General features: G+C 39.4%; 1 protein-coding gene and 1 pseudogene across 2 annotated transcripts; one reads left to right on the forward strand and one right to left on the reverse strand.

The window, feature by feature from the left end:
• Positions 1–21137: 21137 nt before the first annotated feature.
• EGF (epidermal growth factor) lies at positions 21138–121689 on the reverse strand. The gene is made up of 26 exons (XM_079920793.1): positions 121430–121689; positions 115428–115510; positions 113548–114003; positions 91152–91351; positions 88918–89099; positions 88276–88503; positions 86593–86795; positions 72628–72753; positions 71448–71570; positions 66395–66517; positions 64764–64889; positions 63529–63665; positions 60347–60495; positions 55551–55655; positions 54085–54308; positions 50450–50617; positions 49598–49747; positions 46528–46647; positions 42255–42371; positions 41103–41228; positions 37481–37603; positions 35716–35860; positions 29914–30081; positions 26519–26636; positions 23590–23695; positions 21138–21603 (listed from the first exon to the last, which is right to left on the reverse strand). The coding sequence occupies exons 3-26, from the start codon at positions 113672–113674 to the stop codon at positions 21353–21355; spliced, it is 3645 nt and encodes a 1214-aa protein (XP_079776919.1). The 5' UTR covers positions 113675–114003; positions 115428–115510; positions 121430–121689; the 3' UTR covers positions 21138–21352.
• On the forward strand, positions 69689–70803 carry LOC307186044 (annotated as a pseudogene). The gene is made up of 3 exons: positions 69689–69950; positions 70070–70361; positions 70450–70803. The product of its transcript is annotated as an uncharacterized misc_RNA (transcript).
• Positions 121690–126374: the final 4685 nt, after the last annotated feature.

A 126374-nucleotide genomic window follows, 5' to 3' on the forward strand; every position in this document is an offset into this window, starting at 1 on the left:
TTTCATAAACCTCGCTCTGGCAGTGTCTCCACGTAGCCTACACAAACAACCTACAGAAGTTTCAGCGGAGAAAGATATTTACGTAAACACAGCAAAGCCTCCGAAACTCAAAGAAATTATCTTGCAAAAATGTGCCCTTGATTATAAACGGTGTATTCATCAGGATCCACAAATAACAGAAACCGAGCTCACGATGGCTTAGGCGAAAAAGGTACTGAGTAGTCCACAGATGGTAAGGTCAGATCAGTATAGCTGGGGCCAGTCGTTAAAATGTCAGTGATCTTTCTCCGTCTCTGTCCCTCTATGTCTCTCTCTTTCTCTCCCTCCCTCTCTCACTCTCTCTCACTCCCCAGTGTTGCGTTTCTCTTTGTGGGATTCTGTCTCTGGCAGGCTCTCCCCAGGGGGTGGCAAAATGACTCCCAGCTGCACCATCATTATGTCTTATCAGCTTCGCATCTCTGGCAAAAAGAGAGGGAGTAACTCTCTCAAGAGCCCCTGCAGAAATCCCAGGATAGAGTATTATTATCCTGATTGAGATCAAGTGTTCATCTCTGGGGCCAGTCAATGTAAACTTAGGGATGAGAAATGCTGATTGGCCAGGCCTGGATCACATGGCCAGGAGATGAGCTCAGCCTCATCTAAGCTGATAACTGGGAAAGGCTGTTGCCCAAAGAAAGAGCAATAAGGAGAAACGAGCCCCAGGCTGATAATAAGATACTGCCCATTTCCGAAGGCACAGGGCTTTCTGCTTTCTAGAGGTATCTACTCCCCTGCCTCATTCCCCATTTGGCCTACAGGAATCTTTCCCTTCTTTGGGCTGATTGGTTCTCCTACAACAATAAAAATAATAGTCGCTCACCCTGATATGATACTTACTATATGCTATTTACATGTTTTTATTTATGTATTCCTCACAGCTTCATACGAAGTTGTTACTATTACCACCCACATTTTATAGATGAGGAAACTGAAACACAGAGAAGCAAATAAGTTGGCAGCTTTACACAGCTAGTAAGTGGTGGAACCGAGGGTCAAGTCTAGCAGGCTGGCTCCAATGGGTACTAATGTCTACTTGCTATTTTGCCTGTGTAATAGTTTTCTTTTGTTGCCATTTTATACAATTAGACTGCTTAAAGCATGGTTTCAAAAGCAAGGATGAGGCTGAAATCGTTTTCACTCCAGGTTTACATAGAATTCTAATCTCAGAACTCAATGACTCTGTAGTGGGTAAAGGTAATTGAAATGTCTTAAAGATTTTTACATGTTGAGTTTTTGACTCGATCCAAAAAAAGAAAAGAAAAGCCTTGGAAATAGAGGAAGTCTCAAAAAAGATCCTCTATAACAGTATTTCTTAAGCTTCACTTATTCACAGATTTTCTATAGCCATACAACACCTCAACTATTATTTACTTGGTATTTTTATTGAACTTGATCTTAAATTGACTATTTATTGGCCCTGACTCCAGCCTGAAGTACCTGAAATCATGGAGTTGGTGTTCTAATCGTCTTTTTCCTAAAACATATTAAAAATAAGCACCTGGGAAATCAAACTACAATGAGATAACACTCATGTCACCAGAAAGGGTAAAATTAAAAAGACTGACAATAGGACAACCAAACCACTCATGCATTATTGGTGGAAATATAAAATGGTACAAGCGTTTTGTATTTTTTCTAAAGTATAGAAAAAATCTGTTTCTTATAAAACTAAAAGATACACCTAGCCTATGACCTGGCAGTTAGAATCCTACCTGAGAGAAATAAAAATATATTTACACAAAAAGACTGGCGTAAGAATGCTCATAGAGGCTTTATTCATGATGTTAAACTGGAAACAGACAAGAGAACGGATAAACAAACTGCGGTCTATTAACAGAATATTATTCAGCAACATAAGGGAATAAACTACCAATGTACACAGAAAAATGAATGAAGAAAAAAATTAAGCTGAGTGAAAGAAGTCTTACACAAAAGAATACATATCATATGATTCCAGTTAATTGAGGTTCTAGAATAGGTAAACTTATCTATGGTGAAAAAAACAAGAACAGTGGTTACCTGGGGATGAGATCGGGACAGAGATGAGGGAGGAACAGGCATAAGGGAGCTTTCTGGGGTGATGGTACTATTCTGTATTTTTACAGGAGTTTGGGCTACATAGGTATATGTATTCATTTTGTCAAACTCAGTAAATTTTACTAATATAGAAAAATAAACTAAATAGATAATCAATAAGGACCTACTGGATAGCACAGGGAACTCTGCTCAATAGTCTGTAATAACCTATGTGGGAAAGAATCTGAAAAAGAATAAATATGCGTATATGTATAACAGAATCACTTTGCTGTACCCCTGAAACTAATACAACATTGTAAATCAACTATATCCAAATATAAAATAAAAACATTAAAAAATGCAAAAACCCCCCAAAAAAGAAAAAGAAGCTATAAACAAATATTGAACTCATTAATAACCTGCATGCAGAAGGGTTTTAGGGGAAATGCACCGGTGTCTGCAATGCATTGAAAATAAGATGAATCAATGGCTCCATCAAGGGGTGGCTAGAAGGTTAGATATGTGATGAAGCAAGTACAGTGAAATGTTGATGGAGAATCTAGGTGGTAGGCTTACGGCTGTTCGCTGTAAAATTCTTTCCAATTGGCTGCATTTTGAAAATTTCCATAATTAAATGTTGGATGAAAAGTAAATACCTAACCGTTAAAATAAACCGTTCACTTAGCTACCACTTGAAAGCACTTCATCTCCCTCCAGTGGTACGTGTTCAGAGCCTGCAAACACTGCTGGAGCAGAAACTTGCTTTTTCTTGACATCTAGATTTGCAGGAGAACATTTTTCCAGCTCTGTTTAAGCCTATGAAGCTGACTGAAAAAGTTGTGGTTCAGGTTCATATACATCTCTTCACTTTTCAGGTCACAAATTACACATTTTCTCCTATTTGTCTCAATTCCAAGCTTTCCTGAAACAAAGGAACAACTGACTAAAATTTTGTAAATGAGCTCGATTCTCCTTCAGGAAGGTCATTCTTTAGGAAAAGGAAAAGAGAGGGATTTGGCTTTTGGACGTCTTGGTCACTGAACAAATATGTCTCTAATTTAACAGCATGATGGAAAAAAATGAAAGCTGATCATTATGGAACTTTGTAAGTTTTATAGGTGCCACTACTTAAACCATTGCCTGAGATACTGTTAAAGTTTCAGCTATAGTATGCAGTTATCAAATATTTGAATCCAATAGCAACCCATATCGGTAGTGATTTGGACTAAAATATATTTGTGTGACAAATAAATGACTGTCATTCACAAGGTTTAAACAATAGTCCTTAATCAAAAGAAATTGAGAACGCTAGAGAAGCAGAGCAAGCAGTATAAAACAAATTAGAATAGAAGATTTGGAGCTAGGCAGAATAAACAAAATGATTATTTTTTAAGCCATGACAATTACTATCTTGATCAAGAGAAGAAAAGCACTAACAACAAATATTCAGCAGTCTGAAAGAGTTTGAATAGCTATTAGCATAGATTAAATTTGTGTAGAAAAAAGATAGCACATGGGCTTGTTACTTGCTATGGTATCCAAAAAAATTCAATGCCCATAAAATGCAGAAATTGTTCTAATTAGGCAATGATAATGACTCTGTTTATTAGAATTGTAATTCAAATGCAAGTTTCCATTTTACATAATCTAGCACTAAAATGAATAAATTAATTGCTTTTAGGAAAAAAGAAACCCAGATTGCTATTTGCTTTATATCTGTGTATATGTGTATAAACTAATAGAGGGTAGGAATCAGATCAATGTTTCTTCTTCTTATAATATCTACATGAAAGTTATACTTATTAACTACCTAGATGAGATCTACTCTTAGACAAACTAATGATAACAAGTTTATTTGAAATTTAAAAAAAATGACAGTGATGCAAAAAGAAAAATTATTGAGCAAACATTAAGACTATAAGCCTTCAAAACTGCCTTCTAAGGGAAGAGGCAAACCTCTGTGGCTATAGCCAAATATAAATTACAGATCGCTAAAAAAAAAAAAAAAAAAAGGACAAGAGAGGATCCTGCCAAGAAAACCAGAGTAAGGAAACTATGGATTCTGTCTTGATCTCTCCCATTTGGTAAAATGGAAAACTCTTGTTGAAACCGTGTGATGAACAGACGAACATGACTGGGATCATGCATAATGCAGTGGTACAGATGCTGACAGATTCACACAAAGACACTTCCATTTATTTTTCATGGGCTTGAAAACTGATCTCTACAATGGTCCCAGGTGAGTGTATTTTGGGCTTAACAAATCTCCCAGAGTACTTTGATTTTCCTTGCATCCTAAATGAAGCTATCCATCATGGCTATGCCTCTTAATTGGCAAAATCGAAGAGATGGAAAGGAAGCCAAGTTTCTGATTAAATTAATGTGCCCATTTGCTGAATTATAGAAGACCTCTTGCCAACCCCAAATGGATCATGTGGTTTTTCTAGGACTAGTTTTTTTAAAACTGAATGAATGATAGGACCAACTCTGACAAGCCAGGATTGAAATGAACAGCTATAGGGTTTCTTCCTAGGCTCCCCAGGTAGAATCACTTCGTTACTCTCCCCAGTCTCCTGCCAGAGAAATTTCTCTTTATCCTGTCTCATTATATCCCCATCAACCCCTCTCCATTGCACACTCACTCAAATACTTCAGTCTCCAGAAACTACCTATGTGCTTAAAACTAAAGAAATATTGAAGCTAATTGGACTAGGTATCACTACGATGGAGTAAGCATCTAGATTAGGGAGTAAAAATAATAAAACGCTGACATGGTTCCCAGTATCCGTAACGTGGGGAAGTTGGCATCCTGCAGCAGGTCTGTGGGTTCTGGTGTCGGGCATAGGTTTTAGCTCTGAACCACAATATTTCCCCTCTAGACATCATTTGCACAGTTTGGAAATCACACAGATCCCTGGAAGGGCCATACAGACCCACCTGGGGAAGTTATTGAAAAGGGGCATTTGACCATTTGTAATTGCAAGTCTGCACCTAGTTCAGGGCCTGGTACAAAGATAAAGAATGCAATGTAAATGGTTCCTTTAAGATATCTGATTGAGAACAAGTCTTTCTTTTCTTCCATCTCACTGAAATGACAGACGAATAGAATCTAAAATATAAAGACCTGGGCTTCCCTGGTGGCACAGTGGTTGAGAGTTCGCCTGCTGATGCAGGGTATGCGGGTTCGTGCCCCGGTCCGGGAGGATCCCACATGCTGCGGGGCGGCTGCGCCCGTGGGCCATGGCCGCTGAGCCTGCGCGTCCGCGTCTGGAACTGGTGCTCCGCAACGGGAGAGGCCACAACAATGAGAGGCCCGCATACCGAAAAAACAAACAAACAAACAAAAAAACTATTTTAAGAAGATAATTCATAATTTTTTTCTTTTCTGGAATATTTTAACTTAACAGACATAAGCCTCAAACATCAGAAGCAAGTTTAACTTAACTTAATCCTGATTGATTTGCTACTCGCAGTGTGATCTGTGGGCCATCATCATCCACATCAGCCAGGAACTTGTTAAAAATGTACATTCCTTCTAGACCTACTGAACCATTCTTTGCATTTTTGACAAGATCTCTGTGTGATTTTATGGACACAAAAATTTGAGAGACGCTGAGCTGGATGCTGGGGAGGTGGGTACTTCAAATGAAAAGTTGTATGGAACTTGGGCTAGGCTGGTTTCAAGGCACACTGGAGCAGAGGAAAGCCAAAGTTATACAGAAACAGAAATGGCTGGAAGAGGCCATGTTGTCAAGGGAAGAGGAAAAGCAGAGTGGAGAGAAGCAGAGACAAGAGGCCCTGGGACAAGGGACTGAGAGAACTATACCAGCTCCTTACGGTCCTGCCCAATCCTCAGACCCAGAGATCTCTCACTTCAAATCTTGGATGGATACCCTATGATCTGTGGCAACTTTACATTTAATACTTCGTTAGGGCAAGTCTGATGCTAATCCCTGATTATCTCTATATGATTTTCCTGTGTGATGTAGTTGCTATCGAAACTAACAAGATTTGGGAAGTTGAGTGCAAAAAGGGAAATAAATCACTTAGTTCTCCACAGGATCTGGGCCACATCTGGAGTGTGGAGCTCAGTTTGGACACCTCATGTCAAAAAGGATCCTGGCACCTTTGGACTTCCCTGGTGGTCCAGTGTCTAAGACTCCATGCTCCCAATGCAGGGGGCCCGGGTTCAATCCCTGGTCAGGGAACTAGATCCCACATGCCACAACTAAGAGTTTGCATGACGCAACTAAAGATCCTGTGTGCCGCAATGAAGATCCCGTGTGCTGCAACTAAGACCCAACGCAGCCAAATACATAAATAAATAAATAAATATTTAGGCAGGGGAAGAAAAGGATACTGAGGGTACTGACACCCTGGAGTCAGACCTCCAAGGAGGCATAGTCTGAACTACGTCTGAGAATATAATCAATAGAGGAACGGGCAACAAAAGCAGGGGTATTTGGCTCCTGGAAAAGAATATTCTCAAGATACATCTTGAAAAAGGAGACACTATTTTCTAATATTTTAAGGATTAGATAAAGAATTGATCTTTCTAGATGTCAGAGCCAGCCCAGTGGGTGGCTGTGAACAGCTCACTGTAAGGAAAAATTTTCTTACGACTCCGACAGCATTACAAGCTGTCTTTTGAAGTACCAAGCTCCCTGTGACCACAAGTCTTAAGTCGAAAGCTGAAGCCAAAAGACCCTCTTCAGAGACTTGGGAGAGAAAATTCTACTTTGAGCATGGAACTAGAAGACCTTTGAGATATGTTGTATCTCTAAGGTTGTCCAGTTACAGGGCTAGAATTATAAAGGCTCTTTTCCCTCGTTCACTCTTGAGCAGGTAGAGTGACTGCTTTAGTGATCCGAGTGATCATCGAAGTCCAGATTTTTCTATTTGCCTTATTTTCTAAGAACGCTGCTGAGTTTTATGACAGATTTTGAATAACAAGATGGTAACAATTGTGAGGGAATAAAAAGTCATTTGGAGTCCAAGAGAGAAATTGAAAGAAAGCTATGAGTTTGGAATGAGAAAGGAACAGAAGCTGGTTCCAAGAGTTCTAATGTGGCAGGGGGTTAAAAGAGCTGTTAGAGGCAGAGGACCTTGAAGCTTCTGCTTTCTTGCATTTGTTATCTTTATTTCCTCTCTATTTTAATTGCTTAAAAAATTATCCGTATCAACTATCTCATGAAGGCAGGAAGTACAGATAATTTCATTATCATTTCCAGCGCAGAGCAAACACAAGCAAGTGATGCTGTATGAATCTGTTGAGTAATTTAGCAAACACAGAAAGTTGCACAAGGATTTGAAAAGCAGAAGTTAAAACTTAAAGTTAATGGGAAAACCTAAACGACCAATTGCTAAAGGTCAGATTTGTTAATAGAAGAATGAAGCAAATCAAAGCAGCAGAATTTGAATGACTCTTCTCATCATACTTATGAACATCATTTTTTACCATCCCCAACCAAGTCATTTCTTATGAGACTCCAAATGCCAATTTTCTATTTTTCTCTATATTGCCTCCTAGTTTGTACACAGCCTTTCTTTCCTCATAACCTCTGTTATCTCATTCCTCTTTTTTATACCTCTATTTGCCCAAAGCGTTCAGTATGTGTGGTAAACAGCATTCTCTGCCTCTCTTCAGACTTCCAACCGTGGAGGAAAATTCCCAGCTCAGAAACGTGTTAATCCGGCATACATGCTCCGTGGCTTCAGGGATCCAGAGTTCAGAAGACCCAACCCAGACAAATGCAAGGAATGTGAATAATTCTGCTTTGGAATCCATGAAGTGCTCAGTAAAATTTAGGGACAATATCTTTTGTGTTCTTTTCACCCTTTTTTTTTCTGGCAACTGTGAAACGTACATTTTTTTCACTTTTATATTATGATATATGGGTAGTTTACGGAGAAATAATAACAACAGAAATACCTATGTACCTACTACTAAGACTTAGAGATAGCACATTACCAGGACCTCAGAAGCCTTGGATGCCCATCACTGAAAGGTATCCTCTCTTAGTGCCAAAGAAAACTATCCTTCAGAATTTTTTGTCAATGATTCCCTTGCTTTTCTTTATAAGTTTACCATGTAAGCCTACATCCACAAACAATACACTGTTTAGCTTTACCTGCTTATAACTTTATATAATGGAATTCTTTTGTACATAAATTTTTCTCCTTTTCTGTTTAAATATTGTTTTTCAGATTAATCCACTTCCATGTGCGTAGCTATAATTCACTTAACTGCGCTACAGTATTCCATAATAAACCTATACACTGATTTCTTATCATGTTACTGTTGATGGATATTTATACGGGCTCCAGTTTCTTTGCCATTGTAAACACTCTTGTATGTGCCTTGAGATATATTATTGGTGTAAGAGTTTCTCTAGGATATATACCTCAGATTAGAATTGCTAGGTTGTAAAATATGAACAATGTTCAAATTTGCTTGGTAATGCCAACATGGTGATACCAATTAACACCCCACCAGCATAGAGTACTGGTTGTTCCACACTTTTTGCCAAAACTTAGGTCTGACTTTAAAATTTTTGCCAATGAGTGTGAAATGATATCTCATTGCGGTTGGATTTCCCAATTACTAATGTGATTAATCATTTCTTCATGTGTTTTTTTTTTGTTTTTTGTATAAATTTATTTACTTATTTTATTTTTGGCTACATTAGGTCTTTGTTGCTGCCCATGGGCTTTCTCTAGTTGCGGCGATCCTGGGCTACTCTTCATTGTGGTGCACGGGCTTCTCACTGAAGTGGCTTCTCTTGTTGAGGAGCACGGGTTCTAGGTGTGCAGGCTTTAGTAGTTGTGGCACATGGGCTCAGTAGCTGTGGCTCACGGGCTCTAGAGCACAGGCTCAGTAGTTGCAGCGCACGGGCTTAGTTGCTCCACGGCATGTGGGATCTTCCCAGACCAGGGCTCGAACCTGTGTCCCCTGCTTTGGCAGGCAGATTCTTAACCACTGCATCACCAGGGAAGTCCCTCTTCATGTGGTTTTTGGGGGCATATTTGTGTTCCCTCGTCTGCCTTTCTACTGCATTTTCTTTCTTGTTCCCTTTAGGAAGTATGTATATATTCTAGGTTTATATCATCCTTTGTCAGTTATATCTATTGCAAACTTCTTTTCAAAGTTACATCTTGTATTTTTACTCTCTTTGTGGTGTATTTTGAGGAACAGAAAAGTTCTTAATTTTAATGATAATTTATTGATATTTTCCTTTTTGAGGTCTTAAGAAATTTTCCTTTAACCCAAGGTTATTAAAATATGCTCCTATAAATGTTTCTAAAGGTATTCTAGTTTTGCTTTCCACATTTAAGTTTATATTCTACCTTAGATAGATTTTTTTTGTAAATATGTAAAGTGGGGATCTGTTTCATTATTTTCTGCACAGTTAACTGATTTTCTCAGGTGTACTTGCTGATACTCCATTCTTATCCCACCGATGTGCATTACCTACTCTATCATCTTTCAAGTTTTCATGTATGGGTATTTTATATTCCATTTGTCCATTGTTGTTATATTTCTACAATGACACTACACTTCTTAGTGGCTATAGGTTTATAATAATTTCTGATACCTGCTAGATCAAGTCCTCCTATTTAATTCTTCTTCATGGGTAACTTTTTTTTGTAAATAAGTTTATTTATATCATATTTTAGATTTCACATGTAAGTGATATCATATGGTATTTCTCTTTCTCTCTTTTGTTTTTGGCGGTATGCGGGCCTCTTACTGTTGTGGCCTCTCCTGTTGCGGAGCACAGGCTCCGGACGTGCAGGCTCAGCGGCCATGGCTCACGAGCCTAGCCGCTCCATGGCATGTGGGATCCTCCCGGACCAGGGCACGAACCTGCGTCCCCTGCATCGGCAGGCGGATTCTCAACCACCACGCCACCAGGGAAGCACTATCTTTCTCTTTCTGACTTACTTCCCTTAATATGATAATCTCTAGGTCTATCCATGTTGCTGCAAATGGCATTATATCATTCTTTTATATGGCTGAATAATATTCCTGTGTGTGTGTGTGTGTGTGTGTGTGTGTGTGTGTGTATACAACATCTTTATCCATTCATCAGTTGATGTGCGTTTAGGTTGTTCATGGATAACTTTTGACTTTTCATAAACAGCCTATATTCATTTAAATTTACCCACGTATTTTCTCTTTCAGTTGGCCGCCTTTTCTTATATTTTCATGATTCGACCTGATATCATTCCACTTCTGTCTGAAAAATTACTAGTATTTCTATTGGTGCATGTCTTCTTGTGTCCAATTTTCTGTTTTTGTTATCTAAAGTTTTAATTTTGCCTTCATTTTTAACAATATTTTTTGCTGTAGAAATCTAGTTATTTTCTTTCAACACTTTAAATATATTATTCTATTTTCTTCTGCCTTACATAATTTCTGTTATGTCTTTTGAAATTATGTTTCTTATTTCTGAATGCTTTAAAAATGTTATTTTCATTGTATTTAAGCTTTTAAATATTTATCTTGTTTAATTTTGTAGCATTTCTTTAATCTGGTTTATTATTTTTCATCTGTTTTGGAATATTCTCAGACATTATATCTTCAAATATTGCTTTTACTCCCATCCTCTCTTTTCAACCCTTCTGGAATTAAATATATATATTTGGTGTGTGTTAGAAGTTTTTTTGTGTGTCTCATGTATTGTGCTTTTTGTATTTTTCATTTTTTCTCTTTCTCTTCATGTTTCAGTATAGATATTTTCTATTGACCTAATTTTCTAGTTCACTAATTCTCTCTTCAGCTGTGTCTAATATGTTAAACCCATTTACTAAGTTCTTTATTTCAGTTATTGTAATTTCCAGTTGATTATTTTTAATAGATTCAAATTCTTGCTGAATTCTTTTTTCTCAGCCTTTATATTCTTCAACATGTAAACCTAAGTTAACTTTAAATCCATGTCTAATAACTTCAGTAATTGAATCTCCTATAAATCTGTTCATTTTGCCTGTAGTTCTTTTTTCCTCTCTCCTGGCTTTTGGTCAGTCGTTTATCTCCTGGGTTACCTAATAATTTTTTATTAAATGCCGGACATAGCATGTACAAAATTGAAGAAATAATCAGAGGTTTTCAATGATGTTATGTTCCTATAGATAGGGCTCACTTTTTGCCTGTAGCAAAATTAAAGTTAAGATCACTTTAATCCTATTTGGGAATGAGCTAATTTGAATCTGTGTTTCTTTGTGAGAGCTGGACTGTTTCTAGTTAGCTCTTAATCCCATATGGGAATGAGCTAATTTGAATCTGTGTTTCTTTGTAAGCACTGGACTGTTTCTAGTTAGCTCTTTTGCCTAGGGTGTAGCATTCAAAGATCCTTTATGAAAGCTTGCATTGGTTATCAGGGCCACTCCTCTTTGGCAGGCCCTAAACTCTGATTTTTTTCTCCTAGCCCCATAAAACTGTTGAAAGCTCTGTTAAACCTTTCTTCATTTGACTGCTATTCTCCTCTTATCCTTTTAGTCTTCTGTTTAGAAGTTGGCAAATGCCTCAAGAAGAAAAGTGACAATAAATGTCAGTTTCATCTCTTTGCATTTTCCATTCCTTCTCTCCAAGATTTAACTCTTCAAATTCTCACTGCCTTAGTAGCTCTCTGATGCCTTCAAATAGATTGTTGTATTTTATGCAATTTTCTAATTATTCACAGCAGGAAATTTCTGATATGCTAGACTTTTATAACTTTCCATTTAAATTTTAGAATCAGTTTGTCAAGTTTTACTTTAAAAACATGAAATTTTTATTAAAATGTTATTGAATCTAAATATCTGTTTGAGGAGATATATTAAGACCTCCTATCCATGAACATGGTATATCTTCTTTAGGTTATCTTTTGTATCTTTTCATCAAGTTTTAAATTTTCTCCAACAGAGCTTGGACCCTGTTAGATTTATTCATGGTTACTTCATATTTATACTACTATTGTAATTAATATGTATTTTAACTATATTTTCTAATTAGTATTACTGAGGTATAATTTTGTATTACTTCTTGCAATTTAACTGTAGATTCTTTTGTGTTCTCTATGAACAACTGTATCATATTAAAATAATGAGAGTTTAAGTTCCTTGTTTTCAATCTTTACATATTTAAAAAATTTAATCGCATTATTTTTGGAATATTATGGTGCTGTCAAATTACTGTCTACAACATCTAGTGCTATGTTGCGTGGAAGTGATGCTAGTAGGGCATCCTTGGTTTGACTCTGATCTTCAAGATTTCACCATTAAATATAATGTTTGCCATGGGATTTTAGCAGATTTTCCTTCACCAAATTAAGGAACTTCACTTTTCTTTGTATTTTGCTAAGATTGTTGCCATACATGGATGTTAAATTTTATTGAAAACCTTTTCTGCATTTTTTATTTTTTTCTCTTTTTATTTGTTACTGTTATACTTATTGGTTTAAATACTTAACCAAATTTTCATTTATTATATAATTGCCATTTGGTCATGATATGCTGTCTTTTAAATAAATTGCTGAATTCTTTTGTTAGTATTTTGTTCAGGCTTTTTACATCTATACCCATAATTGACTTTGGCTTGTAATCATTCTTTCTTGTGCTATACTTATCTACTTTAGAAATAAGTGTTATATTAACACCATAAAATGAGGTAGGGAGTGTTTTCCTTAAAAAAAAAGACTTAATTTTTTTAGAGCAGTTTTAGGTTCACAGCAAAATTGAGAGGAAGGTACAGGGATATCTCATATGCCTCTTGCCCCCACACATGCATAGCCTCCCCCATTATTGATATCCCCCACCAGAATGGTACATTTGTTACAATTGATGAAACTACACTGACACATCATATACACCCAAAGTCCACAGCTTACCTTAAGATTCACTCTTGGTGTTGTACATTCTCTCAGTTTGGAAAAATGTATGACATGTATCCCTCATTAGAGTATCATCAGAATATTTTCACTGCTTTAAAAATCCTCTGTGTTCCACCTATTCATGTCTCTCCCTTAACCCCTGATAGCTCATTTCTTTTTAGTGCTAAATAATATTCCATTATCTGGATTATCACAGTTTATTCATTCACCTTTGGAAGGACATCTTGATTGCTTCCAAGTTTTGGCAATTATGAATAAAGTTGTTATAAACACCAATGTGCAGGTTTTCGTGTGGACATAAATTTTCAACTCCTTTAAGTAAATACCAAAAAGTTGATTGCTGGATCTTATGCTAAGAGTATGTTTAGTTTTATAAGAAGTAGTCAAACTGTCTTCCAAAGTGGCTGTACCATTTTGTATTTCCACTAGCAATGAATTAGAGTTTCTGTTGTTCTAAATTCTTGCCAGCATTTGGTGTTGTCCATGTTCCAGATTCTGGCCATTCTAATAGGTGTGTAGCAGTATCTCATTGTTGTTTTAAAATGTAAATTAAAAATTGTGTGGATCATCTTTTTATATGCTTATTTGCCATCAACATATCTTCTCATTTTCCTTTTTTATTCTATGGAAGTATTTGTGTAATATAAGAATTAGCTATATCTTGAATATTTGGTTGAATTTGACTGTTATGTCAGTTAAGATTAAATCAAGGAAGCAAACAACTAGGTATATGGAATAAAGAAGTTATTATAGAAATTATATCTTACCTAATTGCAGGAGGAGCTGGGAAAGTAAGATCCAGAGAAGGGATTTGGACGGTCAGAGAAGTCACTGATCAGCACTCTTGATGCAATGGAATGCATGGATAAGGTGACATTTACAGAGAAATCTGCGCACCAGGCACTCTTACCTTTCAAGTGGTAGCTGAAGCAGAGCTGGTGGGGAGGTCAATGGAAGATGTCTGCATCTGTGTCTAGTGGTGGAACTGGGATCACTGGTGTGCATCAGGGTCAACAGTCAGGAAAAAGAGATTAACACCAAATAAGGGAGAGAGAGAACAATCTGCAACCTGGCAGCAATCACTATGGGGAAGAGTGAGGACTCACTGGCACCTGTGCATCTGTCTTTCACTGCATCTAACCATGATGACCAACTGTATCACAAAAACATACAAGGGGGCTTCCCTGGTGGCGCAGTGGTTGAGAGTCCGCCTGCCGATGCAGGGGACACGGGTTCGTGCCCCTGTCCGGGAAGATCCCACATGCCGCAGAGTGGCTGGGCCCGTGAGCCATGGCAACTGAGCCTGCGCGTCTGGAGAGGCCACAAGAGTGAGAGGCCCATGTAACGCAAAAAAAAAAAAAAAAAAAAAAAAAAAAAAAAAACATACAAGGAGGAAATTCTGGGAAACAGTTCCAGTTTACCCAGTTGATACAATGCAAAGCTACCAAATATGTAATGTTTAGTATTTTCCTTGTGGGAAGAATTTTAAATTTTTAAATTTCTTTAATGGGTTTAAAACTCTTTCTCTGAAAGTTTGGTAAGCTGATTTTTTTTTCCCTAGGCAATTGTCCATTTGGCCTAAATTTAAAATTTTATTGTCAAAGTTATTCATACTATTTTCTTATTTTTTTAACTCATGACCATGTCTATAGTTTTATGCTCTTTTCATCCATAACATTATATAGTTGTTCATTATTTTTTCCCGATCAATTTTGTCATAAATTTGTTAAATTTTTTTCAAACAACTAAGTTTTGGCTTTTTAAATTTTCTTATATTTTTTCTTTATTTCATTAATTTCTGCTCTTTGTGATATCTTTGCTTATACTTTCTTTGGATTTATTCTACTTTTTAAAAATTTTTTCAATTGAGTGCTTCTTAACTCACTGACTTTCAGGCTTTTTTCCTATATAAGATATAAAGGTTTAAAATTCCCTCAAAATGTCAGTTTAGTTATACACCATAAATTGTGGTATACAGAATTTTCACAATTGTTCAGTTCCATTATGATTTCCATTATGGTTTCATCTTTCACCTGTAAGTTATTTAGAAGTGTTTTTGTAATTTCCAAGCACTCTCATTATCACTTATCATTTAACTCTAACTCAAGTTCATTATGGTCAGAGAATATGGTTTATACCACCACATTCCTGTGGTCTTGTGAAACTTGCTGAAGATACATTATGGACTAGCAAATACTAACGTTCATGAATTTCTATGTGTACTATATATACCCAATTGGAAAAATTATAAAGTCTTCTATATCCTTACTAATTTGTCTCCTAAGTTTATTAACTACCAAAAGTAGTATGGTAAAATCTCCTACTGTGATAGTGTTTTCTTCAATACTTCTTGTAAGTTGTCAATTTTTTGCTTTATATATTTGAGGCAGGGTATTAAGTGTACATGATTTTAGAATTATATTTCTGGTAAATTGAACATTTTATCATTATGAAGTAATTTTTATCTCTAGTAATGTATTTTATTATTCATCTTCACTTTCCTTCAGTTTTGGACATAATCTATCTTTAAGAATAAGTAAAATGGAAAGAATATCTGCCCCACTAACTTTATAGTTTGGGTGTGAGAATTAATGAGGTTGAGTAAGATAATGAACACAAAAATCCTTATTAAATTACAAAGCACCATGCTACATCTGAAACTAATGCAACATTGTAAAGCAATTATACTTAAATAAAAAATAAAAAGACCTAAATCATTAAATAAATGAATGAATAAATAAATAAAATAAAATCACAGTGCAAATATATGATAGAACTCTGGAGAAAAATATTTTAATAACACAGATACAAAGGCTTTTTGACCCCAGTGCAAACTATCATATATACCCACATCTATGGGACTAGGTAGCTTAAATGAGATTTGGGTATAAATGGTTTAAAAGCTCAGTCACAGCCCAGTCATTACCATGGTTTTTATTTTTTATTAATTTACTTGTGTGTGTGTGTTTTCAGTTTAATTTAGTTCAAAATATTTTCTAATTTCCCTTGAAACTTCCTGTTTGGGCCATAGGTGATTTATAAGTGTATTGTTCAATTTTAAATATTTAGGGATTTTCCTGGTATTTTTCTACCTTTGATTTCAAGTTTAATTTTTTTATAGTCATAGGACATCCTTTGTATGATATATAGTTGACCCTTGAACAACAGCTTTGAGCTGCACAGGCCCACTTATATGAGGATTTTTTCCCAATAAATGCATACTATATTACCACATCATTCATGGTTGGTTGAATTTACAGATACAGAACTTTTGATACAGAGAAATGACTGTGAAGTTGTATGTGGATTTTTGACTGTGTGAGGGGTCAGTGCCCCTAATCTCCATGTTATTTAACGGTTAACTGTATATTTTTAAAAAATTGTTAAGGAAATTTGTGGCCCAGAATATAGTTTATCTCAATGAATGTTCCATGACCACTTGAAAATAAGGTATATTCTACTGTTATTGGGTAGAGTGTTCTGTAAATGTCAGGTTGATCAAGTTGGTTAATAGAGTTGTTCAGGTCTTCTATAGCCTTACTGATTTTCTGTGTACTAATTCTGTCGGTTACTGAGTGAGGAGTCTTGAAGTCTCCAACCATAACTGTGGATTCGTCTATTTCTCCTTTTAATTTCGTTGGGGAAATGGTATTTCCTTATCATTGAGGCAACAGGTATAAATACTAAAAGCAGGTAATGATAGTGAAAAATTTGGAAAGTTGCTGTTGACAGAGATCAAGTGGTTCTGGAAGTCTAATTATACATTTTCTTACTGATCATTAGAAGCTACCACCTACATCTTTTGTGCTGCTGTCTCCAGCTCTAACAAATTAATAAGTATTTAAAACTAATATCGACATTCTACAGTGTATTTCTGCTTGGCTTAGAAGCTGCCAACAAATATTAGAGAAATATCTCACTATAATATACAAAGGGTTATTCTTACAACACATGCGATATTTAATTACCAGCTGAGATTTTTCAGTAGAAGCCTTATGATATAGTTTCTCAAGGACCTCTTCTGTTTATAAGCTTCCTGCCTTTAAAACATAGATACAAACAAAAAAATGTTTTTCCCAGTTCTATTAAGGCACAGATAAGCTGCACAGTGTTGTCTCATACTAATATAGTCATGAATTAATATTCTCATTAATTTCTTTATCCAGTGCATAAAACTTGATGAATAAATGACCAACATGTCCCAATGTATATGTCTAAGGTAGTGATTTTAATGTAAAAATGAAATTGAATATTTAGTCTGTCTTGATATTTGTGCATAACGCCTCTTAAAATTTTGACCCAAGGGTTTAGGGTTCTGCTCTTTGCCCCATCTTCATGTGCAAATTGCCTGGATTAGAAGCGGAAAAAACAAGGTCACCATAATGAAAATTAATGCTATTAAAACAGTGGTCTCAGGAAAGGGCAAAATAATAACTATAATAATACCATTTAATTTTATGGTAAGCATTATGCTAAGTACTCTACATGCATTATTTCATGTAAAAATCACAACAGTCCTCTGACAACAGTAGTGTTTTTCTCCCCATTCTACAGATGAGGAAATTGAAGCTGAGAGAGATTAAGTAGTTTGAACAAGGTAACAAAGATAGTTAAGTGCCACAATGGGATTTGAATTCAGTTTTATTGACTTCAGAGACCATCTTCATAACCACTACATTCTGTATTGTCATTAAATGTACCCCCACCACCTCCTCTATCTGGAATCGATGCATCTGCACTCTGAGAATGCAGCTGAGAAGATTAAGGAAAAAATAAAAGGATGCAACATGTCAAAAGTTTAAGGGCTGTGACTTCCCTGGTGGCGCAGTGGTTAAGAATCCACCTGCCAATGCAGGGGACACAGGTTCGATCCCTGGCCTGGGAAGATCTCACATGCTAAGGAGCAACTAAGCCCGTGCACCACAACTACTGAGCCCTCGTGCCACAACTACTGAAGCCCACGTGCCCTAGAGCCCATGTGCCACAACTACTGAAGCCCGCACACCGCAACTACTGAAGCCCGCGTGCCTAGAGCCCGTGCTCTGCAATAAGAGAAGCCACTGCTATGAGAAGCCCACTCGCCACAACTAGAGAAAGCCCGCACACAGCAACGCAGCCAAAAATAAATAAATCTATATTAAAAAAAAATTTAAGGGCTAAAACTCAAGTACTTCACACAGGAAATGTACTTAAGTTCTCCTTCAGTACTATACATGTACTCTTACTTTACTTACAATGCTAACTTGCTTGGTAATCTGAACACCAAGTTTACAAAACAGAAGCAAGCGTTAAGGAGCATCTATGGAAGGTATTGATAGAGCCATGAGAGCTGACAGCTTAAAAGTTCATAAAAGTAATAAAAAAATAACAGGTTAAAGTATTTGGACTCAAGTTCTAAGGATCTCTGTAAGCGGCAAAGAAGCTCTGACTGTCACAAAACTGTAGCATTATATTATGCCTGGTGTGTAATGAAGTTCTTATGTCATCAAGAAAATGTGTAATTATGTGCAGGGTGTTTCATAGAGTGGTAGAAAGAGTGCTACCTTAAATTGATTTTTTTTAAAAAAGAATATTTGGTTTTTAAAGCAGTAAGGCCTTGATTACCTCAATACCTCAGTGGTAGAAATAAAACCTTAGTTTGTGTTGGTGTTGCTGTTACTTTAAGTTGGTTCATACAAAAGATGCCTCATTTTAGAGCTAAAGAAACCACGGTGCAAGCACCTGCCTCACTGTTCAAATGACTCCCTAAAATTCTGAATAATACAGTTTTACTATACTTTATTATTTTGGCAGGTGAGTGGTACAAATGAAAAATAAGAACCCAAATAACTCAGGCATTAATCTGGGATTGACAACCCTTAGTTTAGAATGCGCTCTGAAGGCTTAATTGTTGAGTCAGGCACATCATAATTTTCCTTCTGACCCACCAGAAATGGAAATTGAACTATGTCAGAGGGTCAAATATTCACTGTACAGGAGAAAAAATAGGAAATGACCAGCAGCTAGGAAATTTTCCTGTTTGGTAATTTATGTGCTTCCTACAGTCTCTGGTTCAGATATGTGAGTGATTAACTAAGGATCCACGTCCATCACATTATTTTCCTACTGAGCTACGTTGTTGTAAGCATATGCTACTAGCGACAGAAACCCTGTCAAGTTCCAAACGGGAAAGAACTCTGCTGCAGGCATGTCTGGAGTGAAACAGCTCAGGAGGAAACAATGCAGAGAGGGTTTCTCATTTAAGGATTTAAAAAAAAGAAGAAAGAAAAAGTAAACAACAACAACAAAATCTTGCCTGTCACAGCTGCTTAAATTACCTCGATATTTTCCCTTTCTCCCAGTCTTTTTGTTGGTTTGTTTGTATGTTTTTAAATAATTTATTTAGTGCTTTTAACACATTTTCAGTGATCACACGATAATCATTTATTCACATGAAGAGGATATCAGTTGGAAATCAAGGTTAATAGGTGGAACTGGAACCATACAGTTTCAAAAGAATAGAGTATGCTAAGCCCTCTATTAGGTGCTAGAAAAGAGGGCAGAACGCTCATGTTATGTAGCAGGTGACATTTAGTCCAATAGGATCACAATCAGGCATTGTGCACAAGGAGACCATGAGATTTAGGAAATAAAAATATTTGATTTGCATTTTTTCCAAACTGAATATCTTAGATGAAAATGCTCTTTTAAAAAAAATAGATTCTTAAAGGAGGATATTTCTGGTAGAGACGTGGGAGCCTCAGCAAAGGAAAATACTCTTTCAGGGTGACTTGCTAAGGACACAAAGTGTGTTTTCTCTCTACTTTGACCAGGGAGACAGTGTTAGATCCTGATCAAGGACACAGGGTCCTAGTTTATGAGGTATCAGATTCACTGCACAGCTTGAAGATAACGGTTCAAAGATAATGCTATGTTATGGGCTATTGTGGTCTCATGTTATCACTGGAATCCTAAACGAGGTGCCAAAATACAAAAATGTAATCTGAACACTTAAACCTTCCAAAATGTTCACTTTTGGAAGAAGAAAAAATATTCACACTTACAAATATAATTTTCCCATCATTGGGAGAATTATGACTACATTTTTCCTGAGGTCAGTTCACTCATTAGAAACAAAAGACAGATCTTCTGATCCTCCAGGTTATCAACTACCAATTAAAGCAAAACTGAATACAGAAAAATCTGAATTAACTCCGCCACAAAATCTCTACCAAAACTTCTAAGAATTATCTACTTGAAATGGGCTTCAACGCCTTTTCATGCTGACTTCTGGTGTAACCAAAGTCCAAGGAGTTCAAGAGAAAGGAAAGAAAAGATAAGCAAAAGGACTAGTTAATGCATAAACTGAATAATCCAAAGCCCCAAACAATCCAGTTACAGTAGTAGGTTGTGTAATTTGTAGTAACAATGCCTTGGCTGCAAGAATGATATTTAATTGGAACACTTTGTGAAAATCTACCTTATAACGTTAGAAAGATTTCAAATATGATTTTTTTTGTAAAGTAACAATAGCAAGCTTAGAAAATCACTTTGCTTCATCTCTAACATCCCCTTAAACTATAATTTATTACTTAACCAGGTGTACGATAAAATGTTTATGCTGATTTTATTTAAATAAGTAGAAGAAATTGATTGCTGTCCAAAATTAAAATAAATCAGGCAATTTGCTTACAATCTCATATGTTGAAAATAAGTAAAAATTCTGTGCAAACATACAAAGGGAGAATTTACCATTTTCATTAGAGAAAAAAATATGTGGGGGAAGGAATAGTAATGTCAGAAACACAGAAGTCTCTTGGGTAATGTTTTAAAAATTAAATGTTTTCATTCAAAGATTTTTAAAGAAAAAATAAGCCATCCAATTTGGAAGAAATCAGGTTCTAAGTTAGTACATTTTTCATTAATTTATCAAAATTCATTCTGCAAAATTACCAGCATGGACCACACCAATGATAGGTAAATGCCTACCAATGTATTATATCAATAACAATAATTTTAATATTCTAACCATTTCATAAAATTTAGCTAAATGTTCTGTCCAGATAAGAGAAATTACTTTATAACTGACCCAACCTGTATGATTGATTGTTTTAACCCCAAATATCTTCTGGGGCTGCAGGAAAAAAAAAATCTGTCTGTATTGAATATTGAAGACAACACAGTTTACAAAGCACTACTTTCCCCATTTTAGTTTCTAATGAGTTACCCAGTGATTCTCCAGGTCACTTTTACTTGAAAATCTGCAGTGAGACTGCTTGAAGGAAGAAGCAAAAGCACAATACGTATTTGTCTCCGACGCTGAGTAGGTGATTAGTTGTAGAGATTGTAGAATGAACATCTGTATTTTTTCCTCTACTTTTTGAAATGAAGTATGACTATCCATCAATACAGTTTGTTCCTCTTGATCTTACTTTTAATTCCAGCTTTCACTGAGTCAGCTCCATTTGGTGTGGTGGATCCGGAGCTCTTTGTTGCCATAATGGGTAAGCTGCTGGGAGAGAATGGGACTTCTCAACTCCCCCAGCAATGGGCCATGCCCCATAGGAGGGGAGATGAAAGCTACACTTCATTCTCTGGTGACTAGAGCCTTTATCACTGGACGATGAAACACAGCATCCTTGTTCTGTGCCCATATACATCTGGGGCTCCTTTCTCCATGATGTTGGTTGCAATGACCCTATACAAGAGAAAAAAGACATTTCAGTATTCACATCACTCACAATGTCCAGCAAGACAGACCCTAATAGTAGTGGCTGGAGAGTAGACCTGAAATATGAGACACAAGTGAACCCATTTTCAAACCATTCTGGACCCAATTTTTAAAAATTTAAAATAGTTTTGGTTAGTAAGATGATTCAAAGGACTGTGCTACCTGACATTGCTACTTAGCTTTCTCTGTGTACCTCCACTGTCCCCATTTGGCCCATAAATGACTTGAGAACAGAGCTCGGGTTTTAAATGCACTTGCATTCCTATCCCCTAGCATGATACTCTGCACTTAACTTGCACCAGTTGATGTTGGCTGAGGTCAATGAATATGGTTCTGTGGGGGCACCACTAGTATAGCCTGTGGCTTAATGGGTTTTCCAGGGTAGACAAAGAATTGGCTCAGAACCAATCTTGATCTTTTATCTCATTTCCCACTCTACCTCCCCACCTCCAATCTCCACATGCACTTTCACAACAGGCATTTATGAGATGGCTGGACATGACTGGGGATATGATCACTCATATTGGGAGACAGGTATTATGAGTAGCTCATAGAGAATTGGTCAAAAACTGTTTGCAATAGAATGAGTAAAAAGAGAGAGCTTCTAATTTATTCCTGAGTATTCAGCTAACTGAGTCCTTAGTTCTTGTCTGAGTTTAACCATACTCTTTTAATTGTGCTACTGAATATCTTACAAAATTACATTATATATACCTCTAAAGGAGATTATTTTCATAACGAAGAATTATTTGCTTTTAGCTCCTCAAGAAAAAGTACTATGTAAAACAAGATATTCCATTACCTTCAAAAAATGCTACTAATAACAACAAAAAACCACGCAACATTTGAAAATGCTAAATGTTTTCATTATCCCGATTAACAACACTTGTAATGATATATATACATATATATATAATATTTATTGTAGTTTTAATATTCAATTCTGAAGTATACCTTAATATCCAGAGCCTTCCTCAAATTAGGAAAGAAAGTTATACTGAATCTGGGTTACGTGGCAACACATGTATGAGAGGGGGATTTGGAGTGAGTTTTTCAAAACAAGAAGCCTATGTTCTCTCTACGAGGAAGTCTGAGGAGAAGAGAATGGTAACAAGCATATTTATGAAGGACAATATGTATGAAGGACATAATTTATGGCATATTTATGAAGGACAAATATCAGAAAGTGTAAGTGGGGCTGAAGCACCTCTCATTAGCAGAGGAACTGGTTTTGTCGGCTGAAAAGTTTCTCTGAACCTTTCTGAAGGTTTATGATACAAAAAGCACATTCAACCTCATCCTCTGAGTTAGGAAATACAACTACGCTATCTGAGACCCAAGCCCAAGAAATTTATCTTAATACAACTCTTGACAAAAGTATTATGTCGAATCATACGTAACTCCATTTCTACTGGAAGCAGATTGAGTTCCAAAACAGCCTGAAAATGTGGGTTGATTTTACAGCCCCTGTCGCAGGGGTCTGGCTGGATTTCACAGACGGCCAGGCATCTGGTTGAGGGGTAGCTCCCAAATCCCTAGGAGAACCCCCAGATCAACTTAAATTCACAAGCATCCTTCCTTCCAAAACATGGAACACGTTTTCTTGGAGCCACTTGCAATTTCACTGGAACCATGCCTACAGCTGCCCGTACAGATCCCGAACCCCAAGAATGACCTCAAAACCCAACCTAAATCAAAATAAGGAGTGACTCGTTGTGTGCTTGCTTAAGGGGACCTAGCAGACTGCTATGTGACCAGAGTTTTGAGTGAACGTGGTAACCTCAGGTAAACAGGAATCTAGTCTAAACATATTTCTCTAAAGTTCTATGGCATTCCAATACAGCCAGCTGCTCACACAGCTTATACAATTTCACTATTCACTGTTTCTGTGTGTAGATGAGACTTTTCACATTCAGGGAAACATTCACGATCCAGGGAAAGATAATCGTTCACCAGGCTCCAGGGAAGAAAACTGGCCAACATCTGCCACAAGGCCGTCCTTGAGGGCTACAGGTTGACTCCCATTGCTGAAGTTTTGATGTTCCTTTATAACCACAAACTGCAGCAAATAAAAGGGAGAGAGAGGACATTGTTAAAATCCATAAATTATCTCAACATACGTTAAATAAAATCTATGGCTTCATGTCCACCTTATAGAAGGTAGAAGCCAAAAGAAAGGCCCTGTCAAATTTGTCTCTCTGGCTAATGAAAGATTCAGTTTTCAGTTAGAAAGCTTCTGTTACTCTCTATTAAAGCAACTAGCAGTACCCATACATGAATCCACAAGTGTTCTAAGCATTGCCCACAGGCCAGACAAATAATATCTCGCACATGTATGTGCTCCAACTTTTCAAATATGTGTGTGTGCTTAATTAGGAAAATTCACTTAAACATGCTATCAAGTTCTGAATAATTTGGGCTCATTAGTGGGTAATAAGAACTAATAATGCAACTACTATTTTGCAGGGATCCATGAAATGTCTTTTCATGCTTGAACAGCTTGGGAACCAGAATTCTAAAAGGCAGGCTCAGAAAACAACATTATTTCTCTTCGGTCAACAAAATGATTATTTTTGTCATTGTTTGTACTGTCCACATTCGATTGGGCACTTGCAATGCAGGCTAACCAGAGTTCACTGGCTCACATTCACACCAGATAGATTAGAGATTAAAGCAGATCAAAGATAAAAGGAGAGAAAAGAAGTGACCCCATGCCCCAGGATGAAGGATGCAGTTTGGGGAAGTCCTTCCTTGCCAATCAGTAACCCAGCAGAGAGACTGCCCCAAGGTTCTGAACCAATGCTCTACTGGTTCAGAAACGTACCGTCCACATAAAGAGCCCATAGCTGAGAAATACAATGAGGAAGAGAGAATAGAAAAAAATCTCCTTGGTCATATTTCTCCTTGAGAAAAGTATAGGAATAAAAATGAGTAGAGTCGATTAAGGAGAGAAATGTTGGTGAGAGAATGGTGGATCCCCTGAACATGTTTTCATTTTCTTATTTTCCACAACACTAATCACCCTTCTCCACCTCTTCCTCACTGATGGTCTCCCAAAGTAACTCATTGCAAAACTAATCCATGACCCACTGTTTATGGGCACAGGCCCATTTTTCTGGCTCAAGTTAAAATCCAGCCCACTGCACTGCCAGTTTTCCAACCACATGCCCCTCTGCCAGAAGAACATAGGTTCCAGGATTCTGGCCTGGGTTGGGGAAGGCAGCTGATGGAATCAAATTTGTTTCTGCTGCTTCTCCTCCTAGCTTGGGTGCTCGGCTCTCTCCCACTCGCACCGATATCTGCAGCAGCAGTTGGTGTCAATGACAGATCTGACGGCTGGGAGACTGAGCCTCTCACCACAGCCCTGAGACAGCATGCTGCTCGTGACAGCAGCAAGTGTTTTTGATTTTTTAAGAAATAAGATACAGATTGTGTTTCTCCTTCTCTCCCATGATTTAAATAAGATGAACTAAACTTGCTACCCAAAACCTGAAGGAAGTACCATACAGGCTGACAATGAGATCTGGAAAATTAAAGAGTCCACAAGTCATGAAGTTTCAAAGAACTGAGGACATTCTATAACTAAGTCCACCCAGAACCACACACTTAGGGACTCTCCAGAGACAGGGGGGATCTTAGAGCTCATGTAATCCAAACGCCTTGGAGTCCTGATGAAGAAACAAGGGTTCAGTGACTTGCTGAAAATTAGCCAACTGGTTAGAAGAGTAAAGCCAGAATTCACATTTCTTATTGTATTTCTGTACTCAAGTTCCACCAAAAAATAAGTATACGCTGAATGCCTACAACAAGCAGAGACAGATGGTCACTTGTTAAGTCAAAAGCATAGCCACAGGAAAGCTGTTCTCTGAAATGCACATGAAGTAGAGGCTGGGGAGTGGGAGAAGTGGTGTGGGAAGGACCCCAAATGATGCCTTTGCCCCTTGACAACCTCTCCCTAACAGCCTTTTCCCTATGTGCCCACAGGTTTCAATTCCCCACGGACCTGCCATATAGTCCAGCCTCTTCCACAACATATACCACAAATGATACCAACAACACACACACACACACACACACACACACACACACACACACACACACACACACACACACACACACACACACACACGGAACCAGTCAGATTATCTCTGACGGGATTCTGAAAATGGAAATTCCAGCAATTTCAAGAGAGCCTGTCCCAAGTCTGCCCTCTAGTGTTCTAAGATCAATTACTGAAGTGGATGATCTATGAAGCATTTTGAACTTCGCAGTTCCTATGCTTTTTGGAAAATATACAGGGCTGCCAGATAAAATACAGGATACCCAGTAAAATTTGAATTTAAAATTGAACTTTCAGTATTAGCATGAATTTAACTAGGTGTCCTGTATTTTTATTGGCTAAATCTGGCAACTGTTTTGCTGCTGAAGTTTAAGGACTTAATATGTGTGTGAGAAAAGAAATTTTAACAAAATTAGGAGCATAATCTTGGGTTTTTAAGGCATCCATCTGAAAGGGATCGCCGAAAAATGGGGAAAGACTTTCCACAAACACATAAAAAGCTAAGTTATAGCAAGAAAGTACATGTTAGAAAAAAGATCTCATAAATGTCTCGTGCATTACATTATGGCACTAGTTTAGTTTATCTGATTACTTTAATTTAGGACACAGTTCCCCCACCCTCACTGCCCACCCAGGACCTCCCACTTCTTGTGGTGTTAGGTAACATTAACACCAGCTGGAAGCTATAATAGATTCCAGTCTCTCTGAACTCAGTGAAGAATGAGAAAAAAAAATGAACTGGGATTAACGTAAAGCTTTATTGCTTTACATTTCTTGCTTCATGTATTTAATTTCTTGCTTCATGTACTGTGGTCACATTACCCAAGGCTGGGGGTAAGAGGACATCCCAGCCTCCTCATCTGCAGGCCTGGTACTGCTCGCATCTCTGCTCGACTCTTCATAAGGATTCTTCGGATTTTTCGATAGCAGCTTCTGAGTCCTGCCATAGAGCCAAAATATCAGCCAATCTCAAAACAAAATAAAACAGTAGCCTACTCAGTGACGGTCAAGGACAACTACTTTTGCTACTGAAATTTTGGTACTTAAAATGCATGGGACAGAAGAAGTATTAAGGAAACTAGGAGCCTAACTTTGGGTTTTAAGGTATCCTTACCTGCATTACTTTCCAGATGATGCTTCACTCTTTCCAAGGTACCGTGACGAGGGGTAGGAGGGCATGGGGTGGGCGGGAAGCCATGCATTCATTCATTCATTTATTCATGGACATATCGATTGAGTACTAACTATATCCTAGGCCCTGTCTTAGTACCGGAGACATAGGAATGGAAAAAAACACAACAAAATCTCTACCTAAATGGACTTAGAATTTGTGAGGAGGGGGTGCCCACGGAAATAGTACCACAGCAATTGTGTGACACACACTATATTAGCTTCATTTTACAAGTGAAGCCAGTGGGATTGGAAGATAGTAGTGATGAACCCAAGGCACACAGCTACCAAGGGCAGCCCAGGAGCTGGGTCACAGTGCTGTGCCAACTACATATTGGCACCTGCCGTCTACCTCTACAAGGATTATATCACAAGCTGCAGCAGCTGCTGACCTTCAACACCCACTGAAAGGAGTTCAGTGCGGAGATCAGGAATGAGGCGCCCTGTGCTCTGCGAAAAACTGGCAGAACAGGTCTTCAGATAATTAGATATTCTCAGGAAAAGATTTTATGAGCCCAATTCTTGCATCTCCTTGTATCTGGCAAAGCACTAAAATCCTTCACGTTGACGTCTCCCCCTCATGAGTAGCAGTAACCTTCACGAGACTAGCGGCAACCTTCTGCAAAAAATATGTGATTGCCTGTACTCCTCCTTCACCAAAGTCACATATATACTGACCTCGCCCCCTACCTCTTTGGAGCAGTTTCTCAGAGCTATCTGAAATGCCGTCTTCCGGGCTATAGTCCTCATTTTGCCCCAAATAAACTTAACTCATAACTCTCACGTTGTGCTTTTTTTTTTTTTTTCAGTTGACGGATGCAAAGCCTAGGCTCCTTCCAGGTCTATGCAAGGCATGGTGTCATGTCCTGGGGGAGGGGGTGAAAGGGAGGGAGATCTAACATGAAAGTGGGATCCCTGTCCTCAAAGCATAGCCTTGAGAGGGAGAGAGACAGGTACATCACATACTGAGCAGCCATTTAAGGGAAACCAATGAAGGAAAGGTGGTGGGGAGACCACCAGCCAGCCTCAAGATTCCAAAATAGTGCTGCTGTCTTGGGGCAGATGGCATCTTAATTCGCTCTAGGAATGTAACCCTCAGTCAAACAGGCCTGTCTGACCATCGGAGGAAGGGCAATAAGGAAGGTAGGGGCTGCTGTGGAAGCCCCATCCCAGGAGCTGTGAATTCCATGAGACAGATGGAACCCCATCAGGAAATAGTGTGGGTTATTATTTTTAATCAAAAGCATCAAGGAAAAAAATTGAAGCGGTTAATATAAACAGTTCCAAAGTTGCAAGTTATAGTTTGTGACATAATACTTCCTGTTGATTTTTTTACAAAGCGGTTCTTCCAAGAAATAGTTTTATTTTTATTTTTTAAAGTCTTTCTTATTGAATTTGTTACAATATTGCTTCTGTTTTATGTTTTGGTGTTTTGGCCGCAAGGCATGTGGGATCTTAGCTCCCTGACCAGGGATCAAACCCACATCCCCTGCGTTGGAAGGCAAAGTCTTAACCACTGGACCGCCAGGGAAGTCCCCAACAAGTTTTATGAAGTAATAATAGTACAATACTTTTAAAATTATTTAGTTCCACAAACAATCTTTTCAGAGATACACAGGACAAATAGTGTCGGACAGTCAATCTAGACAAAACAGGTCAGATTGACACGAAGGGAGGAATAACTGATTTTAACTCTTTACAGAAAATTGCTAAACACACCTAACTGATAAACCCAATGCTAGGTCTGTATTTATTGGTGTATATGAGTGACGTGGCAATATTTAAACTGGCAGTTTTAATTTGAACTTCGCAGCATATTACTTACTATGTCATAGTCCATAGAATAAGAAAAAATACCTAGTAATTACAGTACACTTGGACTTGTTTCTTCCTTCCAGTTTTTTCTACATTATTTGCCAATCATCTACTTTCCTTTTGGCATTCTGTCCAATGGGATGAAACGCTGATTATTCAATATTCTTCCTACAAATATCCAAGATATTGATTGAACACCAGGCTAAAAAGTACGATGGTTACTGATGAACCACTGAATTAAAATTTCAAGTTTTTGCCTGAGAATCCTGTGTCTCAAGATAGAAAAGGATTTGGAATGTGTGACTCCTTGGGGAAGATTACGGTTCATGGAAAATCATAGCGATAACAAAAAGCATTTATTAAGTCATATATGCCAGACAAACTACAACAGTGCATAAAATGCTTTTCTGTATTGAGGATAGTGGAGGATGCTGGCTTACTTTTTAAGAAAGTGGAAAATGAGCAAACAATGTGATGCCCATTTCTTCACCCTAATGTAGTGGGGTTTTTTTTTTTAAATAAATGTGTAAATATCATCGTTCCACAGTTCTGAACTTTTAACTTGAAATGACTAAAAACATAAACTCCAAGGACCCGAAACTTCCTTCCAAGTTGGGGAAGATAACTGAGTTTCTTGAACAGAAGTTAATACTTTGTGGGAAATCAACTCAATGGATGGCACCCATGAAAATTATAGTTATACAGGCCGGGGATGGCGTGAGAGGAAGCACATGCTGCTAACAGAAAAAAAAATGGAATATAAAAACGTGTGAGGGCGGCTTCCCTGGTGGCGCACTGGTTGAGCGTCTGCCTGCCGATGCGGGGGACGCGTGTTCGTGCCCCGGTCCGGGAGGATCCCACATGCCGCGGAGCGGCTGGGCGCGTGAGCCATGGACGCTGAGCCTGCGCGTCCGGAGCCTGTGCTCCGCAACGGGAGAGGCCACAACAGTGAGAGGCCCGCGTACCGCAAACAAAACAAAACAAAACAAACAAACAAAAAACGTGTGAGGTTAAGTAACAACCCAGTAAACTACATAGGTTTATGGGCAAAGACTGGAATGGAACAATAAATCCACTGATGTTTTAGAGCAATGAAATCCTGGACCGTTTTTTGTTTTCTTTTACTGTTATTCCAGTTTTTAAATGAAATAAGTGTGTAGAAGCAGCTCATCTCAAGAAGCCCCTGGGAGGAGCTAGAAGGAGGTTGAAAGTTCCAATGGAAGCAAAGTCACCTGTATTTCTGAGCCCCGCACAGCCCCAGGAGCAGTAGCAGAAGCAGCACCACCACGCAGGCAGCCACCGCGGTGACGCTCCGCTGCCGCCCGTGGCCGGCATGGCGCAGTTCCCACCACTTCAAGTCTCGGTGCTGACATCGCTCTCCGACGTAGCCAACGACACAGCTGTGACAACATACAAACAGAGGTCAGCAGTGAGCCAAGGCCGAAAACGCTTATATTTTTGCATTCAATATCCAGCCGTCTCTCAACCTCTGCATTTCAGCTTCAGCTCTTTGGACATATGGAAAATCCATCAGGGGTCAGTTGAAAGCACTCTAATTTACAAGTTAATGCAACACAGACTTCCCCCATTGGTCTGTTGGCCCCGGGATTAATGGGGGATTATTTGCATACCGCCTCTATAAGGCACTGCAGAACATTGATTAAAGATCAATTTCTGTTAGGCTAAAATCCTGTGAAGCTTCCTCTAAGACCAACATAAAGCAACCCTGCCCTAAGTGCCAAGGGAGTTTTCGAACAAATGTTCAGCCAGACTGCAATGAGTATAGGTCAGAGGAAGGAAGAAGAATTCAAAGCAGAGTCTTTCACTTGAGACCAGGTTGTAAAAGAATGTTGAGTAGTCTCTGAACTGGAAGCATAGACTAGTCTGCAGAGGAAACCATTTTTCCTTCTTTTTTAAAATCACAGACTCAAAAGGACTCGGTGGTGACACACAAGCATTCGCCTACTTCTTCAAGGGAGAAGAACTAAGTGGAGGAAAAGAGGCATTCACCAACATCCTGCTGTTTCATTAGTGAAATTGTTACTGGAATTACCAGCGGGCAACGCAGCCTGCGAACCTTTAGATGAAAGTAAATGAAACAATGCTGCCATCTACTGGGAATACATGCTTCCAGAAACTCTCAGGATCTTGGGTAGAATTACATTCTATTATTCTTTGCAAGAGCATAAACTTTAAAAATATTCTGTTAGAAATTTTGTGTTGCTCACTTGTTAGGAATTTATTCACCCTGGCTCTGGATCCACTCTCTGTATGTATATCCATGTCCCCATTTTGTTCCAAAAGGAGGTAAAGGAATGAATACACAGAGGACTGATACCAGTCCCCATGGGGGGAAGAGGCAGCAAGGGAAAAGCATTAGATGAAGCATGCATCATGGCTGAAGGCCCAGAAGGTCTCAAGTCTAGTCCTAGTTCTACCTGAGTTGGTTATAGGAGCTTTGGCGAGTCACTTTCAAAGACAGGAGGGAAAGTAACTAGTGATTGTTATGCACCTTATGTTTCCGATATTGTACTAGGCACTTTTATTCATTTTATTTTTGATGGTATATTCCCATTTTATAGATGAGGAAAGTGAGATTCAAAGGAGTTAAGTAATTTTTCACACGGCTCGTGAATGGCAGGTTTGATTCAAATGGTTCTCTGATTTCAAAGTCTGTGTTCTTTCTACTACATTGGGCCACTTCCAAAAAGAGTTTTAAGTTCCAGGCACCTCTGAAAAACTATTCTTCTAGAAGTGATCCTACCAGAGAATGCAGGATCTGAGTGTAGGAAGTATAAAGGACCATCAGGTTATTCCCGGCTTTCCTGTATGCTGTTTTAATTCTAGCTGTCCTTGGTTATAGACGTTTACTATCAACGCCTAGCAGCCACTTTTTTTTTTTGCGGTACGCGGGCCTCTCACTGTTGTGGCCTCTCCCGTTGCGGAGCACAGGCTACGGACGCGCAGGCTCAATGGCCATGGCTCACAGACCCAGCCACTCCGCGGCATGTGGGATCTTCCCGGACCGGGGCACGAACCCGCATTCCCTGCATCGGCAGGCGGACTCTCAACCACTGCACCACCAGGGAAGCCCCTAGCAGCCACTTTTAAACTGTTGGGTATTAATAGGCCACACCTCCAATCCTCTCATAGATCTTAGGGTCTCAAGGAATATGCCACGCACGTGACAAGAGAACTGGGAGCCAAGGAGGCTGCAATATCAAAGCCTCTCAGCCTTATAAGGTCCAGAGCAATCAGCCAGCATTTCACAAGGGCAGGCCACACTCCACTAGTTCTTCAGGTTTTGTTTTGGTTTTTTTTTACATCTTTATTGGAGTATAATTGCTTTACAATGGTGTGTTAGTTTTTGCTTTATAACAAAGTGAATCAGTTATACATACACATATGTTCCCATATCTCTTCCCTCTTGCGTCTCCCTCCCTCCCACCCTCCCCTATCCCACCCCTCTAGGTGGTCACAAAGCACGGAGCTGATCTCCCTGTGCTATGCAGCTGCTTCCCACTAGCTAGCTATTTTACATTTGGTAGTGTATATATGTCCATGCCACTCTCTCACTTTGTCCCAGCTTACCCTTCCCCCTCCCCTTGTCCTCAAGTCCATTCTCTACATCTGCGTCTTTATTCCTGTCCTGCCTCTAGGTTCTTCAGAACCTTTTTTTTTTTTTTAGATGCCACATATATACGTCAGCATATGGTATTTGTTTTTCTCTTTCTGACTTACTTCACTCTGTTATGACAGACTTGAGGTCCATCCACTTCACTACAAATAACTCAATTTCGTTTCTTTGTATGGCTAATATTCCATTGTATATATGTGCCACATCTTTATCCATTCATCTGTCGATGGACACTTAGGTTGCTTCCATGTCCTGCCTATTGTAAATTGTGCTGCAATAAACAATGTGGTACATGACTTTTTTGAATTATGGTTTTCTCAGGGTATATGCCCAGTAGTGGGATTGCTGGATCATATGGTAATTCTATTTTTAGTTTTTTAAGGAACCTCCATACTGTTCTCCATAGTGGCTGTATCAATTTACATTCCCACCAACAGTGCAAGAGTGTTCCCTTTTTTCCACATCCTCTTCAGCATTTATTGTTTGTAGACTTTTTGATGATGGCCATTCTGACCAGTGTGAGGTGATACCTCACTGTAGTTTTATTTGCATTTCTCTAATGATTAGTGATGTTGAGCATCCTTTCATGTGTTTGTTGGCAATCTGTATATCTTCTTTGGAGAAATGTCTGTTTAGGTCTTCTGCCCATTCACAACCCTTTTTTCATGAAACATTTCACAGCACTGTTGTTGGGAGAACTTGGGCTGAAGAAGACCTGCCCCATAGGGTGTGGGTTGGTTCAAAGACAAACCAGAATGAATGAGGACCTCTTCTGTGCTCAGGAGGTTTGGGGTCCTCTGAGAATCCCCAGAGTGGGGAATCTGTGAGGAGGACCTTGGGTGTGGAGACTTCCAGTTCCCACATCCTCTGCATCCCCGGGGCAGCCAGCGGGTCTTGCATCTGAGGGGAGCTTTCGTTGCCTCCAAACAAGGAAGGAAGTGCATTCCTTTATTAACGTGCTCACAACGTTAAGAACACTCTGTGTGGAATGATGCCTGTGAAGTGTTTCTAATAAAAGCTGGACTGGGAAGCACTCCTTAGAGATGTGTTATTATGGAATTAAAAAACTACAAGGTGAGGTCATTGGGGCGGGGAAGGAGGGAAGGGTTGGACATCTGATTAAACCACACTTTTATTAAATATAGAATTCAAAAACAAAGTAATGATCCAGATTAATGGGAACTCTGGTGATATTTTTAATGCTGCTTTTGATTAAAGGTCCTTAAATTTAAGTGTTAGATCTCGCTTAATTGTCATTTTGGAGCAACTCGTGTTTGAAACATTATTAGGGGAATATGATATATTCATCAGGATTTAATGACAGAAAGGAAAGCAGTGTGCTAAAGAGTTCACAAATCATTTAATGAATTGCTGCTATGAGGGCCAAATGAAATTAATGTGCTGACTGCAATAGGCAGCACATTATAGGCAGCACAAATAGGCAACCCTGCAGTACCCTTCTTCTTATTATAATGTCCTCTTTTTTTTTAACAGCTTTATTGGAGTATAATTGCTTTGCAATGGTGTGTTAGTTTCTGCTTTATAACAAAGTGAATCAGTTATACATATACATATGTTCCCATATCTCTTCCCTCTTGCGTCTCCCTCCCACCCTTCCTATCCCACCCCTCTAGGTGGTCACAAAGCACCGAGCTGATCTCCCTGTGCTATGCAGCTGCTTCCCACTAGCTATCTACTTTACATTTGGTAGTGTATATATGTCCATGACACCCTCTCACTTCATCCCAGCTTCCCCTTCCCCTTCCCCATGTCCTCAAGTCCATTCTCTACATCTGAGTCTTTATTCCTGTCCTGCCCCAGGTTCATCAGAACCTTTTTTTTTTTTAGATTCCATATGTATGTGTTAGCATATGGTATTTGTTTCTCTCTTTCTGACTTACTTCACTTTGTATGACAGACTCTAGGTCTATAATGTCTTTAATAACCCAAAGTTAAAGTATCAGAGAGAAACACAAACCATTGCTAGGACACTTGTTTTCGTAATTCCATTATCTGTAACAACAAGAAGCCAGGAACAGGTAAAAACAATTTGATTCTTATTATCAAAATCAAGGATGATTATCATTAAGTACTAAATTTATCTTAGGTTAGAAAATCACAGCATGAAATATGACTATGAAAGCAGATTTCTATTAGAACTGAGTCATTTTTGCTAATATTCATGAGCATTTTTCACTGTTTGTGTCAGGCTGATGTGATTTATAATGCAAGGCCATTTACTTTGTCACAGAATATAACTTATTCTTCTTATAATTTAGACTATGTTCCCGCTGATTATTAGCGATAAAATAATCAAAGCCTCTAAGCTCATAGCATCTATTCATGAGGATCGAAGTATTTCATCATTCCTTCACTAGGCACAGAGAAAATTATCAATGAGTCAGGAGTCCAGCCATAGGAGACCTATTCATTTTTCAGTATCTATCAATTCCCTCCGATTGCCTTCAAATTATGAAAGTAATTAAAAGTAAGATTTGATACAAAACTAGATCTTCTGGGTGTGGTTTGTACTAAAAACTGAGGGGCATGGTTTCTGAGTGAGTGCGGTGGGAACACCTCATAGTTCCAGGGCTTCCTTGAACCCTCTCTTCAGGTTGACACTTAGCCCACTGAAACCATCACAGGGACAAAAGCAGAGCAAAGGCAGCCATGGCTGCATCCAGCAGTTGTTACCAAACAACAAAAATGTAAATGCCGGGCTTCCCTGGTGGCGCAGTGGTTGAGAGTCCGCCTGCTGATGCAGGGGACACGGGTTCGTGCCCCGGGAAGATCCCACATGCCGCGGAGCACCTGGGCCCGTGAGCCATGGCCACTGAGCCTGCGCGTTCGGAGCCTGTGCTCCGCGACGGGAGAGGCCCGCGTAACGCAAAAAAAAAAAAAAAAAAAAAAAAAAGTAAATGCCAACTATTAGGAAGTAAAGAGGGAAAAAATATGTTAGTTTTGAGCATTGAAGGCAAGAAGTCCAGTGTGAACATATATAACACTTTTTAAAATTCAGAAACATAGCATTGATGCGCTCCATCTATTTGGCAGAAAATAAATCAAAGTTTTAAGCAATTCTCTCAGTTTAATCCCCAGCCTATACCAGTAGTAACATCAAGTTATTTAAATAAGAGGGAAAATAACCAGTTCCTTACATTTAATATTTACCACTAGCACCGGGTTAGGGGCAGGGGGTGGTGAAATATGCAGGAAAGGTGTAATACACACACAGAATTTATATATGTAAATAAAGGGTTACATATATAAATTATCTATTTTTCCCTATGGAAACGCCTAATTATAGAAAAATCGCAGTATAAGTTTTCTGAATCTGCTAAAAGTTATGGGCTGCGATATCATATCTCTGTGCCATCAGAAAAATAGCTTGACTTACTTGCAGGCGTAGCTGTCGACCGCTTCAAGATACATACACACGCCGCCATGGAGGCAGTACCCATCATGGGACGGGGGACATTCGGGGTAAATATTTCTCCCAGGAGAGCGGCCATCCTCCCTGGGATGAGAGGGTGGAGTTGAGTCTAGAAGAAGCAAAGGCATTTCTTTTACTTTCTGAAGTGATTGGGGTCTTTCAGATATCGATATCAGGAAGTAGTTTCCGTGAACAATTTGTGAGATAGACCAATAGTTGTGATAGAGAACAACGGTTTCACTTTCTTAACCAGACCTCGTGTCCTTCACCATGGAGCCAGCCATTCTTTCCTTAGGTGCAGCATTATTTGACATAAAGCATGTTGGAAGCTGTAAGAGAATGGTCAATCCCAAGACCATATGAATTCCGAGTGCAGATCTCATTATAAAAGCACATCCATCATCCAAAAACAGCAGTTAGCTTAAGAGCGTCTCACTGAACAACAGTATCTCTTGATGACTTATAAACCACCTACCGCTACACAGTCCACTACCACTAGTTTCCTGGGAGTCTCAAAAATTTCTCCCACACGAGACTTTCTTCTAAAAACTATTTAAGTTGTAGGGGAGCCCTCAAAGACAAGATTAGCAACTTTGACAGAAAGGAAATGTTACCATAACAGAGGGGATGCCAAAGTGGGGAAGTCCATTTTATTGAATGGTTTGCTGCTCTTGAAAAGGAAAACATTAGGGTGTGTAGCTGACTACATAAATATTAGGAGTCTTTCAGTACCTTTAAGAACAGCAAATTATTTGAGAAAATAATATGCTAAAAAAACAGAGACCCGAGCAAGTGCAGAACCTTCCTTTCTCAGGATGTTTTCTGCTTGCAGAGCTGAGACAGGTAAATAGCTGGCGATGACTTAGCTGACCCTGGCTTCTAGGGTCTATGAAGCCAGCTCCCCTTCTGGGTGCTGATGGTAAGAAGATACTGCTGTTATGGGGGAGGGTTCAGGAAGAAGGAAGCGACAATTATTAACATTTTTGAAGTTCTGATTCAGATCAAGAAATACTGACTTAAAAAAAATTAAATGCAATTTTATTAAGAATTTCAAATGACATATGTCAAATTTCTAGAATGGAATAGGACCATTTTGAAACTGGAGAGATGACATAGATGAACACTGATATCCCTTGTAACTCCAACTTTATTTAAAAAAACAATTCCTCTGCAAACCATATTCCCCCTTATATAACAAGACGAAATAGTATCTACCTCTTCACTTTGGCAACAGCTATTTCCTAAAGGAATGGGAAAAAAAAAATAGTGATTCTGCTACTTCTTTAAGTTCATTAAAAATGGGATTCTATCTTTAGATTAAAATTTTTAAGTTCAGAAAAAGCTTATTTTAAAATCCTTGAAAGTGATTCAAAATGCTAAGAGTCCGGACATCCTCCCCAACCTGTCTAGCCCTGCAGAGCTTTCCCAGCAGCCCCCAAAATCAACACTACAAATCAGGACATTAGCTGCATAGTTAAAGAGAACCACCTGTGTTCCCACCTTTATTGAATTGTGAATAATAAAAAAGGATTTATTCCAGATGCTATTAAATTAAGAAAACTTGGGCCATTTCACATTCTCAACCACAGCATCAATCTAATCAGGAAAGTAAACTCACCAGCCTGATTGAACTGAATGATTTCTAGAAGCTCTAATGGAAATACACTTGGGTACTGATTTTTTCAGAATCGAGTCCCTCCCCTTGGATCTGGACCACCCACCAACCTACCAGGGCAAATCCGTCCAGGTTCAGATGAGTTGCCAGCACATGTGCAGGTGTAGTTTCCCTCCGTATTTGTACAGGCGGCATTTTCCCCACAGGTGTGCACACCCAGTTGGCACTCATCAATATCTGTCAGGAAAGGGGAGTAGGAAAGAGAAAAGTAGGGTGCAGAGGAGACAGAGGGTGGTATAATTGGAAACCCCAATATTCTGGAAAGGGAGCATCTTCAACTTCTGTCATGCCACATGTTCTCAGAGCTCTATACATTTTTAGATTCAAAAATTCTATTATAAATGTTGGAGAGAGAGATGGACTGGGCCCCTTGGCTCCTTGCCCATGCAGGTAAACTCCTGACATGAGGCTGGAAGTTTTCCTACTGCTTGGAAAGAAAGGAAATTTCCCAGCACATGTAGCTCAGTGGGAAAGTTGGAGATGGTAAACTATCTCTAGGTAAACATTTAGTAGTTCAGATCATATCAAATTCAACATTTTTGCCTTTTTTACATAAATATGAACAAAGTCATCACTTTTTTCCCAACTACCCATCTTTTATTTTCTCAGTTACCACCACCCTAACCTTTAGGTCCTTCTTCTCTTCAATTTTCCATTGCTGTAAGAGGAGCAACCTTACAACATTCCCTGCATCCCATCTCTCCTCCACTTCTCTCCTAAACACCAGTGCCACATTAATCTTCCCGAACCACGTCTCCCGTCACTGCACCACTCGACTCAGATGCTGCCAGTAGTTGTCTGTTTCCTAGAGCTGTGCTGCCTCATATGGTAGCCATCGCCATATGTAGGTACTGAGCACCTGAACTGCAGCTAGTCCACACTGAAATGTACTGTAAGTGTAAAACACACGCCAGATTTTGTGGACGTAGTACCAACTATGAAAGAACATAAAATATATCAGTAATTTTTATATTATAGATAGCTAATGAGAACCAACTGTATAGCACAGGGAACTCAGTGCTCTGTGGTGACCTAAATAGGAAGGAAATCCAAAAAAGAGGGGATATATGTATACGTATAGCTGACTCACTTTGCTGTACAGCAGAAACTAACACAACACTGTAAAGCAACTATACTCCAATTTTAAAATAATGATGATACTTTTTTATATTGATTATACATTAAGCTGTTAATATTTGGGATATATATCGAATTAAATAAAATATTATTAAAATTAAGTTCACCTGTTTCTTTTTGCTTTTTGTAATGTAGCTACAAAAAATTTAAAATTATATATGTGACTGACATTATATTTCTACTGGATGGTGCTGGTCTAGAGAAGTAAAACCCCAATGCCTGACTTTCAGATTCTAGTTTTCCACAAATATAACTCAACTTACCTGTTATGGACTGAATTGCATCTCCCCAAAATTCATATGTTGAAGCCCTAACCCCCAGAGTGACTATATTTGGAGACAGGACCTATAAGGAAGCAATCAAGCTTATATGAAGTCATAAGAGTGAGGCCCTAATCCAACGGGATTGATGTCCTTCTAAGAAGAGGAAGAGATACCAGAGGTATCTCTCTCTCCCTCTCTCACTCTCTCCACAAGCCACAGAGGAAAGGGCAGGTGAGTGTGGAGTAAGAAGGGGGCCGTCTGCAAGCCAGGAAGAGTCCTCACCAGGAACCAAATCTGCCAGCACCTTAATTTGGGACTCCTGGCCTCCAGAACTCTAAGAAAATAAATGTCTGTTGTTTAGGCCACCCAGTCTACACAGTACTTTTGATGGTAGCCAGAGCAGATGGAGACATCACCTTGCCAGACCCAGTTTCTGTTCTCCTTCACACAAGTATAGACACACAGTCTATACTTAAGGCTCTAGGCTTTTCTCTACCCCCCCCCAAATAAGACCTGTGATATGTTCATGCCTGCAGTGTTCCCCACTCCTTCACATTTCTGCATAATAAAAATGTACTTATGCCCCCAGTTCCATCCAAAACGAAACTTCCTCCATGAAGTCTTTCCCAATACCTCAAACAGATATGTCTACCGGTTCTGAACTTCCACTTAGTTTTTACTTCTCTTATGATGCATACCTTTCTTCACCCCTTATCACAGTTGCATTTCTTTTAGATCATATTCTCCATGCCTTCCTCATCTCGGCATTCCTCACAGATCCCAGTACTGTGTCTTTGCACTAATAGGGGTCAATTAAATATTTGCCACATTGAATTGCTAACCTGAATAGCCCAAAGGGAGTCTTTTTTTTTTTAAACTGACATCCTACTGCAATCTCTATGAACCATCACCTTGAGAATGAGAGAGAAGCAAAAATGATGTACTGTTGGCCAAGAAACACAGCTACTCTTAAGAATAACAACAACAGTTTTATATAGCACTTATTGTGTGCCGGGCATGGTTCAAAGCACTGTATCTACTACATCTCTATATCTACTGTATATACATGGGGCTGGGGGGCAGTGCGGAGAACAAGAACAAGCTCAGGGCTTCCATGTGGCCCGAGACGCCACGCCAACCAGGCAGGCTGGGCCATGACACTCTGCTCCATGGATTGAGATGCGTGAGTAACAGAGTGAGAATCCAGAGTATAATGAGTTTAAACATCCAAGAAAATATACCTTCCTTTTTCTTCAAAGTAAATTAAATATAAAGCCTGTTTGTCTAAATTATCTAGGAGCCTGCTTAATTAGAGCAGTGACATTTTCCCAATTGACAGCCAAATATGTGCTGAAAAGAGCCTTTACAGATGTCTGTGGACTCCACAAAACTAATCTGATAAACGTCTGATTTAAACCAACCAGGTCCAGAAAATTGGTAGTTACGACTGATATTTCATCTTTAACCTCAACATGTGCGAGAAAGCAATGCCATTTTAGTTTGTTATCAAGGCATCTGCCCCTCACAGCAAAAAGATTTTTATGTTTTCAGAAGGAAAGGAAAATACTGAAAGAGACATGTTAAAGCCCCATAAAACTTGAGATAACTATTTTACCGGGCCAAGATGGCTTCAGGCAGGTCTTCACTTGTACCGTGACATTGTGTTACACCTGGAATGGTACATGACATCCACTAGGTGAACTCCCAACCCAGCAAGCCACACCCAGACCTTGGCAGAGGATGGTGATTATGAAAGAGTCTTAATCATTCCTTGCTTGATTCTAAATGTCAACGGCTTGAACTTATCAAGAGCCAGCTGTGAGCCCTTTCACAGAACCACGCCTCCTTCCCTTTACACACAGCCGTGACCTCCAACAAACCCACATCAGCCCTGCAGTTCACCACGGTTCAATTGCCAAATTCAGTGACAAAGAAAATGCTGCCCAGTTCCCCCCATGATGGCTCGAGGTGTGGAGTTATCGATGAGGCACTGATGTCACTCAACCCCTGGAGAAAGAATTAGAAAGGCAGAGGGGAAAACAGCCTCTGCAGAGTGTAGAAGCTGACTAGTGCGGTCATGGCCAAAGGGCACGAAATTGACTATTTACCCCAAACTGAAATATGTCAGTTTGAACAGATCACACAACTCCTCTTTTAGTCTTAACATGTGTGTCAGCGCAATTCTCTCCTGTCTTTTCTTGGCCCGCCACACCCAGTGTTTGGTGATTCTCCAAGGCCTGCCTTCACCCTTGGCCCTCTGCACACAGCTCTCTTACCGAGGCAGTGGATCCCATCTCCCTGGTAGCCTTCTGAGCACCGGCAGACATGGCCACCTTCAGTATTGATGCACTTGGAGGAGGTGGGAGGGCAAACTGAGATACCCATCTGACATTCATCTATATCTGTGGGCAAAATGATGAGCTAGTGAAATACATAGGCAATCCTGGTATAAAGGAAAAGAGTAGGAAAGGATAGTATAATCTTACATACAATCATCCAGCCATTTACAGGTACTGCTTGCAAATGTGATGCAAACCCTCCATCTTGGACTTAAAGTTCATTTCTGAATCAATTTTTACAGATTTCTCAGTGTTTCATTAGTGTAAGTAAATCACTTTGTGCCAGAGTTTCAGACCATAAGAACATTTACAATAATGGCTATCAATGTAAAATAGTAACCCATCCAGCAAAACCTATTTAATAAACTAAAACTTATGACCTAAGCCTTTGGGTGGGGGGAAGCTGTGTTTTTATTGGAATTGGGGAGTTTATAAATTTGACTTGAACTCAAATTCATGCTTTTAAAGCTAATTATAAATTCTTCTCCTTGGGGCTTCCCTGGTGGCGCAGTGGTTAAGAATCCGCCTGCCAACGCAGGGGACACAGGTTTGAGCCCTGATTCGGGAAGATTCCACATGCCGTGGAGCAACTAAGCCCATGCGCCACAACTACTGAGCCTGTGCTCTATAGCCCACGAGCCACAACTACTGGGCCCACGTGCCACAACTACTGAAGCCCACGTGCCTAGAGTCTGTGCTCCGCAGCAAGAGAAGCCACTGTGATGAGAAGCCCGTGCACCGCAATGAAGAGTAGCCCCCGCTCGCAAAGACTAGAGAGTCTGCGTGCAGCAACAAAGACCCAACACAGCCAAAAATAAAGTAAATGAAATAAATATTTTTTAAAAATCAATTATATTAAAAAAATTCTTCTCCTTAATGTCAATTGTCTGTATCATGGAATTTTAATATAACTCAATGTAATATAACAATGTTATGTTTCTTATTTTCTATTCATACACCCATTACCTTTTTAGCTAATATCAAATAATGTATTCAATCCTGAGGGAGATTTTGAATCAGTATGATCTGAGAGAATGTTTCTGATTCACTATTTTCCAGATATTGTGTGTATTTGGATTTTGCTCTTACCAGAACACTGTTTTCCATCTCCAGCAAATCCTTTCAAACACCGACACGTGACATTCTCTCCCTCTGAAACACACCAAGCCTGTGTACTGCATCCCAAGGCACTACAGTCATCATCATCTGCAAACAGCGAGAACCCCACAGGATTATTTCCAGACCTCAGAGAAGAAAATGGACTTCAATGTTTTGCATTCTACCAAAAATTCCAGTACTTCCTTTCTCAAGTTCTGGGGCAGGTTAACCTCCAAATAGAAACACTGTGCTGATCTGTAAGCTATATCTATATTAAAGGATCCACAAACCATATGTTTCTGTTTACATGCTCTCAACAAATCTTTAGTCTTAAAGAATTATGTGGTGTTCAAAGACCCCCGTGTGAACTTATTTATAATTTTTTAAAGCATTTGCAAATTTGAACTATACAATTTCTAGGACTAAATGGACTCAAACTTCAAAAATTGTATTGCTTTATTTGAGAATTCCCAACCGTTGTGACATACAAAAGGGGTCAATATATTCTTATCTCTCAAAGATACGCAACTAATATGTAGCAAGTAGATCTGTGTACCAACATGGCAAAGAGATTTAACCGTAAAAAGATTTATTGTCAATTTACTAAAATTATGTTTGATATATAATAGAATGTGTATGTCAAAATGTATGTTTATTATCAAGATTTATGCCGTGACTTGCAAATCTCAAGGCACTTTTTTTTTTTTTCAAATTTATTATTTTTGGCTGTGTTGGGTCTTTGTTACTGTGTGCGGGCTTTCTCTAGTTGCGGCAAGCGGGGGCTACTCTTCGTTGCAGCGCGCAGGCTTCTCATTGCGGTGGCTTTTCTTGTTGCAGAGCATGGGCTCTAGGTGCGTGGGCTTCAGTAGTTGTGGCTCATGGCCTCTAGAGCACAGGCTCACTAGTTGTGGCACACAGGGTTGGCTGCTCTGTGGCATGTGGGATCTTCCCGGACCAGGGCTCGAACCCGTGTCCCTTGCATTGGCAAGCGGACTCTTAACCACTGCGCCACCAGGGAAGCCCCACCTCAAAGCACTTTTACAGAGTCATGAACCATACAAACTAAATGCTGTAAAAGGATCATTTCATTTCGTACTCCAATGAAATGCAAATGCCCCAGAAGACAGAGTTGCCTTTTGAGCCATAAACGTGAGCAAGTTTTTTTTTTTTCCTTTAGCTACTTAGGTATATAATCATTCTCCAAATGCCTCCTCTCTGTTGGAGTTGGGGGTACCTGACATACCACAGTAGGACATAAACTATCTTCTGTCTTTTCACTGGTAAATTTGCTCATCTGAGTATAGAAGAGGTCAAGAAACCCTCCAAAGTTGCCCATAAATTAAAGAAAGTTAAATGATCTAAATAGGAGTCAGGTGCCATGTGAATGCAGACATCAGCTAATGGCATTTGATTTGCTTAGCTATTTGAGTGAGAAGATTGTTCTTGTGGGAACACGGGCCTTTCATGTTTGCTTGGTCACCTCCTGTCACTCATGACTCTTGGAGATGGATAAGTTCAGACTAAATCAATTACCCATTGGATTCAGCATTTATTTGGAAGACTAGCTCCCAAATCACAAGGCTGTTCAGAGTGTATGGTGGACAGTATCAAATTACCCAAGACATTTTAAATCATTTGCGGAATTATCTTAAATTAACATATGATTCAGGATTTATTTGGTAACTTGCAAACCCCGAGGCAGCTTTGCATACTGAAAAGCAATGGATGTGCAGTTGCAGGAGGGATGAGCCACAGCCAAAGCTCCTTCTGCCACAAACTAAGCTCCACAAGGAAGGCACTTATGCTTCACGCGCCTCTTCTCTAAAACGCAGATGACAGTTTCTGTCCAGTCGACTTCACATGGTTGTTGTACGCACTTGAAGAAGAAGTGATTTTTAAAAGAATCTTTTGAGAACTATAAAATATTTTATCTACATATCTAGATAAGAATGATAAAGAAGAAGAGTATTGTGACAGCCTGAATCAGAATTAGCCTTATCATGCTAGAAAAGACTCTGGGGTCTGTTTGTAAAATTAACAAAATTAATTCATTTTGAAGTACCTACTATGTGCCAGAGCCTTATGAGGGCTCAAAATACGGTGGTGGAGAACATAGACAAGGGCTCTGTTTTCTTACATGATTATTTATTGAAGTACAGATGTAATAAGCACAATCAAGAAAAAGTACTGGGTTCCAAGAGAGCTGAAACAACTCTCGCCTCACCTGGTCAGGAGACTAGGAAAGGCTTGCTGCGAAAGAGCATATTAAGCTGAGATCTGAAGGATACACAGGACTTGGGGAGGTGGGGTTAGAAAGAGCACTGTAGGCCGAGAAAACAACACCCGCATGTTACAGGCAAGGCCCGTGTAATGGAAGCAGGCCATAGAAAGCTGGGGATAGAAGGGCACAAATTGAGGCTGGTGAGGTGGGTACAGGCTAGTTTCTCCAGGGCTCAACAGGCTACGTTAAGAATTTTACATTTTATTCATGAATTTAGAAGAATTCGTGATTTTAGTGAATTTGACAATGAAACTTTTTAGGATTGAACCTCTTTGCCATGTTGTACACAGATCTGCTTGCTCCATGTGACTCTGTCTTTGGAGAATAAAAAGATATGGACCTAAAATCTAACATAAAGTTTTCAATTTTTTTTTAGTATAGATACTTGTTGGAAATGAAATTTCACAACAAAATATAAATAAGACCCCTTTGCCTAACACAGGTAGAACTAAAACTTTACAGGCTAAGACAAAATAGAACACAATCCAGGGAGGGAAAGACGAGGTGATCTTCACCAAGACATTTATTCTGCACGAGGCAGAGTACCGTCTCCAGGCATGAAGCCAAACACAGCCTGTTATATATGTATTCCAAATCTTTAGCCATTTTGTCACCCCCCCCATGCCACCCACGTGGCCTAATTTACTGTCTGTCATTCACCTTGGTCTTTGAGTCCCCCAAACATTAGCCTTTCAAAATATCCTCTGTGAACCTCTAGGGATTCCTAGTGACTTTGAAAAGGTTCTCTATACTGCTAATATATATTATGTATATTGTTTCATTCTACCACATTGTCTCCACATCTGACTATGACCTTGGAGGCTGGGGCTATATTTAGCTAAGTATGGTATCACCAGCATTTAGCACGGTGTATGGCAAATAAATAGTCACCAAATGAATAATACTCCTAACATGACCATGTTTCCAGTCATTCTTTTCTTGATATGAATTAATTACTTGGTCATAATTTTCAAAATCTTTGGTCGGGTCACTAACTTCACATATCTTAGTTTTCAAATCTGTAAAATGATTGTGATAAGGGTCAAATTAGAGGATATACTTAAAGGACCTGGTAAACTCTAAAGTTCTGTAAAAATTATTATTACTAAAAATATTCACCTCTTTGTATTTTATCAAAAATCACACTGATAAAATCCTCTAAGAAGGGGTAAGAGGTCCCAGGGCCTCGAAAATTGTAGTTTGCTGACCACAAAAGCTGTGGTTAAGTGCATATAATGCCCTAATGTGGAGTTCTCAAATTTATTTTTAGCCACATAGTGTTAAAATTAAGTCTCACTCCGAAATATAAATAAATAAAATGCTTCAAAGCAGAGCTGCACTGATTGAAAGGCAGAGACTTAGCATGAAGAAGAGGTGGGGTTTGCAGAAGCTTTAGGGCTGAGCTAAGCCCAGTTTGAAAACCACTGGCTTCATGAGTGAACACAGACTCTAAAAGAATTAGGTTTCCTAAAGTCGTTACATACTGAATAAATTATTTAGCATTTTGCTGATAAATGGGCAATATATTATAGAAGAAAAAAAAATCTAACATTTGCTGTTTGTGGACTTTCTGGAGCAGCTGAAGCAACCAGCCTATATTTGCTTATCAGCTACCATCTGCTTTTCACACTGACAGAAGTAAAGCTAAATGGGCCAAACACCAAAAATACTAGGCATGGATGGGGATACACCCAAATCCGTCCTGGCCTATTTTTCACTTTTTTTTCCAAGTTAGATTTCTTCAAAAAAGATTCAGTCCAACAACCCTCAATGAGTAAAGTTCATGTCCAGTCTTATATGGGAGCCATCTTCCTCAGATAAACCATTCAGAAGAGAAGGACCGAAGCTTGAGTCCAAAGTTTGTCTTCGCTAGCTTTGTGTAGATTTAGTCAACATTAAGTTAGAGAGTTCATTCAGAATTTCTAATTAGTAGGATGGAAATTATTGGAACCAAAGCTGTATTGGAGAACTCATTATTCATACCTGACACCATGATTTCAGCCACTAGCATATGCTGAGATTCTGTAATATTATCTTCAAGCTCTCTACTGCTGGGTAAGATGTCCAACGGTATTACTCCATTACTCAGATCTGCTCCACTACCTATTGAAGGCCAACGGATACAATTAATTTACCTTTTGTGATTCAAGAAATGTTTGAGTTAATTTATATTTATGACTGTGTGAGTTCAGACTCTTTCTTAGAGTCGGAGGATTCAGAAAAACTGCCAGGGTCTCGGTGGCGTAGAAAACCTTCTCTGCTACACTACACCCTCTCAGCTTCACTCCATGCACTTATAATTGAGGGTGGGGAGAGCCAGTAGGGAAGAAAGACAGGACTCTTCTCGGTACTGGCAAAAACAGTCAAAGTAGAATACCAAAATCCTCGTGAACATAATCAGCTCGTAATCACTGCTCGCCATTACTGAGGACAAATTAGTGAGATGATCTCCCCAACCTGCCTTTCCTATATACCCCTTCTCCTTTAAGCTGCTTATAACATTTATTTTAGCCTGATTTTGCCAGTATTTAGAAATGTGGAAGGGCATAAACAAGCTATAATTTAACATAGGCATGGGACCCATGCAACTCCCCAGAACATGGAAGAAATGGATCCCCTAAAACACTGTGTATCCTCTAAGTGTGGGCCATGGATCCCTGGGGTCTCACTGCATGGCATCCAGAAGGTCAAAACTATTTTCATAAAACGCAAATAACTACTGTTATTTTCACTGTCAACATTGATGAGCGATGGGGCAAAAGCAGACATGGGTGAAAGTGTGGTGCTTTAGCGTGAATCGTCATGATACTAGTAGCATGTTCTCTACTGCAGTCATGTTCTTCACAGCCACCTACACACACACACACACACACACACACACACACACACACACTCTCGCACTCCAGTTTCACCTTTAAAAGCCCATGATGGAGCAGCAAAATTACTAGTTTTTAAAAATCTTGACCATAGACTACCTGGCTCTTTAATCTTCTGCGTAATGAAATGGGAAGCAACACATAAAACACTGCACGCACTGAAGCTGGAGGAAAGGCACCTGTGAACTCTCAGAGATACAAGCTAAAACTAGGCTCTTTTTTTTTTTCATTGAATATGATTTTTACCTGAAAGAATGTTTGACAAACTATGTCATTAACATTTGGGGATTTGATATTTTCTCAACAATGAATGAAGTGATGCTGTCACTTCAAGGAAAATTAGCTCACGGTGCTTGTTGCCAGTAATAAAATTTAAGCTTTCAAGTGGAAAGTAGAATTCTGGAAAATTTTCCACAAAAAAATTTTAACAAAATCCAGACACTCAAAGACTTTGCTGATGAGTTTGATAATAATAATTAGTTAATATTATTGTAGGTATATTAATGTGATATTCGGCAGACTTGTGTAACTCAGTCAATCAATATTTTTAAATGACCAAGACATGATGCAACAAAATCATGCATGGCGAAAGATCCACTCAAAGTACAAAACAGAACACTGGGTTTTAACATAGCAGAGGACAAAATGTTCATTGATATGGCTTCAGATTCAACATTGCAACTAACTCTGAGAAACTACCACCTGTCTAGTTCTGATATATATAATATCAAAAGAAGATATACAAAAAAGTCCTCTGAAAAGGCTATTAAGCAATCTTCCCTTTTCCAGCTCCATGTGTGTCTGATTTTCTTCATAGGCTTCAAACAAAACAACACACCAACAGCTTTAACAGAGGGGCAGATGGGAGAATCTGGCTGCCTTCTATTAAGTCAGATATTAAAGATATACACGTAAAACAACACCATTCTTCTTACTACATAGTTTTGTTTGGAAAAATAGAGTTATTTCATTTATTTTCATAAAAACATGTTCCCATATAATGGAATATTACTGTAACTTTAATAGAGATACTAAAATTTTTAGTCTTAATTTCTAATACCATAAATCTTGATAAATATAACCCACACAAAGACTCGAGTTTTTCAATCATTTTTAAGAGTGTAAAAAGGCTCCAAAACCAAAAAGATTGAGAACTGTTATCCTAAGGCAACCATTGGTAGAAAGTTCAGAAAATCCAAACTATTCAATTCTGGTCCATGGATAAATTAATCCATTTATTTGCTGTCAATGTCACCTAACATATCATGCCTATTGGATAAATATGAATTTTTAAAAAACATCTAAAATAAAATTTAAGTTCTCTTTGGTATAAGGTATCAAGAGATGAATCCAAATACAACTTACCTGTTTGGATGCACATTCAAGGGAAGTAAATCAGTACTACTGTTTACATGTCATATTAGATCTCTTCCCTCAAAGTCACGTTTAGCTTTTTGTTTTGTTTTGCTGTACGCGGGCCTCTCACTGCTGTGGCCTCTCCCGTTGCGGAGCACAGGCTCCGGACACGCAGGCTCAGCGGCCATGGCTCACGGGCCCAGCCGCTCCGCGGCATGTGGGATCTTCCCGGACCGGGGCACAAACCCGTGTGCCCTGCATCGGCAGGCGGACTCTCAACCACTGCGCCACCAGAGAAGCCCTACGTTTAGTTTTTAAAAACGTGGATCACAAGCCTTGTCGAGCTGGATTCCCTACACCTGTTTGGTATCCTAAACTTATTTATTACAAAGGACTTTGCTTTTCATATAAAGACAGTCATGTGGCAGGGGGTTTATATATGACTACCTCTAAAATCGAGGCCATAAAACTTCTAAACAAAATGTCTTTGAACCTTCCCTGAATTGGTAAAATACTGGCATTTATTTCCAAGGATGGGCTACTCCACCAAAAATGGGGGCCTGGAGCACTGGAACTTAAGACTTGGAATATGATCTTTTGTTCATTAATTTTACAGCTAGAAGAAGTCAATTGAATTTAGTTTGTAATGAGGAGGCCAAACTCATTGGTGGGGTGGGGTGGAAGACAGCTTGGCATCGCTAAAAGCAAGGGAGCTTTTAAGAATACAAAATATTAAAAATTAGCACAAGCATAAAAATCAATGTAGGACAATATTCCTGAGCTAAAGTAAGACAATTTGGCCACATAGTTTATCATATTACCTGCCAATATCTGATGGCCATTCAGAGCCAGACACATTCTTCCATCTGGAGCTTTCACGAAACCTTCACGACACAAACACTGAGCAGTTCCAAACCTCTCTTCGCAAATATGTTCACAGCCTCCGTTTTGATGCAAGCAGGCATCTGCTCCTAGCAGAGAGGAGGTACATTCACAGATGGGCTTGGAGATGAAAAGGTGTAAAATCAGTGTACAGCTTTGGGAGAAAGAAACTATCTAAATGGAGCTGTTTATATCAAGAGCTATTTCAGAAGAGTTCCTATAAAGAGCCACTGGTTCTAAGATAAGCTCAGAATGTGATTACCTTAGGAGTATTGAGTTTAGCCAGTACCTTTGTTCAAGAAGCTACTTGGGAAGATAGGACTCCTATTTCCTGACTTATAATCTAGTCAGACTGACAAAGGGTGATTCAGAAAGAAGAGTTATTGTGGGAAACTAAGTGCCTTTTCCATCTGCTTACCTACTCCTGGCTGAAGCTCACTCACTTGCATTCTCAGGAGGTGGGGAAAAGCCCAGTGTAGGCAGAAGCTTCCACTGCGGGTTTCTAAATCGCTCCCCCCACCCATCCCTGCCCCTGCCCTTAGTGCCTTTAACCCAAAAGTCTTTGAAAAGAAGCAAATAAGTAAAAGCTACTCAGGAGAAGAAAAGTTGAGGTTGGAGGGATAAAGCCCAAACTTATTACCAGACTATCTTAGTTTAAAGGAAATCCAAATCTCAGGAGATCTTAACATCTACCCAAATTAGTGAGAAGTGCAACACACACCCCCTTCCCTGCCGTCAAACAATTAAAATAGTTGCAGATGCCAGTCAAAGAAAGACTGTGTCCAGTGTACCTGGTTTTGCCAATGGATGAACTACAACCAGTGATGAGGGCTTCAGCATGCTGCCTCGGAGACGTACCCTATTTTTGCCAGTCCTCTTGTTCACCCTTATTACCGATGGCATAGCCCAATCAGAGAACCACAAATGATCCTCAAACACAGCCACAGCAAATGGGTGACCTGGAAGCAGTTGAGATCCATTATAAACATCTTGTCTTTGCCATGAATATTTTTAAAAGGACAAGGCCTGAAACATATACCCAATTCCTACACTAAGTCAATTCTTTAATACAGCTGCTAAGCAATGTATGAGCCACTTCCTTGAGCCACCTACATCAAGGAGAGTCCACATGATGAGGGAACCTCTTCTTAGAATGGGAGCCTGGTGGTATGAAGTCCTAGCAAAGCCCATGGTCATCGAGCATTCAGAGAGTGGGAGAATGTGGGTGACTGACATAATACCACCAATAAGAAGAGGACCAGAGCTTCCCTGGTGGCTCAGTGGTTGAGAGTCCACCTGCCGATGCAGGAGACATGGGTTCGTGCCCCGGTCTGGGAGGGTCCCACATGCCGCGGAGCGACTGGGCCCAGTGAGCCATGGCTGTGGAGCCTGTGCTCCGCAATGGGAGAGGCCACAACAGTGAGAGGCCCGTGTACCGCAAAAAAAAAAAAAAAAAGAAGGCGACCAGGGCAGGAATGTTTCCATGTTCAGTGATTCTATCACTATTTATAGACTAAACAACTTGACTGGGTAAGTTGGGTAAGTTATTTTACCCCTCTTTGTCTTAGGTTCCTTGTCTTTTGAATGGCAGTAATAAGTAGTAGACTAAATTTACAGGTTGCTGTAAATTGAGATTTTTACAACATTTTAAAAAATCTAAGGTAATTGAATAACAGCCTCCTCAAATTCCCATCTCCACCAATACATTTCCTTTCCTATCTCTCCTCTTAACTAAAATTAGTCCATTGACTGTGCTCCTGCCTTCTCTAGGACCTTGTCTGTCAATTACTCCTTTCATTTACATTAATTCTCTTCTAGTCTCTTCATCTTACCAGCTTCTTTCCCTTAGCTGATTAATATGTTCAGGTCTCTCCTATCTTAATTCCCTCATCCCCTTGACCCCTCTAACTTCTTTTTGTCTCTTTCCTTCCCTTCTCAGACAAGTTTTTTGGAAGTTATTTATTATCTGCTGCTTCCATTTTCATGGCTCCAATCAACCCCTAAGTGGCCTCTTCTGATCCTACCTCAACTAAACCCGCCTCTCCATGCCACTGAAACTGCTCTGATAAGATATTCCAGTATTTAGTAAGCTGGGAAATGTTTTAATATACTATCTCAAGTGGTTAGAGGCCAAAGCTAAGGACCCCTAGGTTTGGAAGCTTTTATCACATCCAGTCACATTCCCCAGGCCAGTCTTTTTGCTAATGAAAAATGGATTTGGTGGATTAGGGTGAATGTCTCCCCCTACTGGCAGCAAACTCAAACGATTTTTCCCGGTGTAATGAATCTCCACCCATCATTATTGACCAGGGCCATTAAGATTCATTTGGGTCTCTAGCCTTTGTCCCAAATTAAAGCCATAAAGGCAGGAAGGGAATTTCCTATATAGTTATTGTTTTGTTTTGTTTGTTGTGATAAAAAAACGCATAATACAAAATTTACCATCTAAGCCTAAGACTTAACCCACAGTTTCAGTAATGTTAAATACATTCACATTGTTGTGCAACCAATTTCCAGAAATTTTTTCATCTTGCAAAACTGAAAATCTATACCCATTAAACAACTTCCTGTTTCCCCCTCCCCCTAGGCCCTGGCAAATACTATACTACTTTCTGTTTCTATAAGTGTGCCTGTTCTAGATACCCTAAGTAAGTAGAATCATACAATATTTGTCTTCTGTGACTGGCATATTTCATTTAGCAAAACGTCCTCAGGGTTCATCTATGTTGTAGTATGTGTCAGAATCAGCTATCGTTTTTCAACACAAACCCCACACTAGATATAATCTTCCTCATTTTTTGTTTACAGGAGAGCCACAGTTGAACTACCAGTAGATGGCACTGTAATGGTGGGAACGGTTATTTAGATGTACACATACCAGATTATTTGTATTTGTATCTAATAGTAAGTTGCATTAGTCACAGATTATAGCAATACAAATTATTTACAAAATATCTCCTATGCTTTTTTTGGTTTAGAATATGATGTCTTTACATTCTAGTTAGGAATTTCCAAATCCCTTTATACCTCCAAATATCAAAGCTATAACTTTACATTTATTTGGGAGATGTATTTTTTAACAATGTACGTCTCCCCTACTGACTCCATAACTTCACAGGAACCATAATTGTTTTACTCTCCACTGTATTTCCACTTCCTATAATGGTACATGGGTGATGAAAGTCTACAATTGTACACAAGTTTATAATTTATTGTGAAGTATGTCAATTTTTAAAGAAGCTTGGAAGTATGTAAAATTTTTAATTATATTTATCTTGATCTATTTAATGTATAATACAAACCTAGAAGTTCATTACCAAACAGAAAGGGCAAAATAAATACCTTACAGGGATTATTAGTTTGTTAGCTTCTTCCTAAAAAAGAGAGACCATGTTTTTCATCTTCCCAACCAACCAGTTTCTAAATTCCCAAAGCATCTCTAACATCACCCTGGCTTTCATTTCGACATCCAATCTGTTACCAAATCCTCTTGGTTTTTCATTCACAGTGATTTTTGTAATATTCTAATCCTCCATTCTACTTTTTAAATGGTAATCTTCTAGCTCAGGCCTTTATTAACTGTTGACTGAACAATTATCATAACCTCCTAACTCATTTCCTTCTCTCCACATTCCAATCCAACACTTACACTGTTACCTAAGTGGTTATCCTGATATACCAATATTATCAGATACATTTCCTGCTTAAGAATATGCAATGGCTCCCTAGTACGTTCAGAATTCATTTCAGTTAACATATTCTGGCAGTACTAACCTACAAAGACCAATTTTTGCAGCCTTATCTCAAATGATAGTGTTTTATCACCTTCTATTTACCACATGGCCCAGTTCAAATACTGTCTTTGCAGATTCCCTGAGTCAAAATGAATCTCCTACTGCTATATAATGTCATAACAGTTTGTACTTCTCTTTTAACAGTTAGCATAGGCTACAGTGTTTCAAAACTCTTTATGAAAATACATGACACCCCATGCAAAATCTGAAAATATAATAGGAGGGAAAACTGTATTAACCTTTGCACATGAATGGCTAAAGATGATACTGTCACTTGTGAAAATGACATTTGAGAAAACGTAAGAAATGGTAGTAGCTGAATAAGTTCTTATTCTTAAAGAAGTTTTAAAATGGTTAATATTTTCATTCTGATTTTAAGAAATCTTGGCAAAGAGAAATGATTATGCATCACTATTTTTTATCCAATATTCCAATGTTAATCTTTGTAGCTCATAAATCTCTGGAGAAATCTGTTAGTCTGTTTGTCTGTATTCCTTTCTCACCATATGTTTAAGGGTGTGTGTGGGGGGGGGTGGTGAGTGAGTGTATGTGTGTGTGTGTAAACACATTTTGTATTTAACACTCATCAACACTCAATCAAGTTGAAGAAATCACCCATTCCAAAGCCTCACCTACATCGTTCTGGGCAAGTCTTTGGCGTTTTGAACCATCCAGATTGGACATTTCAATCACAGACTGCTTGGCATCGCACCAATACAACTTGTCAGTTAAGTAATCAATTGTTATTCCACTGGGCCAGACCAGATCCGAGCTAGCTATAACCAGTCGGCCAATGCCTTGAAGGGAAGAGCTTTCAATTCGTGGATTAATCCCCATCTCAGTCCAGAATAATCTCCTTTAATCAAGAAAGCATACAACAAATAAAACTTGCAAGGAAAAACACTTCTTTCATTCTTTCATTATTAAAAACATCAATGTAAGTCACTTTAGGATAAACTAAAGTGGTACAGCAAGGAATACAGAAGGAGAAAGCAGAGCACTGAATATTGGACACAATTTTCAAAAGCAAAAAATTACCTTCTCTATGTACAGCAACGTGGACAGAAAATGCTGAATTAAGGCTCAGACGATTGGATAAGAAAGGAATTCTTAGTTTAAACACTTGTAGTGTATTACTAATCACAGGTGTTTGAGTGCATATTCTTAAATCAGCGTTTCATGCTACAAAAGGCAATGGAATCTTGCTAGCCTGTCCCTCTGATATGCATATGTAAAACTTGCTGTATATGTAAAATTACAACGTAAAGGGAAGAGCATATTTATCTATTATCCTGTTTTATACTATGTGCTCAGTTAACTTGGTCCATTTTCAGTTCTGTAAAGCAGGTGCTGAGGCACATTTTTTGAACTCAATATGGTTCAGTATCTTTTCACTGGCTTGTTTAGAGATGGTTACATTCTCATGGTTTGAATCATGTGGCTGGCTCCAAATTAATTATCTATTTCTACCAGTTTATTATTTCCCACAGGCCATCATAAAATTTCCATTATAAATAAAATAGGATGAGCTTTTATCCTTGATTTTTAACTAGGAAGGAATTATTCTCCTTAATTCTCTAACTTAAACCCACATTTGTCACTAATTCACAATTAACAACAGAGAGCCTCCTAATATTTCACGATTTCTCTTTCCTCTTCCCTAAATCTAGGAATGACCTATCACTGGAACTCATGATTTTTCTAAATAGAATTCAGAAGCCATGCAATCCAAATATCATCCTCTCTCAAGAAACAATATAGTTTTTAAAGAAAGTACATAGTGTAAAGGGCTTATGCATCGTTGATGAATGAATTACAACCCACTTCCTTTCAAAAAGAAATTGAATTTGCTTAAAATGAAAGGGTATCAAAACAATAAAGTTTTCTGTAGGAAAAACAAATCAAAAGACATTAAAAGGACGAGGAAGTTATGCTAGCCATTACCATTTCTGAACATTTGAACAAATCTCATGGATTTTCTTGGTTTCTGATTCCACTGACCACCTGAGGTCTTAAGACAAATTTCGGACACTAGCACATCAAACATAAACTGTCCTATGACCTCCACAGAAAGGGCCTTATTTTCACAAATACTTACTTGGCCATTGGATGAACAGCAAGTCCTCGTGGCTGAGAGATGTCCTCCTTAATGATTATTTCACGATACTTCCCATTTAAATCACTCCCTTCAATGAGAGATTTCCTAAAATGCATGTAATATAAAGGGGCTTGTTATATCAACTTTACTTTTTAAACAAAAATACTTGTTTTCCCTGTTGCTTACTGAAAAGCAAAATAGGCATTCTAAACTCCCCTATCCCAGGTGTGCACATGAACACACACGCATCAGGAGTAACACTTATGCAAAGTCTATTGTTTTTTTTTTAACACAGTGTTTAAATTAGTTTCCCAATATTTACCCCAAGCAATTAAAACACACCGTGAAAGGGTAAGGTAAGAGGGTTCTGTGTCAGTGGCCTGGCAGGGATAAAGCCAGGAAGTACAAATGCCACCATCCCCTTCTCTTCACAACCTCCCAGCTCCTGGTGGAACCAATAAAAGCCTCCGCCTGGTGTTCACAGATCACAGGGAGGAAGGAGAGTAGACCTCGAAGGTCCACAGAAACAACCAACACAAGGACAGTAGAAGACTTACACTGGCTTTAATTTTCTTCCATCTGATTCTAAGACAAATGGGAATACTGAAATACTCTTTGCTACCCGTTCCATTAAAAAATAATAATAACTCTTTGGAATCTGGCAGGGGAGAAAATTCTTGCTTTCTAATTTTTCCATTTATTTGTCAAACAAATCTTGATGATCAAATAGACACTTCCTCAGCCCCTAAGAGCTGTGTCAGGGATTGACCTAAGCACTGGATGAGCCCCAGCAGGTTCCCTGAGCAGGCAGGACCACAACAGAGGAGATTAAAAAGAACCTCCCTGGGCTTCCCTGGTGGCGCAGTGGTTGAGAGTCCGCCTACCGTTGCAGGGGACACGGGTTCGTGCCCCGGTCCGGGAAGATCCCACATGCCGCGGAGCGGCTGGGCCCGTGAGCCACGGCCGCTGAGCCTGTGCGTCTGGAGCCTGTGCTCCGCAACGGGAGAGGCCACAGCAGTGAGAGGCCCACGTACCGCAAAAAAATAAACAAATAAAATAACCTCCCTTCCCCACCTCGTGCCATCTGCCCAGAAACACAGAGCAAGACCGGTCCCTCCACCCTGTGCTACAAAACACTCAGGAGACCTTCTGCAGGTGGCTTGTTCAAGTGCCCTTTCTAGACGGGGGGCCGGGGCTTGATCTATTCTTCCTCATGGGCCATATGCAGGAGGGAGATAAAGGTAAAATTGGCTCAGGGCCTGGGCTGGGCCCAATACACTTTGCAAACTAGCAACTCAGGGCAGTGGATAATTTGAAATCATTTATACTCCAGCGCCACTTTTTTTTTTTTTTGCGGTACGCGGGCCTCTCACTGTTGTGGCCTCTCCCGTTGCGGAGCACAGGCTCTGGACGCGCAGGCTCAGTGGCCATGGCTCACGGGCCCAGCCGCTCCGCGGCACGTGGGATCTTCCCGGACCGGGGCACGAACCCGTGTCCCCTGCATCGGCAGGCGGACTCTCAACCACTGCGCCACCAGGGAAGCCGCCAGCGCCACTTTTAAAAGATAATTTTATTCCCAGATGAAGTGGAAGGTATTTTTGAACTCAATGTGTCAAATTCACTCAGTCACAACTGTCACTGTGCCTGTTCCCTTGAGGGAAGGAATTCTGAAGCCACTTGCTTGTGACCAGGGGAAATAAAACTGTCAGTTCTGATCTCATTGTTACATCATCTCTAAATTCTTACTGTTCTGAGCAGGAGTAAGGTGATGAGAATTGAGACCGACATAAGCTCCTGACTCTGGAGCTGTCTCGGGCAGGATTGCTGGAATTTACTCTGAAAGCTCCCCAAGGGGGTCACCCAATAACACACTTCTATTTGATTCAGCCACAAAGCACACCTTGAACTCCGGTGTTGGTCATGAGACAGCAAAGACAAGGGCGGACATTTGGGTTCACGTGAGTTCAAGCATAACCCTCAATCTAGTGGAGTATCTCTCTCTTCATATTTGTTATCTAATTGGTCTCAGTGCCACCACTGGGATCCTCTAAACCCACCCTATTTCCAGGGCAAGGGTTGTCCATCCAGAACCCCAGAAGAGTGATTTTTTTTACCTCATGGTAGTTTTTGTTACCTCAAAAGGATGAGCAAACAGATACACTGTTTCCCTCTTGATTCTTTTTACTAGGCATTTGACTTTGCGAACCAGGATTCCTTAATACTAAATACTAGCACTGCCAGTGGAATGATCAATCTGCTTCCTTCCTACAGTTAGATGTTAATCTGAATCTGTCTTTTCCTAAGCCAACGTAAACTGTAAGCATCCATTCTGGTTCTTTGACTTGGTTAAGAGTTACTATATAATCTAATATCACAAGCTTGGAATCCCAGTTATTCAAATCCAATTTCTAGCTAATATTAAGGTTTTCAAACTAGAAACCTCTCATTTCCAGACAAATTAAGGGTTTTCTCTTAGCAGCTGCCGAGAACATGAGAAGGGCTCGTTATCACTCAAGTCAGTGAGCTAGAGAATTTAAGGTCTGATCCTTCAGGATACGGTGGTGCCTGTCTATCTCCTGAAGGCATTGCCTCAGCATTAGGTACTATGGTGCTATTAATCAAACACGTGAAATTAGAGGTGCCGTGCAAATGTGGGAAATATGAGGAGACCCGGCATGCTTAGAGGGGCCCAAAGTGCCAGACATCTGCTGTCCTAATCAACGTTTCCTAAAACAGCCATGTACAAACTCTGTTATTATGCGCAGCTAAAATTTTAAATGTCCTTTTAAGTAGGTTCAAAGCAGAGAAGGCCATTATTAATATTTTTAGCATTGTTATGACTGAAGTTGACTTTCATTTGTTACGTGACACTGGGTCGAGGACATTTAACTGACCCTGGTTGTAGAGGGCAGTATGTACTATGATTATGAAAAACACAAGCTTCGGAAATGGTCATCCTTGAGTTCAAATTCCAGATCCAGTACTTGCTGGCTGCTTGACCTCAGGAAAGTTATTTTACCTCTTTGATTCTCAATTTTTTAATCTTTAAATTGGGGATAAGAAGACTTACCTTTTGGGGAGTCAATATGGATATAAAGCTCTTAGTGCAGTAGCTGGTGCATTTCAGTTATTCAATAAATGAATAAATACCCAAAGGATATGGGCTTCCCTGGTGGCGCAGTGGTTGAGAGTCTGCCTGCTGATGCAGGGGACACGGGTTCGTGCCCTGGTCCGGGAAGATCCCACGTGCCGCGGAGCGGCTGGGCCCGTGAGCCATGGCCGCTGAGCCTGCGCGTCTGGAGCCTGTGCTCCGCAACAGGAGAGGCCACAACAGTGAGAGGCCCGTGTACCACCAAAAAAAAAAAAAAAAAACCCAAAGGATAAAGGAATGGAATGAAGGTATGGTTAAATGAATGAACAAATGATTGAATCATTTAAAATATACTCACTCTGGTTCCAGAAATGCCATATTATGGATAACTGGGCACCACATCAAGCATCTGGCTCATGTTTAAAAGCCTGTTTGTTTCCCACGGGTTATCCAGACCAGAAGAGATTTTCTGGGACGTAGAAAGCCTACCCTCAAGCATATAAATCCACTCCCTGGGACTTCTTCCTCTATGTTGGGACCACTGATTTCAGAGGTGAAACCCTAATTAATTCTCTCTTCTTTTAGTTTAACAAGGTTGCAGAGCTGTCAGAGGTTTGGGTTGGCCACCAGGTCACGCCATAGCTCTAAGTTACTCTGAGAGAGTATCCCAGAGCACGGAATCTCTAACCTTCTTCTGTGACGTACTCCGTGGCTGGCTCCTTCTTGCTCAGAAGCAGGAAGTGGGCTCTCATCAGCACACACAAGGGATGCAGCCGCTTCCTTCTTCCCCCTTCTCCTACCCTGTTCCTGGGGCTGACAAGGCCACACACGCACACACACACACACAAACACACACACATACACACCAAGTGCAGCGGTGCTTCCTGCAGCCCCAAGAGCAGTGTGCCCAGAGGACAGACACACCACAACTTCTCTCTGGTCCTGTTGTTGCCCATCAGAGGGAAACAGGCCATCTCTCCCAACCTGAGAGCCAACATATGGGTTCTAGAAAGACTTGTCATTTAAATGTTGTGCAACCTTGAATAAATCACTTAGCCTTTCTGAGCCTTCGTTTCCCCACCTGTAAAATGAAGGGGAAGTTGATCCCTGAAGCCCCTTCCAGAGCCCCCTCTGGGAGTATCCATCCTTCATTTGGCAATTATTTATGCATGACCTTATGATATTTCTTGTACCGAGATTTAGACCAAGCATTTGTATTAGTTTTCCCTGTGTACATGTGTCTTATCTCCCTGGCTAAACCGTAAGGTGACTGGAAACATGGAGTGCTTCTCAGGCTCCTGTGTATCTCCCATGCTACCTAGGAGAGAGCCTGATCCACAGCAGATGCTCAGAGAATGCTTGTTGATTATATCCAGACAGGTTTTTGTGTTTCCCTGAAACACAAAATACATGAAATGCAAAAGCCTGAAATGCAAAAATACATGCTGTTTTCTTGGTCCTCAAAACTTGCCCATGCCTACAGACCTTGATGAAAGATACAGTCTTGATTAAAAGGAGGAATGTCCTGTTTGGTGGTGGGGAGGGGGTTGAGGGACTGTGGACAGCACTGGGGGCATCTTTCCTCCGATCCCAGTCAGGTGCCCAGCAATATTTTCCTGTGTTCAAAGTGGAGGATGAAGCCAGCTGTATTACCTATCCAATCACCCCTCTCCCATGTGGCTTAAAACTGAAAGAGGAAACCTACCGTCTGTCTGTCCAATAGAATTTACGGCCAATCCAGTCTACAGCAAGACCTTCTGGCACACCTACTTCTTCCTCAATAAGCCTTTCTCGCTGGGAACCATCCATATTTGCTCTCTCTATCCACTTTAGGGCTGTATGGGCAAAGTATATCTACAAAAGAGAACACAGGCATTTCAGTTTGATTTGTTTAAAAACTTAATGTGGAATATATACAAATGAGGTTAGTAAATCTTTATATTATACAGTACAATAGTTAAGAGCTGGGCTTTGGAGATAGACACACCTGGAACTGAACTCCACCTCGGTTGCTTCCCAGATATGTGTAAACTTAAGCAAGTTTATCAGTGTCTCAGAGGCTCAGTTTCCTCTTTGGTAAAATGGGGATGATACTATGAAGCGCATTAGTTTTATATATATAAGTTCTTAGCCTTGTGCCTGGCACATATTTCTATTGCTATGGGTAATTTGCTTATCTTTGATCATTGGTCAATAACAAAGCCATCATACTTGAACTCTAACGGCTTCTACAGCCTGAAAGGGAACAAAGATGAGCAGTTTAATGGGGGCTGCAAGCTGAGCTTTAACTTCTACTGCTTGATCCACAGGATTCCACTTCGCTGCAAGTCAGGAGACACAGCTGCCCCTCCCAGTTTTGACACTTATTTGTTTGATTGCCTTGGTTAAATCATTTTTATTTATTTATTTATTTTAAAATTGAAGTGTAGTTGATGTACAATATTATATAAGTTAAGGTATATAAGGTATATAATATAATGATTCACAATTTTTAAAGCTTATGTTCCATTTATAGTTATTATAAAATACTGGCTATATTCCCTGTGTTGTACAATATATCCTTGTAGCTAATTTTGTACATAATACTTTGTACCTCTTAATCCCCTCCACCTATATTGCCCCTCCCCACTTCCTTCTCCCTACTGGTAATTACTAGTTTGTTCTCTATATCTGTGAGTCTGCTTCTTTCTTTTTATATTCACTAGTTTGTTGTATTTTTTGGATTACACATATAAGTGATAACATACAGTATTTGTCTTCTTCTGTCTGGCTTATTTCACTGAGTATAATACCCTCCAAGTCTATCCATGTTGCTTCAAGTGGCAAAATTTCACTCTTTTTTATGGCTGAGTAGTATTCCATTGTGTGTATATGTGTGTGTGTGTGTGTGTGTGTGTGTGTGTGTGTGTGTGTGTGTGTGTGTAGGTACCACATCTTCTTTATCCATTCATCTGCTGATGGATACTTAGGTTGCTTCCATATCTTGGAGACTGTAGATAATTCTGCTATGAACATGGAGTGCATGTATCTTTTTGAATTAGTGTTTTTGTTTTTTTCTGATATATACCCAGGAGTGGAACTGCTGGGTTATATTGCTGGGTTTATTTTTAGTTTATTGAGAACCCTCCACACTGTTTTCCACAGTGGTTGCACCAATTTACATTCTCAATAACAGTGTACATGGTTAAGTCATTTAATCTCAATTTTCTCAGCTATAAAAATGACAAAGTCAGACTAGGTATTTGCTAAAGTTCCTTTCATCTCTAACTGCAGATAATTTCATTTTAATTAATAGATTTTGTCCAACAGAACATACCTTGAAGATGCAAAGTTCTTTTTCAGTCTAGTATGCAGACTATCGAACAGGTACAAGAATAAAAAATTGCTATGGGTTAGCTGACAATTTAATGACAGCATATGTGGAATATTAACTGTGAGTACATATATGTACATAAACCTATCATCAATAATGAGAATATTCATAAAATGGTAATTAAATAAAGGATTATCATCTCTCTAGAAAAGGTTCTATTCCATAATACAAAAATGGGCACTTCTTATATTAAAAAATACTCTGCTGGTGCACTGCTTCTCAAATTCACATGTGTACCTGAATCACCTGGGAATCTGGTTAAAATGCAGATTCTGATTCAGTGGTCGCAGTGGAGCCTGAGAATCTGCAGTTCTAACACGCTCCAGGCCATGTTGATGTCACTGGTCTAAGGACCACAGTTTGGGAAGCAAGAAAATGAGAATATTGACCAGAGAAATGAAAAACCATGAATAAGCCACATGACTTAAAGTTCATTTTAGGTTTCCTTATTCACCTAGTTGTAAAAAATACTGACTGTGTGGGAAAAAACTAATTTGGTAATAAATGAATCTTGAACTGATTCTATTAATTTTTTCCTGTTAATAGAATTCTTCTATGGAGTCAAATAGATTCAGTTCACAGAAAAAAAAAAGAATTGTTTGCTAGTATTTAATTACAAAACTTCTATTTGCAAAAGTAGTTATATTCGCCTATCAATCCAGACCAATTAAACACAGAATCAATTTGCTTCACTCTGTCTCTTTTGGCCATTTACCAGAATGCTTCAAATCAGGAAGAAACAAAAGCACAAGTTTTAAAATTCTAGGAATTAATGCACCATCTAGTAACAACTAAGTCATTATGGAGGGAGATTAATAACTATGTAACTTCATAATTATTGGCTGATTCATCTCCAGAAGTTACTGTAACATATCATTTCAAGCACATTCTAACCTAGCATAAAGATAACAAGAAATTAAAGACCAAATGGTCAGCTGATTGGGTTGATAATTTAGAAATTCTAATATTTATACCAAAAAAACTTCATGTAAAATTATTATGTAAATAATGTTGTGTTAGACTGCCATTCACACATGAGCTGTAAAACTTATGTTTCTTGGTTTTCATGGTTAGGAGGTCACTGAATTTCCTCCCTTAAGGACATGTATTAAATGCAAATTAGTAATCCATACTTCCTATGCTGCACCTCAACCTCCTATTTCTCCCAAAACACAAATAGATAAAAACCTATTTATGGTGCTCTTCCTGTGTGTATGGCACTGTGCTAGCTTCCTATTCTCATTTCCAAAGAGGAAACTAAACTTCAGATTCTGTTCAAATTATCCCCAATAAAATGGCTGAATCACAGCAAGGAACAGGGTAGGGTTATGATAACAGAAACATCCTTAAAACTTTCTCAAGTGATGTTTTAATATCTACATTTAAATTTTTCTTTGCCTAATTGTTCTGAGCTTAGCAGAGGATTTTCAAGTAACCCAGGTCATCTGTTAGGATAAAATCCTCTACTCTGTCCTTAAAGCACAGCCACATCTCTTCAGGCAGCAAAACCGTACCTTATTTTCCACAGGGTCATGATCTAGGGCAAAAACCATTCCTATCTGCTGGCTGAGCAGGGTTCCATAATCTGTTCCGTCAAAATGCATGTGTCGAATATCTTGAGAATTGGCAAACAGCAAAAACGGTGGTGGTCCTAATAACCAAATTTAAATATGGTTGCATTTAAAATATGCCTTGGAACCCAAAAGGCACTTCTGACCCTTCCCGTTCATTGTACCCTCTTCCTTAATTTCTGCAGTACTTGTTTCTTAATTTCCCACCAGTACGGTGTAGGTTAAGAGAGGCAAGAAGACTTCCTTTTCCATGAGGTGATATACGGCCAGAATTTCATCGCTGGTTTCCTCCCTGTCTAGGTGCCTGCTTTTAAAATGCAAATTACTTATAGAAAGAGACAGTATTAAGTAACAAACATCTTAACTAAATGATGTAAGTCTTATGCTGTGTAATCTCCTTGATTCACACATATTGAAACATTAATATTAGCAGACTGTATTAATTCATGTCCAAAAAATACCCTTCTCTGGTCTGGACAGTTTTAAAATGGAGGTATGATTATGTGAGTTAATAACTAGACCCCTGATAATTTTCAGAGCTCAGATTATGCTATATTAACTAAGGCCCTGAGAAGTTAAGAGTACTGGGGTCTAAGGCAAGCTCTGTAGGCTCATCATTATGTTATCCCAGATTACAGGCATAATGAACCTCAGGAGAGATTAAATCAATTTGGCATAAATCTAGGATTTCCAAGGCTGTTGAAGGACATGAGATGTAATATCAGAAGATGAAAAAATAGTTGAAGCATACAACTTCATATTAAATTTTGTCATGAAAAGGACAGAACTTGTCAAAGTATTATGATTATTACATTCACCAGAGAGATAAAAATCAAATCAATCAACAAATATTTATTAAATGCCCCTTAACTATAAAGTGTTTTAAGACTATTCTGGTTATGACTTTCACATATACTGGAATGCCATACCTGATGTTATAGTAAATCTTTGCTTAACGCTAATTAACTTCAAAATGTTCCTCAAACACAGAATTATTATTTATATAATATTAATTTGTTATTTATATTTATAATGTGATTTGTTTTCCATTTCCAAAAATTAAAAAATCAGACTTTCTATGCAGAAGCCAAGAGCAATTTAACACTTTCTAAATAAAATGTTGTTTTTCACATAATCTTTTTTGCAGAGACACACTTTCAAATGTTCACAGCACTAACCTGAGGCTGTACAGCTCTTTTTGTCCAGTTGTAGGTCATAGCCCGGAATGCAGCCACATTCCCAGGATACTGGGCTAAGAGGGATGCAGAGCTGGCTACATCCACCATTATCGGGAGATGAACAACCTACAAAAAACAATTCCTTGGTAATGATGCTATGGAATTAAAAAAATATCATGTTTTCTTCAAAATATTAAGGTGAACCAAATATACATTGCTTTTTAAAACCATTTCCACAATCATTCATACTGTCACAATCAAGCTTATTTTTCAGAGATTGGGAGGAAAATGTTACCATACTCTACTTCCCTATAACCTGACAGCTTCAGTGTTAATCCTTCACATCCCAATGACCCTTGTCTTCTTGTTCTATCACTGAATTTGTGAACAAGCACACTGGCAGCTGGCTGGAATAAAAAGTGCATTTTGCTGAGTTTGGCAGCTGGTCTAATTCTTCCTAGTGATTAACATATTTTTTTCTCTCTCACATTTTTGCTCTCTTGACTTCTTTTGCTCTTTTTATTTAAAAAAATGTCACACATAACTCTTTGCTAATTTTGAGTTATAGCCTTCACTCTATATGCTTAAGTCTCTATGAAGATAAAAGTAGGGAGGTATTCATAGGTGCAAGGAACAGGCTAAGCGCTCCACATCCACCACCTTGTTTAATGCTGGTCACAAATCCAGGAGGCAGGTATCATTAACCTCTGCAGATGAGGAAACTGAGACCAAAAGAGGGCAAGTAACTAGTCCAAAACTACACTGCTAGTAACTGGTAATGCTATCTCAGGGCTGTCTAGCTTCAAAGCTCTTGCTCATAACCACTACACTATGCTATCTAAAAACAAAACACAAAAATCTTATTTAAATCTATATGTTAATCCATTATGTAAATATCTTTCAATGTGTAATGTTGGAAAATCTATTCTCCTTTGTCAGTAGATGGATTTTTAGGTGTCAGTTAGAAAATGAATGTTTTCTTTTTTTTAACATCTTTATTGGGGTATAATTGCTTTACAATGGTGTGTTAGTTTCTGCTTTATAAGAAAGTGAATCAGTTATACATATACATATGTTCCCATATCTCTTCCCTCTTGCGTCTCCCTCCCTCCCACCCTCCCTATCCCACCCCTCCAGGCGGTCACAAAGCACCGAGCTGATCTCCCTGTGCTATGCGGCTGCTTCCCACTAGCTATCTACCTTACGTTTGGTAGTGTATATGTGTCCATGCCTCTCTCTCGCTTTGTCACAGCTCACTCATCCCCCTCCTCATATCCTCAAGTCCGTTCTCTAGTAGGTCTGTGTCTTTATTCCTGTCTTACCCCTAGGTTCTTCATGACATTTTTTTTTCTTAAATTCCATATATATGTGTTAGTATACGGTATTTGTCTTTCTCTTTCTGACTTACTTCACTCTGTATGACAGACTCTAGGTCTATCCACCTCATTACAAGTAGCTCAATTTCGTTTCCTTTTATGGCTGAGTAATATTCCATTGTATATATGTGCCACATCTTCTTTATCCATTCATCTGATGATGGGCACTTAGGTTGTTTCCATCTCCAGGCTATTGTAAATAGAGCTGCAATGAACATTTTGGTACTCAAACAAACGATAGGCAGATAAACTTACCACTACAGGTTTTCCCATCTGTCTCAAGCACTGAGCCTTCAGGACAGAAACATATGGGACCGTCTGATGTCAGAACACAATCATGACTGCATTCAGACACATTGCTTGGGCAGGAAATTAATTCTAATTAATGAAAAATAAGGTCAAGATTAGTGTTAAATCAGATTTGTGGAAATTTGGTAAATTCAGTTGCTAACAAAAAAAATGATATCCTGAAAAGAATAAATTAAATAAAGATTGAACATTTATGAATTGCTGTGGTAATAGAGATATAAAAATAAAGAAAAAGTTTCAATTCTAAAACAAATTAAAGGACTTCTAATTTTGGAAAGTGACTCTAGTTTCCTCAAAGTTTCTTCTCTGACAATTAATACTTTTTATGTTATTAGTCATCAAAATTCCAAAATATTTTAAATGGAACTTGGGCAAATGATTCTCAAGTTCATCTGGAAAACAAATTACATGTGTAAGAAAACTAAAAACATTGTGTAACTATGGTTAGGTGTAAGAAGAGAATGAGAGGCTCTAAACAAATATAAAATGTATCACAAAGATGCAATAATTAAAACAGTGGGTAATGAGTACAGGAATAGACCAAGAGGATAATATCAATAGAACCAGACAGAAAGTTCATTTTATTTTTTTGCAATTTGTAAAATTTATTTTGTCACAATTTCAAATGAAATTAACAGTTTTGCACTTAACTAACAAATTTACTTATCTACCAAACAGTTTCTCAATGGTTTGGTTTGTCAGGAACTTTGTAGATATCTGATAACTCATTTGCTTATGATTCTGGACAGCTATAGATAGAATTCAGATTGCCCCAGTCTAAATGTCAAGGTTTATATCAAGCACAACGTTTTACAGTTTCTTTAACTTTTTAAATTAAGAAATTATTTTCAAAGAACAAGGCTCCAGTTTACATCATTACCTTAAAAAAATGAAGATTTATTTCAATGGAAGACAGTTATTGTGAAAGCATTTTTTTCACTTGAAAGTTATTTTATGTAAACTTACGTGGATTTTTTTTGCATCAAAATATTCCCTGATAGTAATAAAGCAGGTATTATTATAAGTTTTTCAGAATATACCTTATAAATGAAATACAGTTATAGGAAAGATTGGAAAGCTCATTTTAGAAAAGACTCAAGTACACATAAGAATACAGTATGTGATAAAGGTATTTTAAATCATTGAGCATGTGTCATCCAGTAAATGGTAGAGAAATAAATGAGTAATGCTTTGAGGCAAAAGCTAAATCCCTACCATATACCACACATCAAAATAAGTTCCAAGTAAATCAAATATTAAAATGTAAAATATATACCATAGAAGTTCTAGCAGTTTTGACAATCAAGTGAGATTATGTGTGTCCTACTTGACACATAATGGACTCTAACATATTAACATCATGCACTTGAGTATATCTGCTCACAGATAAACCACATGATATTAGAAGAAGGGCAAATTCCATAAACAGTCACGAAGGTAGTGGGTAATTTCCAAGAACTTCATTACCATCCATCCATTTTTCTGTGCCTTGTTTCACAAGCACATATAACATCCAGACTAACATATTCTCCATCATCTGTGAAGCAGTACTAGACAATATACATGAGATTTTTTTTTTCTTTTTTGGCCGCACTGCGTGGCTTGTGGAATCTTAGTTCACTGACGAGGGATTGAAACCTGGCCCCTGGCAGTAAGAGTGCCAAGTCCTAACCACTAGACTCCAAGGAATTCCCACATGATTTTAAACATTCGTTTCTACTTAGCTATGTTGGTAGATTCAATAAGAAACCTATAAGAAGGTATCTGAGTATGTAATCCTAAATTTGAATTGAGAATATTCATATAAGCTCATAATGTATTTCTCTTTTCAAAAAGTGTTTTCCTAACTCTGATGCCCTAAAACACTCAAAACAATAACTGACTTTGAAGCAGGTTATGTTTTCTAAATACAATTTCTCATAAAAAGGAAGCAGTGGCCTTGAGAGATTGCTGATTCTAGGTCTAGAACATGGAATGTACAAGACAAGCCTGGAAAATATGTCCTACCAGGTAAGAGAAAACTATCAAAGACTACTGGGGTCTGGAACCCATTTGAAGATTCTCCCAGCAGCCAAAGAGGAGACAACTTGCTGATCGGTAAGAATAACAACTGCAATGGGTTGAAACATATAAAAAATGTTAAAAATCCAAGGGTTCATAATAATACTTACAAACAACAAATCTCCCAAAGTCATTGAAGTCACCATCACGCTGATGCCAAAACCAGACAGAGACATTACAGGCCAATATCTTTAATGAATATAGATGCAAAATGCTCAAGAAAATATTAGCAAGCCAGATGCAAAAGCACATAGAAAGGATCATACATCATGATCACGTTGGATTCATTCCAGGGTCACAAGGATGGTTCAACATATGCAAATCGATCGATATGATACACCACATCAACAAAAGGAAGGACAAAAACTACATGATCATCTCGATAGATGCAGAGAAAGCATTTGATAAAATTCAACATCCATTTATGATAAAAACTCTTTCCAAAGTGGGTACAGAAGGAATATATCTCAATATAATAAAAGCCATTTATGACAAACCCACAGCCAATATAATACTCAAAGGTGAAAAGCTGAAAGCCTTCCCATTAAAATCTGGAACAAGACAAGGATGCCTACCTTTCACCACTTCTATCTGACATAATATGGAATTAACAGATGCACACTACCATATATAAAATAAACAACAAGCACAGAGAGTTATATTCAATATCTCAATACCCAACAAACTACAATGGAAAAGAATTTTAAAAAAAGAATATAGATATATACATATATATGTGTATAATTGAATCACTTTGCTGTATACTTGAAACTAATGTGATATTACAAATCAACTATACTTCAATAAAAAATAAAATTAAAAAACCCCATTGGCCACCTTTGGAAGGTGTTAAAGAACCAACCCATTATCCTAAATATAAGTAAACAAGGAGAAAACAGTTCATCACTTATACAGCCTTAACTGTAAGAATTGTATCTTGAAGTCACCAAACAGTTAATGAGAGAACATTCTTTTTATAAAGGTATTACAATTCATGATTAAAAAGAAATATTAGAACTAGATATCATCATTCAAATCCCCTGATGAAATAATGAATCTAGGAAATGAGTGTTAATGGCCACTACAACCATTCCCTGAAAGATGACTGGGCTCTTTCTTGCTCCCAGCAGTCTTCGCAGCTGCTCTGGGTTGGGGGCAGTCCTACCCTAAGGCAGAAAAATGGTGGCCGAAAAGAAGACGAAAAAGTTGCTGGGCCTGATGAACTCTACGCTGCAACTCATTATAGAAAGTGGAAAGTAAGTGCTGCAGGTACAAGCAGATTCTGGAAATGTTCAGACAAGGCAAAGAGAAACTGGTCATCCTCACCAACAAATGCCCAGCCTTGTGGAAATCTGAAATAGAGTACTACACCCTGTTGGCCCAAACTGGTGGCCACCACTACAGTGGCAATAATATTGAACTGGGCACAGCATGTGGAAAATACTAGAGTATGTATGTCACTGGCAAAGCCCACTAGGGTCCTCGGGAAAAATAAGATGGAATCTAGGTGATAAGGTCTAACCTCTTCTTTGGGCTTAGTCTCGTTTCAGTTGCATGTAGGGGGCCGTGTGCAGAGGCCTTGCGTCTAACACATGGGATCAGAGTTCCCAGCGCAGAACTGCTGCACCTGTTACTGCAGCTCAGTGGGCTGTATGCAGAAGCACTGTGCTCGACACCTCGATTCAACAGGGCAGCGACAGCCGTGTGCAGAGACCCTGCACCCAGCACTGCGATCTGGAGCCTGAGCAGCGCGCTTGTGTGTGCCCAATGGGAACTCCGCCCCCTCCCAGCTGTGGAGAACCCTATAAAGCAGCCCTGCCCACGGCCTGTCAGGGGAGCGGGTACTATGGAGGTGAGCTCATATCTCTCCAATCTCTGGTCCAGTAATAAAGCTTTCCTTTGTTTCTGAACCAAACTCGGTCTCGTCCTATTGGCACTAGTGATGCCGGGCAGGAGGACCCTTGTGAGGACTGACTGGAAAGGGTCGGTAACATGCACACTGGCTAATATTGACCCAGGTGATTCTGACAGCATTAGAAGAATGCCAGAATGGACTGGTGAAAAGTAAATCGTGCATATTTTTTCTTCAGTAAAACTGTCCAGAATTTGTTTTTTTAAAAAAGAAGAAGACCTTTGGGGAACTTTAGAACGGATGACAGAGGGAGAAACAACCAGATGTTATGTGTCTCCTGATGGAAGTATAAGCATACCAATGAAGTATTATTGTCAAAATTTCAAAGCCTAATCTGATCAAGCCTGCAGATCTAACTACAAGTTTGAGAAGGACAGGGACATCTTAGAAGTGTGTTCAGTAAAATCCAGAGTGTGAGAAACTCTGCAGGAAACAAACAGTTTCTTCAGCAACTACTTGCAAGGGGAAAAAAAGAGGAGAGGGAATCTGTAGGATAAGAGAGAGAGGTATCAGCTAATATCAGCATAACACACGGAGCTTGTTTGGATACCTAGTCAAACAAATCAACTGTTGAAAACTTTTTAAGATAATTTGAAAACTGACTAGATATTTGATGTTATTAGGGAATTATTGTTAATTTTTCTAGTTGTGATAATGGTATCGTGGTTATACCTGAAAACTGACTGGGTATTAGATATTAGGGAATTCGAGCTAGTTTTTTAGATGTAATAGTGTATCATGATTATGTTTTTTACATGCTTACCTTTCAGAGATATATAATGAAATATAATGAAATACGGATAAATAAACAGTAAAGTATATAAATACATGCTTGTTGGAGGTTTTGATCTAACAGGTCTGGGATAGAGTCTGGTCATTCGCATTTTAAAAAACAAACCAAAATAAAACTCCAAGGTACTCCTGATGCATGCCGTTGATCGAGGACCACCAACCCAGATCACAGCCACCTTAGGAACATCAGTGCAAATGGAGGAAATAATGCAATAAATACTTGTTGTGACTTACGGTGACACCGTTTCCCATCAGGAAGCAGAACAAATCCTACAGGGCATGTGCAATAATAGGATCCAGGGATGTTTTCACACCCAAGAGTACAGCCATGATTCCAAAAGGCACACTCGTTGACATCTACACCATAACAACAGTAAAACAGTCAGATGGGTTTTTTGAAAATAAATTGTAGTATCACTAATAAGTCAGCAAAAAGTACGGTATCTCACACCTCGATCTGCTGTAACTGACCACGGCAAGACTGTTTTTGCTACTCTAACAAAGAGTGAAAGAAATGAGTTCAATTATCATGAAAGCCATGGCTTAAACTGTCACAGTTTATACTTTCAAATACAGATTTTCATATTAAAATTACTCCTGGGATAAAGTAGTACTATTTCCCCTGAAAAGGTATAGCCATTTAAGGCAAGGACCCTAGAAAGTTCTTGACAAGGGCAGGACATCCCCCTGCTTTGCTCTTCACTTTCTCAAGGCTGACAGGAGGCCCTCACCTGAATATGGGAGCATTCCCTAGCTTCCAGATCACTGTTCTATGCTATGGCTCTCGCCCACTGGTCCCATGTAAGCAGGGGACTGCAGTTAACAGGCAGATGCCAGGTTTACCTGAAGTCTCACCCCAACTTATTCCACTCAATGTACGTTGCAGCCATTGGATTCTTTTCATCGGTAACTCACTGGACGTCCCAGGAGAAAGGACATGGCATTTCTCCTTGGGTTAAGTACGTCGGGCCTGGAGTCTCACAATAGGATGAGCCCAAGATAACCAGACAAGGTGCAGTTTCTCAAGATTCCTACCAAACAGTTATGGGATGAGATGCGGGAGTCACATACCCTTTGAGGATCTTATGAGAGCTACGGAACTACTCCCCTAAAAAATCTGACAATACTGACATTTTGCACACCGTCAAACCCACAGAACTCCGTAGAGTCCACTCAGAGAATCCCTGCCTTATATCCATCCCTGAGTAGCCTCTGAAAGTACCTGATCTGGGAACACAAGATATAAAGGAGACCTGAAAATGTTACAAGGGCTTAAAATTGGGGAAAAAATAAAATTGCTTTTCTGGGGGAAAAAAGGAGGCAACTTGAAATTGGTTCCACATGGAGGTTCTGGATTGCCCACGGAAGACCAGCCACTGGCCCAGGTGAGCTGTGTTCGCTCACCACACGTTACCTTCACAGTTCTTTCCATCCTGGCTTAAAGCGTATCCCTCTGCACACATGCACACATGGGACTTGGGCTCTTGCCCACACATGCTGCTTCTGCAGTCACCTTTCCTCAGTTTGCAGAGTTTCTGATCTAAAAGAGAAGGCGGTTAATTTGGAGTGGATGTGTGTTTTGACAGGGGCAGTGCATGATCCCCTCACGGCTCCTAAGAATTCTAATCTTCCCGTGACATCAGCAGGGGTGTTGCCTCACAGAGGTGGCACTGCTCTAGGGTCGAACATTAGCCCAAATCACTCGGCATTCCGAAGCCCATTTATTTCTCTAGTTGTATCTCTCCTACAGTAGCTCTCGGGATAGGACGTACTAATTACCTGGAGATGTCGTTCCTTGGGTTACGAACACTAAGCACAACTTGATAGCTTTTTCTTTTTGACCTGCTTTTATCAAAAGTATTTATTTATTTAAAAAATAAATAAGGCAATAAACAGAAATGCTGAAAATGAAATATCTGTTTAAGAAGCAAAAAAGGCTGCAAAATGAAGAACATCTCTTCTTAAGTATAATATTTATAGGTCAGATCTATATATTTATGTTTTTAGGATCATTATGTATAGTAAAATCTGCTCAGTAGGTAGGTGCTTGGATGAAATTAGCCAAATAATACATTGAACAACAGATGGCCAACTTGGTACCTTTGCTTTTCAAAGCCAGAGTCAAGGGCTAAACTAGTAACACATATATCCCTGTTCGAATTTTGTTCCTTCTCAGTTTTGCCAATTTTAATAATGACTTTGTGAAATGCTCTGGAAATACAGAGGTAAGCTTGAATTTGAGGGCAGCTCTCAAGGTGCATGTAGTTATGGAGGCCAGAGCTCTGGCAATAGGTGACGGCAGGGGAAGAGGACCAGGGTCAGGCACCAGGAGACCTGGCATAGCTGAGATCAGTGAAAGCCTGTGAGTAAGGGGAGGAGCCCACTAAAAACACAGCCTTGCCGTGAAAGACACAAGAAACAAGCCAGCGAGAGCCTGAGCACAGTAGTGCACGAGGCTGAGACCGTCCCCCATGCAGGTCTGTTTCTCTGGTCTCTGTCTACTTAGAAAGGTGCCCCTCACTCTGACTCTACCCCTTTCCTTCTACTTCAAGTTACTAAACACTTTTCTTGACCGACAAAGCATCACACATTAGAAACGTATTCTTGCCCCCTTGAAAATGTTTCTAATGTACCTTGAGACCACCTGGAGGGCATGTCACCCTCTAGAGATTCTGATTTGATACATCAAGGGAAAGGCTCACTTTTACCGGATTCTGGAATGATTCTGACGCTGGAGTCGTTACACCACACTTTGAGAGGCACTGACCTAAAGTACTAATGGAATATCCCACTTTCACCTCAGTTATGTATGCCTCCTTTTAGCTAATCTGTGTTATTTCTTCAGTTATTTTAAACTTGTTTATTCAGATCTCTTGATAGAATTACATGCGCAATTATTTAATACTGTTGGAATATTATCAACTAAGTCAGTTAAGATTTACACTGAATAGTTTTTTTTATAATTAAAAATAATTTTTTTAAAGTTATTTATTTTTGGCTGCGTTGGATCTTCGTCGCTGTGCGCGGGCTCTCTCTAGTTGCGGTGAGCAGGGGTTACTCTTCCCCGCGGCGCGCGGGTCCCTCACTGCGGCGGCCCCTCCCGTTGCGGAGCACGGGTTCTAGGGGCACAGCTTCAGTAGTTGTGGCTCGTGGGCTCTAGAGCGCAGGCTCAGTAGTTGTGGTGCACTGGCCTAGCTGCTCCGTGGCATGTGGGATCTTCCCGGACCAGGGAACGAACCCGTATCCCCTGCATTGGCAGGAAGATTCCTATCCGCTCTGCCACCAGGGAAGCCCTACACTGAATAGTTTTTGGATATTGATTCCAAAAATTTTGTTTCTTGTCCATGGTTTTTAGGCCAATTATGCATGTTTAGTAACATTGTTTTTCTACATGCTTCACATGCTTCCTACATGCTTCCTACATGCTTCACATATCAAAATTTTAATTAAGAAAATTAAAAACAAAATGACCCCAATTTTTAAAGGACTAAAGTCAGAAACTCACAAATGTACTGGAGACAAAATGTACCTAATTCAAATTTCTAAAAAAGAACATGTGATTGTTTTAACTGTATTTTTTATAACGTTTACAAATTAACAACAACAAAAATCCAGAAAGGCCTGATTAATAGCACCTTTTAATAGCCTTTTAATAGCACCAAAGTGCTACTACTTTCTTGAGGTAACCAAAAAGTGAGAGATTATGCTTCCTGTAAATATCCCTTATAAAAATCTTTCCAAACCCAGTATGATAGACGACCACTGCATTAAGAATTGGGGAAACTGAGTTCTGCCTTTTACATAAAATCACCTTATCCCTTTGACTTCAGTTTCCGTGAAATAAAAGTGTTGAAGTAGATATTCTCTGAGATCCCTCACTTAAAAATATATGGTTCTATACAGAATCAAATGTTTGTTGTAAATTCCTCTAAATTTATACCTCTAAAGATTCTCAAACCTTAATACCTGCTTATGATATGTTAATGGAGATTCAAACTGACTTATGGAGAAAACAATTAGTGTCTAGGGTACAGGAGATTGCTCTGTTCTTCATCTAGATCCAATGTTATTTATCTTTTTTTGTACTTTTCTACAACCTCTTACCTGTTCTTCTGTGTGTTCTTATTATCAACATCATCATAATTCTATATATACATGTACATTAATCAGCAAGCTTTTGAGGATAAAGCATGCATCCCATTCACATTCATAGTCCCAATAGCACCTAACCTGGTGCCTTTTACAACACAGGGGTGCTACAAACATCTGGAATACATGCACAAAAACCTGTGATCATGAAACCTGCAACTTAACTCCTTTATTTGGTTTCTCCTTGAATTTCCAGTCAACCTCAGAGTTAGAACTCACACAGATGGTCAGTATTCTTTCCACTATCCCATACTGATGATGGCTTTAATGATACTTATTAACAACATACATTACTATTCAATGATGAACATAGGCAGGAAAGCAATCACTATTCGTCTCTGAATGGCTGTGCTGATGATGTGACCCCAATTCAGACACTAAACACTTAAAAGGTCATTTTAGGAAGAGGCAAAACATAGAGGATTGAGGGCTGTATTTTGTTTAATCTCCTTAATCTGCTGTTCTTTAGCTTCAAATGAGGCTGGAAGCTAGCACTCAGAATGCTGCTGCTGACCTCAGATAACCCCCCTCCCAGAGCCCAGCAGTGGAGCCTAATAACCTTTGAGATCAAATTAAAGCCCCTAAATCATGGAGTTGAATGTCCACCACCAACTGCGCCTTCAATAACTGCCCAACTCACAAGCTCTCAGGAGCTTTGCTATAGCCAAGCAAACGATAGATTTCACCCGGGCGCACTTCTGAAACAACACACGTGGGATTCCTGAGCCTGCTTCTTTCCGCTGACCACACCTTTCTCTCTACCTCAAATTCAGTGTCAGACTCACCTCATCAACAAAGCCTTTCTAGTCTCTTCCATTTGAACCCATTCACTTGAATCATTCTTTTAACTAAATATTTAGCGCCCCCAATAGTTAAAAATTTGAATAACATTTTATAAAGCATTTACGTTATCACATGTAATTTTTATAACAAGCCCTTGAGCTACGCAGAGTAATTGTTGTCTTCCATTTTACAGATTAGGAAATAGTATCTTAAGGATCACATATAGGTAATAAGGGGTAGGGGTGGGACTCCAGCTCAAGTCTTCAATGACAGACCTCACCTCTTTAAGGTATGTAATATGTGTGTTTGTGTATACGTATATACTTATGTATATATATAAAATATAATTATGGGTTTTTATAGAAATATATATATTTATATTATTCATATTATATATTAATATAGACCATTGTATACTGATACATAATAAAGTTAATATATTAACATATTAATATGTTATGCTATATACTTTATGTATAATAAAATATATAAATTATATATACAATATATTTTTCTATAAATGTCTATGATTTTTGTTTCATTTATTTATTGTCTTTTTCATTAGTGAGTTCCCTGAATAAATGACTCCCTCACCTTCCCCAAAAAACTTCCCAAACTGTGTAATATAGAAGTTTATTCTTCTTTGTTAATAGAAAGTAAGAAGGAAGAAACGAGAATGGTTATTCTGTGCTATTGGAATTCCTAATTATAGTTTAAAAAAAAAATCACTTAGCCAGAACTTAGCTACTTGGTATCCTTATCCATCTAAACCTAAGAATCAGAAAGTAAAGAAATAGAGACTTCCCTGGTGGTCCAGTGGTTAAGACTTCTCCTTCCAATGCAGGGGGTGTGGGTTTGATCCTGGTCAGGGAGCTAAGATCCCACATGCATCAGTGGCCAAAAAGACAACACATAAAACAGAAGCAATATTGTAACAAATTCGGTAAAGATTTTTAAAAATGGACCACTTAAAAAAAATGTTAAAAACAAAAAGAAAGTAAACAAATCAACAGCCTCTGAGCAGTTAAAAAATAAATGCCTTTTACTCTCAGATGCAACCCTCAGGCCCACTCAGTCTTTCCTTATTTCAGACCTATTTCTGAGGAGCTTGGCCAGTCCACAGCATGAAGATGCAAACACAAGGTGTGGAGGCCTCCGCTCCCATTGTTACCAACCCCATCTGCAGTGCATTCCCCCCTAGCAGGAGTGGCTACATGATTCTGATGTTCTTTCTTGCTGAGCCCAGACACAGCCTCAGCGCAGCATTCCAGACCACCAAGGGTTAGTTACTGGTCATCTTTCCCACAACTAGAAGCCTTATCTCAGGGCTCCTCCTGGAGAAAGACGGCATAATCTGAGTGTGAAAATGATAATAACTGCAATGAATAAAAACATTTCAAATATTTTTTACATCCTTGAATTTATAAAGATGCTTTTTTTAAAAGAAGGTCACCTCTGGAGGATACACTAACCCTTTATTCTGAAAACAGATAAATTAAGGGAAAGATTAAATCAAGCATTTAATTTACCTTTCCTATAAAAGATGCTCCTCAGGGAAATCATAGAGCTGATGTGGAAAAGTTATTCAACTAATAAGCAATGATAGAATTAGAATGTCATTACTTCAAACCTCTAACGAAAAAATGCCTCTAAGCAATGACAATTAATAACTTGTAAAGCCATTACACAAAAGGCTGATAGGAAACACTATAATGGACAGACCAGGCTGGCAACACCTGAACCACTGATGAATCTTGAACATCACAAAAAGAATGGAGACCCAGCCACTACATGCCCTCTGGCGTGGTCACTAGGAAGCATGCGGTACTACCCGCAGTACCACCTATAAAGTACTCTTGCAAAAAATCTGAATCTGATAAGGCTTCTAGGCTAAAACTACCAGTGTATAGGAAAAACAGAATCATGTTAAATGACACCACGGGGATAGAATCTGAAAAATCCAGAATGCGAGAAATTCTAAGGGACAAATGATCTGGGTTCCTCAACAAATGAATGGCAGGAAAAAGTCTCAAACTAAAGAGTCCAGAGCCAGGCATATGGAAACCAGCAAGAAGCAAGAGACAACAGCAAGAAAGATAGAAAATTGATAAAGAGCCATTCCAAGTATTTAAAAGGCACTTCCCATGGCAGCCATTTGGTGTCAGGGCAAACCTGCGTTAAAAACCCAGTTTTGGGCTTCCCTGGTGGCACAGTGGTTAAGAATCCGCCTGCCAATGCAGGGGACACGGGTTCGAGCCCTGGTCCGGGAAGATCCTACATGCCGTGGAGCAACTAAGCACATGCACCACAACTACTGAGCCTGAGCTCTAGAGCCTGCAAGCCACAACTACTGAGCCCACGTGCCACAACTACTGAAGCCTGCATGCCTAGAGCCCGTGCTCCACAACAAGAGAAGCCACCACAATGAGAAGCCTGCGCACCGCAACGAAGAGTAGCCCCCGCTCAACGCAACTAGAGAAAGCCCACGTGCAGCAACAGACCTAACGCAGCCAAAAATAATTAATTAATTAATTTTAAAAAAAACCCAGCTTTGCCTCAAATCAGTCCTATTCTTGCCCCAATGACGTGTATCTTTGTAAATGTGACCCTCATCATTGAGAAAATGTCAATAACTAGAAATATGTTAGGAAGTACAGAAATCCATAATTTGCTAAGATTTCTGTAATAAACAACAGAGCTTTGGGTGTTTGAACTGATAATTTAAACTAGATGAAAACAGAATATAAGTGTAGATGAGGATATGGAGAGATTGGAATCCTTGTGCACTGTTGGTGTAAATGTAAACTAGTACAGCCGCTGTGGAAAACAGTATAATGGGCCTTCAAAAAATTAAAAGTAAAATTACCGTATGATCCAACAATTCACTTCTGAGTATATGTTCAAAAGAATTAAAAGCAGCATCTCAAAAAGATATTTGCAGACCCATGTTTGTAGCAGCGTTATTCCCAATAGCTAAAACATGGAAGCAACCCAAGTGTTTATCAAAGGAGAAACAGATAAGCAAAATGTGATATACACATGCAGTGGGTTATTATTCAGCCTTAAAAAGAAAAGGAATTCTGACACATGCTACAAAACAGATGTATCTTGAGGACATTATGCTGAGTGAAATAAACCAGTCACAAAAAGAGGAATATTGTATGATTACACTTATATGAGGTCATTAGAGTAGTAGTCAAAATCACAGAGACAGAAAGGAGAATGGTGGTTGCCAGGGGCTGAGGACAGGCAGAAGTGGGGAGTTCTCATTTAATGGGTGTAGAGTTTCAGTTTTACAAGATGATAAGATTTATGGAGATTAATGGTGGTGATGGTTGCACAAGAACTGGGAATGTACTTAACGCCACCTAACTGTACACTTAAATATGGCTAAGATGATAAATTTTATGTCATGGGTACTTTACCACAATATTTACATTTTAAGAAAAACTTATGTGAAAATAATATTCATATATCCAGGATGATTCTTTTCTAGAAGTATCAAAAAAACCAAGGTTTTACAGTAGAAACCCCAGCAATGACGTAATCAAAGTGAATTAGAGTCCCACCTGGGCAGTTTTAGCTACACTAGTCACTTCCAGAAGCAGGTACATTTCTAGCTGTAGACAGTTCTCCTTCAGGAACTCTCAGAATTAAAGAAATTCAGCAACATTTTTCTGCATGAAATGAATGCGAAGTATTTTAAACAGTGTTGATGACAGATGTGCTTCATTTTCCAAAGAAGACGCTTTTGAAATTCTCTTATGAGCTTAAAACTGGAATCTACATTTTAAAGAATCACAGAAGAAAGCAAAATTGTTTGCACCTTTTACAAAAGAACATCTGCGAGCAGTAAAACTATAGTTGCAAATTCTCTAAATGTTGAGCTTGAAATAATGCCATTAACACTGTATACAAAGAAGTTCCCACACCGGCTCTGAGATTCATACACAGTCTGCCTTTTGTATCCATGAGTTGCACATCTGCATATTCAACCAACCGTGGATCAAAAATATTCTTTAAAACAATTCCAGAAAGTTTCAAAAAACAAAATTTGAATTTGCCTTGTGCCAGAGACTGTTTACATAGTATTTACAATTATTTACATAGTATTTATATTGTTTTAGGTATGATAAGTAATCTAGAGATGATTTAAAGTACAAGGAAGGACGTTAGGTAATATGCAAATACTACACTCTTTTATAAGGGACTAGTGCACCCTCGGATTTTGGTATTGGCCAGAGTCCGAACAAATCCCCGTGGTTACTGAGGGACAGCTCTAACAGTATAGGCGTCAGGGCAGCCAGGAGAACACTGTTGCCTAATAAGTTAAATCATGACAACAAAAATGTGAGATCAACTCTGTGTCTCTTTTCAGAGCGCCAGAGGAGGAGTATGTGCGCGCGTGTGTGTGTGTGTGTGTGTGTGTGTATGCTTGTGTGTGTGTGACTGAGAGAGACAAAGAGAGAGACGGAGAGAGAGAGAGATTGATTTTCTGAGTTCCTGAAGTGGAAAAAAATTTTAAAAGAGAAAAAAAATAAGGTTTGGGCCCCATAATCTGTGCAAACTGAAGCTTTTAACCACCAGCAGGCCATGGATAGACAAGAATAAGCCAAATGACAACTTATCCCAAAACAATTAAGGCAAACCTAATATAGGAAACTATAGACAATAGTGAGAGGGTAGCTGGGGAGGCAGCATGGCGTCAGTCTGCCTGAGTTCAAATCTCAGGTCTACCCCAGTGTGACCTTGAACAAGTGACTGTGACATCTCTGAACCTCAGCTTTGTAATCTATAAAATGGTACTAATAATCACACTTAATTTGTAGGGTTGTTGTGGAGATTAAATGAGATAATGTAGGAGAAGCCCAGACCAGATCATTCTGCACCCAGTCAACGGTCATGACTATAATTTCTAAGAGCAATACAACCTGTGCCATTTTTCTATTTCCTACGCAGCAGCCCATGTGACTCCCAAATCTATTACTTCTAGCCCAGACCTTTTCCCTGAAACCTAGACCACTTAATGAAAAGAAAGAAGAAAAAGACTGAAGCATAAAAGAGTCTAAAAGACTCTGAAAAAGACTCTCCTTAGAGTTAAGCTCCAAAGATCTGCTGCAGAGAAAACTGATTTAAAACACTTGGATTTATTCATAACTATACAAAAGGGAACAGGCTCGCTGAACACTGTCTGGCCAAGGGCAGGGGCTTACAACATGGAAGAAAGGCAACACGTCTTCAGATATTAAATATCTTTGGAACTTGTTCCTCGTGGTATTATTTAGCAGGGAGAGGGTACCAAAGGGTGTTTTTCTCAGTCTTTTTTTTTTTCCAACTATGGTTTATTAAATGTCCTCTAGGCACTGGGAGTACAATGGAGAGTTGTACTCTGTGTCCTCATAGGACAAAGGAAGTTGAGGAAGACACACGATTATGGCAAAACATGATAAGTGCCCTGTGACAGGGGAAATCTGCTATTTTCTGCAAATAGCTACTGAGGCTCTGAGGTCAGGGAAAGTGTTCCTGAAAGAAGTGATATTGGAGCTGTTTCTCAGAGGATGAAGAGTAAGCCACTGCCGAGAATTAGAAAGAGTGCTTCCAGGGAGTTCCCTGGTGGCCTTGTGGTTAGGATTCAGGGCTTTCACCGCCATGGCCCAGGTTCAATCCCTGGTCGAGGAACTGAGAGCCGCAAGCCGTGCAGCCAAAAAAAAAAAAAAAAAGAAAGAGCGTTCCAGAACATGCCGAAAGGCTGGGGTAGAGAGCAAGCGTGCCTCCCTGGAGGAAATCAAATCTTTGAGGATGGCTGCAGCCCAGACTTTAATGCAGAAAATGGTGAGAGTGGAAGCTGAGGAATGAACGGGGTACCCCGTGAACCAGTTAGATACAAAGACTGGGTTTTATTATTGGCAATTGAGAGTTGACAACTGATTTTAACCCAGGAACGACACGATTGGGTTCTTTGTTTTGAAGGGTTATACTCCCTGCAGCATGGCAAAGGGAGGTGGGGGACACGAATGAAGTGGACACCAGGGATGGAGAGCTCTGAGAGGGGCCCAAGTGGTTAGATGGTAGGTAGTAGAATTGTCAGGAGCTGGAGACTGATTTCATGGTGTTGGAACGAGAAAGAGGGAGGAAAGGGCAACTCCTAGATTTCTGCCTGTCGAGGTGGAGGTAGAATGCTACTCACCAAAGTAGGGACACTGGAGGGAGAGAAGCTGGGGAGAAGAGAGGGGAAAGTGAGTGGGTCAGTTATTTCCTTTGCTCCTGAAGCACTTGCAAGAAATCCAAGTAGAAATGCTCAGAAGGCAGGTGAACATGTGGGCCTTGAGAAGGAAACTTGTGCTGAGCCTGAATGTGTACATCCGACGTGGCCCCAGCAGGACCCTGATCCTGGAGGAAGCAGACTGCAAGAGAAGGCACCAGAGTGACCACTCTCAGGAAATAGGTCAGAATCATCAGAAAACCAGCCTGATGCTGAAACTGTGGCTCTACTACCTCGACTTGGGCTCATCAATCTGCATCGAACTCCTCTATAACCAGCCAATCCCAATGGACAAGCCGTGGACAAACAAGCACTTGTTTAAACTGACACATTACTCTTCCTGGTGGAGCTCTGTGGCTCTGCCTTTGTAAGCCCCACCCTTGCCCTTGGTCTTCATCAGGGCTGCTCCCTTTTGTATATTATGAATAAATCCCCAATGTTTGAAATCACTTTTTTCTGCAGCTTAGCTCTCACTGTGCCTCAGGTTACCGGCCCCCCTTCATTTGTTTATATCTCAAGAAAGAGGTCTGGACTAAAAATAATATATTCAGGAGTCAAACAGCCTACAGCGTAGGAAATAAAATAGAAAAATGCCACAGGTTATACGGCCCTTAGAGATTAACAGTGCACAGAACCGTCCGAGTGGTTCTGAGAAATCACTTGAGGAAAAATCAACCTGCTTAACTTTATTTAACCCAGTCTGTCTGAATCATCTGACCCTAAAATGTTTCTTCCTTCCAAATAACCCTTACAGAACTAGTGTTTGGAGAACGTTTTGATAAATGATAGTTTAGGCATTTTTCATGAGGTAAGTTTGTTGGTCCTCTTATTTGTATAAATACATATATTTTATAATAAAAATAATATCAACCAAGTTACATGATTTTTCTCAGCTATCTCCTCACTGAAGTAGTCTCACTACTAAATGCCTTGCAAACCAAGGTACTACTACTGTTCACTTTGCCAGAAGAGCTACAATTGTAAGCCTATTCTTCAGCAGGAATTAACCAGCCTCCAGAAAAGTACATCTTTTTTTTTTTTTTTGGCCTGATACGCGGGCCTCTCACCACTGTGGCCTCTCCCATCGCGGAGCACAGGCTCCAGACGCGCAGGCTCAGCGGCCATGGCTCACGGGCCCAGCCGCTCCGCGGCATGTGGGATCTTCCCGGACCGGGGCACGAACCCGCGTCCCCTGCACCGGCAGGCAGACTCTCAACCACTGCGCCACCAGGGAAGCCCAGAAGTACATCTTTAAATGTGAAGGCTATCAGGTACTTTGAGAATCTGATGGAAGTTAGGTACCATCTCCCTAGAGGGACAATTGCATATCTTCATCTAACATATACAATCAAGGGCTTCACAACCCTAAATCTCAGGTGAAGAATTTCTGCTGTACATGGCACTAAAACAATTTAAACCTATTTGATGATAGTCAAAGTAACAGTGCTCTTGAAATCAAAAGTCCTTTGCACTTGGACCTCCTATGAAGCCCATCCTTTGATCAATAACTAAAGCCAGTATCTCCAGTGCCAACTGCCTTCTAGATTCCAGGTTTGCCTGTAGCTCTGCCGCTGGCACCGTCTTTCCAATCAAATTCTATTATTTGCCACATTGTTCTATAGTGCATCATTGTAGATTTTCTCCTGAAATTCATGCTTTCAATATCCTATTTGAACTCCCCATCAAAGAGGCCAAGTAATAGTGAAGGACTCTGAAGAGCTTACCTGTTTATGGTAGAAAGAACACTAAACTGACAGACAGGAATTTTTTCCAGAATCCATCATTTACAAGGTGTGTAATCCTGGAAAAGTCACTCTATTTCTCTAGGCTTCATATTTTTCAATTATGAAATGAGTACAATAATTGAGGACCTTTCTGTCTCACAATGTTGCTGTGACAAACCAATATGACAATGCCCAAGAAAATACTTTGGAAATTATGAGGTTACATATAAATGTAAGAGATAGTGATGATGATATCTCTAACTACTGTGAATGAGACCAATAATTATTTATTCATAGTATTATAGTTGTTGGTTCTAATTTTATTGTGAGTCATCACCACTTGGACAATAAGTTGTATCTGACCTTGAGTCGAAATTTCCCATGTAAGGTAACTGGCAGTATATCAGAGGCACTGCCTTTATGTGTGGAATATGGTCACCATCTATTCTCTAGTCTTGCTACTTCGTTGTTGTTCTTTAATGCTGTGCTCAAGCCACAGTTGAATTGTTTACCACAACTCTTGCTTTTTAAATTCAAATAAGTGAGTTAAAAAAAATAACTTGCCTGAACAAATGCTTCATCTCTAAGAATTTGTCCTTGCAGTTTCTCATCTCTTGCATTGAAAGTATAGTCATTACACAAGTGAAATTATAGTTTCTATCTAAGTTTTTTAAAGAAATAGATTAAAAGCATTTGTACTATTAGTTACCTGCCTGAGGATATAAGAAATAACAATGTCAATTCCCCCTAGCTTCTAACCTCCCTTTGACAATCTCACGCCTGTTCTCTGTTCAGTCCCTTCAGCTCTCTTCAGGAGCTAAGTCGAGGGCAGGTGCAAACCCATTTATACGCTAATTGTGGGAGGGACTTAACAGTCCCTACCATGTCCCACATTATTACCAAATCCTAGTGGCATCCGACAGGTAGAAAGGAGAGAAAACAAACAATTCCATCTTTATTTTGGAAACTCACAAGGCTAGTTGCAGATGAAATTAAATATATTTTAAAGCCCTCTTGAAATAAAATGTTTACATAAAGGCAGATGTTAGTGTAACATAATTTATGTGGTATATGAGCCATATCAAGACAGCCTACCTAAAAGGATGATTATATGTGAAGGGATTGGTATGCCTGTTAGCATAACTGACGTCATCTTGGGCCCTTACAGTTTCTCCTGTCCTTCTGCTGACTCTACCCAGGACTGTGCTGTGCAGTGAATCACTTCTCTGTCATCAAGGGCTTTGTAGGTAATAATCATAAGGACCAGGTAGCCTCTATACTCTTTTAGTCCCCAGACAATGATGAAAACCTTCCCTGACATATTCCTGGCACCCATGAGTCTAGTGACCCATTCATAAACATTGCTTCCAAGCACGTACCCCCATACCCCAGGTTAACTATAAAATTGTCCCAGTGGCCCCTCGGCAGTGCAGAGTACATCTGTGAATGCTTCCAGATCGTTGTCTGCCCAATTCCAATCCCACCCTGTAAGTTACTCTGTAATAAATCAATCCACTGATTATACGGAGCTGCCTGCCTCATTTTTTGGTCTTACGATGCTTCCTCAGTTCAATGGGCACTTTTCGTTCCCTTCGTCCTTCAACAGAATTCAGAGAAGACTGCATTTGAATGTAGAAATTTGGAACTATGACTAGATTCAGTGAATCCATTTATTTTACTAATTCTTTATAAATAAATAAATAACCACTGAATATAGGGTGGTTTACATCAATCTGTCCATCCATCCGTCAGATATAGTCCCTGCATGCATGGCATTTATAATCAAGTGGGAGAGAAAATCAAAAAGAAAGCAAAGTGGTATGTAATTCCACGTTTGATGAGTTCAGTGAATATCTATCGAGAGAAAGATAGGAGGTGAAGGGGCCTACTTTGCTCGGAGGACCAGAGAAGGCCTACCTGAGGACATGACAGTTAAGCTCAGAACTGGAGAGAAGTCTAGGCAGAGAGAAGAGTGACTGCAAAATCCCGAAGCTATGAAGGAGCTTGGTACGTCTGAAGAACTCCAGGAAGACTTGTGTTAGAGTCCAGTGAGGGGAGGAGGAAAAGATGCTGGATCAAATTGGTCAAATACTGATAGGCCTGGTTAAATGTTAAATTTCGATCTAAATGCAAAGGAAAGCTTTTGAAAGATTTTAAGCAGGGGGGGTTAACAGATCAGATTTACTATGTAAAGGCAAGAGGAGAAAATGGAAAGATTAATTAAGCAGCTGCTACAATAGGCCAGACGAGATATGCTGGCTGTTTGGACTATGGTGGTGGCAGCTGGGGGGGGGGGGGGGGAGTGGACATTTGAGATGTATTTAGGAGGTAGAATGGAAAGGATTTGGCGGTACATTGGAAATTGAGGGTGAGGCAGTGGGAGAAATCAAGGATGACTCCTATGAGCAAGTAGGCAGTTGGGGACCATGCCAGACTCCGTTTGAGGTCAAAGATGACTCACCAGGTGCCCAAGGATCACCCTCTGCCTTGGGCTGTACGAGCGGATGCACTACTTTAATTCCACCAGGTGGTACAAATGATGGACTGAGGTTAATTTTAACCATATTCTTCCCAGTGTACTTGTTAGCTATCCAAATTGTCTTCTTTTTCCATGTTGAATAGAAAATACGATCACCAAAAAGGGACATCGCAACAATATTGTGCCTAAAAACAACAGGAAAAGCACATACAGAATGGCAGAACATTTCTTCTGGGCTTATTAGAGTTTCACTTCATTTCAATTTATCGTCTGAATTTTAATCACCTACGTTTTCAATTGTTTCTCATTTAGGGTTAGAAACAGATATTAAGTTTAAATTTTTCTTTATGTAGCCATAATCTGAATTAATAGGATACGATTTTTAGCTCCAGATCCATTCTCATTCTTTTGCCTCTCAGCACCTAAGTGTGGTGAAAATAAAATAGGGAAGAAAACAGAAACGGGATAAGAGTGGACTTCAGGGCTTCCCTGGTGGAGCAGTGGTTGAGAGTCTGCCTGCCGATGCAGGGGACACGGGTTCGTGCCCCGGTCCGGGAAGATCCCACATGCTGCGGAGGGGCTGGGCCCGTGAACCATGGCCGCTGAGCCTGCACGTCCGGAGCCTGTGCTCCGCAACGGGAGCGGCCACAACAGTGAGAGGCCCGTGTACCGCAAAAAAAAAAAAAGAGTGGACTTCAGGTTGTGTCAGTTTTGCACAACTAATTGCTGCCTCTTGCCGCAAGCTAGAGTCAGTTGCTGGCAAGATAGCAAGTCAAATGAAAGACAGATGCTTCACAAAACATATGACATAGTAATTCCAAAATGAATACCTATAACCAGCATGTGAAAATTTATTATATGCCAAATACTCTGTTAATTATTTTTATTTGTGTTTCTTTACTTAATCTTCACAATAATCCCAAGAAATAGGTCCTATTATTATCCCCACTGTATGGCTCTCAGCATAACTGATGCCATCTTGGGCCCGTACAATTCCTCCTATCCTTCCGCTGACCCTACCCAGGACCGTACTGTGCAGTAGATAACTTCTCCGTTGTCAAGGGCTTTGTAAATAATAGATATTGATTAATAATCATTAGGATTGGGTGGCCTCTATGCTCTCTTAGTCCCCATAAAATGATGAAGACCTTCACTGCCATATTTCCAGCACCCACAAGACTTAGGAATAAATCTTGACTGAGGAATGCACTTCCTGTTTCCAAGCACATATCCCCATACCCTAAGTTAACTGTAAAATTGTCTCAGTGGCCCCTTGGGAGTGTGGAGTGCAGCTACAAATGCTCTGGATCGCTGCCCACCCAATCCCACCCTCTGAGAAAGTTACCCTATAATATACTGATCCATTGCTTATATGGGGCCGCCTGCCTTGTTGTTCAGTCTCAAAATACCATTTCAGTTCAGTGGGCACTTTTTGTTCCCTCCCTACTCCGACACCCACATTAAAGGAAACAGGATGAGAGAAGTTGTGTAACCTGCCCAAGTCACTCACCTAATAAATAGTAAATCTGGGACTTGAGCTCAAGGTTTTGGACTCCAAAATCTGTACTAAACCACTACACCAGTTTAGCTGACAAAAGTAACATTCATTGATCACACAAACTTCAAATGGCAATTGTGTTATTTTATACCAAAAGCAAAACTTACTGTGTGTGATGCTGGCTAAAATGGACGGAACCTCCATCGTAATCACAGGAACAAATACGAGAATTGCTTCTTTCTCTGTGGTACTGAATCCAAAAGAGCCGTTTCTCAAGCACATCCAAGGACACAGCTGTTATTTTCTCTGATGTCTCTAACAGAAGCTTCACTTCCACACCACCGAGATCCGCTCTGTGAAGGCTGCCCGCCACCTCTGAAGACCAAAACATAAACCTGAGGGCAAACACATCACGTAGACACATAATTGAATGTAAGGTCACTGAAACGGCTGACTTCTCTCAGTTTTTCAGTAATCCCCGGATGTCTGCACAGGACGAGTTTGACTATTTTGAATGAAAATTCAATTCAACAAATATTTATTGCCCTGTTATGGCAATTCCGTGTGATTTCAAGTTAGAAGGAGAATTACGCTTCTCTAGCAGGAAACCATGGTAGTCAAGAGTGCTACTGGTAGAGCAAGCCTGCCTCAGTTCAAACCCAGGCAAACGCCCTATTGAAAATGGTGTTTGTACATTGCAAAAGAGAGTCTTGGTCTCAATCAGGAGGTCTCTTTAAGTCAAAATGTTATGATTCCATGAATTTCAGATTTTGAAATATATTTCAATGTCCAAAACCAGCAGCATTTACCTTTCTACTGGATCAACTGCTATATTTGCAGGATATTTTAAGGCGCTTAAGAGAACACGGGAATTGTTTCCTTTCATATCTGTTACTGTAATGATTCCTTCCTGTTGATTTGACCAAATAAGTTCTTCATTGATCCAATTTATTGCCATTCCTGAAACATTTTTCTCTATCTCGCATATTTTCTGTAAAATCAAATTTTAAAATTGTTATTAATATTTCCCCATTCACAACAAAATTGTTTTTATTGTTATGTATCAAAGTTTATTCTTTTAAGTTCTTGTCATTTTTGTGCATTCCCAAAATTTAAATGATAAACTAGTCATAGATACCGTGCCATTATTCAGATGCAGCAATATTCATCCTCTCATGTGAATATTTCTGGGCATAGTATTTATATCACAGCTTTGAGATGAAAGTTTATTCTATATTTATTGACATTAGGCAATCAGCCATAAAGTATTAATTATTTCAACTATAGTAACAGTGGAATTTCCATGCTACCTTAAGGTTAGTTTATTCAATTCCATTTGCTAACGGAATTTTCCAGGTTCTCACCTGAACCCAATTCCAAGCTTTGCTAAATTCTGGCAAGATTCCCTTGGAGTTTGTGCATAGGGGCATGAAGTAGATTCATTTCTTCTGGTCCCTCTTCCTCCCTTTATAAAGGGACCTTCCAGGTCCCTCCCTTTCTAAAAGTCCTCAGTGCCTTCAGGCTCTGTCCCCAGGATCTGAATAGCAGGGCTTTTCTTTAATGCTCTCTCATGATAAAAACAACTTAACCAAACCTCAGTTATCTCCTAGTTCCAGCATGTGCAGGTAAACCAGTCCTCTAGGTACGCGGAGGGTGAGAGATTGGAGGAAGCCCTGATGTGTACCATGGCAGACTTCCGTGGTGGAAATATTCCCACAATCACTGATTTTCAACTACCGATGTGAAATCAGCAAACACAGAGTTGGGCAGAAATCAGTCTCAGGAGTCTGTGCTATATGTACATCCCATACAAAGTAATCTAGCCAATCCATTTAACTAATTGCTAATATATTAGTTCACCCTGGTAAATTGTTTGCCTTTTAATGGTTGTCCTTTTTAAACAATGTTTTAACCCAAAGCAGGGACTAATACTAGTGGATTTTAGGCTTCAGGCCAATCCTTTCCTAATGACTTGCCACAAATTCCACAACTATTTAATGTTTTTTTCCTGTTCTCTGACAGGAAACCCTCCAAATTCTTAAACTCAAGATTTTGAAACTAGTCTACAGATGGCTGGAGAGTAATGAGTAGCCATCTTTGTTAAAAGTGAGATTAGTAAGCATTAGAGATGTGATAAAACAGATTAGTGCCTAATTGAAGGCTTTAAGAATAATTGGAGGGAGAAAGTTGTGTTTAAAAAAAAAAAAACAAACCCCAAAAACAAACAGCGGGCACTTTGTGTTGGGAATAAATGCTTAAGGTTTCTCTGGCCACCCGCTCTCTGTAATCCATCTCCCAGGAGAGACCATTCCTGCTGGGACTCATTTAAGGGTTCTACTATTTAAGAAGAAAGATAAAAGATCTTTTGTATGTGATTGAAGCAAAATATTTTATATCTATCACCTGCTTTATTATTTTTTTCCAGACTGCGAACACCTTGAGGATAAAAAGAAGAAAGATTTTCTTCCTAAATATTAGGTGCAAAAACCCATGACAGAGATTTTAAACAGATGAGACAGGGTTTCTCAACCTCAGCACGACTGACATTGGGGGCCTGGTAATTCTTTGTTGTGAGGGACTGTCCTACATATTGTAGGAAGATTAGCAGCATCCCTGGCCTCTAGCACATCTTCTCTTCTCTCCAGTCCAGTTGTGACAATCAAAAATGTTTCTTGACATTGCCAAATGTCCCCTGAGGGGCAAAATTGTCACCAGCTGAGAACCACTGGAGTAGAAAATAATCATGTAAATAATCTGTTTTAACCATAAAATGGTGATCTGGCTTAATAAACTTACATCTTTTCAAAATTACATTGACATCCTCACTTTCTCCTGTTGGGGACTTCCAAATATCAATGCCACATGTATGGGCTTGTTCAGTAACATGATACCACAGATGCAGATTAAATAAATACCTACATATGCCAGACACGTATTTGCAATGTAATGTAATTTTTATTTATCTATATGTTATGAATTTGCTATATCATATTTGACAGCCTGTTCAAAACTCCCTCAAATGCCATGGGAAATGGTACTTTACCTCTTGGCTTGTCCCATTCAGAAAAACTCTTTGCAAAAGTTGTCTTTCTAGATCGACCCAATAGATTCTTTCTTCATTGTAATGAAAATCCATGATCATGGATATGCCAGCATCTGCCACCAATTGCTCATGATTAGTTCCTTCTAAGTCAATCCTAAAGATCCTGTTTCCATGTGAGAAAATTAAGAAGGGTGCAGGACCTGCATGGGAAGAAAGAAACCAAACAGTATATTTTCAATGATATTTTATCTGATTAAGACAAAATACTTCCCCATGACAAATAGCACAAGCAGAATTAGGTTTTTGTGTTGTTTTGTTTTTAAATTTTTTTGGTTGCGCTGCATGGCACGGCATGTAGGATCTTATTTCCCCAACCAGGTATCGAACCCGTGCCCCCTGCTTTGGAAGTTTGGAGTCTTAACCACTGGACGGCCAGAGGAGTCCCCACAGTTAATTTTTTAAGTCCTGCTTTTATATTTTAAATAAATACCATTGTTTAGATAATAAAGACTTCCTGTAGATGTTCACAATTAATTTTGTAAATCATTTTCTCCACAAATTGATTGTAAGAAGTGAACATTGACAAATTATGAAAAAAGAAATATTTGAAGAGAAAGACACTTTCTAGCTTAATAATGTTTTTATGTTCAAAAAGAAACTACCTACTGTATTCTATTGTAAAGAGGGTCTGTATGAATGTCCAATTTCATTACGTAAATTGGAAATAAAATTTCAGATATTACTGTTTTGGAAATGGATCTCCCTCCTCTAGTCTTACCTTATGAACAGAGCATCCAGGTTACTGACAAAGAAGAACATGGTGAAACCTAGAGGTCTTGAGCGGAATCAGGAAAAATTGAAATGCTGTCCACGAAAGCTCTGAAACATTTTGTCCCTGTTAACATTGCCCCATAAAATTTACAGCTCCCAGTTAAATTTGAATTGCATGTATATTGCATGGGACATCCTTTACCCTAAAAAATTATTCAGTTTACCTGAAATTCAAAATTCAAGTAACTGAGTGCCCTAAACTTTTATGTGCCAAATCTGAGTAGTGGACCTCAGTGGATCTCTTGATTCCTACAAGGCCTTGCCCTGTATCCTAACCCTATGCCTGGGGTCCCGTCCTGTTCCAGGTGATGACCATCTACCCACTCAGACTCCCAAGTACTCAACACCTGCTTGGGAACCTGATACTTCTCTTTGGAAATCTCAGCAGAAATTATTGGCCGTCCACACGGAGCTTGCTTACAATGCTCCAAGACGATGTCAGGGCACCGTGTCATACTCTGCAGCCACGGTTAGCAAGTGTTAGTTTCCTTGGTCTTTCCAGACTGAGGATGAAGAGGCTTCTGCCATTCTGCCTTTAGATAACTATCCCAGTTAACCACTGGGATGAGTGGGGAATTGCAGAAGAATTCTAACACATTCTCACTGCCCTGCTGGGCTGACTCCGTTCTAATATTAAACCTTAATAACTTAATATGACATAATAAATGTGTTTACTGTTCTAAGGATTTCAAATGATGATGAATTAACATCCTCTTACTTGGGGATTATGTTCTAGAGTCAGAAACATTAGCTCCACTTTAGAGAATATATTGGAATAGAGATACATACAAGAGAAGGGAGAAGTGTAAGATCGTGAGAGTTTTGAAACAGATGCCTTCATAAGTGTCTAAAAGAATTCGCTCAAATCACTCTTCCCATATCTTTTCCACAGCACAAGACCCCTGGCAGAGATGTGTAGGACAGCCCGTTCTCCATTGCCATTCTAGCTGTAGAATCAGAGGTATCACAGGAGAAATGGAAAGGGCATTAAACTGAAAGCCAGGAGGCCTGGTTTCCAGCCCTGGCTCACTAGTTTCTCTGGACATCTCACAAGACCTCCCCAGCCCATATCAGAGGACTACTGGGGAAAGAAAATGAAATTATAGATATGAAACTAGTTCATTATTTGTGAAGCACTACACAAATATGATTTGCCATTACTTATTCCCACAACCGAGGTCTCCCTACGTAGGGTTGTACCATTGTTCAGGTTTGAACCCGTGGACCGGAATGTCGCTATAACTTATTTCTCTTACAGCAATGTATCACGGAGGAAAGGAAGGCATAGGAAAAGACACCCTAAATAGACAGCTACTAATCTGTGGGCCACAGATTGGGGTGGGCCTGTGGATTTGTTGCCAGGAGTCCTCTCTTTGAAATGTGTATCATGCATCCTGTGTAAACTGAATAGATGTGTCAATACATGCTATTAATTTTCTAATGCATTGATACATTGAGGAGATCAATAAAACATCTGATTCATTCCAAAGTACTACTAAATAGGATTTCGGGTAAAAAAAGGAGAAATGAAAAGCACTAAACATTTTAGACAGAACACAGCATAATGCTTTGCACATAGTAAGTACTCTAAATTTTTTCCTAAATCAATAAATTAATGAAGAAATAATTGTATTTTTTAATTTGTCTGGGCTTTTTACCAATATGAATGAAGACATAGACCCTAGAAGATCTATCAAATTCATAAAAGCAGAATCTATCCTATGGTGGTTATTTTACTAACAACAACAATAATAATAGCAAACTTTCACATCCTGGTCTCATTTATCCTTAATACAACACCACGGGCTAGACAGTCCAGATATTACAGTCAATGAATCAAAGAGAAAAAATAAATCTGAAAAACACTTAGATCCATAAAACACAGACCATAGCATTAACTTCAATAGCTTTTCAAAAAACAAATATTTATGAAAATACTAAGTATGAATAATGAATAAATTTTATCTTCAGATTTTTCTCATCCACGGGTGAATCCTAGCATCCAATGTTTTATCATAGCTCTCAGAACTAGAAGACCCTAGACATTACCTAGTTCAGTGTTTCCCAAAACTGTTTGTTCAAAACAATCACACAGGGCTTCCCTGGTGGCGCAGTGGTTGAGAGTCCGCCTGCCGATGCAGGGGACACGGGTTCGTGCCCCGGTCCGGGAAGATCCCACATGCCGCGGAGCGGCTGGGCCCGTGAGCCATGGCCGCTGAGCCTGCGCGTCCGGAGCCTGTGCTCCGCAACAGGAGAGGCCACAGCAGTGAGAGGCCCGCGTACCGCAAAAAAAAAAAAAAAAAAAAAATCACACAGGGTGCTCTGTGCGCGCGCACGCGTGTGTGCGTGCGTGTGTGTGTGTGTGTGTGTGTGTGTGTGTGTGTGTGTGTGTGTATCGTTTGCAGATCCCTTCCCTGGAAATTCCATTTCAGTAAGGCCGGGTTGAGGACTACGAATCTGTTTTCTGAACAGACAATCAAGGTGATTCTCATATCTTGGTGAATTTGGAAATTGTAGATCTAGTTCAGATGAGGAAATTCAGCGACGCTTCCCAGAGTCCCACCTACAGTTGATGGTAGAGCTGGAATTAGAACCCATGTACTATCCTCCCCATGCAATACTCTTTCCTGCATTGCTCTGGGTTATGTGTGAAGACATTACGATCTTCATTTTACTTCTGTAACAGATTTTTATTCCACCTCCCTCAAAACACCATTCCTACATTGTCAGCATCATTTTGTGTAAACCAGGGTCTGGGATGAATATTTGTGAAAATGAATTGTAATATGATTTAAAAGAAAGTTAAAGACTTTGAGAATTAGGCCTGGTGAAAGTCATTAGACTGTAGGACACTGGAAATGATAAATAAGTTAGTGTTTTTTCAAACCTGTCAAAGATTCTATAAACACTGGTGTGTGGTACAATCTGTGGATTTGTCAGCAGGGTGTGCATGTTTGAACAGCTAAACTTTCCCATGTCAAAACCCGCAGCATTTATTTTGGGTGCAGTTCAGTGAGAAGGAAGTGCATAGAAAATCAAACATCATGTCTAAGGAATACAAACCCAAAGACAGCAAACAGGTCACAGCAAATCAATTGGAACCTCTGACTTCTCAACCTGGGGATTAGTAGGGGATCTTCAGCAATTAGAAAGGAGTCCAGAATGTTTGGAGCACATTGAAGACCTGGGGCCTCCATAGCACAGAGATCAATTATAAAAAGCAATTTTTGATTGAAAGGGGTGGGGATATGGGTGGCAGAAACAGAATATTTCACAACCATCACCCCTTCATCTGCTCTGAGTCTGGAGCAGCAGCCCCACCCAGGTAAATGAGAAGAGAAATTGACTGTCATCTTTGGGCCTTGGGGGCAAAAGCTCGTGGGACCTGGTTTACACGTCAAGGATACTGGCAAGCATGTTAGCAAGACACACCTACACTTAGTCTTCTCAGGCCAACACTGCCACCTGCCCTCACTGCCACAGGTTTCCTGCTCTAAATCTGGAGGCAGACTGAAGAAGGCTCACAGGACAAAAGAGAATGTGGAACTCTGGACTTTCAAGATTCAATGACACTATGAGAAAAGAATGTAGATTTAAACTGACGGGCCTGATGTAAGAAAGCCTGACACCTCCTCACCTGCTCCTACCTAAGCCCCTGATAGGAGTCATTTATTCCTACCTCCCAAGGGGCTGACTTGAATAATATCTGGGTTTTATGAAGTGCAGAAAGTTTTATTTCACTCTAAAAGGCTATCCTCATCTTCTTTTTTTCAATTCCTTTTCCTTTCCCTAAAAGGGCACACATTTACTTTTTGAGCAATCATGGCTTTCTTCTCAGCGTACTCATTAGGGTCAAAATTCAGGACAGGTGAGATAGAAGCCAGCTGACTCAGAAATAATACACTGAATACAAACAGCTTATACAACTCAATAACAAAAAAACAACCCAATCAAAAAATGGGCAGAAGATCTAAAGAGACATTTCTCCAAAAAAGACATATAGATGGCCAAAAAGCACATGAAAAATGCTCAACATCGCTAATTATTAGAGAAATGCAAATCAAAACTACAATGAGGTATCACCTCACACCAGTCAGAATGGCCATCATCAAAAAATCTACAAACAATAAATGCTGGAGAGGGTGTGGAGAAAAGGGAACCCTCCTGCACTGTTGGTGGGAGTGTAAATTGATACAGCCACTATGCAGAACAGTATGGAGTGTCCTTAAAAAAACTAAAAACAGAACTACCATACGACCCAGCCATCCCACTACTGGGCATATACCCTGAGAAAACCATAATTCAAAAAGAGTCATGTACCACAATGTTCATTGCAGCTCTATTTACAATAGCCAGGACATGGAAGTAACCTAAGTGTCCACCAACAGATGAATGGATAAAGAAGACGTGGCACATATATACAATAGAATATTACTCAGCCATAAAAAAAGAAGTGAACTTTATTTATCTGTAGTGAGGTGGATGGACCTAGAGTCTGTCATACAAAGTGAAGTAAGTCAGAAAGAGAAAAACAAATACTGTATGCTAACACGTGTATATGGAATCTAAAAAAAAACCCCAAAAAGGTTCTGAAGAACCTAGGGGCAGGACAGGAATAAAGACTCAGATGTAGAGAATGGATTTGAGGGGAAGGGTAAGCTGGGACAAAGTGAGAGAGTGGCATGGACTTATATACACTACCAAATGTAAAATAGATAGCTAGTGGGAAGCAGCCGCATAGCACAGGGAGATCAGCTTGGTGCTTTGTGACCACCTAGAGGGGTGGGATGGGGAGCGTGGGAGGGAGACGCAAGAGGGAGGAGATATGGGGATATATGTATATGTATAGCTGATTCACTTTGTTATAAAGCAGAAACTAAAAAAAAAAAAAGTCTGCAAATAACAAACTCTGGAGAGGGTATGGAGAAAAGGCAACCCTCCTACACTGGTGGTGGGAATGTAAGTTGGTGCAGCCACTATGGAGAACAGTATGGAGGTTCCTCAGAAAACTAAAAATAGAATTACCATATGATCTAGCAATCCCACTCCTGGGCATATATCCACACAAGTCTATAATTCAAAAAGCTACATGCACCCCTATATTCATAGCAGCACTATTCACAATAACCAAGACATGGAAACAACCTAAATGTCTATCAACAGATAAATGGATAAAGAAGATGTGGTACATATATACAATGGAATATTAGCCATAAAAAAAATGAAATCATGCCATTTGCAGCAAAATGGATGAACCCAGAGATTATCATACTAAGCAAAGTAAGTCTGAAAGGGAAAGACAAATACCATATGACATCACTTATATGTGGAATCTCAAATACTACACAAATGAACATATCTGTGAAACAGAAACAGACTCATATAGAGAACAGGCTTGTGGTTGCCAAGGGGCAGGGGGCCAGGGAGGAGGGAACAATTGGGAGTTTGGGATTAACAGATGCAAACTATTATATATAGGATGGATAAACAACAGGGCCCTACTGTATAGCACAGGGAACTATATTCAATATCCTGTGGTAAACCATAATGGAAAAGAATATGAAAATATATATATATATGTATAAGTGAATCCCTTTGCTGTACAGCAGAAATTAACACAACATTGTAAATCGACTCTACATCAATAATTTTTTTTAAAATAAGAAATAATACATCTAGAAAGGTGAGCCAGGAGATGTGAACTTAAACTGCTACCAAACCAAAATTGGGTCCTCTTGCCCTGTGCACAGTAAAGCCAATCTACAGACACCAGGTTGTGATTTGAAGGAAAGTGCAGCGTTTATTGTAGGGAGTCATACAAGGAGTCCAGGACAGCTAGTGCTCAGAAACCTTGGACTCCCCCATGGGTTACAGCAAAGCATTCTTAAAGGAAGGTGAGGGAATGGCATCCCAGGCTGTGTGATCAGCTCGCGCACAATTCTCTGATTGGTCAATGGCGAGGTAACAGGGCGGCGTCCCAGGGGTTAACGATATTCAACCTTAGGCTCCAACGGGTGTGTGTTGGGGGCAGTGCTGTGTGCTCACGGTCATCAAGTAGTTAATTGCTTCCATTTGGTGGGGGTATTAGCATCTGTAAAACAACTCAGGAAATTGCATCCAATACTGTTATCTAGGTCCTACAAAGAGGAGCTGAAGCGGAGGGGAGGGGGGAGGGGTCTGTCATGGGACGGCCCCATAGGGTCCTACTCAGTTACAAAACCTTAATTCTGAAAGGAAAGCTCTGAAAAATGTGAAGATTGCCACCCTAGTCGCTGAGTGGTGGTAGAAATGAGTCATCTGGAGCAAAAAATAGCCCCTTCCTGACCCTCAGCCACATTCTCATTATCAAGCTAAAGAGAATCCATTACCAGGTGCTCAGGGTAGTACCTGAGGCTAGCAAGTTCTAGAAAATCGTTCTTTTCAACAGAGCCACTCAGAGTCTTTAATGTGCTATTACACACTTTGATTCTCCAAGAAGGTGGGTGGTAAATACCATCAGAATAGTAACAGCCAACATCTTGAGTGTTATCTCTGGGGTAGCACATTAAAGGCATTATTTAATTGGGTAACGTTAGGAGGTAGATGCTCCCGGCATCTTCATTTTACAGAAGAAGAAACTGAAGTTTAGAGCCATTAACTTGCTACAAGTCACATGTCCAATAAATAACCAACTGGGGATTTAAAGCCATGTCTTTCGGATCACAGATTTAGCTTTTAAACATCATGCTTATCCCAGACTGAATTCATCAGGAACTCATTGTTTAGCGTCTTGTAGTTCAGCTCCGTCAAGGAACCCACTTCAGGAAGCTGACCAAAAGGCTGGATTCTCTGCATCCATCCATGTTCCAGGAACTAATTAGAAATTGGGTCTCTTTCAGTGGATTCCTATAATTACATCACCTGGATATTTTTCTATCTAATTCTATAATATGTTGCATTCCATATATAATGTATTCCCTGGGCTCCTTGACTCATGGCCCCCTTTTCTCCATCTTCAAAGCCAGCAGTGTATCATCTTCAAATGTCTCTCTGTTTCCATTGTCTTCCTTCTCCTTTGACATTCTGGCCTCCCTCTCTTAAGGACGCTGGTGAGTACATTTAGGATCCACCTAGATTATCCAGGATAATCACCCCATTTCAAGATCACATTTGTGAAGTCTCTTTTGCCATGTAAGGTCACATTCACAAGGTCCAGGAATAAGACATAGATATATTTGGGGGCCATATTCAGCCTAAAACAGTTAACAATGGTGAACATCTTTTCATGGATTTATTTACTATCTTTATATCCTTTTGTTGAATATATCTGTTTAAATCCTTTGCCCATTTTAAACTAGGTTATTTATTTTCTTATTATTGCATTTGAAAGGTTTTTAAAAAATATGTGTTAGATACAAGTCCTTTGTCAGATACCTGTTTTGCAAATGTTTTCTTCCAGCACACAGCTTGTGTTTTCATCCTCTTGACATTGTCTATGGCAGAGCAAAAGTTTCAGTTTTGATGAGGTACCAGTTATAATTTTTTTCCTTTGTATATCATGCTTTTGGTGTCATTTCTAAGAACTCAACTCCAGGACATAAAGATTTCTATGTTTTCTCCTAAAAGCTTTAAACTTTTACATCTTAAATTTAGATCTATAATCTATTTTGAGTTAATCTTTGTATAAGGTGTGTGGTTTAGGTTGAGATTATTTTGCTCGTGGATGTCTAATTGATCCAACATCATACGTTGAAAAGACTATCCTTTCTCTATTGAATTGCTTTTGCACCTCTGTCAAAGATCAAATGACCATATTTATGTAAGTCTATTTCTGGACTTTCTAGTCTGTTCCATTAATTTATGTGTCTATCACTCAGCCTATACCACAGCTCACTATTACTTTTTTTTTTTTTTTTTGGCCGTGCTGTACATGGGATCTTAGTTCCCCGACCAGCCATCGAACCCGTGCCCTCTGCAGTGAAAGTGGACTGCCAGGGAATTCCTCACTACAACTTTTTAAAAACTCATAATAATGCAGTTTTGCAGAACAGTGAATGCTGTCAAAAGGTTCCTGTGCTGTAGGTAATCCTTCATCTTAAGTAAGCATGTTTATCCCTCAGCTTGTCAGCATAAATTATGCTCAATTTTATTTAAAGATTAATGTTACCATACTAAAATGCATTCTCCAACATTAAAAGTTTTTTCCAGATGTTTCTCACAAACACACACACACACACACACACACACACACACACACACACACGGAAATCACTATCTTGACCTGTCCTCTGAGTTTTGCCTCTGTATTTTCTACTTTCTGCTGGACATTTCCAGTTGCAGATGTCACACAGCCCCAAAAGTCCCTCTGCATGTTAAAAATTGAGTTTATGCAGGGGCTTCCCTGGTGGTGCAGTGGTTGAGAGTCCACCTGCCAATGCAGGGGACGCGGGTTCGTGCCCCGGTCTGGGAGGATCCCACATGCCGCGGAGCGGCTGGGCCCGTGAGCCATGGCCGCTGAGCCTGCGCGTCCGGAGCCTGTGCTCCGCAACGGGAGAGGCCACAACAGTGAGAGGCCCGCGTACCGCAAAAAAAAAATTGAGTTTATGCAACATTCATTTGCATCTATTGAAAAGATTGAATTTAATATAGGAGTTCAAAAATTTGGTTTAAAGTTCAATATGTTTTGATATTTAGTCTTTGATAACTGTCATAGATGAAATAGATATTTCACAATTATATCTATATCAAATACAAGAAATGCTTCATTGGCTATATTTACAAAATCACAGAATATGCTTTTTAATTACATCTATCAATTATTCACAAATTTTATTGAATTAGATTAGCAAAATTCTGCCTTCCTGTATTTTAATCAGTAAATGCAAACTAACCAGGTGTTGCATTTTATATTTTTAGCAAGTGGAATTGAAAGGACAAAAATTCTTCATTTAGAAGTTTTTAAAAACAGTTTGGAAAACTCTGTTTACAGGAATTTTTTTTAAGAATGCAGACATGAGAGTTTTTTTGTTTTTTTTTTTTGTTTTTTCAGAGTAAATCAGTAAATTGTACTGTGTACCAGAGGTCAGATAGGTGTCACAGAAGAAAAAAAGAAAGAAAAAGAAAAAGAGGGGTGGGCAGTAACAGGATGGGTGGAGCAGGTTAGAACTGTGGTCAGAGAAGGCCTCATGGGGGAAGTGACCCTAAGAAAAGACAGAAGAGCAGGGTGGGCCAAGTAGATATGTGGGGTAAGAGCCTTCCAACCAGAAAGAAGAGCCAGTGCAAAGGCCCTGAGGTAGATGAGAGAGTTTTTAATAAATGACATACTGACATTGATTCAACAACCAAATCACATGACAATAGAAACATTCCCAACATCATCAGTTTTCAAACCACTCTCTTCATCATAAATTTCCTACAATCAGCAAGTCACTTTCTAACTCGTTGTTAGAATGTCACCTTTAACTGGAAGGGATAAAGTTCTGTTGTTTTAGTTACTTTTTGAGTAGCATACCACTGACACCAATTTATCATCACAGAAAAGGTAAAAAAATTTGAAATACTTGTCCCTTTTTAAAAAGAAAAATATCTAACATTTGATCATTGTCATAAGTGCTTTGCTTCCAGATACTCTGCAGGAAGCATGTGGGACAAATATTTTCATGGTTACTCCCCATTCAACACAAAGTATTACAAAGAATCTAGTTTAGTCTTGTTTTTATAGAAATGATATCAGCGATGCCCCACTGCACTTTGTGCAAGTCCAGTTTCAGTGACTGTGCTGCCCTGATTCCCTGTGAAACTGTGGAGACTATACTGTAGGGTCTGCTGTCATCTCACCCAAGAACGCTTTTTGCTGATGTTGCAGTAAATGCAGTGGCTCCATTGCCACTGAGTACATGCGTACTATTTTTTTTCACAATATATTTGTTAATATATAAAGAAGTCATTGACTACTGAGAAAATTTCTTCTCTGATTCATCTTTCTTTTATTGGCTTATAAAAAAGTATCTCAGTTCTTTGTGCATTTCATTGTTGAAACAGAGAGGCAAATACAAGAGCGGCTAAGATCACTGGCACTGGAGACAGAATACCCATGGTGACTCTTTACTGGCTCCACTATTAATTATAATAGCTGTGTGACTTTCAGCTCATTACTTAACCTCTCTGTGCATAGGTTCCTTCATCTTGGAAATGGAAATGATAATAGAACTTCATAGGATTATTATGAAGACTAAATAGATTCATGCCAAGACCTTAGAGTTTTCCCTTACATATAGTGAGTTCTCAATAAATGTTCACTCTTAGTCTCTAGAAAATACCATAAGCTGAGATATAGCAGAAACACCTTTACTCTCACTCAAACTGTATAATTTTTCTAATACTTACTTCTTTAAAATTTCAGTAATGCCTTCTGTGAAGTTTTCAGTAGTATTTGCTGACAGAAGAACACATTTAATCTGTCGCCATGTGGTTTTCCATGTATTACTTTAGGCATGTTTTACCACAGCAGGGAAGAGGAAGGCAAGTATTTCACTAATAGTATGAGGCTTTACCTTTTGTTTTTTCCCTTTGGCAGTCCAGACTTGTGAGGGGAGTTTATTTTTACATTGATGATTATAACTCCTGTTTCCAGAGACCACATTAGGCCTAATGACTGAAAAACTTAGGCAACAGTCACAAAAGTTTTGTTATTGCATATTTCAACGTATAGAGGCTTTACCATTTTTGCTGTAATGTCAGAAACCTCAAGGGAGCCTTCTAACTTTTTGTCAGTAAGCTTACGGTATGTAGTCTTGCATATCATAACTTTGAACACAACTGTGAAAATCATAAAGAGTTAATCTTCACATTCTGGATACTAATTCTTTTGTTTGTTTGTTTTCTTGCGGTACGCAGGCCTCTCACTGTTGTGGCCTCTCCTGTTGCGGAACACAGGCTCCACAGCCATGGCTCACGGGCCCAGCCGCTCCGCGGCACGTGGGATCTTCCCAGACTGGGGCACGAACCCGCGTCCCCTGCATCGGCAGGCAGACTCAACCACTGCGCCACCAGGGAAGCCCTGGATACTTACTCTTAAACATCTTGCTTGTCCTGATGGCTTCATTAGCTATAACATTTAGAGGCAAATTTTCGCTTGTTTCGAGATTTATCACTAATCATAGTAGTAAGCATAAATCCATTTCTCAGGCTTCCTTCTTGTTAATTTCTCCTTTTTGTCAAATCTGAATGTTCTTATCCCTTATGCAGCCAACAAACAGCTCATTCTAAGAATAAGGGGTCAGCGCTGTTCTTTCCTCATTATCTTCTTGGGCTTTGCATTATTAGCATTGTCTGCCATCTTTACCTCCTCTGCAGGAGGGTTTTTAAGTCACTTGTTAGATTTTGTAAGAGTTAGCTTTGATAAAACCAACTAATATGGTCCATAAGGCATCAGGTAAACTGCAGCCCACCCACACCTCGCCCTCTAAGCTGAGAACCTCACTGTCCCTCAGGATACCCTGGGCATCTGGACCAGTGATGTCATCACTGTCAGTCCAAACACATAACTGATGTTCAATAAATATTTGTTGAATTGATTTGAATTAACTCATAGGTATAATTGGTGTATTTATAAAAGGAAATCTCAGTCCTACTTTCAAAGCGCTTTCAACATAGAGAGCTAGTAAGAGACTTTCCCCACACTAACTTAACATTATTAATACTTTTCAATCGAAAGAAGTAATAAAATCATTACATTGGTGGGTTTTCAACATCAATTGTGGGAGGTAACATGTGCTTGGTATATATTGTAAAATGAGTTGAGGGTCCTGAATTCCAGTTCTCTTAGGAACCTGGTGAGTTATTTCATCCCTCTGCATTTCAACCTCTCATCTGTAACATGAGGCAGTTGGGCTAGATGATTTTGAAGGTCCTTTCTAATCTAACATTTATCAATTCCTAACCCGCCTTTCTTATAGAATTCAATAGTTTCCTTGTTTGCCGCATTTTTGAAAGAATCTTGAGCTTGTGGTAAATTCATAAATAGATGTTATTCATCTTAACCCCTATTTTCTGTGAAATGTTTCCATCTCTCTGCTTCTCTAAACTTCAAGTACCAAATCAATAATGTGTCATTATGAGCTCTAATAAAGGAAATAAAACAATAACCTAAAGCAAACAACCTGCCCCAAGTGACACCAAAAGCTCAACTCTCTGAAAGAAGTCTACAAAATTAGTCAATTGATTAAATCTGTAAAAATTTTATTAAATGTACAAAATTTGGTGTTGGTCTCATTTATAACTAACACAATTATCTTCTCCTTTTCCTACCTTTACAATCATGTTCCTCATATTGCAAGGCTAAACAAATATTTGCCTACAGATACTGAATTCTGAATGTTCCTAGACGAACAGACAGAAAGAAAAGAAAATGAAGAAGTATTGGAACTCAGATGTTTCCTGAGTCCAATTCCATTGTTCTTATTATACCACCCTGACCAGTGCTAATTTCTGGGCCCTAGCTGTAGGCATTGCTGTATAAATACAGAGAAAAATACTTCATATAAGTTTCTTGGAATGTTGAAGGCAAATGTGACAAACCCTAAGAATAATTACTTAGAAAAATGAATTAATTGGGGATTTTGTACCATACTTTATCATCAAGGACAGTAACAAATCACAGAGAATACCCTAGATGATTGTTAGGACTTGCCTCATGCCAAGAAACCAACTTCAGATTTCTCTAAGGACTGCTGACAATCTGAAGAAACAGGTATTAGAAAAATTACACAAAGCAAAGGTGTTTCTAATATGTCTTAGCTATGGTATTTGGTAGAGCAATAGCTAATATTTACTGAGAACTCACCGTGTGTCAGGCAAGATCCTAAGCACCTCACACGAATTAATTTATTTAGTCTTCATGACAATCCTGTGAGGTAAGTATTAGCAGCTCATATCAGCCGCATAATTGGACCTTGTCCATTTCAGCCTATCAGAACCTGCCATGCATAGTGCACTGACTAGGCGTGAGAGGACTCCTTCATGCAAAGCAAGGCAACGAGCAAGTGCGACACTGGAACTACCACCTGTCCAAAACAGCTCCAGTTTTTCCTGGGACAAGATCAGTCCACTCGTGTAAAGCACCAACCACAATTCACTCTGTCTAAAAATATATCCTCTGTTTGAAAAATGGCATCCTATTCTGTCTACTGGAAGGAATAAAACCCGGTCATTTTATATGCATCAACACAGTGTGCATTAAAGACGGATATCCATGCAGAAGGTGCTTCTATTTAGCTTTCTGTTCCAGAAGATAACACATCAATGTTGAAAGACAGTCTCCAATCAACCTCTCATGAGCATTACTGGGTACTTTTCAAATGCATTAAGATTCACGATGGAAAGTTTTCTTCACATACCTTATTTTTTTCCTCTTACATGAAATTTTTGCCATGACTCATTAGAATAGCCAAGAAATATAAAACTTTCAGAAACTTTTTCAAATGTTTCCCCAAACATAATAAGACTTTTGATCCACTTAGAGCTTTTAAAATTCTCAACAACATTGCCTCAATCTAAAAGATATACATTTCCACACACCGGGTAAATTAACATTAATGATAGTAACCTTTGCAATTTCCTTGCAAACCAAGGAAAGATTAAATTCCTGTAGTAAACAGAACAATTGCATGCTTCAGGGGGAAGGAAAAAAAACACCAGAAGATCCCTGGTAGCTTCTACCTCTAGGCATGTTTTGAAACCTCATAAGGGAAGGACCCAAAATGAGAGGATTCGTGTCAACAGCCATATATTATGACAGTGTTGAGTTTGATGGGTCTTCCATCTTTGGTCTGTTTATACAAGGATAGTTTATGGAAGAAGAAAGATCCTTCTTCAAGCTTCTGAAATTTTAACCAGAAAAGCATTAAAGTGAACAAAATAAAATACTATTTCTCAACAGACACACCATGTGCTAAAGAACAAGACAGCTGCCATGAAGTTGTTAGGACTGTCTGTGTATCCTAGCAACAAACTACCCACAAAAAGAACCACCCCATGAATGAAATCCACTTACTACACACAAAGCTAGTCCGTAGCACCCTGATAGGTGTCTCGGAATGGAGGAAGAAGGTACTGCCTTTCTCTGAAAGGCTTTGTCTATCCTATACTGGAGGGTACTTTGCAATTAAATCAGTGCCCACCATGAATCACTGTCATTCTCACACAAACTCCAGTGTACTAAGTATCCTGGGAAATACTTGGGAAATCCAAACACATTAGCATGGCCAGGCTTGGGAGAATATGAAAATCAAGGTCATAAGTGAAAAGAGATGCACACACCAATTCAAACTTCAGACTTAGAAAGGTCAAGAGGTGATGAGAGCAGAAGTTCCTGCCTTGCATTTGGCTAAAATGACTGCAGTTCTTATACATTAACTAATTTCCAGCATCAAAGGAAAATTTTGAATGATGACGTTAAGGAAAAGATCTCCTAAAGAAAGACATACGTGTATTTACATGTATTATTCCACAACCGCCCTCAGAGGTTAGTTACATCCGCCATATAAAATACAATGTGTTTTCAGATATGGCTAGATCTTTCAAGAAGTATAAAGGTCTCCTCTGTTTAATGTAATTTTTTCTTCTTCTACACCTGACAAAAACATTACACATCCTTTCAGGCCTGGATCTCAGTCATCTTCTTGTTGTGGGTCCCAGCAAATGGGACAGCTGGGGACATGACTGGAGTGATGGTATGCAAAGCTAATATTTGTATTAACATTATTGTTAATAAAGAATCCCTACAAAATAAATCTGCATTCCTGGTTCACGTAATATCCAGGTAATACTCCCTTCATGGTGAGTAGTATTAGCGTTCTAGATGAAAGTATTCACCTGTAGGCAAGAAGTAAATAGACACTGGGGACAATTATGTTTCAATGCTCAAGGTTTTCTTTGTTGCTGTTGTTGTTTTTGTTCCTGGTTCTTTCTTAAAGTTAATTCTAACATTAGAAACTATAACACAGTGAAACTAACATTTTGTTCCCCTAGCTCTAGGACTGCTCAAATTTGGAGTTACTACTAAAACTTAACTAAACACTAAACTGCTTTGTGGAATTTGAGAATTTCTTGAAAAATACTGAGAAATTCCTTGAAAGAAAGTACATTGTTTAAAACTGACCTGGACATTCTGAAAAAGTTCTCCAGCTATTGCAGCTAGCTACTGAGTCTTTAATTTTTTTCCTCAGAACAGGTTTGCAAAACTATTTCATTAAAGTAATTGCTGAAATATCTTAGATCAGGCAATTGACACATATTGGAAAGTCACTAGTTTCTTTTCTGATTTTTCTCCACTATAATCAAAGTGACTAAAAGGTTAAGAATGTTGAACAGATTTTAGAAGACGAGTTTCCCAGGTAAGGAATTTTTGTTTCCTTTCATCTGAAGTCTAATGTTTGATTTTTTAAGCGTCTGGATTAAGAGACAATATATAAATTAATCTAAATAAATTAGTACAATAGAATCTACGGGTCAATGATAAAAATAAGAGAGGAGACATCGTAATTGCTTCGTAATCCAAACAATTTGATTCTCCTAACAGCAGACCACTGACTGGGGAATATTCTGCCTCTCTCATCTTCACCCACTGGTGGCTCTCATCCGTCCTCCTCCCATTCCGGCCACATCACTGTGGAGTCACGGTGCTTGTGGAAGACAGTCCCTCCTACCCGCCACTCATTCTACCATTTCACCTGAAACACGGGACTGGCCTTTTGCTCATTTTCCTCAGCGCAAGTGAGATCAATCTTTAACTTTTAATCAGATCTTCTTTAATGACTAGTGATTAATAGAAAAGAAGAACAACCCACCTTACAATGGTTGGCCAAGACCAGACTTATGAAGGCCTCTTTTCAAGGCAGTGCCCCACCTCACTTCTGACCTGTGTCCACCGGGCCAGAGAAACGGCTCCCCTAACCCTGGAACTCCGCAGCCCCTTCCTAGCCTGAGAGTTCAGGAAAAGTCTCCGCTTCACGTGGCATTCCCACCACCTGGTCTTCTCTTCTGTCTCAAACGTAACACTCCCCCATGGTGGAAGGACAGGCGAAAAGATTGGTTTCACCTGTGGCCAGAATTTCTCTTCTGAGAAACAACTGTTTTGTTTTTACTAAAACACTCCAGTGTACTATTTAGAAATTTTTTAAGGTTTTTAAATTATTATTTATAAAGAGAGGCCTAGGATATGATCAAGCAAACAGAATTGGAGGAGGAATAAATCTACAGTGGTTGCCTGAAACAGATGAAGGAGGCCGAGAAAAAGAGGACTAGGTGTAGATCAAGGTCACTGAGAAACAGGGGTGGCTAAATGTGGCGAGAAGCTGGCGCTCAAGAGAGGATGGTGGGTAAGGCTTTTCCACACAAAACAATTACTTAACTTTTAAGTACAAGAATGAAAAACATTTTGTTCTAGTTGTTTGATGTGCTGGATCAGGATGTGACCATGACTTTTTTTTTTTTTTTTGCGGTACGCGGGCCTCTCACTGTCGCGGCCTTTCCCGTTGCGGCGCACAGGCTGCGGACGCGCAGGCTCAGCGGCCATGGCTCACGGGCCCAGCCGCTCCGCGGCATGTGGGATCTTCCCGGACCGGGGCACGAACCCGTGTCCCCTGCGTCGGCAGGCGGACTCTCAACCACTGCGCCATCAGGGAAGCCCTGACCATAACGTTTTTTTTGCACAAGCCTTCAGTTAAAGTTTGTACCCTCACAGCCCAAGGCACTGGCTCTTTTGAGAAGTGAAACAGGGTGGTGTGGGTGTGAGGTAATGGAGTGTGGGAAAGGGACAGCGCCTGAGGGAAGCAAGGCACACAGTAGTCAATAATTCAGTGGAAGGACCAAATGGACACAGAGCCTTTCCTTCCACATCACCGTCCCCGCCCAGCAATCCTCCAGGATAGAGGAGGGAGACAATGAGTTTCTCCAGAACATGAGATGGAGACACAGACCATTTTTATTTAAAAATCCTAAGATACTATGACCCCAGCAGGCCATAGAGCTTTAGAATTTATGAAACTCCAATCCATTCTTAGGGATGTGGTCTGTTCTTCTGGCCCTTATGGCAGAATTTCAGCACAACCCTACTTCAGGAGGGATCCTGGGGCGCTAAGTTAACCAACTGGGGAGATCAATTTTTATTTCTACAATTACATATTCTGAAAAAAGTCATTCACTATAAATAATTCCCCTTTACTTTATAAAAAACTTAGCAACCTTTTTGCTTTTCTTTTCATGCTTAAGTGAAAGGAGCTGAGCTAATAAGGAAGAAGGATGAAGCATTTATTCCATCATTTTACTAGTTCTCTGAAACAGTCTCTCCCAAGCAGGATGTGTAACCACTTCGAGATTGTAAGATGGTTCATTATTGTGTGGAAAGAAAATGTTAGAAATGTTATGTGTTGTATAATGTTCACAGTATCAGTATATATATTATGTAAGTAACTGATAAATAAACATGTGTTTTGGGAACGTATGTCCACATTTTAACTTTTTTTTACAGATGGAATGGAGTTTGGAGACTACTGATGTTTAAAAAAAAAGCCCAACCATTTATTCTATACAAGGAATTATTTCAGATGGATTTTTTATGAAGGCAAATTTGTAGATGATAAAGTAAGATTCTGAATTTACTTAAGACAAATTACTAGTCCCTTTACTTTTGATGGGAAAAAATTATTTGCTCTACTCTGAAATAAGCAAATAAGTCTCACCTTCCAACTTCTAAATTGAATGTCAAATAAAATGGACAACCCCCAACTAGCCCAAAAATGTAAATTCATTTGAAGAACTAATTTATCATTCCTTTATATGCCCTCTACGACTTTACAAGTCTTAGGGAAATTGGTTCCAAACATAAGGAAAAATACATAAGAAATTTAAATACTTTCAAGTGGCTTGTTTTTGCTGTTGTTAAAATCACTACTGGTGAGAAATCTAACAAGCAGACTTACTTTGCACTCAGTGGAATTTTTTATCAGTTGATGTCACAGAAAGGCAAATATTGGAGCTGCAGTTCCGCAAGGGCACTCACTCCAACCAGTATGATACAGTTTTGTGTTTTTAATAAACATTTCTTTTGAGCACAGAAATACAAGTTATGTATGTTGAAATTATTTTGACTACAAATTGTAATGCTATAAAACTGTCATTGGGTTTTTCAATGTGGCATTTTTCCATGTGTAAAAGAAATTCAATTATTATAGAAGAAACTAAGCCATATTTAGAAGATATTACCACTATTCCCACCAAGAAAATGATGTTAACAACAATAAAAATACTAATAGCAGCTAAGACTTATTGAGTGCTTATTACATGCCAGGCTCTGTTTTGTGCACTTTACATGTATTAACTGAGTGGCCGTAAACCCAGGCTGCCCATTATGCCTGTTGAAATCACCAAGGGAGAGTAACAGAAAAAGATGCCCAGGTTCCACCTCCAGAAGGGACTCTGACTCACTCACACCGACCAGATGCTAACCCCATTGGTGGTTCTAATGTACAGCCAGCATTGAAAACAACCACTTCAACACAATCCTGACAACAATCCTTGGAGGAGAGGGTAGTTATCTTCACTTGATACTGAGGAAAATGACACACAGTTCACAAGCAGCAGAACTGGGATTCGAACCCAGGCAGGCAGTTTCCAAACTTTAAGCTCTTTACCACTGAGCTCTACTACCCCTCAAAGACCACAAACCACTGAGTATTTAGGTGATGCTTTTATTCACATGGTATGCATAAAAGATCATTCCTGTAATTTCTCTGCAGTTAGACTATTTTGAAAAAGCTTTTGCATAACTCTGGCTGAAAAAACAAACAAGATTTTGATCATGGAGTTCCTCTGGTTTGCACTTGACTGGGAAGCTGACCAAGCCTTAACCGGTGCTGAAATCAGTGATTTCACTGTTTGCTGCTAAAAGTGACCTCCCCAGTTGGCTAACTAGTGCCCCAGGATCCAGCCTGCAGCCAGCTCTCTGAAGCTTGACCTGTACTTCTTCTTCACTCTATTTACCAAGAAAGTTCATATAAATAATGCAGGTACAGATATAAAACAGGAACAGTTCCTTTTCAACTGCTATTTCTCCTCCAGGGCAAATAGGCTTGAAAGTTCAGAAGCCACTGGCCAGCAGTTTTCCTTACTGCTCTCCTTATGTACTGTAGTTCAAACAAAAGCTAACAGAATACACAGTTGATTAAAAAAAAAAAAAAAAAAAAAGCAGGAGGTGTAGGGGAGGGAAGAAATGAAGAAAACCCAGTTCTGTGTTGTTATCACTTATTTTCTCTGGCTCACAGTCACATGCAAGACGACATTGCATGAAGTACCTGAATCAGACCACAAAGCATTCTTCCTGCTGGGTCAGGCTGGCTACAGGTGGTCTGTCTCAGTGCCAGGGGCAAGGAGAACTTAATTAGAGGAAAAATAGATGATGGTACCATATCTATCTAGAGAGGAGAAATACTGTCCTCTGAAACGCATGGGGCATAGGGTGTGACCCAGGCAGTTAGTAGCTAACAGGAGACCCGGAGTATAAAGTAGGGGCTTTAAACCTGTGACCTGCGAGGAACAAGGGAGCAAAGAGACAGAGTCACAAAGTGGCATCCAGACATTCCACCCTCCGTGGGGTCTGTGCCATGTCACTGCAGTGTTCAAGTAAGGCATTTTGTGATAGGATTTGATCAAAGAGATTTAGCCAAGATATGGAGCCCAGAGGACGTTTATTGAGCACAATCTGCTAGCCTCCGTGGCAGGTGCATTTCCCGTGTTATCTCATGGAATCCACACAACAATTCTGAAAGGGGGCATTATTATTTTTCAGCAATATTCCACTGTAGATCAAGTATTAAGTAGGTAGCATGGATTTGAAATGAGGTATGTTTGCTTCTAAAACCTCTGTTCCTTCCACTCTGTGACACAGTCCCCCTAACTCATTGTCTCTATCCTGGGCTTCAAGTTTATGTCTTCAACCAGCCTCAGTGAAGACACTTCTGAGCCACTGGTGGGGTGGGGGTGGGGGTGCAAGAAGCCTGAGGTGCAGTCTCACTTGCTAGCAGGGATCGGGTTGTTCCCTGGGACTCTAAAGCCATGAGTAAAAGTTCATTTTCGTACTATTTTTGCTGTCTCAGGTTCTGCTTCTTGAGTGGCTCCCACTATCTCCCCTCATCCCATGCAGATGGCAGTGCCTGACTCTGGTCACTTGCCAACTACTTCCACCCCAAAGCGGTCCAGTCCACTCGGCATGACTATGTGTAAAGCTATGTCTCCAACAGCTGTGTCACAGGCTCATGAGGTCATTTTTGTCTTTTGTCATTCCCTTTTCATTGCTATTCTTTAGGGCCTTGATTAGCAGACCAGGGAAACACACTCTATTCATTCAGCAAGAATTTATTGAGCATATACTACGAGCGCAGAAATGTTCTAGGTGCTGGGGACATGGAGATAACTAGAACGCAGTCCTTCCTTCCAGTACCCTAGGGCTCTGCTCACCTGTTCCAGTAAATGCTGCCTGGTGACAGGGCCCCGACTTCCTCACTGGTAACTTCCTTTACGGGATGGCCAGGACAGGAGCCCAACAACAGCTGTTTGCCTCGGAAGTGTTCCCTTTATTCCCACTATTTCGTGCTATATTCCAGAGGCTTCTCTTCTGGAAAATTTACTGTATTCCTTCAATCTACCTCTTTTTGGGAACTAGCCCTCTTCTCAGAAGGGCAAAATGCCAAGAAAGGAATATCAGGGCAGTTCATGGTCTGTAATGGATGGAAATGTCTAACTTGTTTGAGCAGCAGGTTGGGAACCCACCCAAGGATTAAATTAAATGAATCGAGGAGGGGGCAGGGGGAAGAGATATTTTTTCAGGCAAAGTCCTTACTCAGGATTGCTATTTTACATTCAGTAGAATTCCCACTCACTCTTGATTAAAAACCCATTTAATATGGGAGGGGTTGTGGCATATTAGCATTTCTTAGCAGTTCCCAAAATTACAATGCACCTGTTACTAAAAACTGGAGCTGCGTCAGAGCTTCAGAAACAGCAGTGAGGGAGGATGGGAAGAGGTTTAACTTGAAACTTAGCTTAACTTTCACAATGATAGAATCACATTTGTGCCCAATTCCCTTCCCATTTTTCACTGGGTGTTAGCAGCCTCTCAGTTCTTAAACAAATTTATCCGAAGGAAGGTATTTTTTTCTTCATGGATTAAGAAACAGTCTCAAAAAAAAAAAAATCCGTTTCCCCAGTTTCCCGTATAAAGCTAATCAACTAAGTATTTAATCACTCCTCGTGTCAGAATCAAGACGGAGGTTTCTGTGAAATGTTCAGCTAGTTAAAAATGAGACCTATTCACTCACACACAGAAGAACAATTTGAGAGCCATGAATTTTTATAGTTAGTAGCAGATTAGCTCTAACAGCCAGCATTAGAAAACAAAAAGGAAGCAAATATACACGCCCACAGACAAACCAAAAAAAAAAAAAAATGCCCAAGTATACAAAACGGAATGAACAGGTATCTGAGGGCAGTTCCCGGGAAGACGCGAACTCCTTTTGATGGGGTTACTTACCCACACAAGTAGAATTCCCATTTCCCGAGGGAGAGCCTTCAGGACAGCTCCAGCGCTGCAGTGCTGAGAGGCTAACAAAACTAAATTTAAAAACTACCGGCAACAGAATGATAAGGAACAGCAGCATAATCTCGACGGGCTTGAACTCTCAATAGAAAATAAGCTGACTCTGCTTGAGCATAGCCCGAGCAAAGTGGGTATGTCTGACCCCCAGCGTGGCCACCCGGGTTGGCCTGCAGCCCTGGGGCATCTTTTCCTCTGCTGCCCTGTTGCCCTCGACAGCGTCGAAATGCAGCCTGAAGGGGACACTCCAAGGAAAGATTTCTTTATCGAAGTTTTTGGGAAGCCGGTAAGAAATACCTGACACCCTTATGACAAATTTCGCGGAGTTTAACAGCCATGCACTGGAGGCCTGCCGCGGACTTCGCTGTGACAGGCAAAGCGGCAGGGCCAAGGCTAGAGAAAGGAAAAAAAAAAGGAAAGAATTGGTGGAAAGTTCCAACCACGACCCTTCATGAGGCTGAAAGAAGAAATATGGACATAGGATTCCTCCCCAAACACGGTTTCTCTTTTTGAAAAGTAGAGTGACTCCCCTTTCCTTTTTAAAGCTTTTCGGCTCCACCCCTCTCCTTTAGCAACACTTGAGTGAGCCTCTGTTTGCAAATGCGAATGTGGGCAATTCCAGCTACAGGAAAGCATGGACGGTTGCCAAGGAGGAGATAGCTGACTATTCACCATAAACATTCCGGGCAGAACCAGGGGGAGAGCAAGGAAGGGGCCGGGGAGTTGCTCGTGATGTCTTGGAGGTACCTGCTGAATATTGGCTACGTTTGAATATCTGGAAGGATGGAGACCAAGTTAAACCACGTTGTATAAATCAGTGGTGAACAGCACGGCTGGTAATGCAGACTTTAGAGCCATTGATCACTCACCTGAGCGGTATTAAAGAAAAATGACCTTCAGCTCATTATCTGAACGAATGTCAACACCCGTGCACATTCCTGGAGCTTAATCTTTCTCCCTCCTGTATATTTTATAGCGGAATTTGAAAGATTATTCTTTCCAAATCAAAGGGAAATCCCTGACGCCAGATGAATCGCTACAGTATGCACAGACACCTTTTCTTTCAGCAGGACCATAATAAAACATCGTGAGGGGCCAGGAGTGCAGGGAAAGGAGGGGATTGTTATCATAGAGCAGTGTTGGAAAAACTAAGCTAATAGCACAAAATCTGGGAAGCACTGGAAATCCAGCATAGCTGAATGCTGTTCCTTCTCAGATAGTTTAAGCTATCTTTTCACATCTCAGTGATAGAAAATAAAAGCTGCAAGTGTGGAATAGCTGTCTCCTCGACCACTTTCTACTTGGAACAGCGGCAGTTATTTCTTCAGGAGTGCACCCAGGACCCAGAAATATCCAGCTCGGGCAAACCATTTACACCAGATTTGATGAACAATGGAAATTTCTGCCGATTTATTTCATCCTGGAAAACAAGTTTTCATTTAAGTTGCCCAGAGGTAGTGTTCCCAGTGCTAGTCAAAATGTAGATAAAGCGATAGTCACAAAAATAACAGTCACGCTGGTGAACACCCCTTATGGAGAACGGGAACGACTCCAAGCCTTTTACTCATGCTTAATTATGTTCTCGTCATTTTCAAATACTGGGTCACTTTTCTGAAACAGCTAAAGTCAGGATTCCTCTGATTTCTGCCGGCCTCTGCCAGGCAGCTCTGACCCCTTACAGGAGAAACAGACCCTAGGGGGCAGCAGAAGTCACAGGGGGTGGGGGTGGGGTTACATGGAATATTCCATTGCTTTCTGGACTCAGACTCAAGACTCAGAATGAATGTCCTACAAATACCCTGCACGGAGTTACTAACCTTGTTAATGAGCTTCCCCTCCAGCAAATGCATTGCCGGTGTCACAGGTGACAGCAGTAGAAGGAGCTTGCTTAGAGGACAGTCTATGTTAGTGGAGAAGAGAGAGGAGAATAACATGAACACAAATATGAAATAACCCACAAATATATTCTATTTGGATTTTGAACCTCTCATATTATTTTTGTTGTAAAAAATCTTGCTTTCCGAATTACGGGTCACTTGGGCTAATGTGGTCATTAATGTTGAGCATAAGCCCCTTAGGAAATGGTGGAGTCAACACGGGTATGGTAGATGCTGAGACTAGTGACTCATGTTAAAGGTCAATCCCAGCTCATCCAGAGACAACCTAGGGTTGCCCAGATGGCAAATACATAGGACAGGGGCTACCACCTAGAAAGGACATCCAGAGATATTTAATAAGTCCATATTCTTATTTCTAAATAAAACTGGACCTCTCCTGGACAAATGAACATCCTCCTTATTTTAAAGTTGCCTAGAAATCTATTGTAGCTTTATGGATTTGAGCTGCCTAATACCTTTTAGTTTCTGGGATTGAGTCAAATTAACTAATTCATTGATTAATTACAGAGCTCTATGTGATAGGACGCTGTAGGGAATACAAGAAATAGAGGTCATGGTCCCTAAATTCAAGACCTTGTTGAGGTTGATGAACCACCACAACAAAGAAGAGTCTATGAGTATGAACTAATGAATGACCAGTCACCAAGTATTCTGAGGGTGTCAGGAAGAAGGGGAACTGCACAAACTATGTGGACCAGAGCATGCACCAAAGCTTTCTGGATTAATTAGGAAGCCTCAGACGGGCATGGAGAAGGAGGAATGCCATGCTGACAACAGGATTTGTGACAGGACAAAGAAAAAATTGCTTATTTATTAGATCTGTAGATCCTGAGGTGATGCAGTTGGATGGGAGGATCTGCTGGTAGGTCCATGAGAGAGTTAGATGTTAATGGCAAGGGGACAGCTCTGAATGCTTTTAAACATGAGTGGACATCAATAGGAGAAGGGAGGCTATTGGGAGATATGTTTATGTGTGCTGGTCATCATTCTACCTCTTCAGATAAAATTTCCCTATTGAAGCACAAAGCACTTAATTTGCCTGGCTGTACACACAGCTGTTATTAATCATCACCACCAGCACCCCATCAACAGATTGCTTCCAATATGTCAGGCATACAGGAAATACAGATGCTTTATTCACATTGCTTCCATTCCTCAACACCATCTTTCAAGGTGGGTATTATTGCCCCGTTTCACCAGTGAGGACGTTGAAGATCAGAAAGGCTTAGAAGTGTTTCCAATATTACACACATTTATGGAGAATATGAATTCTGAAGTTATGATTCTCTCCTCATTAGATGGCGTTTTAGATCAGAATAAACAGGCTGGGATATCATCAAAAGAAAGATGTATATGATCACAGGAACCAGAGGTGACAAGGCAGTGCGTTTTGGTAGGAGTGACTATTAAATACCCATCCACAGAAAGAGCACACAGATTATTTCACAGTCCACTTCTATCGATAAGTGTCAATTGTATTGGGACAGCTCCTACAAGATTTGAAAACATTTTCTTGTTCTTCAAAAAGAAAGTTGTTGACATCTGTCTGGCATTCTTAGCGATTCATCCATGGCAGAAATGGAAATAGTATTAAGGAAAAGAAATTAGGATCCCAGGCACAGGAGTTAGCTATCAAGGGCAAATTACAATTTATCAAGATATGCATACCAGATATAAAAATTGTATTGAAGAAGAAGAAGGGCAACTGTGCTCCTTGGTTTTTACCAAAATGAGTTGAAAACTTATATCCACAAAAAACCCTACACACAAATATTTACTGCAGCCTTGTTCATAATTTCCAAATTTTGGAAGATGTCCTTCAATAGGTGAATGGATAAACAAAATGTGGTACATCCATACAATGGAATATCACTCAGGAATAAAACAAAATGAACCATCAAGCCGCTAAAGACATGAGGGAATCATAAACGCATATCACTAAGTGAAAGAAGTCAATTTGAAAGGCTACATGCTGTAGGAATTCAACTATATGACATTCTGGAAAAGGCAAAACTATGGAGACAATAAAAATATCAGTGATTGCCAGGGTTTGGGATGGAGGAGAGATGAATAAGGGGAGCACAAAGGATTTTTAGGGCAGTGAAACTATTCTGTATGATCTGATAATGGTGGATACAGGCCATTATACATTTATCACAACCCACAGAATGTACAACAACAGGAGTGAACCCTAATGTAAACTATGGACTTTAGTTGATAATAATGCATCAATATTGGCTCATCAATTATAGCAAATGGACCACATTAATGCAAGGTATTAATAGTAAGGGAAACTGGAGGGAGGGGGAGGGAAGGCAAGATATGGGAATTCTCTGTACTCTGCACAATTTTTTTTGTAAACCTAAACCTGCTTTTAAGAAAAATAGTTTATTATTTTTTTTAAAAAAAAGTAATACTATGCTTGATGCACAGATTAAGTAATACCATGCTTCTAATGAAAGAAATCAGATTTTTAAAAGTACTTAGTATAAAAGAAGGAAAAGAGAAGTCCTACCCATGCTCCATCTTTCAGCTAAGTCCACCCAATCACCTAGAAAGGTTCCTCTGACCAAGAGGAAGAAACAAGTCTTCAGGAACTGGGTATTTATTTTTAAAAGAGCATAATAATCCATAATATATAATTCCTAATTCTGTGAAGCAGCAACAAAATTTAAATTAAAAAAAAAAAAAAAAAAAGCTCGTTTTAGACTGCAATCCCAGCATGCCTATTGGTTTGCAACCTCAGGAGTTCCCTGGGTGAAAATCGAAACAGGCCTCTGAACACAGAGGGCAGAAGAGAACAAAGAAAGAGGCAGACCACTCCCGATTGGTACGTGGCAGGTTTAATAACTAAGGGAACTCATTTACAAGACTTGACTTCGGCACCCACAAAATGAGTAAATCTTCACGCTAACCCCCTAAAATCTTAAAACTTTCTGTAGAGGCCTTAACTGAGTTCAGTCATGTATTCCATCCAGATGATCTCAACAACACATTGTTCTCTCAAGGCCGAGTCCTTGAAACGGCTCCGGCTATGAGAACGGTGGGCAGAACATACATTCCAAGGGCAGGGGAGGGGAGGGGGTGAAGAGCCTCAGGTCAACTGGTGGTCACGTCCTCTTGATGACCTCCTCCTACAATCCCTCCTTCATTGGTCCGTCAGGTATTTTAACTTCTAAAAATATCAAAAGTTAATGGAAAGAACTCTGAGTTTTCTATCATCTGTTGTCCCTTGGTATCTGCAAGGGACTGGTTCCAGGACCCCCTCAGATACCAAAATCCAAGGATGTTCCAGCCCCTTATATAAAATGGCTTCATATTTGCATATGACGTACACACATCCTCTCCTATACTTTAAATCATATCTAGATTACTTATAATACCTAATGCAATGTAACTGCTATGTAAATAGCTGCCATCATGTGGCAAGTTCAAGTTTGGCTTTTTGGAACTTTCTGGAATTTTTTTCCAAAAATTTTCCATGAACGGTTGGTTGAATATGCAGATGTGGAAGCCAGAGATATGGAGGGTCGACTGTACAATCTTTCCCCTGACCTTCAATTCTGCTGAATCTATAGAAAGCATAGTTCCATTAAGTATAGAACATTTGAAGGCTTGACAAGAGTACTACAGATGCTATAAGTTATATATAATTTCATATAATTAAAACTACTTGCTGGAAACTAATGAAAATGCAAACCATATTTTCAGCTCTTCCTTTGCTTTTATTATATTTATTAAACTGTGAAGTAGTATCTTCTCTCCATTCCTCTACCTTCAGACAGAAATGGTGTGAAAATAATCATGGTTTACAACTTAAAATTGGAAAGATGTATAAAATAGATGGTGGAGAGAAAATATTTGAGTAAATGATATATTTTTAAAGTTTCAAATACCAGACAAACAAAATAAATTAAGTTGCTTTCATTTGGTTTCCCAGCCTGACTTCCAGTTGAGATGCATTCACGTTTTATTTTATTAAAGTAAAATTTATACAAAGTGAACAGATTTTAAGTATAAAATCTGATGAATTTTGGTAAATGTGTATATACATTAAGCCAACACCTCAACCAAGACAAAATGTTTCCATTATTGCTGAAATTTCCCTGTGCTCCCTCCAGTCAACCCCACCCACATCCACAGGCAACCATTGTTCTGAATTCTATCGTCATAGGTTAGTTTTGTCTGTTCTTGAACTTTATAGAAATGCAGTCATGCAGTAGGTTTGCTTTTGTGTCTGACTTCTTTTGTTCACCATAATGCTTTTGCTATTATCCATGTTGTTGTGTGTATCAGTACTTCATTCTTTATTATCTCTGGGAAGTATTCTTTTGTATGAATAGATCAAAATTTGTTTATCCATTCTCCTGTTGATGGACATTTGGATTGTTTCCAGGTTTGGCTCAATGAATGTTTTCATTTCTTTTCAGTTAATACCTAATTACTGGTTCATAGGGTAGGTATATGTTTAACTTCATAAGAAGCGGCCAAATATTTTTCCAAAGCGGCTGCTCCAGTTTATATTCTCACAAGCAATGCGTGTGAGTTCCAGTTGTTCCACATCCTCACCTACATTTGGTATTGGCAGTCTTTTTAATTTTAAACATTTTAGTAGGTGTAACATAATATCACATTGCAATTTTAATTTGCCTTTCCCTGATGAATATTGGTGTTGACCATCTTTTCAGATGTTAATTGATCATTCATGTATCTTCTTTTGTGAGATGTCTATTCACATCTTTTGCCCATTTCTTTATTGCGTTTTAAATATTTTTATTGATTTGTAGAAGTTCTTTGCATATATTCTGGATACAAATCTGATCTATGTATTACAAATATGTAAATATGTACATCAGATCTATGCATTACAAATATTTTCTCCCAGTCCATGCCTTATCTATTCATTTTCTTAACAATATCTTTTGATGAGCAAAAAATTTTAGCTTTGATGAAGTCCGATTTATCATTTTTTTCCTTTACAGTTATATTGTTGTCTATGTTATCTCTAATAAATTATTGCCCACTCCAAGCTTTCAATATATTCTCTTATTTTTTTCTAGGCACTTTTAGAGTTTAAGCTTTTATGTCGGGGTTTGTGATTCATCTTTATTAATATTTGTATATTATACGAGGTTGGAGTTGAAGTTTATTTTTCTCCACATATATATTCACTGAATACATAGTTAAATTGGGGAAGAACTGACATTTTTACAATATTAAGCCTCCGAATCTCAAATATTCTATATTTCTCCATTTATTTAGGTCTTCTTTAATTTCTCTCATCAATGTTTTTGACTTCACAGTGTAGAGCTTTACCCATCTTTTGTTAGATTTATTTGTATTTTACATTTTTTGAATGCTCTTACAAATGAATAGTCCTCTGATTTTATTTTCTAGCTGTTCATCACTCTTTTATAGAGATAAAATTGAGTTTTATATATGGACTTTGTATCCTGCAACCTTGCTAAACATTTCCCAAATGAGTATTTTTTTCATTGAGCCTAAAGCCTAATGTTTTGCTTACAATACCAGATGTAAACTTAAAAATATGATACAAAATCATGTTTTTTTTTTCTCAAACATCAGCTATCTTTACTTGCCATCAGTCAGGAGCCATCATCAGGAATAAGATGAAGAAGAAAAGCTTCCATTTAGTCCTTATGAAAAGTAGACATTAACTCCATTTTATGGAAGGTAACTATGAGGTTAGAGAAGTTAAGGATCTTGTCTGATGTGTCAGAGCTATTAAGTGATGGAGATGGACACAAACACCATGTCTGTCTGACTCTAGAGTATGTGCCTAAACCACTACTCTCTAGGGCCTCTTTTTTTTCACTAATAATGTGAAGATGTGTGCCCATCCCCCATGCCAGCTCCTGATACCAGGGCATCAACAGGAAAATATGGGTTACCACAGCCACCTTCTGTTCTCTTTTTGTCAGCTTCCTTGGTGTCTCCTCATGTTTAAAATTCTACCCAATAAGGTCACTCTGGCTGCTGGTGAATGCCATAATTTGTGTTGTTTGGAAAATGAAGTAGCCTTTTTCAGTGATCCATAAAGTTGTTCCTGGAGATAATAAGAAAAAGAGGCAGCCATTAAATTAAATAAATAGATGTCCGGATTTGCACGGAAGTTTGAAGCAGTGCTCCAGACAGGGAAGTGAAATGTGATTATAAGAAAACAACCCCAAGAATGAATGCAAGTGAGTATCTTGTTTGTGGAATAACCAATAAGGTGGTGTTATTCCAATTTCTACACAAAGACTTTAAGTACATTGGAGAAAGAAGAGAGGAAGGAATTTAGCCAATTAAATTAGCTGGGGCAATTAAAACACTGAATCTTGGATCCTGTGACAGCTCACCTGAATTAAATCCATGTCAAGGAAAGGATCCATTCTCTCATAGGTCACCTGTGGTTCCAGTTTCCCTGGGTGCATTCATGTGTTCATTTTAACCCTTTCATGAAATGTATCTGCTAAACCAAGAATAACAAAATTATGCAACTCTGACATTGTGCAGATGAAACCTCTTATGTGCAGTATTTTAAAACTATACATCAGAATCTGACTGTCTTTTTTATTCAAAGGAAATTTATGTTGTTTCCACAGAGTTTGAGAACCAGCTATAATCTTCATTCTTCATTCCCTCAAATGAAGGCGATTACCATGTGTATATACAAGTAAACGTTACAGCCTCAGTTCTCCCATGTGTGCTAAGGCAAAAAGAAGAATTGAGATCATCACACCTGGGTCTTAGGCCACAGCTTGTCCAAAATGTAACTTCCAGCAGGGGATCTACTCTACAGTTATGACCAAAATGAACAGAACTGAAGTTTTTAATAACCTAGCCCATTCACAGTATGACAGACTTTGGCATGATTCCTAGATTATACTCTTGGTGATGTTGAGAAATGATATGCTTAGTTTCCCCCCAGTTGGTAAATGGTCAGTTTAATATTACACATATGTTGATCTGGTATTAAAATAAGTCTGACCTTTAGGAGCCGCCTTGCATTTGGTGCAACCTTGCTGGCAAGCCACTTGGCAACACATTTCAGAGCTGTAAAAATATTCATAGGCGTTGACCATGTAATCTCACTCCTGGCAATTTCTCCCTGAAGGAATAATCTCTCCACTAAAAAAAAAAGAAGTTATAATCATACAAATAGGTATTGTTAGTCATGATAGCAAAAATTAGAAACAGTTTTCATTTACAACAGAAATAGTTAAGAAATTATTACGAGAATGTGATATAGTCATTAAAAGGGAAGTGTTTACCACAAAATTAATAGAAAAAAGACAAACTCTGATCTATCGTACAATTACAGTATTTATTATTTTGTATAACAGGTAAGAAACACAGAAAAATTGAAAATAGTTTATTTGAATAGGCAGTGACATTATGCGGGTAGAACCCCCCATAATCTTAAAGTTAAGATTGTTGTTTAAAGCTGTAATTTTAAAGGCGACTTAGGTAAAACATCCACTGACTTCAGATGAAGAGCATTATGTTCAGTTCTTTTATAACCTAAAAATCCTGCCCTCAGGTCTGCAGCCTCTGACAGTGCTCTCCTTCTGACCGCCTTGTTTATTAAAAGGAAAACCACACTTAGAATGCAATTCCCTTAGAATGTTTCCCTCCCTCCAGCGGGGCCACACTTAAACTACTCCAAATTCCATCTGGAATTCAACACTTCTTAGGTAAGGATCATATATCTAGTCTTGGTAGTTCATGTCAAGAATGTTTGGGAGTCCAAAACATACGCTCTGTTTAAAAATTGAGATTAAATTAAGATATAGTAATTCTCCAAAGGATGCTTAGTGTAAAATTTCAAATCTCCATATTGCCCATTGTTAGAAAATTAATTTCAATCTATCATATTATGTATTTCCAGCTTTGGAAGAGAAACACAAAGCCTCAATGCTACAGTTTTTCTCTGACAATTTTTAATAAACTAGATGTTTACTTGACAAAATTATTGAAACAGGCATATGTGGGTAGAAACGTGAGCCTAATCAGTACTGTTTTATATGATGTTTATATTTCTACCTTACTAACCTAGTTTTCCTTCAGTCTATTTTTTTTTTTTTTTTTTTTTTTGCGGTACGCGGGCCTCTCGCTGTTGCGGCCTCTCCCGTTGCGTAGCACAGGCCGCGGACGTGCAGGCTCAGCGGCCATGGCGCACGGGCCCAGCCGCTTCGCGGCATGTGGGATCCTCCCGGACCGGGGCACAAACCCGCGTCCCCTGCATCGGCAGGCGGACTCTCAACCACTGCGCCGCCAGGGAAGCCCCTTCAGTCTATTTTTTGATGTAGATGTACAGATTTACTAAAGCATTTCCTTCAAGATTCCTTCTAAGGGTATTTGGAGTTGGCCCTCCACCGTGTTTCTTCAAGATGAGACATTTCATTACTTCCTATCAAGCTTGTCTGTTTAATAGTGTTAAATGATTCTCTTTTCTTCAAATAAATGTTAAAGTAATAATGTAATGTGGTTATGAATTTTTAAAACAAGTTTCCATGTGGAATGTTTCATGTGTAGCAAGTATTACATATACAGTAATCTTTACCCACATCTGAGTCTTCAATGAGAACAGTTGGTCTCATGATTCACCCTTCTTTGAGAAAAACATAAATACTTAGAATAAGAAGCATAGCCCACAGGAGGGTAGTCAAATATGGATTATTTGGGCCTAGGGATTAAAGGACAAAGGCAGGGCTTTGGGCTGTAAATTGAAGATTTTTTTCATTTGTGGGGAAGAGCATAGTTTTTTATTTCCCACATTTACTGAGAGGAGTACCAAAAGCATAGAATCAAATCAAAAGTTAGGAATCATTCTTAATGGATCAATGATAATTCATGTATGAAAGTGTATAGGGTCTTCTGGATTTGCAATATATTTATAATGGGCTTGGCATTTATCTGAAGGGATTGGTGTAGTTTGAGTTGTTCTTGCAGTAATACAGGAATCAGGTTCTACTTCCTAAGCCAACGGACTCCTTTACTCTGAAGAAAACATCAGTGACATTAATTAAGTCAGGATCACATAACTAAGAAAGCTTGAACTAGGAATAGTATCTGGATGTTATAAATTTCCCATTTCCTTTTATGATTCTAAAATTATTACTGCTTGGTGACTGACTTATTTTTATTTAAAGTTATCTCAGAGGGAGCTACTCCAAGTCTCCTACCAGATTCCTAAGTCATATGACCAGCCATACATCTTGTCAATACAGAGATAGTGCCCGGCACAGAGCAGGCGCTCGGTATATCTTTGTCAAGTGAAGAAATAGATGACTAGCAGGTTAAAAAGTAAAAAGAATAGGAAAACATCTTGCTCTGTGTGTCTTTTTTTGAGCGCCTCAAAAATCTACGCATAGGCAAATAGGTTCCAAAAACCCAATAATAGCAAAATCTTCCATGGGCCTGGTAGTTTTGGCTTTCCCTCATGGAAGTCATTCCCAAAATATAGCATCAATCTAAGGTAAAAACCTGCCCGATCACTTGGAAAATTCTGAGGAACACTTAAGGGGAGCGGAGATGTATCACTTCTACCCTAGAAGGAAATGAGGCCAATGGGAAGGGGGAGCAATGCACCCATGTGAGAAGCCCTGTGACCCCGCGCAACCTCCCAGCTGCCCAGGGAGAAAAGCCAGCGTGTGGATCTCCACCTTAAATGCCACGATGAGAGAGAGAATCTAGCGTGTGGCATCTGAGTCCCATAGCCAGAGACACACCCTGTTTTCTATCACAGCTGTCCATGCTGTTCTTGGAGGGTGACAAGGAGGAGGCTGACAGAGAGCAAAGTCGGAGGGCATAGGGGTGACTTTAGTGCCTGGATTCACTTATTATTTGAACAAGTTGATCTTTGGTAGAATTAATCCAGTTAAAAGCGGAACTTCATTTGATGGCTCTGTTCCTATTTTTCCAGCATGCTGCACAGCTTGGAGCAATTCACACTTATTGACTTTGTACCTAACATTCACCTGGAAGTTACTGATAAAAACAATAAACAAATCAAGAGTCTGAGAGCACGGAGCTCACCAAAAGTCAATAATAGGCCTTTTACTTAGTTTCCTGTAAACATGCTATTTATTCTAAAATGAATAAAGGAAAACATTCAGCACCTAGCAATCTATTTCATGCTTTTTTAATGTTACTGAACACCCAGTTAATCGCATTCCAGAGAAGGGTGATATTTCTGGGGCACAGAAAGAATGGTATTCACAGCTATTTCCCCAATCACACTTACTACCTTGAGTCAAGAACATCCAGTTGATTGCTTAAGGGAATGTATCTCACCTGAAATCCCCTTGGGTTGCATGCATTTGTTTTATGCTGATTATGTTGAGTCAAATTCCATCGGACATTTAGTCCAGCAAGTCTTAACCAAATTCTGTTCTCCTAGTTTAATATCTGGCTTCGGGTAATTCACCTGCATGAAAGTGAGGAAACCTGGGTACCAATAGTGGCTCTGACCTTGGATAAAATGCTTATCCTTCTGGGTACTAGCTTCCTTCTCTGTAAATTAAGAGGGTTGTACCAGACAACTTCTAAGGTGTCTTTTGGCTCAAAGATAGTATGTGCTGTGATTGGCAGTGTAAGGGACTACCAGTTACTACCATTGTTCATCCACTGAAAGGAAGAAATCACAGCATTTCATAAGGATCATGGAGAGCCAACTCCAACATCCTCTGTTACCAAAATAAGGAAAATGAGGCCAATAGAAAAAAAAAGGTGTCCCAGCTAGATAGTGGTAGAACAGGCTGAGACCCAAATCTCTTGAGACGTTGTTGGGTACTTCTTCTATAAGACGCGGCCAAGCACAGTTCTTAAATCTCATACTGAAAGTGGAAGTCTGACATC

Source organism: Stenella coeruleoalba, assembly GCF_951394435.1.
Source record: "Stenella coeruleoalba genome assembly, chromosome: 4".
NCBI lineage: Eukaryota > Metazoa > Chordata > Mammalia > Artiodactyla > Delphinidae > Stenella > Stenella coeruleoalba.

Coding starts and splice junctions, on each gene's coding strand:
- EGF (XM_079920793.1), bottom strand. CDS start 113,674: ATGCTGCTGTTCCTTATCATTCTGTTGCCGGTAGTTTTTAAATTTAGT. Junction 50,618..54,084: donor ACTTGCCCAGAACGATGTAG/GTGAGGCTTTGG, acceptor AACTGCTTCCAG/GTCACCCATTTGCTGTGGCT. Junction 35,861..37,480: donor ACCTGGACGGATTTGCCCTG/GTAGGTTGGTGG, acceptor TGCTTCTTCTAG/ACTCAACTCCACCCTCTCAT.